This window comes from Miniopterus schreibersii, assembly GCF_964146895.1.
Source record: "Miniopterus schreibersii genome assembly, chromosome: 12".
Lineage (NCBI taxonomy): Eukaryota > Metazoa > Chordata > Mammalia > Chiroptera > Miniopteridae > Miniopterus > Miniopterus schreibersii.
This window is the reverse complement of record NC_138112.1, coordinates 16586316-16730494: the sequence shown is the minus strand read 5'-3', so window position 1 is coordinate 16730494 and position 144179 is coordinate 16586316. Positions and strand designations below refer to the sequence as shown.

General features: G+C 39.1%; 1 protein-coding gene across 2 annotated transcripts; it reads right to left on the bottom strand.

Moving 5' to 3' along the window:
• Window positions 1-40571: 40571 nt before the first annotated feature.
• TRPC6 (transient receptor potential cation channel subfamily C member 6) lies at window positions 40572-122474 on the bottom strand (the record flags this gene model as incomplete). 2 transcript variants are annotated; one of them, XM_081154600.1, is made up of 13 exons in its annotated part: window positions 40572-42439; window positions 42992-43067; window positions 44564-44647; window positions 52789-52863; window positions 54503-54706; window positions 55435-55630; window positions 56986-57250; window positions 59063-59296; window positions 64049-64265; window positions 70329-70493; window positions 72450-72635; window positions 80613-81387; window positions 122302-122474. In XM_081154600.1, the coding sequence occupies 13 exons, from the start codon at window positions 122472-122474 to the stop codon at window positions 42288-42290; spliced, it is 2802 nt and encodes a 933-aa protein (XP_081010726.1). In that variant the 3' UTR covers window positions 40572-42287. The 2 variants fall into 2 exon arrangements, with proteins under 2 accessions (XP_081010726.1, XP_081010727.1); XM_081154601.1 differs by lacking the exon at window positions 122302-122474 and adding an exon at window positions 88115-88285.
• Between the last annotated feature and the right edge of the window lie 21705 nt (window positions 122475-144179).

Sequence of the window (144179 nt, the reverse complement as noted above, 5' to 3'; positions counted from 1 at the left end):
GCGGCGGGTATAGCTGTTACCTACGCCACCATCTTGTTTCCTCTGCTCTAGAAGTTTCTTTAAAGGTAGTTTTCAGATGAGATTATGAGTCAAGGAGGTTATATTTTATAACTTGAGAGGGCCTCATACAATCATTCAAAGGCCTTGATAGAAAAAGACTGACATTTCCCAAAAAAGAGGGAATTCTACCAGCAAACTACCTTCGAACTTGAACTGCAGCAACTCTTCCTGGGTCTCCAGCCTACTGGCCCACTCTACAGATTCTGGATTGCCAGCCTCCACAGCCACATGAAGCAATCCCTTATACTAAACTTCTCTCTTTGTCTGTGTGTGTGTGAGTCTACATACATCTATTGGTTACATTTCTCTGAAGAACCTTGACTTCATCCATCATTCCACTCGGCATCCCATTTTGTTCTGTACATTTGTTACGGTTTTATTCTTCTTTCTTATTGACAGGTAAAATTGCATATATTTAAAGTACACATCGTGTTGACTTGATTTATCTATACATTGTGAAATGATTACAACAATCAAGCTAATGAACACATTGATCATCTCACATAGATACTTTTTTGTGTGCAGGAGAGAATGCTCAAGATCTGCTCTTAGAAAATATCTAGTATAAAATGTATTATTATTATAGTCACCATGCTCTACTTTAGATCCCCAGAACTTGTTTATCTTACAACTGAAAATTTGTAACCTTTCACCAATATCTCTTCATTTCCCCATCCTCCAGCTGCTGGCAATCACTGTTGAGCTTTTGGTTCTGAGTTTGAGTTTTTTAGATTTCACATATGAGTGAGATCACACAGAATTTGTCTTTTTGTGCCTGGCTTATTTCGCTTAGCATAATGTCCTCAAGGTTCATCTATGTTGCAGCAATTAAAAGGATTTCCTTCTTTTTATGGCTGAATAGTATTCCATTGTATATACAAGGGTTTGGAAAAAGTAGGTTTACAGTTGTGAGTATGCAAAACACAGGGCTTATTCTTGTATTATTATTTATTAATTAATGTATTATTTTCAGTACAAACAACTGTAAACCTACTTTTGCCCCACCCTATATATGTGACATTTTCTTTATCCATTCATCTACAGACACACATTGTTTCTGTATCTTGTTTATTGTGAATAATGCAATTAATATGAGAGTGCAGATATTTGGTGGAGATTCTGAGTTCATTTTCTTCAGATATATACCAAGAGGTGGGATTGCTGGATCAGATGGTAGTCCTATTTTTAAGTTTTTTAAGGAAACTCCATACTATTTTCCATAATAGCTACCGCAACTTATATCCCCACCGACAGTACACAAGGGCTCCCTTTTGTCCACTCTTTGCCAACACATTTTATCTCTTGTATTTTTAATAAATAGCCATCCTAACAGATGTCATGTTATAGCTTGTGGTTTTGATTTGCATTTTCCTAATAATTAGTGATGTTGCACAACTTTTTACGTAACTGTGGTCATCTATATGTCTTACTGTTTGGAAAAATATCTATTCATATCTTTGACCCAATTTTATTTTGGACTATTTAGGGTTTTTTGCTATTTAATTGTATGAGTTCCTTGTATATTTCAGATATTCACCTCTTGTTAGATACATAGTTTGCGAATATTTTCTCTCATTCTGTAGGTTGCCTTTTCATTTTGTTGATTTATTTTACTGTGTAGAAGCTTTTTCTTTTGATGTAGTCCTACTTGTTTATTTTTGCTTTAGTTGCCTTTGCTGTGGGTGTCATAGCGAAATAATTGTTGCAAAGATCAACAAAGAAGACTTCGGTTTTCCTTTATAAATAATTAAACCTATGTTTCACAGGAATTCTTGTCCTGCCATTAATCCTTTTGCCATTCTGGATGATTTTTCTTTCCTCTGGATTCACAGTTTTACAGGCCCTCTCAAGTTCGGATGGCAGACTGACTTTTTTCCCTGATTGGTAGAGTCTTCTCATGAAAGCTAGGCTGGAAGACTATAAAAACTCTACCTAGCTCTCCATATACACTTTACATTTAAATGTCTCTGTGGCAATAGTCACTTGCCTTTTCAGAGTAGTCACAAATCAGGTTACCACTTTCAATGATATATTCCAAAAAAACCATTGAAAGTACTCAGATAATGCTGTTTTATTCTTGCACTGTCAGAATTTCTAGCCTGCCCCAAACTTGAAAAGAGATAGACAAGAACACGGTGAACTTTTATCAAATTGCTATACTGGTGACAGCGTGATTTTTCTTCTAAAGGAAGGAATGGTTTCTTTTCCATTTGCTGTAGTGGAATTATCAGAGAGTAAGTTAGCGCACCATTCTCTTGCTAAGACTGAATAATAGATGGCAAGAAAAGCATTTGGACTATATAGAGGTGGATTATAAAATAAAAAATATTCTCTGCTCTGTTTTTGTTTTTTAAAGAGGAATGCCTAGAAGGAAGGATGCTTTCTAAAAATGAAATAATAATAAAAGGAAATATTTACCTGAAAGTGAGAAAAAAAGTAAAAGAAATGAATTCAACAAACATTTATTAAGTGTTTCCTTAGTGTTTGGCATCATGCCAAGTGGTAAGAGCACCAAGATAATAAAATCCAATCTCTGTCCTTAAAAAGCTCTTGGCTCATTAGTGAAGACACAACACTCAATTTTACTTCAGCTAGTATGTGAATTTGGTATTGCACTTGAACATGTAAATGAAAAATGAGAAAACACAGCAGAAAGAGCGATCATCTCTATTTATCGAGGTGGAAACCAGAAATAGCTTCCAGAAGATGTTATACCTGAGCTACAGTAGAGAGGCTGAATTAAAATTCATGAGGCTGCTACAGTGGGGAATCAGTAACGGTTGAATGAGTATTTTAGGCAAAAATATAGATATGTGCAAAGGCTCAGAATCGCGAGAGCCTGTTGCACTCAGGAGTCCAGAAACAAGCTGGCACTGCTAGAGTATAGACCCTCAGGGGCCCAGGTTGGAGAGGCAAGAGGCTCATTGTTGACACAAGAAGCCGTCAGGTCATGATGAGTCTTATGTTTCAAGATAAAACTTGTGTTTTATTTTTAGGACTATGATTCAAATATTAATATTTGAATAATTAATATTAATCACCTAGGGAAGTTTTTTAAAAACTTTGTATCTCATTTTTCAAAGATTTTTATTTAGTTTGTTTGAGATAGGGCATGGGCATGAGTATTTTTATAAAGCTTCCAGTGTTTTTGTTTGTTTTATTTTTTGTTTTAATGAACTGCCTAGGTTGAGAACCACTGGTTTCAATTTTGGTTAGTCAATAAAGGGTAGGAAAAAAAATGCATTCACAAATTTATTTAGATAGTTCATTCTGGCCATAGATTTTAAGAGAAAATTTGGGTTTGGGGGTCACATCTAAAAATAAGGGGGATTACTTTATAATTAAGTACGATTTCATGCTTCTTTTTTTTTTTTTTTTAAGTGGAAAGAGCGTGCACTTCAAGCTTTGTTCACCGGGTCAACAATTTCACTATGGACAGATACCCTCTCTGGGCTTCAGTTTCTGCATCTGTAGAAATGGGGGTCTAGTAATATCCATGTAACAGCATTGTTATAAATTTATATATGTGAGAGCTATGGTTAAGTGTAAATTATTTCCTGGGTAGACACATCCTACAAGTTGAAATAGATAATGTTGTTGACTGTTCAATACCCATTACACCGCAACCAATCATGAGATCTCCTACAAGTTTTATTGCTCCTAAGAGAAGTCAATATAGAGATGTCATTTCTCTTCTGCCACTAGACCCTGTTATCTCTGGAGGTGACTCTCGACACTGCTATAGCATTTTGCTACTGAGAGGGAAAGGCATGGAGCCTGTGTACTTGAGCGTGTTGAGGGTGAAACAACCAACCCAGGAGGCCATGCTACTTCTCAGTTTCTTATTATGTGACATAATGCATTTGCTCTTTGTACCAATATGAATGGTCCTTCTCACAGCAAAATGCTGTGCTAACTATAGGTCAAAAAGTAAGAGTATTCATGGAGCAAGTACTCAACTTGTTGAGAGCAGGCTTAATTTTCTCTTGGGCTTGGACAGTTTGGACTGAATGAAAACAGATCTGAGGAGTCTGCCTTGAATCTCATTTGAACTTACTAAGAATGGAAAATTAATTCCAGTTCGTTGGGAGCTGTTCCAGGACTATAATGGGGCATTAAGGACACATGGGGAAACTGTGAAACCCATTTAATTCTAGGTCCCTGGAGCCAATAAGGCTTTGCTTTTCTGTGTCCCTACATATTCTTGGAACACCATCCTCCAGGGATATCATATGGCATAATTCAAAGAGCAAAGTGGTTGTTGTTGGGGTTTTTTTTTGGGGGGGGGGGCGGAGAGGAGGTCATTGACATAGTTTAACTCTATTGCTTTTTAACTATATGACTTCTGACAGGTTACTTAACCTCTTTGAGCCTCATTTTCCTTAACTGTAGCATAAAAAAATACTACCTACCTCAAAGAATCTGCTGAGAATATTAAATAAGGTATAATAAAGTGCTGAGTACAGTACACACAGCACTGGTGGGAATATCCACTTGCTGAATACTTAAATAGAGAGAGAGGAGCCATGTTTGGCAGTGGTGGTTGCACTTGGGTTCTTCCAGGCTAAATCTGGTGCCCAGAGCTATGTCTAAAGAGACTTAGCCCCCAGAAGAGATGGTAGGACACATAAGCTATCTTCTTATTTCTTTAAAAATTGTAAGTAGCTTAAATAAAAGAGCATCTTTTTATTTAGTGTAGAATTTCTACAGGGAGCTTGGGATTTCCACTATTTATACAAAAAACAAATTTCAGTTAGCAGGAGGATAATTTCAGGCAGGAAAAATTTGGTACATAGTTAAAAATGCATGAACAATACCTTACAGCTTGCTTTTTGGCCTCCTTCCTGAGACTAACAGCATGAATTTCAGGAATTAAGGAGTTGCCTCATAGTGAGTGATGCCCCACATGCTAAAAAGATGTCCATATTTTGATAATTCAGTAGAAAGAGGAGACTCCCATGGGAAAACTGAAACATAATTTTCTTTAGGGTAAAATGGCAAAAGTGTAAAATTTGGAAGAATATTAGGGCGGATAATAAAAATATATAAAATAGAAATACTGTTTGGAGTAAGAAAAGGTTCTTAAATCCAAGTACCATTACTGAGGAATTAGGCTAGATGATAAATCTTTCAAGAGGGGATGCAATTGAGCTCTAAGTCAAAATAAAGCAAGGTTTCATGAACAGAAAAGTCTGGAATAAGGGTAGGAATGGACTGTTAAAGGAAAATATGAAAGTAGCAGATTTAAGGAATGAACTTCCTTTCAGGATTGTTCCCAATCTTCTTTTTCATTATTATCAGAAATCTAATCTGATCAAAATCTTGACTCAACTAACTCCTGGGTCATGCTACTCAGCCAACTCTATAAAAATTTTCAAATTATGTTAGAATTGTCTTCCTAGCCCTGCCACTGCCTGGCTGTATGTATGGCACTGCACAAACGCTATCCAGCCTCTGTGGAATGTCTTTTACTGTGCTATATATCATAAAAAATCTCATGTATAAAATGAAGGAAACTAATCTGCTGTATTGTCTTTCAAATAGAAAGCAAATATAAAAATACAAGAATTAAAAAATATATATTTGATACACAATATTATGACTATATTATGGGGTATTTTTTTTACTGTTATACTTTAAAACATTATTTTCATTGTTGGCATAATAGTCAGACATTCTTTAGTAGGACAGTTACGCATTTTAGATTTATAACATTTTCAACTGACTATAAGAAGAATGCTGTGATTAAGATGAATATCTATTGAACAATTCTGTATTAAAAGAAACCTATATGACAGTGCATTTTATAAAATCTATGTATTTTATGGACTCATAGTAATATAGATCAGACATTCCCATAATTCCAAAAATTATACATCTAGTTCAACTCCATCATTTTACTAATGAGGAAAAAGACCCAGAGAATTAAAAAATTACTCAAATAGAATCATATAGACAGTGAATTAATGGCCCACATTTTCTAATGCTTCACAACATTTTCAAGATGAAACTTATACTGGCTGTACAAATATGCTTGGTTAGTTCCTAGAAGCAAACTAGGCATTTAGCTTTAGACTTAATTTCATTAAGTTTGTCCTTACCTAAAAAGAATGTTTTGTCAGATTTGAAGCAGGTGATTACGAGGTGAGAAAATAGGATCACAACATAGATGAATTCTTGAAATCTCATCAGTAGTTTTTAATCTTTGCTTGAACCCAGCTAAGTTTAATATACACAAAGTTAAACTTACCTCTTCTGGAATTTTACTATTAGAGAACTATTATTTTGTGAGGCATTGGATAATTCTCCAAAAATGGAAATGTCTTTGGGAGGTATGAAGTGGAATCTCAGTTATTTACGTCTTAGTGTGATACGTTTTAATGAGCCATCTACCATCTACCCACTCCCAGCCCTAACATAACCGTAAGCTAATTTTTTTTTCTTTCGGGAAAAGAGATTTGATAGAAATGTGGTTAGTGGGGATGATTATTGCAAATTATTGATAATTGCCTGGTGATGGCAGATTTGATCTAGTAGCAGAGATCAGTAAATCATAGAGTAGGCAAGGAAATTGGGAGCACTTGGAAATAAGGAAAGAACTTCAGGAAGAGAAGATGGACAGCTTGGTCTCCTAGACAACTTTGCAGAAGTAGTCCTTAATACCCTTGCTTTAGGCCCTGCCTGGGTAGCTCATTGGTTAAAAGGGTCGTCCCGATACACTAAGGTTGCAGGTTCGATCACCAGTCAAGGCACATACAAGAAGACAAAGAAGGAACCAATGAGACATAAGTAGGTGGAACAGCAAATCCATATTTCTCTCTCTCTCTCTCTCTCTGTCTCAAAGTAAATTAAAAAATACCCTCACTCTGATAAAAGGAGTCCAATATTCCTTCTAAGCCATACTGGTGAATAGCTGCCCAACGCCAAAACATTTTCATTTCATTGCTCATTTCCCCCGACTCAATATCAGCTGTGGTGGAGCTCTGTCAGGCTGAACAGAAGCATCTTCAAGGAGTCAGGCAGGTCTTGCAGATAGAAGGGCTCCTTCAAGGAGTTGAGCAGGGAGTGAAGGCAGCTGACCTCATCCTGCCTTCCCGCTGGCATCTTTAAGGGGAAACTGATGTGGCAGATGGCACTGGAGACCATTAGCCTCTGAAACCCAACGTCAAGACAAGAACAAGATGTCCTGACCTGAGGTTTATGTGAAGATACCCTCATGTATTCTGTTCAATGAAGAAGGGGCAGAGGACTACAAGGCATGTTTTTCTTTCCCTTCACTTCTATTCCCAAACCACCTCTCAGCCTTCTTCCCCAAATGCTCTTCTCCTGGATTACCCACAATCCCCTTGGGTTTCCTCTAAATACACCCAGCTTTTCTTCTTCATCTTTTAACCCATTGGCTCGCCCACCTGGGCTGCTCTTTCTTTAGCCCTTTGTATGACTTTCTGTTTTTAGGCTGAGATCTCATTTTTCCTGACTGCCCTATTTAGAAAATGTCTTATGTTTATTTTCTCTCTCAGCCCCTTGCCTCTAATTATTTAAATGCCTTAAAATAATTCCAGGTTCTAATATTTTCTTGTTTATTCTCTGGCCTCCTCTAACTAGAATGTGAGCTACCTGCATGACAGGCTGTGTCGTGTTTACTACTGCTTCTGTCATACCTACCACATGATTGATTGCTTAAAGCACAGGAAATGTGCTGGTTTTGCAGAGCTGGATGGTGCAGTTCTAAACTCTGGAAGGGCCAGGCTGCCACGACACTGTGGAAGACTGAGAGCATGGTTGGTAGACTTCCCTGATGAAGGGCAGGACGCCCCGCCACAGCATGAGGTGGAGGGAAGCTGGAAGCAGGAGGAACCCACATGCATTGTCCTGGGGAAAGAGCTTTCTTTATCTCCCCTCCCACACTGGCACATTTGCTGGGACTCCAGAATTTTGCACTGTGTGAAGTGAGGAACTTCAGTCTGAAAAATGGAAGGAAACGTGGGTTGATTGATGCTACCCACTGATGATTATGTCTGGAAAAAAACAGACAAGAAACTTTGTCTAGCCTACGTGAAACCTGAAAATTTAAGAATTGCTATCTAAAGACTGTAATCTCCTTGAAGGAAGGTGCTCTGCCTCATTCATTCATCTCCATAGCATAAAGCCGGGGATTGGGGGATGAGGGGTGGAGGTGGTCCATTGTTTAAAAAATGCTAACTGCTCCTACATACTGGCTGCTAATACTAAATTAACTAAATATTAAAATTAACTAAATACTAGTTGTTGCCTCCAGCATGAGAAGGCTGCCAAGAATACTCCTGGAATATTCCAGCTAACCCAAGAAAGAAGATGTTGGAAGAAGGCATGACTATTCCTAAGGCGACAGCCATTTCTAGTTCCCTATAATCCTTTCTCTTCAGACTCCCTGACATTGAAATTGAATAATCATGGGGAACTAAAGTGGAATAAGGGGACCCAGGAACAATTTGCCAAGTGTTCCTTATACAGGAAACCCAGATCTACAGGCATTCCCTTGAGTATGTTGTGAGCACTGCATGAAATCATCTACAATGTGGTTATTATTTTTACTGTTACATAGAGAAATACACTGAGATACAGAGTGCTTCTAATCACAAACCTAGAAAGCGGCAAGGCTGAAATTGGAAATGAAGGCAGCTATTTTGACTTAGAAACAAGCTCTATTTTTATTACAAGGCACTCTCAGTAAAATAATCTAGAAATAGAAGAAAGCTAGTAGAACCCTGGGACTCCCCTCCATAAGGATGTCTCTTGTAAAAGATAAAGTCAATAAGAAAGTGATGCTTAGACCGAAAAAATGCTCTCTAACAGTAGAATCTCAGCCACTATAATACCTGCACTTGGCAGTTCTAGAGAAAAGACTCTTTTGGTGCCTATGAAATAGCACCCACATGATGGATCTTCACATAGGCCAGGCCTGGAGTTTCATTGTTTCTTTTCAACCATTCTTATTTTAAATCTTATTTCCCTTAGGGATCGGTCATCTGATGTTTCCAGTGCCTAGTGGTTTCACAGAATCACAGCAGCGCTCAAAGCACCTTAGTATCCAATTTCTTGAAATAGTATTAAATAGTATTACCTTAAGGTCTTTTCACAAATACAGACCTTGACTAGAGCTCCCAGTTTGCTTGTACCGTATAACTGCCCATGATAAACACGCCAGGTGTTCGCCCCACCTTTGTTGTTTCCTCTGTAAGGAGCAGAGTGACAGACTGGCTTTTAACCCAGGCTGCCAAAGCCCGTGTCAGGGTGTTTCATTTAAAACTCAACTAGACCACAAAATAACATGTGAACCAAGTTGAGTTTCTAAAAAGATCAAAGCACAAAGATAGAAGACACTCTCTTCAATTCAGTTATTAAAAGCATCTCTTGGAATCCACTTCACGCATCACCATAAGCTCAACACTGCACCACATCCTGTCCTCGCAGGAGTAATGTATCTTCAGATCTAAGTATTTTCCCTTCCACATCCATTACCTCTCTCGTTTCCACAAATAGTCCTTTTTGGTAGATGTTGTGACATATCCTTTAAATGAGTGAAGAAACCGAGGCAAGGAAAGTGAAGTAACAGCTAAATTCCAGAACCTGGACTTATATGAACCGTGGTCGCCTGGAGCCTGAGAGTCTGGGGGTGGAGAACAGAGACACTGGAGTCAGACGGAGCTCTGTTTTAATCATGCCTCCGTTATTTATTAGTTGTTAGATGCTGCGCAAGTTTCTTAACCACTTTATGCTTTGGTTGAAAAAGGGACAATAGCCCGGCTGGGCGTGGCTCAGCGGTTGAGCGTCGACCCAGGATCCAGGCGATCAGGGTTCGATTCCCCGTCAGGGCACATGCCCGGGTTGCGGGCTCGATCCCCAGTCGGGGGCATGCAGGAGGCAGCCAATAAGTGACTCTCTCATCACTGATGTTTCTATCTCTCTCCCTCTCCTTTCCTCTCTGAAATCTATAAAGATGTATTTTTTAAAAAGAAATAGGGACAATAGTTATACCTATTTTAAAAGATTATATGAGAATTTAAGAGGACATTATCTATGGAATTTATTATTATTGCTGGCTTGTCTCTGGATTCTTGTACTTTCCAGTTCATTGCAGCTGTGAGTGAATTGTCCTGCAGCAATAAGCAGCTTCAATAATCCAGCTGCTGGCAAGAGAACATCTCGCCACCTCCAGGGTTCCCGGTACAGACACCTGTATCGTTACTACAGTAAGCATTACAAGGAACGTCAGTGTTTTTCTCCAAATGAGAATGGTACTTGGTTCTTTCTTTAAGCTTAGATCAGTGTGCACACAGCCTTCAGCACTGATGACTATAAAAGCAAGGTGTTCGATTCTTACTGACAGGGGAAAAAGGTATATTTCTGAAGCATACGAGGCCCCATATACATCACAGTTCTTACAAATGCCCCTTTCAAAGGAGCACATTTTCAACCACAAACTGTGGCCCCCTGGGCATACAGGAAAAGGACACCAGGCTCTTTACACGGGTTTCCATGAGAAGTAAGAGTCATGGTCACGGGGCAGGCAGACAACAGGGACCAGATGGAAGCAGTGTCTGGAGCAGTGGTGGGACTGGGAAGAGTGGGAGCTGGTGGAAGATCCCTGAGTCAGCCTGAGGAAGAAAGAAGGAGACATTGGTAAGGCGTCTGCATGAGGCCAGGGTGGAAGGCTGGCAGAAGGGGAGTGGAGAGTCAAGGCCTGAACACTCGGATACTTGTGCAGGGGTGGGTGCTGCTTTTAGCCTATGTATAGCTCCTATCTCAAATATGATCTTAAATGCTTCTCAGACTCAGAAAAGTCCCAGGGTGGTAAGGCTTCCAGGATTCTGTGTGGGCTGCTTCTAAAACCAGGAAAAAATGCAGCAGGCTTGCCAAGAGATGAGCTGCCCCTGTCTGAAAGTGAGGGAGAGGAGTTCTTTTTTCTTTCTCCCACAGCAAAACACAAGTACACCCAAGGCCATGGAGACCTGTTCTGCAGGACGACGTGACCTTTCGTGCTCATGCCCAGGCCAGGAAATGGGGCAGAACCTGCCACTTCAGCTATATATCCATTTGAAAAATTACTTCACATTCAGGTTTCTAGAAGAATGCCACGGCTCACACATGTATTTTATAAAGCTTCTCCTTGTTTTAGACTTGATTGATGCAAACATTTGCAGATGAGACAGATTTTTGAAAGACGAAATTTAAGGGACAGTATTCTTCTGTTTAATAATTCACTGTCTTCTTCAATGACTTGTCCACAAACATAGGTTTAATTCCTTTCCCTAATTCCCTTTTCATATCAAAGTCAAAACTAAAGATGGCTAAAGAATTCTAGAAAATACAGTGTATTTAGGTTCACGTCATGACTTTGTCAAATGTTGACTTTGGTGATAAGAAGGTTCCATTTACTCAAAATAAATCTTAACGAGGCAGTGCCTAAATTAAAACTTGACCAAAGAGAACAATTCCATTAAAAGTAATTAAGGCTATCTTCCTATTTGTTTTTAATGGTAACACAAGATAAAGAAGTGAGAGAATCCCAAACACTAAAAACAGGCCATTTAGTTCTTTCCTTCTGCATTGCCAACAATCTTCTGTATTGATATAAACAAATTGTTCTAAAGATGAAGTCAGTTATGATGGCCTTACTTTATTTCCAGGAGGAAACTTAGAAAGCATTATCCACATGTTGATGCAGCCATGGGATGGCAGGCAGGGTGAGCTGTAATGAAACCCTTGCATTGCTAGCAGGCATCTCTTCCTCACTGGGCGCGGGGGTTGACCCTGTGCAGTGACAGCCGGGCTGTGATTTCTGCATGCATTAGATGCAGCAACTGAAATATGGAGAAAGCATTCAGAAAATAGAAACAAGAAATATGAATATTTCTACTAAATCAGCTGAACACATTGTATTGCCAGTTAATTTTTGCAAAATTAGGCATCTTTTCAAAGCCATCCTACATAGGCATTCAGATTCAACAAGCGTTTCACAAGGTGTTCTTGCTTATTTTATCATATGCAAATCCCACCACAAACATGTAGAGTTCGCTTTATTCCCATTGTAACCCAACCGAAGGTTGGGCTCTGGCTTTCTCACTTTTGAGTCTTGTAATCTTGTACCTACCTGCCTTAGAAAAGAGTTGGTTTTGTTTTGCTCTATTATGTTTTCCTTACTACTTTGTACTATAAAATCCCAGGCAGACATGAGCAATGTTTCTCGGCCTGGGATGGTTTTACCCCACAGGGGAAACTGGCAATGTCTGGAGACATTTTTGATTGTCACAACCGGGAGGGTGCTCTTCACATCTGGCGGGTGAGGCCAAGAATGCTGCTAAACCACCTATAAAGTACAAGGAAGGCTTCACAACAAAGGATTATCCAACTGCCCTGGCGAGATGGCTCCGCTGGTTGGAGCATCGTCCATACACCAAAAGGTTTCGGGTTCAATTCCGAGTCAGGGCAAATACCTTGGTTTCGAGTTCGGTCCCCAGTCAGAGTATATATGGGAGGCAATCGATCAATGTCTCTCTCTCTCTCTCCCCCATCCTCTCTTTCTCAAATCAGTAAAAAACATATCCTCTGGTGAGAATTAAAAAACAAAACAAACCAAAAACAAAACTCTCCAACCCAAAATGTGTATGGTGCTGAGATGGAGAAACCCTGGACAAAAATGAAGAAATTAGGTGGCTAACGCATAAGAGAGGAAGCCTTAAATTGGCAGTAGCTCATGATAAAAACAACAGAAGCATTTTTAAACTGCATATCTCTCTCAATTCATCCATTCTTTTGACAAGCCAAAGATATTTGTGGGGAGGGGAGCAGCAAACACAGATTTCCATTTATTCAAAATTTATTAAACATTGCTTGTGTGCCAAATACTATCCATGAGGACATAAAAATAAATAATACACGGTTGCTGTCCTTAGGAAGTTCAAACCCGAATGAAGGGAAGCTGACTAAAAATCCAGTCATTTTTCTGTATTGTGTAAGTGCCCTGATAGTGAAGTGCTCACATGTGAAGGTCAACATGAATCTTGGCTGGGCCCCAGAGAAGGCTTTCAGCTACGAAAATTAAAAAAAAAAAGTTTATGAATTTTGAGTACAGCTTGAGATTTATTGTATCCTGGTAGAATCTCAGTCTATTGGATTTTTAATGTGCTTCCATTATGTACTTTCTCATGTGCTTTTCAAATCCCAGAAATCATTTCAAATTCATTCATATGGGTTTATGCTTTTATCCAGCATGGACTCACGGAAAGATGCTCTCTCCTGTCTTTGTGAATAGGATCCTACATCTGAGTTATTAGCCTTTTTTTCTGTGGAAAATGGCCATCCCCACGCCACCCACACCAAGCAAGTTTTTAGAACCTGACAGTGCATTCACCACAGTCCTTTAATGAAAACTCAAGAGTTGTGGTCTGTTTATTCCAACGTCTTTATTTCCTTAGCAATTTTTACATTTAGATAAGTTTTATAACCTTTACTGTGTAAGTAGCAACAGCCAGAAAATAAATCAGCATCCCTTCATTGTTATTTGAGAGTAAACAGGGTGAGGGAAAGGTAAGTTTACAGTTGTGAGGACTTGAAACGTGGAGTTTGTTCTTATATTATTATTTATTAGTTATTGTATTATTTTCCATATGAACAACTGTAAGCCTCCTTTTTCCTTTCCCTGTATGTGTTGCAAGAACTGATGAACAGTTCACAAAATACCTGTTATGCAAGAGATGTTATGATAGGTATTGGGGCTATGAAGAAAATTAAAAGCAAGAGATAAGTGAAGAAATGAATATAAGAAGTTTGCTGTGTTGCCCGGCCGGGCGTGGCTCAGCGGTTGAGCGTCGACCTAGGATCCGGGCCATCAGGGTTCGATTCCCGGTCAGGGCACATGCCCAAGTTGCAGCTCGATCAATGACTCTCTCATCGTTGATGTTTCTATCTCTCTCTCTCCCTCTCCTTTCCTCTCTCTGAAATCAATAAAGATATATTTTAAAAAATTAAAATTAAAAAAAAAAGAAGTTTGCTGTGTCGCCTGGCCAGCATGGCTCAGGGGTTGAGCATCGACCTATGGCCCAAGCGATTGGGGTTCGATTCCCGGTCAGGACACATGCCCAGTTTCAGGCTTGATCCCCAGCAGGGGGCGTGCAGGAGGCAACCGATCAATGACTCTCATCATTGATGTTTCTATATCTCCTTCTCCCTTCCTCCCTCTGAAATCAATAAAAATATATTAAAAAAAAAAAAAAAAGAAGAAGTTTGCTGTGGCCCTGGCTGGGTAGCTCAGTTGGTTAGAGCATCATCCCAATATGTCAGGGTTTTGGGTTTAATCCCTGAGAAAAACATATACAAGAACCAACCAATGAATGCGTAAATAAGTGGAACAACAAATCAATGTCTCTCTCTCTCTCCAATCAATCAATCAATCAATCAATAACAAGTTCGCCATTTGCAATCCTATCCCTACCCTTCATCCACTCTATCACCAGTCATGTTGATTCTGCTTAATACCTTTTAAATCTGTGCACAGATCTCTTTAACTTCACGGCCTCTACCCCAGTTGAAGCCACCCGTAGCCTTCTTTCCTGTCTTGCAATAACTCTATTAGCTGTGCGCCAATATGCTCTCTGGCTACAGAAGAAGGAATGGCCTGGATGGAGTGTGGGAGTGAACTTTTATGAATGCAATTCTAATTGTGTCAGTCTTCTGCTTAAAACCCTTCAATGGCTATGCAGGCCTTTGATGAGGAATTCACTCTTCAAAAACCTAAACAGATCAATGACTTGGCAAGAAATCAAAAACATATTAAAATAACCTAACACAAGATAGATCATTTATATTTCCTCATAAGTGTATCCATTTCATTTGCTTATTCAAATCTGTTTGCATGTGTTTCAAAGTAATCTTAATAACTTCTGATAGAATCCATGTTTTTCTTTTAGTGCTCTTTTTTTTTTTTTGCCTTTACCTTCTTTCTTTTTTTCTCAAATAGCTAGTGTCATATCTATTTTATTGTGTGTACCTCTAAATCATTACTTCTTTCCTTCTTATTTCTTAGATTCATTTTGTTGCTCTTTTCTCTTTAGTTGAATACTTATATCACTAAAAATTATGTAAATAATCCATTTTAAAAGCTATGAATTTTCTCATCGTCTCAGATTTAGTCATATTTAGTAGGTTTTTATATATAGTATATGAATTAATATCTGAGATGTTTTGAAATTTTGATTTTGATTTTTTGAAAAAGATATTTAAGAGAGTTTTAAAATTGAATTGATGGGAATTTTTTGTTTGTTTTTATACTTTTCTTTGAAATTATTTTCTAATTTTATTGCATTTAGGTCAGATAATTTCTAGTTTGGTAAATTTATTGAGGGTTTTGTGTGTGTGTGTGTGGGGGGGGGGGGGGGGGTTTTGATGATGACTTAATTTTAGTCATTTTTCCTGGAATGTTTCGTGGGCGCTTAACCATCAGTCTCAATCTGATGAGAAAAAGGTCTATACTGTTAGAGGATTTTAAATCATCTTGATGAAGAGAAGCTATACTAGTTGTAAGGTTATGAGAGGATTGCAAAACTCATTGGTGTCTCAGATGATTCAAGGCTTAAAATTTGTGAGTAGAACAATTTCAGAGGGGACCAAGCTCTAACGCGTAACCATGGGAGTGGTTAGTGATAGACAAGTTGTTGAGAAGATACTACGGTCAGGTGTATGAGCCTCACACATGGTAATGGAACCAGGCGTGAAGCCATCACTGCGGAATTAAGAGGACACTGGCTACGCCTCTGACCTCCTCTTACATAAAATGTCAGAGAATAAGCAGTGCTCCTGAAGGATGCCTTCAGAGGAAGCTGCTGTGATTTAGTTAAGGGCACAGAGGGTTAGAAAATGTTCATTGAAAATAGTGAGCATATAGTTGGGATTGAACCTATATTTCTGTTTACCCAGGACAAATCCAGTCTAAAGTATCTTAGTTTGGAAGAAAAATATGGTCACTCTAGAAAAAAGAATATTGTTTAAAAAATCCATATGAATTCATAAAGGATTTAATATAAATATTGGGGAAAGGAGGAAAATGGAAGTAATGCTCAAGAGATGGGAGCCACAGAATGATCTGGGAATAGAACGTTCCCTTGTCTCCAACTTTAAAGAGAAAATTGAAGCCAAGAGATGCTAACTCCTTAAATACTCTCCCATCAGACTCACACAGTTATGGATCCACACCTGTGTCCTTCCTTTTGCTTGCCCATTAAATAAAGAGGCATCGTCTTTCTGACCGAGGATAGCTCTCCACCTGTAGTCCTGCATGTCCTCTTATTTCCACAAGTAACTTACTTCCTACTTTACCTATCCCTCTCATCTCTTCAACTTGGGTCTTACCAGCATTTAAATATGCTTAAATTTCTCCTATCTTAAGAATAATAACCTCTCTCCAAAATAATAGCCTTCTATCTACTCTTTTGTGGTTTCCTACACTTATTTTCACTACTTCATTTTCCATTCACTCATCAACCTCTGTGATATGGCTCCGGTTTCATCAGCTTCGTTGAAATTATAATTTTAAAGATCACCAATGATTTCTTCTTTTGCTAAAACTAAAGTCACTTGTACATTCAAATGTTATGTGACCATACACTGAAGGTGCTGACCACTCCTTCCTGGTCTTGAAATCATGTCTTCTCTTATGAACAGCACATTCCTTAATGCTCTTCCTAACTCTCTCAAACTGCTCCTTAGAGTTTCCGTGTCAGCTTCTGTCCACTCTCCACCCTTTCGATACGGGCACTCGTTGGGGTTCTGTCCAGGTATCTTTGGCTTTCTCGCCCTTCCATGCCCATTGTTTTAACTATTCTGCATACGCTGATGACCCTAAGTCTCTCCCCCACCCGATCCTGCTCTTCCCTCCTGAAGTCTATCAGCATAGATAGCCGGTAACTGAACAGCATCTTTCAGTTGCATTTCCCACAAATACTTCAAAGCAGCATGTTTACAACTAAAATCATTATATTTTCCTCAAACATGCTGTTCCCCATGTTCCTCATCTAGGTAAATGTCACTGCCCTCTATGTACTTGCTCAAACTGGAGTTATTCTCACTACTTTTCCTTCCCCCACCCCCAAGTCACCTTAATTCAACTCACATTTCAAGATGCATCTACTGCCTTGGCCCGTTGTGTCTCGCTGGTTAGAGTGCCGGCCCACACACCAAAGGATTCGACTCCGCGGTCAAGGGCACGTAGGTGGGTTGTGGGTTCACTCCTCGCCCCGTCATGGTGTGTGAGGGATGCAACAAGTCTATGTGAGACACATCGATGTTTCTCTCTCTCTCTCTCTGTCCCCCTCCTTCCTGCCCTTCCATTCTCTCTAAAGAGCAATGGAAAAAATATCCTTAGGTGAGGATTAACAACAACAAAAGTCAAAATGCATCTACTTATTTCTATTGAAACTACTTCACCTACAACCCATTTTCCATATTGTACCAAGTGATCCCTCTAAATGTGAATATGATCAAACTACCCTCTTTCTTAAAAGAGTTCAATGTTGCCCTGGCTGGTGTGGCTCAGTTGGTTGGAGCATTGTCTCGTGCACCAAAAGGTGGTGGGTTCGATTCCTGGTCAGGGCACATACCCAGGTTGTAGGTTCTGTTTCTGGTCGGGGCGTGTGCAGGAGGCAACCAATCAATGTTTCGCTCTAACATCAATGTTTCTCTCTCTACCTCCCCCCACTTCTTCTCTCTTTAGAATCAATAAACATATCCTAAGGTGAGAATTTTTAAAAATTAAAAAATAAATGAAAAGAGTTCAATGTCCCCTCATTGCCCTGAGGAAAATTTCAGATTCTTATAACTAGCTTCTTGGAGTGTCTCAACTTGGGGTATAACCTTGAAATGGATTTCATTTTCTCCATTCACTGCTGGTAGCCCATAATGACTCTCCCTTTCTTGCTGGAAGTAGGGCTCTTCATGACAATTTGGACAGAGTCTTTAACATTCCAGTCATTTTTGTATATTAAAAGCTTATTGACTTTAAAACTCCAATCTCCTGATAAGGATTAATCTGACCTGCTCTGTTTTTCTTTTTAGTCAAGTGGGTGGAGTAGGGGGTGGGAGCCTCTTCCTTGCCCTTTCAGCTTGGGTTGGACTGAAGAATCATGATCTGCCTCTGGGATTCCTCCTTCTCTTTTTAAAAAATACTTACCCCCAAGCTATGACAAGGCGGCAGAATAAAGCAGGTATCATTTGTCCTTCCCTAAACTGTGCTGGTGGCTATTACAGTCTTCTATCCACTCATGTTGCTGCTTCTATGGCAAACACTGACTAAGCCTTTTTTCATACTCTGGCTTTTACTTTGCCTTTGGATTTTCATTTTGACAGGGAAGAGGCACTGCTCCATCCTTTGGTTTTGAGTCCCTTCTTCATTCACCACTTTATCCTACGTTCCCCTTCTGCCTGTTGGCTCCCTCCTATCTGTTACTTGGGGAGTCATTAGTAGGAGTCAGTCATAGGGGTAATTTGTTGTTTACAGGATAGGCCTCTTCAAGGTGTACACAGACTTTTCCAGAATGTTGCTTCAATGTCAGGCAGGTCTTAAGGGCAACTACACAGTACCAGAGAGGAGGTGATGCCATGAAAATGTGCCACTCAGATCTTCGGCTGTGGGCAACATAGTTGACTAGTGGCATCAGCTGCTGCCTTTCTGGGCAGCGTGCTAGGACCACCCTTCCCATGGGTTCCTCCCAGCTAACAAACGAGCACAGTCAGAGAACTAAGCAGGACTATTCCTGAAAACATCAGGCTCCTTTAGTAGGCGGCTTGGTTGAGAACTTCCAATTGACTGAAATCCTCTTAGAACTCTGCTGCAGTCTGAGACCCTTACTACTCAATTCCCTTTACTGTCTCCTTGCATTCACAGCCTCAGAATTCCCTTTCATTCTTATTTGGTGTCTTCCTCAATAAATTGAATCCCATCTTGACATCTTCTTCTCACGGGAACTAAACTAACACAAGTGGAGTCCAGAGTGACCCAAGAAAGAGTCAAGAAGATGGCAATTTGGGACTGACTGACTCGTTGACCAGTGACCAATGAAGTATATGGTGAGTGGTATGTGGCTCAAGGGTAATCCATGGCACACGGTGGTATCCCAGATGCTAAAGATTTCATAAGTAGTGACCTGGAGAAATTCCCCGGTGGAGGGGAACATCATTGCAGGTACAATGATTCAAGGAGCTTTTGAAGGATATGGAAGTGCAATGCCTATAGGACAAAGGGGCTGGTCAGGGGCTGCTAAGCTATATTGCTGCCTTGAAGAGAGATAATGAAAACTGAGGGCCTTTATCAAGCATTTAAAGGCCAAGTGTGAGAACCAGAGGGCTTCTTTAGTAGCTTATCTTCTGCAGTGGCAAAATTGACACAGCTGAGTAGCTGACCAGATCTTGGAATATTAAAGTCAGAGCTCCTAAGATGTTTAAATATTCAAAAAGCTTGGGAAAGGTGGACAAAATTTGTGACTCTGAAAAATGGGTTTCTTCAGATAAATACCCAGAAGTGGAATCACTGGGTCAGAAGGCAGTTACGTTTTTAATTTGGGAGAGACACCCCATACTGTTTTCCACAGTGGCTACACCAGTCTGCATTCCCACCAACAGTGTAGAGGGTTCCCTTTTCTCCACAAGGGTTCCCTTTTCTCCACATCCTCACCAACACTTATTTGTTAATATATTGATAATAGTCATTCTGACAGGTGTGAGGTAATATCTTACTCTAGTTTTAATTTGCATCTCTCTGATGATAAGTGATGTTGAGTATCTTTTCACATGTCTATCGGCCATCTGTATGTCCTCTTTGGAGACGTGTTTATTCGGGTCCTTTGCCCATTTTTTAATTTAATTGTTTGGGGTTTTTTGATGTTCTTTATAAATTTTGGATATTAACCCCTTATCAGATGTATCATTGGGAAATACATTCCCCCATTTAGTGGGTTGTCTTTTCATTTTGTTGATGGTTTCCTTTGCTGCACAAAGACTTTTTTAGTTTGAAGTAGTCCAATGTGTTTATTTTTTATTTTGTTTCCCTTCCCAAGGAGATATATCAGAAAAAATATCGCTATGAGAAAAGTTCTAGATTTTACTGCCTATGTTTTCTTCTAGGATTTTTATGGTTTTGAGTTTTACATTTAAATCTTTAATAAATTTAGAGTTTATTCTTGTGTCTGGTATGAGAAAATGGTCTAGTTTCATCTTTTTTCATTTGTCTGTCCAATTTTCCCAACACTGTTTATTGAATAGACTGTCTTTACTCCATTGTATGTTCTTGCCTCCTTTGTCAGATATTAATTGACCATAAAGGTGTGGGCTTATTTCTGAGCTCTTTATTTTGTTCCATTGACCTATGTGTTTGTTTTTATGCCAATATCATGCAGTTTTGATTATTATGACCTTGTAGTATAGTTTGATATCAGGTAGTGTGATACCTACAACTTTATTCTTCTTTCTGAAGATTGCTGAGGTTATTCAGCGTCTTCCATGTAAATTTTTGAAATATTTGTTCTAGTTCTATGAAATATGCCATTAGTGTTTTGATAGGAATTGCTTTGAAACTATAGATTTCTTTGGGTAGCATGGACATCTTAATAATGTTCATTCTTCCTGTCCATTAGCATGGTTTATGTTTTCACTTATTTGTATTTTCCTCAATTTCTTTTCTTAATATCATCATTTTTCAAGTACAGGTCTTTCACCTCCTTGGCCAAATTTATTCCTAGGTACATATTTTATTTTTTGCAATTGTAAATGGGATTGTGTTCTTAGTTTCTCTTATTGATAGTTCATTATTAGTGTATAAAAATGTCACTGATTTCTGAATATTGATTTTATATCCTGCTACTATACTTAATTCATTGATCAGTTGTAGTAGGTTTTTTGGTGGAATCTTTAGGTTTCTCTATATAAACTATCATCTCATCTGCAAATAATGACAATTTTGCTTCTTCCTTTCCAAATTAGATGCCTTTTATTCTTGTTCTTGTCTGATTGCTGGGGCTAGAACTTTCAGTACTGTGTTAAATAAAAGTGGTGAAAGCAAACATCCCTGTCTTGTTCTTAATCTTAAGGGAAATGCTTGTAGTTTTTGCCCATTGAATATAATGTTGTCTGTGAGTTTGTCATATATGGTCTTTATTACTTTGAGGTATGTTCCTTCTATTCCCACTTTGCTGAGGGATTTTTATCATAAATGGGTGTTAGATTTTGTGAAATGCTTTTTCTGCGTCTATTAAAATGATCATGTGATTTTTAGCTTTCAATTTGTTTATGTGGGTGTCATATTTATTGACTTGTGAATGTTGTATCAACCTTGTATCCCCAGAATAAATCCCACTTGAGCATGGTGCATGATCATTTTAATATATTGCTGGATCCAGCTTGCTAAGATTTTGTTGAGGATTTTAGCATTCATGTTCATCAGGGATATTGGCCTATAATTTTCTTTCTTTGTAATGTCTCTTTCTGGTTTTGGAATTAGAATAATGCTGGCCTCATTAAATGCAGTTGGGAGTCTTCCCTCCCCTTGAATTTTTTGGAATAGTTTGAGAGGGATAGGTGTTAATTCTTCTTTGAGTGTTTGGTATAATTCACCTATGAAGCCATCCAGTCCAGGACTTCTATTTGTTGGGAGTTTTTTGATTACTGCTTCAATTTCATTAATTGTAATCAATTTATTCAGATTTTCTGATTCTTCCTGATTCAATTTTGGAAGATCAAATGTGTCTAGAAATTTATCCCTTTTGTCCATGTTGTCCAATTTGTTGGCATATAGTTGTTCATAATATTTTCTTACAATCCTCTGTATTTCTTTGGTGTCAGTTGTTATTTCTCTTTCATTTCTGATTATATATTTTTGTGTCTTCTCTCTCTCTCTTTTTTTTTTTTTTATGAGTCTAGTTAAAGTTTCGTCAATCTTGTTTATCTTTTCAAAAAAAACCCAGCTCTTGGTTTCATTGATCTTTTGTACTGCTTTATTTTATTCTCTGTCATTTATTTCCACTCTAAGCTTTATTATTTCCTTCCTTCTATTTAGTTTAGGCTTTGTTTGTTGTTGTTTTTCTACTTCTTTTAGGTGTAAGGTCAGATTGTTTATTTGAGATTTTTTTGGCTTCTTGAAGTAGACCTGTATTTATTATGTCTTCATTGAATTCACCAGTGTGGCCTCTACAGAAAGAAGAGGGATCCTGGAGATAGACTGCAGAGTGCCAGAAGCCCAGCTGAGTGGCAGACCTCATTATACTGATCCATTACATCAATGCCGTTAGACTGATCAGGCAGGACAGGAAAGAGGTGGCTAGTACAGTGGGTACACATGCACTTCAGAGGGTGGGAGGTAAATCTGGTGAAGATTTAGGGACCTGCCATTTCAGTGACATTTCTGGGAGTCCAATGGTGTGGGGTATACTGAGATATCTCTTTCAAAGTACAAGACAGGTTGCATCTTGCCTCCCCTACCACAAGGAAGCAAGCACAGTGCCTAGTGGACATTTCAAGGTCTAGAGACAACGTATTCCACCCATGGGAATGTTGATTTTTCCCAGGTTCTGATCATATAGAAGACTACCAGCCTTGAGAGAGGCTTAGAGCAGTAGGTCCAGGCTCCAGTGCAAGCAGCCCTGACCATTGGGCAATACAATCTAACTGACACTGTGGGCCATGCAATCCACCCAGTGGTGGGAAAAGATTCATTGTGGAGCTTGTGGTAAACCCAACAGGAGAATCACAATTCAGACCCTTGGTATTCTGGAGCAAGGCCATGGCTTCTACAGCAGAGAATTCATTATATAACTTTTGAAAAACAGCTCCTAGTATGGAACACTTGACCTTGGGACGCCAAATGACCATGCATCCCAAATCTCTCCTTATGCATTGGATCTGTCAAAGCCACCAATAATAAAGTTGGACAGGCCACACTTGTGTGAGGTTGTGCCACTCAATGACTGAGAACAGTGGGGCTAAACTGCAGGTCCATCCTTGTGAGAAACAGGACTCCTACCGGCATCTTTGGCTGGAGCACTGCCCATTGGCCTGGCTGGAACCTTGCTTAGGGCTGCACTGCAGTTTCCTGCAGGCCAAGTCTCCTCCCACCCAACGGTCCTTCTGTCCCCCTTTCCCTCACAGATAGATGCCTGTCTCTGCCCACCTTCTCAGTCCCCTTTCATTTACCCTTATAGGCATTTCCTCCAATGAATCTCTTGAGCAGCTAAGCCCATCTTAAATCCGCTTTTAAGAGGGTCCAAACTAACACAAAGGAGCCTTTGGGGATAGTAGACAAGGGAAAAAACCAGAAAGTGTAAGAAATTCCATAAGGACTTGTTTTTCTTGAGGATTTTTCTTTCCCCTGGATATTTTCACCAAATCTCCGGTAAACAACTTCAAGTAATGAGTTGTTTGTCCCCAGGCTACCCCTATACTCTCAGGCTCTGAACTCTATTTCCCAAGGCTACTCCCCTCCACAGCAGTGTTATAAATTATAACTCCGACTGAGGCAAGGCCTGAAGAATGTGAGCTCCCCTTCGGGCCGCCCAGGCCAGAGGGCTCTCATTCTACCCTCCGGCCTCCCATTCCAAATCAGCTTTAATTGGTGATCATTAAAACAAAAGCTGATCTTAGTCTTGTGTGGTCTCTCCCTTCATCATTCCCTCCCTCCCTCCCTTTACTTTTATTCTTAATAGTGTTGTAGGTGGCCCATTAGGGAGCCACAAGACCTGCATCCACAGATGGCCACCCTAGATGAATCATTGTGTGGTTCTGATAAGGTTTCAGGATCCGTCCTGCCCAGGACTTTTGAGATCTGACAGGAAGAGCCCACTTGGGGGTTGATGGAAAGATCTGGAGGTGAGAGCACCGTGGTGCCAATCACTTTCCATTTGAGCAGAAATTAGCAATGACTTTCACCAAGTACATCCTCACTTGTTAGTAAGGAACCACCTGGCCCTAGGGACAGCCTTTGTCACAGCAATCCCCGACTCTCCAAGAGCATGGCTTTACACAAATATTCCATAAGCCCCCTCCTCACCTGAGAGTAGTTATATATGTTAATTTGCTGTATGAGGCACACTTTACTTTTGTGTGCCTTTTCCAAAATGTGTACTGTCAAACACTGATTCCATGAGATAGTAATAGTTGTTCTACAAAACTGGTCCATGGGGTTAAATTCATTAAAAAGGAGGCCATTAGACTGAGATGGCTCTAATGCTGTGTGGGACTAAATAAGCAAATCAAAATCCAAGCCTGTAAACACCTAAAGGTTAAGAAACAGAAACCTAAGGATGACCAATCACAAACAGCCAGCTAGTATTTAAGCTGGCGTATAGCCCATCAGATAATTCCCCCATTTTTCTTTCTCACTTCTCCCTGCCTCCTGCCGGAGTTCTCCTAAGCACCTCAGTTTGTCTTTGCCCGATTCAAATGGATTTTTGCTCAACTATACTCTTAACATTTTTAATAAGCCTTGGTTTATCTTTTAATAATGGTTAAATAAATTTTGAAAATGCTGGACTAAAGAAGTTATGTAATGGAATACAAAAAATAAAAACATTTTGACTTCAGGACTTCTCAGTGTCTTTAAGATGACGAAGATCATTGTGTATCTTCAAGAGGAAGATAATGGAACATTTGCCAAGGTTATTTACCACAAGTCCCAGTTAGTCCATCCTGGTTTCTGCACGGTGACTTTCCACAAGTAATGCCTCAGGGGCTGGCATTTGAAAATTCAAGGCTGAGTGGTGAAGAGAATGGAGGGTGCCATCACCCCCTCTAATAAGGAGTCTCAACTGGAGTCCCTGTTGCCCCTCCATGGAGCTTCCTGCAGAGCCATCAAGACTGGGAACAATTTGATTTTAAAGTCTTAGATGCTTCTCTAGCAACATAAGTGTTCAACTAGAGTCCCTGTCTCTGACCTTACACATTGCAAGATCCAGGCTGTGGGGTGTACAGTTTATTATTTTAATTCCATTTTTCCCAGACACAATTGGATCCCATCAGAAAACAAAGCTCATGGTGGTTGAGAAAAACAGGTCACAGTTTGAATTCATTTGGCAACGAAGGGTAATAGATTATGTCCCTGAACATTCCCTTTGGCAACATTAAAACTTCCAAGCTTTTGCTAAATAAACTGTCCCTGTTTGTGTGACACGCTGTAACAGCCAAGAGCCCAGACTGCCCTTCTGTTTGAAGGCCTCCTACGTTGTGGTTTGTATGCAAACCTATTGCACATCATAACCAATGTTTAGCAACCCCTCTGGGCTGCACATACATTCAGAGGTTTCCTGGATTGCTTTCAAGTGAACACCTTTGCCAGTTCCTCTCTGGAGGTGGGGGCTCATTTTCACATGGACGAGCATGACAGTCCCAAGGAGGGAAGACAGCCTGAATCAAATGGAAGGTTCGAGCACTTGGCTGATACTCAAAGCAAATTCCAGGGATCCAGGCTTTGGGAGGAGTACCCTTGCAGGAGCATTTGTTGTTGGTTCTCTTACAGGGTTGAGACCCAGTCTGACAGTTGGACACCGTTCCATTTTTAAATGCCCCTTGGCTAGCTTGAGGATACTGGCCCCAGGGGAGTGTCCAGGATTGTATGGGAAATTGCTGCCACACAGTGGAATATTCACTGGTTATATGCAATTTCTTTTAAAACCTCCATAAGTTTTCTTCCTATAACACTGAGGATTTATTTCAATATGTTTTATGTTTACCTATTTATCCCTTGCTTTTTTTCACTGGGATCTGAGAGCATGGATTTATTGCAAAATATAAAATTTTTCCAGACACACAAACCTGTTTTCCACCTTATGTTGCTTATCCTGCCTCAGTGCCCAAAAAGTGAACTCCGCCTCTCCTAGAGCAATAAGACACTACAACTTTCCTCTTTGCTATTTTTTTTTTTTTCTGGAGAAGTATCATGATCTTGATAAAGTGTGGGACGCATGCAACGGAGGTCAACCAGCGGTCCGGCCCATGTCACAAATCTAAACCTAAGTCAGCTGGAATTTTTGCAAAACCCCTCAGTGTCCAGGAAACGTAGCAAACCCCAATTGCAGCCCTCCAGCTCTGCTGTGGCCGCTCACCTTGCCCTGGAGAACAGGACCCGCCGGCCTTATAAGGAAATCCCGGCCTCCCGGCCACCCCAGCCCTGCTTCTGCTTTACTGCTGAGGCTACAGAACTGGCTCTTGCCTCAGTCCCTCAGGAAGAATGCTCCACTCGGCTCAGGAGCTGCACTCCCCCAACCCGTGGATTGTTTTCCCTTGAATAATGGACATCAACCTCGTTACTAAATTGTTTAGTTTGTCATCTGACAGTTTATAGGAGGAGGCCTATTTGTTGAGGTATAACAGGCAGGCCGGCGGGGACAGGCTTATAAAACCAGCCCTGGTGGAAGGTGTAGTTAAGAAAGGATCAGGGGAAATGAGGGCAGAATTAATGAGCATGTAAACGACAACTGGAAGATGTCAGGAAACCTTGTGTATTTGGCTATCTAACGCACCCATTTAATCACTCCCTTATCTGCGCAGCATCTCGTAGCTTTTGTGCCTTCGCCTTGTGGGTGAACTACATGGATCTTTGACAGTGGCCTTTCCCTAAGGGAAATGTTGGCACTCTGGCACAAGACAAGGATACTCTAGCTGAAGACATTTTCCGGGATCTTTTTTTTTTAATGTCCAAAGGGAATAAAATGAAAATCACAGATGGTTTTGTAGGAGAAAAAAATAATGAAATGAAGTTGGGCGCATAGACCTTACTGGCACCCTCCTGGGGCATGAGTGAAGTGCTGCAAGGGGGTCAGGCAGAACCAGGAGGCATATCCCTTGGCAAGGGGTGGGGGAGTGCTGGGGGCAGGCTGGAAGGCACCTATGGCGAATACATGAGACAGTCCTTATCTCTATCAGCCCTTTTCTAATCAATTTACATGAGGAAAAAATTCTAAATATGTGCTGGAAAGCCATTTGCATTCCTGAGATTGGTGTTCTCATTTTCACAAACTGAGAAGTTTCCTACAATTCTCCTTATTCTACAGCGGTAAAATAAATTATTCTTTTACCTGCATCTTGTAGCTTTCGTACATAGATCTACTATCACAATTACCACCTGATTTGATTACTCGTCTGCCTTCCCTACTAAGCTAATCCTGGAGGCTCAGGTAGCACACACATTTATCTCACCCCCTCAGTGCCTAGCACAGTGCCAGGCATTTAATAAGAGCTCAACTGGTGTTTGTTAGACTCGATCGAATTGAAGGTGGCCGCAGTGGGAGTGGAGAGGGGCAAGGCAGAGGTGTAAAACCTACTTTCTTTTTATACTCAGAAGGAAATTAATAACACAGTTCTTAGAATCATTAAGCTTCATTTTCCCACCTGCAGCCAGAAACCCGTTAACTCTAGCTAAGTTTGTGCAGAAGTGCCAGCATTAACCACACGCCCTACCTCCTCTCTGGCTCAGCCTGAAAGCTGAGGCTCTGTCTCCATAGCTCACAGCCTGAACAAGCCAATCTGAGTTTGTACCAGCTACCAGCTGCTCCCTGTCCTTGTCAGACAGAAAAATAGATACATGACCTATAGCTGTCACAAATTACAGTGCTCATGCCAACCAGAATAGTACAAACTGTTCTTTCTTTTCTCAACAGTCAATCAACCTAGATGTGGAAAACCCATTAGGGCATCTTTGCTGTGCTTCGTCTGCCTTTCTCTCCTGCTCATCGCATCCGTGCAAGGAGGCCTCTGGGCCTAACTCTTTCTTTTTCTAAGTTAATTAATGTTGGAGACAGCCACTGCTACTGATGGGAGGCGACTACACACACAAGGAGATTTTATTATTAATCTCTCCCCCTTAAACGGCTTCATACTCAATTTTCCATGGCTCGGTTTCCGCCATTACTCCTAATTAGAGCCAGTTCTTGCCACTCAATTCATCAGGTGTTTAGGAGCATCTTAGAAGTGTGGGGCTGTGTCTATAACCGCTGGCAACAAACGGACAAGTCCAAACGTCATCTATTCCTGATCTTCAGTTCGATCACTACTGATGCACACAAGCGGGACAGCTCAAGACCGTGGCAGGAAGGGTAGCTGGGGAAGGGGGTGATTACTTGTTACTCTTGAGGCTATGTAAGCCGAGATTTCATTCATTCATCCATTCATTCACTCAACCAGTAGTTATTAAGTGCTCACTGTGGACAGAAATCCCTGTATCGCCCACTGTCCCTGTACTGTCCCATGTTGAGTGAGGTTGCTGGGTGAGAATTATGAGCTGGTGGTGGCGGCAGTGGCTGGGATACAGGATTAGAGCTCATTCTATATCAAAGTTTAAACTCTCTGACTCTCTGCTAAAACTGGGAAAGGCTGATTATTCACTAACTAATCCTCTCTGCTTAAAAAAGGAAAATTAAAGCCATTCCAAGGAAGACAACATGAGCTATTGTTTTCCCTCCAGAGTCTTATTTATTCATTTTTATGTATTTTCTAGTGAGTTAAGAAAAAATCCTTCAAAGACAGTTTTAAAGATAAAATTAGCTGTGCCCATAGCTCCCATTTGCCGAAAGGTAAAATTTTTTACAGATCTCCTGTATTTCATAGAAAGCAGAGGCAGGGGACTATGTCCTCAGAAGTTTGAGAACCTCTCACCTGGACCTCTTTCGGGCAAGCTGGGCATTACCACACTACAGAGAGGGCCAATGGCACCCCCTAGTGGCTGACTTTTGTCAAGATACTTTTTGCTGCTCTCCTTGCCCGGCACATGGAAAGACTATTTGTTCCTGACCCAGCTTTACTGAGGATAGTTAGGAGCAATTTGACTGGAGTATGATGAATACTTCAACACTCTTCTTCTTGGAGGTAGTCTCTTCTTTGACTAGTATGTATTTGCATGCATAAAGTACTGGCCTTGGCATTAAAACACACACACACACACATAAAGGATTAGAATCCTGGTCTCAAGTGAGAATAATGATTGCTACCTTTTTTCTCTAAATCTCAATATCGGGACTGCTGTGAGGATTAAAATAAGCAAATGTGTTAAGACAGCACAGGAAAATAGTACATTAAACAAGTATTCTCCAAGGGGACTGCTCCCCTATTTTTTTCTTACTCTGGGTATCAGAAATTCGACTTTAATAGTCAAATGGGATCCAAATACATGGAAATAATAAGAAGGGTGCAGTGATTCTTGACAAATATTTTGGTCATTTTTATAAAGTATTGGGTAATTAAACATAACTTGCTCCACACTCTTATTAGAACCTGCTGTGCACATCTTGGATCAGCGGTAGAGCTCAGGTTCCAACTTCATCCTAAGGAGCTGGGGTTTGTTTTCACCCATGTGATAAGAAAATGGAAGAGAATTCAAGTGGGATCATCAGCAAAACTGAGTCTCATCAGAACAGGCCACTCTTTGTATGTGAGCCTCCTGTCTCGGGCAGAGCAAGCAGGAGCTCTCTCTGGGGCCTGGGCTTCTGCAGACCTGCTGTCACAACCTCCCCGAGGAACCAGTGTTCTTGACGGGCTGTGATAGTGTGTGGGGGCTGGCAACCGAAGTGGGAGCTGAGAATGTATTTTTTCAATTGTGGAACACTGTTACCTCCCCTTGCAACGCCATTGAACAGGTGCAAACCACCCTCTGTCCACCAAGGTGGCCACAGCTACGTGAATTAAAGGCATTTTAACTCCAACACCCATGCTCTTTCCCCTTCACTGTAGTTTTCACATAGATCTGTATTTAATTCCTGACTCTTCTACACAGTAGCTGCATGGCTTTGGGCAAATTATTTGATCTGAGTTTGAATGTTTTTATCTCTGAAAAAAGGCTAATATCTGGTCCATAAGGTTGTCATGAAGGTTACACGAGATAGTGCAGATAGAGACCTAGAGACATTTATGTGTGTTGAATAGATGACAACTATTGCTGATTAATGTTACTAAATCTTCTACAGGTAATAAAGATTTTTAAATAATAAAAATGTTAAATGATAAAATTTAAAAGTTATCATTAAAAAAATCTTTACAATCTTAGATGTATTTTATGTTATAGCTGAACACAGTTACTTGCAAAATCCAAGTATCACAGCACAGCCCCACTCATCGTTGGGGAAGACAATGTAATGGAAAAACTTGTGCCTGGCCATAACTGCATTCACTCTTCACACAGTCTTCAGGGCCCCATCTCAAACGCCACGGTTATGAGCAGGGTTAGTAGAGCCTACCAGTGACCTCATAAAAGCCATCAAGCCCGCCGTGTCAGAGTGCCCCGCGCCTCCTGGCAGGCCGCTCCTGGGACCCCGCCAGCCCGCTGAAGAACTGCGCGCATCGCCCCCTCTCTGCCACAGGGAGGCGCTAGACAGTGACTGGGGAATGTGGCTCGGACTGGCCCAGGCTTCAGTTCCAAAGCGCTTTTCGTTTGCCCTGAAATGATGGCTCAAGTCAGAGTTTAAAGAAGAGAAAATACGAGATTTTTAATTTCTTTTTAAAAAATCAATCCCCCACTTGGCTTGTAATTCCTGAGGCAAGCACTGTGCTGCTTCTATTGTCATCTCTTACAGAAGTGGGTAGAGAGGCGGGCACGGAATCCCACTAACCACCAGGCAGCTTGGTGTCTGTCACTAGCTTCCAGTGGGTATTTAGAAAACCCTGAGCTTGCTGCCAGTTTCAGGGCATGTTAGGGGCAAAATAGTCCATTTCAAGGGAATTATGGGGAAAGGACAGAGGAAAAGAGAGAGAGAAAGAGTCAGCTAGAAGCTTGCAGGGATGAGGGGAGGAGGGGAGAGTGTGTGCTGCCATCAAGAAACTGCAAACGGGCGGTTGGTCCAGTTCCGTTCCTGCAGGTAGGTCCAGAGCAAATGTCTGCAGAGAACATGACCCCGAGGGTCCCTGGCCCAGATGTTGTGACGCTCCTAACATCTCCGCACCAGACTGCCATTCGGGGCTCGTGGTAATGTTAGGATCCAGAAGGACAAGGCTCAGTTGCTGGGAAATGAGGGAAGGAAAGAGGCCCAGACAGATAACTGGAGCACAGTCCTGCTCCCACTAACTCCAAGGTCCCGCTATGACTCACAGTTTTGCTCCGAGTAAAAGCCACAGCCTTCCAGGCCTCCAAGGCCCTCCGCCGTCAGGCCAGCTCTTGTTTCCTGTGTGACCTCTCCTCTTGCTCCCACCCTCCCTGCCTCTGTCCCAGGCCCACTCTCCTCCTCTTTGCCCCACGATTGCTCGAAGACACCAGGCATGCTCCTGCCTCGACATCTTTGTACTCAGGTTCACCCTGCCTAAAATGTTCTCCCTTACCTCTGTCAGGACTTTTTTTTTTTTTGAGGCCTTTCTTGCCTCTCTATTTAAAATTTCAAGTCCCTCACCTCTTTATTTTTCTTCATAGCACCTATCACCTAACACACTATATGCTTCACTTATTTATTTTGCTTAGTCTGCTTTTCCCCTCCTGAGTGCACGTTCCAGAAGGAGGCAGAGGTTTTCTCTGAGCTCTTCATCACCCAGACAGAGCCCAGCACACGTTAGGCCCCAGGTGCATATTTGCTGTGCAGCAATAAATGCCGGACTTGTTTTTCTCAGCTCCATATCTGTGGGCGTAGAAGCTCCAGGAAGTCGTAAGCCTGAACACAAGGGGCTCACCCATCAAGGTGGGGGTTCGTATCCAGCAGGCTTTTGGAGTGCAAATGTGTTTAAGACTGAGCAATAAGGTCCTTCCCATCTGTGAGGCGGTCACCCAAGTGACTTTGAGGAATAGGCGTAAGATTGGGAGCCCAGTGACTAAGCCTCTACCACCAGGACCCTAGGGGTGTCAGCAAATAAAGCCCAGCATGAAGCTCCATCACCATGACAGAGAGCAGCCATATGTTGAAGGCAACATATGTGTGAAGTTTGGAGGCAAACCTTGGGATCCTGATTTCCCAAGGACTATAGACATGATGGGGGGGGGGGGGGGCGAGATGTCTTGATGTGGTTCTAAACCATTCCCCTCCCCCAATTCCCCAGCAAAAGTCAGCTCACATCTCAGCCTGGTTTTTATTGGCCCAGAGGCACATCCTGAGGCTTGTCCTGGGATTATTTACAGGCACAGATGGCCTCTCAAAATTGAGTTGGGTGTCTGGGTGGACAAGAGGGAAAAGTCCAGCTCAGAGGATTGTGTCACCCAATTCCTGATAAAGATGCTCAATTATAAGATCCTCAAAGGCCAAGCGCCTCTTGTACATGTTCTTATATATCCTCACATTGACCTCATGAGAGAGACATTTTTGAACAGCTGAGGAAAATGGGCCGCAGAAAGGTTCAACGTTGGTCCAAGCTCAAATGGGAGGTGACAAGTGGCAGTATGGGGGTATCCTCCAGATCTGTCTCTGAAGCTATGAGCGCTTGTCCGAAGCACATTGCCACATGATGGAGGCACCAGCAGACTGGGCCCTTCCTGCCTGGTTCCTCCAGGTCCTGCCATCAGCCTGCCTGAACTGTGCCAGCGTCACCTCCTGGTCCGGAGGGAACACGGTATGGTTTGGCCAGCAGCCAGGCATCCTGGGAATGAAAAGAGCACGGGTCCATGTCCATGTAGAGCCTGATGACTGTGGTTAACAATGCTGCACTGCGTATCTCACAGTTGCTAGGAGAGAAAATTTTAAAAGTTCTCATAAAAAATAAAGTGTAACTATATACGGTGACAGAGGTTCATTAGACATTATATGATCATTTCATGGTATATAGGAATATCGAATCATTATATTATACACCTGAAACTAATATAATGTTACATGTCAATTATATTTTGATTTTTAAAATAAAGAATGAAGGAGGAATGAGAGGAAAAGCCCAAGTGGCCAGAGGACCCACAGAGCAGCTCATTCCGGGCTGGGTTGATATTTGCTCTAGTCCCATCATTTGTAAATGAGATATTCGTCGGCGATCGTCTTAATTATTCCATGCAAATGACAAGCTTAAGGGGAAGAGTGCCACTGGAATTCCATCGCTGGGTTTGTGTGCAGGGAGGCTGCTTGCTCCGTGGAGCAGCATCGTAGAGACGTCATTTTTGTACCTCACCATAACCTCAGGATGTCCCATGTACAGCAAAGAGGACTCCCCTCCTCTTGTGATGAAGGCGACAAAGGCTGCTTCCTGCTGTCTCTCTCTTCCAGGACATTCTGATCGTGCCGTGTCACCCAGGCTGACCTCTTCTCATCTCCAGTCTGTCTACCAGGGAGGGTGAAAGGTGATACCCAGAGGACTGGGACCAGAATAAAGTCGTCACAAGATGAAAACAAAGAGCAAAAGTTAAGCCAGATCTTGTGTTCCTTCTGTCCATCTTTGGGTAGATCCAGTGGTAGCCAGACAGAGACAGCTCCCCACGAGTCAGAGACCCGGGCCCTTCACTAGGTCTCCATGCCGACCGAGCCTGAGGAACACTCCTAAGACACCCGTGTCGAAGTGTGTTGCTGGCAAGACTTGAAATGGTTTCCCTCCGGAGTTTCTCTGCCTGGGACCTGTCCTATTTTTCTTCTCCCAGGATGTGGCCACAAGCCCTGCTGGGGTAGCAAGTGCCTCAAATGCAGCATCCATCCAACAAATGTGTTCATTCAGCAATATTTTTTAAGCATTCAGTATGTTCTGGGAACTCTGAAAATGTGTGTGAAAGAAATCCCTGGGTTGTGGGTCTCCAAGGATCATGTAAAGTCTCTTCTTGGTGGTGAAGGAAACTTGAAAATAGTGAGGTGGGCCATATAGAGGAAAATTAGTCATTGGTGCTCCTCGCTGCATTTTATTAAGGCTACCCTTGGCCTTTGCAGTCCCCATAGCTGCCTATTTCATTTCTGCTGTGTCTTAGGCCAGGAACACTGCTATGGTGTTCTTGGTTATAAAGTAGCCTAATTGAATGTCTCCATTTTCTGGATTTTTTTTCTTCGACCCACCTCATCTAAAGTTAGCAATTCTGGGCCTCATTACTTAGAGGCCCAGATAAATCTATTCAAGTTAATATTCATAATTGGTTACTGTATCACCCTTATTAAAATTACATTCCAAAGCAACGTATTTTACTTCCACTAAAAAAAAAAAAAAAAAAGACAACTGGCAGGCCATTTGAAGGGTCGAGCTGCCACACGAGGTATGTTGGTCCAGGACATATGTGTAAGTCCCAACACATATCATTTAGGTTAACAGAGTAAGCAGCCACCTGTAGAAACAGCCCTGTTTCTGGCGGGCACAGACATCATCTGATTTAACCCCGAGTAACCCAGATGCTCTTAGATTTCAAGAGGATCCCATCCATCTCCCCTGCAGACTCAAAAACACTTACTATTTCTCAGATTTCTCTAAAATGTTATTGGAAAGCCAAATAGCATTTTAGAGTTCTGATGCAACCTGTGGTTACAATGAACACTGTCCTTGGCACTGTGCACTGAGCGAGTGGCACCTGAGGATGCCAGCGATCCCCTTACAGCATGTCCCTCCCTGACATCAGCCTGCTTTTACTTCTAAGTGCCTGCACCTGCCTCGCTCTCTGGAGGGTGCCCGGGGCTGCTAGGGCTTTTCCTGAAAGTGCCTGGGAGGTTACATCCCACCCCCGCAACCCCCAGGCAGCCTCAGGTAGCCAAGGACTGATGGGCAATGGGCATGCAAGTCCTGCTCAGAGGCAGAACTTCAGAATTCCTCTGCAGGGCCAGGTTGCAGTGATCCTTAGCGAGATTTTGCCTGAATCACACAGTTGTTTGGCATTGTTCTCCCCAGTTCTGCTTCCCCCAGCTCTTGATCAGGTTTTCCTGGGCCTGGGAGCACTTGCTTCATCAATCACTCGCACACCGTCATCCCAGGTCTCCTGGCTATGTGAAGACAAGCAGCATGCCGAATCGTTGTCCCCAGGGAAAAAGTAACAGTGCTTCAGCCTAAGTGCAGTTTTCTCCAAAATGCATGTTACTTCCCACCGGAAGCCTCTTTCACCTGAACTATATGTGCACCCCCTACCTTGATGCTCCACCTGGGGGCTTGCACAGCATTTAACAGGCTGCATGTCTGACTGAAAACTCCTTGAGGGTAGGAACTGTGTTCTGATTAGTGTTTGAATTTTAAGTGAAATGATTGAATAAATCATGTGTTGCTGGGCAGCCACAAAGTCCCAGGAGCTCCCTTGGGCACAGAGATACATAAAATGCACTGAGGTGAAAGCGGCATGAAGTACTCCTCTTGAAAAGCGCAGGTCGAAACCCACTGAGTACTGCATTAATTTTCTGATAATGCATTTGGTATGACTCGTTTTGCAATTTTGATGAAATATTGTAAAATACTCACAGGCTGCAGGCCTGGTGCCTGCTTGGAGGGGGAGACGATGCAGATTATCTCCTTGGCTGCTCCCAGCTGCAGGTAGGTTACACTGAAGGTCTACCTTCTTTTTCTAACACTGGGCGTTAGTAAATTGCTGGAAGAAATATTTACTTTCCCATAATGTCACAACCTCAGCCCAGAGTGCTTAGGGGAGACAGTTTAAAAATATATATATTTGCTGATCCTGTGACATGTTAAATGCTTCCACCAACCGCAAACAATATTTCAGGACTTCTGATTTGTCCTGAGGGATGGTCATTCAAAAGGCCATCAGGCGTCGTAACTGCTCCTCATAGCAAAACCTCTCTGAGCCCGTAAGCCAGAAGCCATTGGTGTAAGAGAGGAAAGCTTTTGTGTATCTCAGGGTCAAGCCAGACTGAGTTGGGGGTTTGTGAGGAAAGGGAATTAGGACTCGGAATGGACAGCGTGGGGCAGAAGCAGCTCCCTGAGACCGTCTGCAGGTACTTTCCTCACTCGTGGGGCTAAAGGAACTGCTGCCAGCAGCCAAGGGGTAACTCTGCCCTGTTAGCCGTCGGGAAGGACGGCGCATCTCGATGGGCCAGGCCCATAAATGAATTAATAAGAAAAGCCGGCATGCGGTTAACTCATTATTTACTATAACTTCTTGAGTCAAAGGATAAATTTCTTACTCAACAAAAGCGTGAAGTGATTAAGTGAAGGTGCTCCCCCTCCGAGAGGGAGACTGACACCAGTCAGAAAGTACCCAACGACTGGGCAGTGCCCGGACTTTCTTGCGTGGCTTTGATGTATCTCTAAGAAATGAGACCAAACCGCAGCAGGTAACCTAAACCTAGCAAATTGGTCCAGGCTTCATTTTCTAGCTTGCGGATGTTGAAGAATTTCTTCTCAAGCGTTGTAGAGCTGTCTGGGGTGAATAAATTAAAATAGGTCCTATGGAACCAGCTTGTATGAATTCGGTCTGTGGCTTATATATTGACTACTTGTATTCTGTTTCTAGTGCTGCTACTGGCATCGCCCAGCATGTTGCAATAACTATAATAGGTTTTAAATAAAAAAATTTATGAGTGGGATCTAATATGGTATCTGCCCTAAACCATCTTGTGATACTATTATAAAATAATACAGAATTATTACGATCAAAAGTAATAAATGTTTCCGAAAATTTTCCCAAATGTTGTTCAAATATAATTTATTTTCTTCAAAGATGATGGCAAATATATGGCCTGAGGACCAACTTTCCATGTTCATGGCAAGCATTGTTAACTGTCTCTGTCATTCTTTCCTACTGATCCTGTGGGAACCCTGGAATCCTTCTTAATACAGGATCCCAGACACTATGTACCAATTAATCAGGGAAACATGAGTTGGAACCTAAATTTCATTAGATTTTATGAGGTTTAAGACAGGGTAGAAAAGGGAATTTGAGAGTCACATCCTGTCTCTACAATTGCTAACATTAACTGGATGCTTATAAATGCCAAGTACTATTTTCTGATCCTAAGATGTATGAACTCATTTCATCCTCACAGAAACTCTATGCAAGAGATGATGTTCATTTTCACCTGCGGAACTGGGCTAACGAGGCACAGAAAGGTTAAGAAACTGAGTGAAGTTTGTGTAGCTAAAAATCGTTAAGAGTTGGGAATCAAACCCACATTTTCTGCCTCCAGAGTCTATAATACTAGGCTTTAAGGAACACAGCAGAAGAGGTAGATATTATGTAGAGACTAGAAAAGCGTGGAAATCATTAAAATTAAAAAAGAAAAATGAAATAGAAGGACAAGTGAGAAAAGAAACCAAAAAAATATATTTGTAGCATAGTGTTTTTTCCCTAGGACTATAACAATGCTTTGAAGAATATTTTTTATTATATATATTATACTTGCCAGGGGTGGGGAACATCTGGCCCGTGGGCCATATATGGCCCGTGAAATCCTTCGGTCTGGCCCTGCCAAGGTAACCGCAGGCGGGACTTGAAATTCAATAGATCCAGGAGCTTTTTTCATAGCTAGTTTTTAAGTTGGTCATTTTATATGGCCTGCAAATGATGTTATAAATACCCAAATGGCAGGAAGAAGTGTCCTCGCCCCTGACACATGCATTATATGGTTATACATTACGCATCCTGACAAACTGTATTTGTATATATTTTTCACATGTGGACGAACAGCAGCAACGATATGACGTAAACACTTTTTGAAATGTAAGGTAACACTAGGGTCTGACCTTTTCCAGATTCTCAGGGATGGTCCCTCTTCTGGAAGAGAGCGAGGGGTAAATGTCAGCGGCTGAATCACCGTCTGAAAAGGTTAAAGCGGCCGCGGTGCGCCGGCCCGTCCTCAGCCTGGGACAGGACGATACGTCACCTGCCTCCTGAGAGCGGCCTGGCGGTGACGACAGTCTGTTTACATGGACAGGGATCGGGACAAAGATGCAGGGCAGTGGAGCTCAAGCCTCTCTCCCTGAAGGTCATCACCAAGGTTTCTGTAATGATTTAGGGAAACAAAATTCACGATGTCCTGTGCTGCCCTGGAGGACACCCGATGTCGCCGCGTCACACGCTGTTCCCACAGCTCCGCAGTGGGCAGTGGAAAAAGCCTCTGGCTCACAGCGTGGGCACTAGGAAAGGGGGGCAGTGAGACCTTTTATCCTACACATACCAATGTTTCTGTTTTTACGTCCATGTCCTACAGAACACTATACTTAGGGAATGCTCTGATATTATGAACACATGCCCTGTTGAGTAGATATGATTCCCCTTACCACTGAAGAGCATGGCAACTAGACAAGTCATTTTCATGAAGAGTTTGAAAGCCATGAATCAATATCCCTATAAGGAGAGAGAGGGTGGGTGGAGGTGGGAGAGACCACAGAGGGTACAAATGATGAAAAAATAAAATAAAATAAAATAAAATAATAAAATAAAATAATAAAATAAAATAATAAAATAAAATAAATTTTTTAATTTGTTAAAATATCCCTATAATCCGCTCACACTGGATAAACTGATTATTCATCAATTGATACTAATATAAAAACAGAACTATCGCATAGCTGGTCAGGGTCTCTCGCTACTGACTCAGTTGCATAAAAATCTCTGCAAGAACTGATTCCAAAATGAAAGCTTTTGTGGCTTGTGATTAGGCGTTATCATCAAATTCATCCTGGGAGAATGTTTTAAAAAGCGCCTGTGGAAACTTTTATGGCTGTTGCTGTAAATACAGAGTAAAGAAGAAAATTCAAGCAGTCATTCTAATGATTCAAGAAAAAACAGAAAACATTTGCCGGGTCTTTCAGAGAGTGCATGGTGCCTCATCTCACCCCAGCCAGCCACACACAAAAGTTAAGGACTCAGATTATGAGTCAGTGTTTTGTATGATAACAGATGTTTAACTGAATTTTCAACTTCCATCCACAGTAGGGTGCTGGGTTCCACTCCTACATGAACTTTGATTAATTTGCTCACTTGGCAAGCTAATTAGATGTTTCCCGAGTACAACACAGAGGCCTGGGTCAGGAATTCATATTCTTTCCTGCTCCTCTGGTGATTCAATCTGCACCCTCTCCATCAAGCGGCAGACTCTGGCAGCACAGGAATTCATACCCAGCATTATTCAACAGAGCGGCGGGGACAGCTGGCATGGCTCTCGTTAACCCGCCTGGAACATGGTGACGAAGGTTTCCGAGTAGAACAGGTGTAGGCCAGCCTTCGAACGTGGCACGTGGAAAAACATCTCTTCTTTGTCCTGAAGCTGGAAATTGGTCCTGACAGTGATTCCATTCGGGGACTCCTGTCAGTCTACCTGGTTGGCAAATACTCCCATATAGTCTCTCCATTTTAATAGAATGTTTGGTTTGCTTTTACTATTTACATGGTGAAAAAATTCTTTCATACTGGGATAAACTTGGACGGGTGGGCTAAACGCCCCAAATAAAGTCAATCTGTTCTCCTCAATGAGTCAGTCGTTGAACATACTATCTCTCTCTGAAAAGCTTCCTTAGTGTCCCACACTCATGCCCAACTCTTGGCCTGGCTCGTGCCACTCCTTTATTATACATCTGCATCTTTCATTCTTTTTCATACCTACAATCCTTTTGAAGACAAATCTTCTCTTTATCCAAAGCCCTGGTTAATGTTATTGTCTGTCTCTGGACTGGGTATGTCATGGAACTTGGGGTTTTTAGGTACAGGCCGTTTTTCCTCAGAGATTGAAATATAAGTTTCACAATGAGATAACCACACTCCAATATCGTCAGTCAAGACCCCAGGTAAGTGTGAGATCTCTGCTGTGAGGCAGGCCTGGGTTTTGTTCCTGGGCTGACATTTAACTTCCAGTACAAGTTACTTAGCCTCTAAAAGCCTCAGTTTTCTCAATTTGTGGAGATAAACAGTATTCACTTCATTCAGTTGTTGCAAGCATTGGGTTAGATTAAGTTAGACAATGCATGGAAAGCATTTACCACAGTGCCTGGGCCAGGGTAGGTGCTCAGAAAATGGTTCTTATAGTTGTATTAACTCCCATTTCTTGACTTGGCGGCCAGTTCATTGAGGTCAGACACTTATTTTCTACTTCTTTCAATATACCTGGCAAAGTTTTAAGCAGACAAGAGATTCTAGTCATTCACTTTATATGCTTAGTATAATCATATTGAATCTGTGTTACTTCTCAGTGTCAGAGTAACGAGATCGGCAGAGAGCAAAAGTAGGCACTGATGACAAAAACAGGGACGCTGTTTTGTTCACTGGTGGTGGGTCTGTGAGAGGAGGGAACATGGCTTGGCCTCAGAGATCAGCTGTGTGGTCAGTGACAGGCAGCACTGTTCTGTCCTACTTATGGGAGCCAAACCTCCAGAAAGCACCAAATCTGAGAGGAGAAATATGACAAAGACACCAGTTTGCATAAATACATTTCCACACCCTGGCTGGCGTGGCTCAGTGGTAGAGCCTCAGCCTGTGCACCAAAGGGTCACCGGTTCGATTCCTGGTCAAGGGCACATACTTGGGTTGCAGGTTCGTTCCCACCCCGGTCGGGGCACATGTGGGAGGCAACTAATCTTGATGTGTCTCTCTCACATCGATGTTTCTCTCTCTCTCTGCCCCATCCCTCCTTCCCTTACACTCTCTCTAAAAATCAATGGGAAAAAATCCTCAGGTGATGATTAACAAAAAATATTTAAATACATTTGCACTTATTAATCACTTTATTTCAAGAAGTTAAGCTGACTGCAACATGAGTACAGGATTTAAAGCCAGTGGTCTTGAGAGGTATGGAGGATGGTCGTGTTCATGATGACCCCTGGGCACTATGCCTTTAATTAAGCTCTCTAAAAACCTTTCTTAAAACATGGTTGCTTGCTCTTTTCATCTTTCAATCAAAAAGAAATTAGAAGAGGTGCCCATTCAGCCACATTCTGAGGAAAAACCTGCTGGCTCCCAGGCACGGGGGCCAGTCTCGCACATGGACGACACACAGGTTTGTGGATGTTGGATTATTTTAATTAGGTGATAATGCATTTGGTATGAGGTTGATATCTGCGACTTCTGGTTCAAATATTGTGATGAAACATTTGCAAACAGACCTTTTCTGTATCACTAAATAACTTAATAAATAACACCCACAAATACAAAGTCACACCGAATACAAAATTTCAGCTATATTTTCTGCTGGTTATGTAAAAACCCTGTGATTTAAATTCAGTCCAATTTGGTGCTGAACTGATATTCTATGACCATTTTATCTTTCAATTGAAGTTAACTTTTTGCACCTGAAGTCCTTCTTCATTGAATTTAAGGCCGCACTTTCAGCGCCTGCCCAGCACCCGCTACACTGATAGTCTGGGGGAGTTGAACAGGTGACCTTTCATTTCTCTTTTCCTTCTTTAGCTACTGCCTCAGAGCAGCAGCCAGCAGTAACCTCTTGGTGAATGTTCACAAATGCAAATTTCTGTTCTACATATTTTGAGAGGAGCGTAGAACATACTGACAATAAGAGATAAGTATCTGCAAGTTCCCTCAGCCTTTCTTGCCTTTATAGTTGATGCCAAACGTGGGAATCCACCTGTAAAGTCCCTTGGAAATGGTACAAAACTGTGCTATAATTGGACCAAATGACCACAATTGTTTGTCGCTTTGATATTTCTCCAATAAAGGGTCCTTACTTGGTCAATAATTTTTCAGTCACAATAAAAAACTATAACATAAAGAGCTTTTGAGGGTCTAGATTGGCTGCAAAAGAAAATAGGGCAAGCATTTCACACACGCACGTGCACGCGGGCGCGCACACACACACACACACACACACACCTGAAGCATATTTCCAGGGTTCAGTGGCAGAAACACTGTTTCACTGGTAAATGTAATATTTTCAAAGAGATGAATCAAAAAATTTCGGGAAGATTTAACCCCATTTTGCACAGACATTACCAATCACGTTCTGTGGGGGCTAAGCAGGGCAGATGATTAAACATCATTCTCTAAATGGCCACAGATTTTTTTCTTTCGATTTCAGGGAATCCACAGAGCAGGCAAGAAGGTGCCTGAAATCACCCAGGCAAAATACCACAGAATGGTGTGTCCATCCTCTGCAGCTAAGATGACTCCCAGGCAGATGCTGCGCAGCAATCACACCATCGCAATAGTTATATCCAAGAAAGCAGTTTATAAAACAAGCACCAAACGACCGCGCAGAATTTTCATCATAGTCTGAACTCTTTAGCCTGAATGATGATACTTATCCATGAAAAATAGTAAATATTGGGGTTCCAGGTGCTAGTATGACCCACGTTATCTTTGAACATTTTCTTGTTTAAAAGGTAGACACATTGGCACTTAAAAAAATAAATCAGAAAATAATATGGTTTCAAGTGGACAAATAAATACGGATTTTAGGAAAATCTTTGCATTATCTATTGCTTTCCCCTTGATTTGGTTCCACTGGTAATTTCTCCCCAAGTTTTCTAATAAGTTCTGCTAGATCTTCTGAATTCTGAGTTTTTTCTTCCAGGAGTTCATAGCGGAGACTTGAGATGTCCTGTTTAATTTCCTTCAGTTCCCCTTTGAAAAACAAAAGTGACAAGAAGTCAACTGTCAGTATGAAATGCAGAGAAACTAGCGATTCTGGGGTTGAGTGAAATCAGGCGTGTCTCCACACAGATCTGTATTTTGAACCCTTCTGTAGGAAATAACTTCTTAATGGGCAGATTTCTATTTTGTCAGCTAAGTATTTCAGTTCATGAAAAGATTATAGGAAAAAATTATAACAAAAGTCCTCTGAAAGGAAATTAAAGGAAAACACTGGCGGCAAATGTTTTGGGGGTTGGGAGGAACAGCCCTTCACCTTTCCCAACCACTTCCTCCTCCCTCCAAGCCCCCCATAGAAACAATAGTTACTTATCTAACTAGTGGTATCTGCCCCCAACTGTGGAGAAATGGCCTCTTTCCTGAGAACGTAATGATACTGACAATTGGTGAGAACCTGTCTTCTCTCCCCCTTGAAGCTCACCCTTCCCATGCCCTCTCTCCGGCCCCCCTTCAGCTCCCCATCAGGCCCACATCCCGGCTCACACTCAGGGGCCGACTTGTCCCCTGTCCCCGTGTTCAACTCACCTTCATTCACTTCGTCACCTTCCTTATCGATCTGGGCCTTTAGTACATATCTTTTAATGAGCCTCTTCATTATTTTCTAGAGAGAGGAAAATATCCACCTCAGTTTTATGTTCATGACAAATCTCTCATTTGGAATAAATCTAAGAGATTCCCTCTGTAGCAAGCACTTGAGACATGATGGTTATCAAAGATGAAGATGGTTTACCTGCCAGGGAATGCATACGATCCCCCAATTTAAAAAAAAAAAAATATCTTATTGATTTCAGAGAGAGGAGGGGAGAGGGAGAGAGATAGAAACATCAACGATGAGAGTCACTGATCAGCTGCCTCCTGTACGCCCCCTGCTGGGGATCAAGCCCACAACCCAGGCATGTGTCCTGACCGGGAATCGAACCCTAATCGCCTGGATCCTAGGTCGACACTCACCTGCTAAGATACGCCCGGCTGGGCTATCCCTAAATTTTTAAAGCAATTTTCATACCCCTGAACTAATGGCTCAAAAGTCAATACTTCAGAAAAGAGCAAGTTCAGAACAAACACATAATCCTTGACTCATTGCTTGTATTTTTTTTTGAAAAGCATTAGGGCAAGACACAGCCTTGCAGTTGGACAGGCTAAAGGTATGCAGAGCTGCAGGTGGAAATGGAAAATCAAGCAAACGGGGAAAAACTCATATGGTTTTCCCCTCCCTTACCAAGAAACGGGGGATTTGTGCTTTGATTTTGGGCTTGCTAGTAATTTATGAATGGTCAGTTTCAACGTAATACAGTTCCTCCAGTACCAAGGCTTCTCCCGTGAGGATGTGCTTTTACTACATACTTTTCATGAAAAGTAGGAGGCTCAGCACATGCGCAGGGGTCCTGAGTGAAGACAGAGCTAAACCACATCTTACTACCTAAGCCCAAAAGGAAATGGTGGACAGTAAAATTCCACTTCCAAGAACTTATTCCAAGGATGTAACTGGGTTCATGGACAAATATGTTCATGGTAATACTACACAAGAGTAGAAAAATAAACCCTTACATGTACATCAATAAGAGATTATATTAATATATTATCATATATTTGAACAAAGGAATAATATATATCCATTAAAATTAATATGAATTTGTTTTGTGAAAATACAATAGTGAAATATTATTGCTCATTATATAAATTTAATTTGTTTATATATTATATATATTTATATAATAATATTAATATATGTAATATTATACACATACCTAAAATCATCTGGCAGAATAGTCACCAAAAGTAGGCAGTCTTTATTCCTCAGTGGTAGGGTTTAAGGTGAATTTTACTCTCTTCTTTATGTTTTTAGTAAGAATAGACTTTTTACAATGAACACGGAGACTCTAAACTCCACTCCATGATGTCAAAACTTCATCTATTTTGTTTACCTATGTAACTCCAATATTTAGTAAATGCCTAGCACATGGTAGTTACTCAATAAATATTTGTTGAATTAATGCATTATTTTGATATTGAGAAAAATATAATAGTTCAGTTTCACTTAAAGCATTTCATAAATTATAAATAACTAGCCTTATTTCTTTAAAAATTCATGCTTACCTGATACTGTCTTGGAGGATTATTGAAACTATTTAACTGGAAATCTTCTGAGCTTCTTATGCTTGATTCTTTACTCTGCCCAAGCTGTAATTTGAAAAAAAAAAAAAAATAGAAACTGATTCTTATTTAATTTTTTTAAATGTGAAGAGATTTATTAGTTATATAAATGAACTAACTCTTATATATAAATAATCTTATCTATTCATATAGAGCCATTTTCACTTCACTGGCTTAATGTTCTCTCTTCCAAGACAAACCATAGGTACTTTAGGTGTGTTCAATCTCTCAATGGCTAGGAGAGGTCCTCTGAGGAGTCTTTTAGACTTTGTGGCATCAATCATGCTGTCATGAGAGTCATGCTTTGACCTTCCCACAGACACTTCTGTGACAGAGGAAGAGGCAAACAAGTTGGGAAAATAATGGTGATGACTTCAGAAATTCATTGATGAGGCGTCAACAGGCCAGTATGATTGACTACAATATACCATGCTGCAGTTGCATGTGATGGGGATCCAGAAGAAATGCCAGAATGAGACTGTTGTGGGACAAAACTCAGGTGCCAAGAAAACACTAATTAATCCATTTGAATTTTAGGATCTGTATTGTATCCAATTTGGGAAGCACTTTTCAAGTAATACAGGGTGTCACAAAAAATATATACACATTTTGAATAATTATTAATTCCATGGGTTAAATATGAAAAAAAAGAAACATCCATTGAGTTATCAGCTGTTAAAGTGTGCATACCTTTTTTTGTGGGGGGACACCCTGCATATTTGCTTGAACAGGCAAATAACAAAGAATTAAAGCAATTTGCAATAAAGGTTTTAACATACCATGTTAACATGCTAAGAGGATGATTTAAAAACTCTTCAAGTCATTTTCTAAAGGGAAAACATGATTTTACCAAAAAAAAAAAATAAATAATAATAATAATGATAACCTGAGTGAAACAGAGCAGCTCCAAATTTGCATGTCTTGGGTACACAACTGTTTACAGGGGTTGAGAAAATTTAAGCCTGTCTTCAAAGATGTTTCCCAATGACATCTAAGTTGCTATAAGTACAGCTCAATGAGACTCAATTAAAATTCTTGACTTCAATACTTTGACCTTTAAATGCCTACATGCTGAGTTAAAACAGCTATGTGCACATTGACAGAAAGCTGAAGACTCAAATCTGGCTCTGCCACAAGTTAGCTATAGAACACAGGCAAGAAACTAAAACTCTGTTATCTCTTCTGACAATGAAGGGAGTGGTCTAGTTGACCTCTATAGTCCTTCAAGTTCTTCTAATGCATAAACTTGTGAAATTTATGCACATCCGTTGAACAAGTATGTATTGAGTGTCTGCTGTATGTAAGGTGCTGTGCTAGGTTATAGGAATTAATGAACATAAACAATTATGTTCTAGCTAAATTATAATAATAGGAAAATATGGCAAGGCTGACAAAATCCATAAAAAACAATATGCAATTTTGATAATACTGTTTACATGGCATCTTTTTTCACATAGCTATTTCCCTTTTTCTTTCACTTTCTCTAAAAATATCAGCGAAATGTACATTATTTTATTTTATATTTGCTTTAAAAAACAATAAGTCCTGGCCAGTGTGGCTGGATTGGAGCATCGTCCTGCACACCAAAAGGTGGCAGGTTTGACTCTGGTTAGGGAACATGCCCAGGTTCGATCCCCAGTCAGGGCTGGTTCAGGACGCAGCCTATTGATGTTTCTCTCTCACATCGATCTTTCTCTCTCTCTCTCTCTCTCTCTCTCTCTCTCTCCCCCTTCCTCTTTCTAAAACATCAATTTAAAAATGTATTTTTAAAATGAGGACAATAAAATAAAATTATACAACTGACCAAATTAACCAAAGAGAGGCAACTTAGGTTCTTAAGAGCACTTGACAGAAAGCTGAAGACTCAAATCTGGCTCTGCCACAAGTTAGCTATAGAACACGAGGCAAGAAACTAAAACTCTGTTATCTCTTCTGACAATGAAGGGAGTGGTCTAGTTGACCTCTATAGTCCTTCAAGTTCTTCTAATGCATAAACTTGTGAAATTTATGCACACATAAACATTTTAAATAATATAATTTGTAATACTTAATTTATTTTAAAAGAACATAACTATTCATTTATTCTTATAATGCTATAATTATTTCTGGCTTTTAAACTGTAATTTGTGCCTTAAGGATGTAATGGCCATGTTCAAGCTCCTTTTCATCCCCCAGTTTTTATGATAAAGCGTGGAGGGTGAGGACAAGTTCATAATCAGAAGGAAAAGACCCAGACAAATGGAGTTTTTGCAAATCCTTTACTACCCATTCATGAATTCACAACCTCAACATTGCAAATCATTAATTTGATGTCTCATTTTTTTTCATTAGAGGCTACAAGTACACCCAAAGGCATTCACAGAAATAAGAAAGTGAAAAAATTTGCTTCCTAGGGATTTTTTTGAAGGCAAATGTGTGGTCCTTAATACTCAATATGTCAATCATCCTCAATTAAGGCAGCTCCATGACACACCATGCCTATGAGATAACACTTTTTTTGAAACTTAATATTATAGTAATGTCACACAGGGCTTCTTTCATTTGCTCTTTCCTAATTTAAGGCTTTTGTGTTTGCTGTTTTCAATTCCAGAAGCCCTCATTTCCTGGCTCTTTGCCTGGATGATTACTCTGTCTCACCTTTTGGATTTTTGCTTAAAACATAAGCTTCTCAGAAAAGCTTTTCCTGCACACCCCATGAAAAATAGCTCTCGAGCAAGCTAGGCCCCTTGTTTCCTTCATGATGTGCTTCACGACTGACAATTATTATATTCACTGGCTTAGTCACATGTTTACTGTCTACATTCTCTAGGCTGTATGGAAGGATGGACTTTTTAGTTCATCCCAAAGTCCGTAGTGCTTTGTGGTCACTGGTGGACCTCACTTGGTTTCTAGACACCTTGCTATACAAGTCATGTACAAAACAATCTAGGCTCATGAACCAGTTGGTTGCAGCCCAACTACATGGTAAAGATACATCTGAAACGTGGGGAATTGGTTTTAAGGCATAAGGCAGGTGCCTTACAAAGTACCACACCGGGTGGCCCAGAAGTAACAGTGCCAGGAAAGCCAGAAAATGGTATTCTGTTCATTTGAGAATGCATATGATTGAGCAATTTCCAGAGCGTAGATCCTGAAGTGTTAGTGTCCACAGCAACAGTGTGTTCATACAGTTGCAGCCCAACATGCAGCTCTCCTGGGAGGGGATTCAGTGGACAAAATTCAAGATTTCTCAACTGAGACATTTTTCACACTCTGGGCTAGATAATTACAGGGGACAGTGCCTTCTGTGTATTACAGAATGCTTAGCAGCACCCATGCGCTCTACCCACTAGATGCCAGTAACAGCTACCCTCTTTGGTTGTGACAACCAAAAATGTCTCCAGCTATTATAAATGCACCCTGGGGGTGGGGGTGAGGGGAGGGCAAAACTACCCCTGGTTGGGAACCACTGCTTATTTAAATGGTATATGACTAAACAATTGTAAAGTTATTTGGAACATTTTTATGTGACTAGTTCTGCTCTAAATCTAAGATATGAATTTGGATGCAAATATAACATTTTGAAAGAAAAATTTCTAATCTGTTTCTAACACATAACAGGTATTCAATAAATACATGTTAAAACTGAGTAATACAAAAGTAGCATGTAAGGAGGAACTCACCCAGTGGTGCAAATAAGCATTATTACCACTTGGTGGCAGAAAATTCTAATATATAATTGTTTCTACGTACACTATGAAAATAGACTGAAAAGTCAAGGGAATTCAATTTGCAACATGAATGATATTGAAACCTTAGGGATCTGGGTAGTTATAGATCATAGTGACAAGTACAATACAATGAGAGTGGGGAGGGGAAGCTGGTTGAGCAGAAGTAGGAAGGACTGGCTATAAGCTTTGTTCCTGATTAACCTACAAATATACACTCCAGCTGTGAATGATCCCTTGCCTATCCTTTCTTTTTACATGCCTTCTACCACATTTCCTGCATTCTTTATGTTTTTTCCCTCTGTTTCATTTTTAATAATTAGTGTGTTGGCATAGCTCATGTGTTTGTAGCTTTGTTGTAGAAGTAGAGTAAGGAACACTCAGTAACTTGCTTGCTATGCATTAAGGGGAACAAGTAAGCTTCACTCAGCCTTTGGAATTTATTACGCTGTTGGACATAGTGATAGTTCTGAGAGTCTCCCACTCCCCACAGCATGGGGCGCCTGAGGCAGGAGCAAACCACAGACTGAAAGGCGTAGGCAAGGCACTGAGTCTGCAGGAGACGCAGGCGTGAAGCGAAGCCATGGGGCACAGAGCTCGTAAATCTCTGCCTTTGCAATCAAGAGGATGTGAATTTGAATTCTGGCTTGGTCACCTGTCTGAAACGGGACTTTGGGCAGTTCATTTCACCTCTGTTAATCCTCAAATTCCTCATGTATAAAATAGGGAAAATAGTAATCCCAACCTTCTAGAGCTAATGTGAGGATTAAAGAGATGGGGTATGTAGGATATGCAGATTGAGGTACAGTAGGTGTTCTACAAGTGGCAGTAGCTGTTATTATTAAACAAAAGTTAGAAATATCTACTCTGTGGCTTTGGGCCTATTTTATCGTTAGCTTTAATCTAGTTTATTTTTTCTGGAGATACTTTGCAAATATTGCTTTTTACCGACATGTCCAAGCTCATGACGAAGTCATTCAGGGAATGAAATATTCAGCGATTCCCACACCCAGACAAGCATCAGAATCTCCTGAGGTCTTATCAAAATACACATTTCCACGCCTCATTGCCAGAGACTGTAACTCAACAGGCCCAAAGAGGGCTGAGAATTTGTATAAACTCACCCAGAGAAGTGGTCCTGGTGACAGTGACAAATTAAAACCACTACTTTATGTGATTGTTTCACCAGAGGATTAAAAAGATAGCCTCTGCCCTAGCTGGTGTTGCTCAATGGTCAGTGTCAGCCAGCTCACGGAAAGGTCATGGGTTCAAATCACAGGTCAAGGGCATGTTCCTGGGTTGCAGGTTTAATCCCAGGCCCCAGTCGTGGCACCTGTGGCAGGCAACCAAGCGATCTTGATCTCTCTCTCTCTCCCCCCCTTCCACTCCCCCACTCTAAAAATCTATGGAAAAAATATCCTTGGGTTAGAATTAACAAAAATAAATAAATAAATAAATAAATAAGTAAATAAAAGTCTCTGATTTGCTTAAAAGTTAAAGGATAGAGTTCCTGGATATGCAACTGATTTTTTAAAATTTCCACATCTCACTCAACCCAGTAGAACACACTAACGATGCTAAAATAACACGTCTGTGCTCCATGTTTTCTGCGTAAGGTGTATAAACCGCTCTAACACGGCCAACTGCACAGCGATCTGCTCTGGAGCTGGAACCAGCAGTTATTCCAGCTTCCAAATAGAAGCTATTTGGCATTTTCAGGTTTACACCTATAATACAGCATGGCAGAGGTCAACTTTTAATTTATGCTGCCCTTTCAGACTGCATATCGGAAAAGCTAATGCCAGCAACCACCGAAGTCAGTGACCTTTAGGAGAATATGATCGAAAATAATTAACAGGTCTGCTTACTTTGTTTCAAAAAGCTTATTTATATGGCTCATCCCACCGATTTCCACGGTGTGGTTGAAGCAGATGTGAAGGCCGGGTTTGTGCAGCCTAACCGATTAGCCTTCAAGGAGTCAGAGAGAAGAACCGAGCGAAATACAAACTTAACCGGGTCATTTTGGACGTAGCTTCATGAAAATGAATGGGCGGAAGCCATGTGACTTGGGTAAAGAAGAATGAACCGTGAGAGTTTTCTTAGCATGTATAAGCGCCCATCTCAGTAACAATAGGAAAAAATGTTTGGAAATATATAGGGCTGCTTTAAAAAGAAAACAACAAAAATTTTCTCAGAAAGATGTGTAGTTAATGTATCATGAAAAAGCAAGCTATGGGAAATGTGCCTCAGCTTTTGTTCATCACGAGCTTACACGGCAAGGGAAAATAGACACTGAGGTGACTTGGCCCTCCAGGAATCCACCTCCAAGCCAAAGTTAGAAGTGTGAAATGTATTTAGAATTACGCCTATGAGAGATAATGGGGACTGGGAGCAGGAGAAGGCAGAAAAAGCTTCCAGGCCGTGAGACTCAGCTCCTCTGTGAAGGAGGGAGAGGTAAACAGATTTTCTGAGAAAGTCAGCCAGCCCGACAGGGAGCTGTTCAAAGACTGCCCCCAAAGGGGTCCTGTGATGGCAACAAATGTCCAGGACAAGAGCATGGCCACTGTGGGAAAGCCGAGGGGGATCCCAAAGGTGCTGCACTGAAGGCTGTCCGCTGAGCACAGGAAGGAGCTCTTTCCCAAAAGAAGGTATGAATGGCACATCTCCACGGCTGCCACGATACACAATTACACAGAAGGGCCTCTAGATGATGAACTGATATTGGATCAGCATTTTGTTGATCTACACCAGGGTCAGATACCACATGCTTAGTATTGCTCTTAAAGAGTGTGTTTTAATCTAGGATTAAAATATGTGCTATAGCACCATTAAAATAAAATATATTATTGTTAGTAAAAATATATATCTATGTGCTATAGGAAAGTATAAGGTGATCCAAGCCTTATTTAAAGGACATAAAATGTATTTTTCAGATGATTAAAACAAATTTTCATTTTCTACACCGTTGGAGATACTACAAAGAAAATAATATTATTTCATTTGAGAGATACTACAGTTTCTATCATAAAAAAGGCGTTTGATTCCCTTTGGATTTTTTTCATATTTGTCCAATGATTTTTGGTGTCATGCAGTCATCATAATTTCGGCACTAGTAGTTTCTTACATGAAAACTATAAAATCCAACTTACACTGACCTATTTTTGCAAAATTTTTATTGAGATGCTTATACCCAAATAACAAAAAGAGCCACTTCTTTATGACAAGTACTTTACATTTGTGCAGTGTTTGTAATTTACAAAAGACCAATTTAACCCTCCCAGCAGTTTTGTGGGATGGGTTATATAACTTGATCATCCCTACTTCCTAGATGAGGAAATTGAAGTTTGGATAAGTCAAATGAATTGCTAAAAAGGCAGAGATGAGTTGAGATCCCAACCTTCTGAGGACTTAGTTCAATGCTCTTACTAAGTCAGTACTTATGAGTATTCTTACTGTGCCGGGGAGGTAACAGAACTGAAAAACGAAACAAAAAGGCCTCCCTCCTCGGCATTTGTGTGTCCCACGGAGCGACTCTGTAGCACAGTGCTGGCTAATGAGCTACAACAACAGAAACTGCTGGGAGGCGCTTCCGAGAGTGTGGCAGAGTCGGCTGGCACACCCCTTTTCCTTTGCCCTTACTCTTTCTCCATGATTAAAAACTGGGCGCAATGGCTGGAGATGGAACTGTCATCTTGCATCTGACTATCACACAAAAAATCCAAGAAAATCGCCGAGGCTCACCCCTGGCAACAGGCCTGTGGTACCCCAGCTGTGGGCGTTAAATGGGAGGGGGAAAGCGACTGTCTTGTAAGACACCGGGAGTTGGTTTTTATGTCCAACTGAATACAAGTCCTTCCTGATGCATTGTCTTCTCCTAATTAATTCATGTGTAACTTTCCTGTATCCATAAGCATTTCTTGAGCCTCTATGTGCATGCAACAAGAAGGAAGCAAATGCCTCCATCCCTGGGGATTCGGCCTCTCCAAATTAGGGCGCTGATACATTTCCAAGGCTATGCCAACTACAACAGCCATTGAATTCTTGTGGTGCCTTTTTTGACAGCTTCTTGATTACTGACAAGTAAGGAGGCTCTCTACCAGCTGTGCATACTCTCCACCTGAGCTGCTGATAGTTTAATGCTATCCCCATCAGCCCCTGACAAGTTCCTCTATTATTTTAATTTTTCCTTCTTTACATCATTATTCCTTTATTACATCATCCATTAAGTTCCCAAAAATATGTGTTTAATACATCTTAAATATACTCATAATTTCTTTGCTGACTGTTTGAACATAGCTTTAATTCCAGCTCTCAAAAACAGATTCCTTGCGCATTGTTAAAATAAATTCTTTAATGTGTATAATTTCTGTTTCTTGAAATTGCTTCTGAACATTTGTTCTTTTCTCTGAAAAGATAAGCCTGGTCATATGCATTACTTCATATTTTCAAAGATAATCTTACCTGTTTTCTGTCAAGTGATAATTTTGGAAGGTCTTCGTGGCTTCCCAAAATTCCAAACTTCTTTTCTTCGTTTCTCTTTTAAAAATAGATAATAAAATGAGTATAATTGCTAATCGTACATTTGGTATTACAAAACAAGTTTTATTCTTTCTTTATTCCATATTTTAAAAGCCATCTGGCCTAAGCCTCCAGCAAGTTTCAATAATAGGAAAATACTCTTATTGGGGTCTTCCCTTTGATAAGTGCTTAGACATTTCCTTTGGACACTGAATTCTCTCAGATTGCAGTTCTAGTCACAACTTAATTTTATTAAGTAAAGTAAGGAAAGTTTTTGCTACTCAGCCCACTGGGTTCTATGTAATACATCTGGAAAGCTGTCTTAAGTGGCATATTTTTCCAAAATTCCAACATAAAATAACAATAATAATATTTAAAGAGGGCTTTGGAATTCTCAAAGCACTTTTACATGTTTATTTGATCTTCATACTGTGGACATAATTTTATTCCCATAGTGCAGCTGAGGAAACTAGAGCTCAGAGTTTATCACTCACTTGAGAAGCCCAAGTAGTAAGTGGCAAATGGAGCAGGAATTAGAATGTTTCCCCTTTATTCATGATAGAATCTTATAATTGCAAGGAACTTTTACAATCATTTGGCATAATTGCCCACCCAGTGTAGGAAGATCTTCTATACATATCCTAATGTTGGTCATCCAGCATATTGATTACTTTCAGTGATGAGAGATTATTACATCATAAAACAGCCCACCACCCTGTTGGGCAGATTTTGTTACAAGTTTGTTTTTACATAGAACTAAAATTGAACTTTTCGTAACTTTCACCCATTGCCTCTCTTCCTACTTCTGAAGGGACAAAAAACAATTTTATTTCCTAGTCAACAGTGAGAATCTGAAAGATAGTCATGTTCCCCTTCAATCTTCCTTCTTCAGGTGAAAGAGGCAACTCCTGCAGTTCCCCATCATGAGACCTTTCCACACCTGTCCCCATCTGGGTACACCTGCTCTGGACGCAGCTACTCCTGGCTGTAGAGTTCTGCACCCAGCAGGGTTTTTGCATAGAGTACCCCCCCCCGCCCACACAGTTATATACAACATTCCACATGTGCTCTAAACATTTCTGCACATCCTGCGATCATCCTATCCCTTCCTCTAAGCAATGTGCCTCTTTTATGGTTTTTTGAGATTGTGCTGCCTCATTGGATTATTGTTTCCAATTAGTTCCCTCAGATCTTTCTTTCTTGAACCAGCTACTGCCAAGCCTAGGCTCCCACAATGCAGGAGAGCAGTTGATTTCTGAACTTTTCAATATAGAAGCTACTTAAGAGTCAAATTCCTCCGAGGCATAATCAGCTACCGATGCTTTGCCTAGCGGTTTGAAGGTGGAGAGACATGTAGCCACAACAGCAAAAGGGGGTCCCAGAATAGCTCCCCCTTTCACTATCTGCTCCAAGTAATGTATTACATTATTTTAGTTACATTTAATAATTTTTTCTGATATTCCTTTAAGTAAGACATGTCCAACGTGCTCCTGTTATACAGACATAAGCCAAAGGACCAAGCTGAGCTAACTGACTACATAAGGAATAAATGGACATGTCATAACGGACCGCTTCTTTTTAAAGGGATATAACAGTACAGCACTTATAACAGCCACAGCATTTAAAAATGTAATAAACAGTTATCAAGTCAAATTACCTTGTTCATCTCTGCATCCTCCTGGAAACCTTTCTTATGACCCTGGAACAGCTCAGAAATCCATTTTTTAAGCTTCAGCAAGACATAAAACAGGGACTTTGGACTTGGCACCAGGTTGAAGGGAACAGGAAGAGTTCTTCCCTCCTCAAAGTAGGAAAACCAAAGTTTGGCCCTTGCAAATTTCCATTCCACATCCGCATCATCCTAAACAGATACACATGGCAGTTCAGCAAGGGAACCCTCAAACAAAGTCACCGGGGCACGTCCCACGCTGTGTGCCTGCAGCGACGCCTGCAAACACTCGCAGCCCCGAAGGCTGTTCCAAGGTCTTTCCAAAAGGTTGGTTCCACTCACACACTCTCCTAAATCTGTCTAAAATTTCGTCAGGCTTACAGGACTGCAGATCTCAGCAGGCGTGTATTTATAAATACACTGGAAGATATAAATGTATTTTCTTACATCCTAAAAAACACTCTAAAATATTACCCACTCTTTCATTCTGCAAGAGATCTCTTGTTTGATTAACTCAGGACACAGACAGAGGTTTCTGGAATTAAAATGTGTAATCACTCTAAATTTGAGAAAATATCAATTAGGAACCTCACTCAAAAAAGATTTGGAGAACAGTGGTATTCATAAGTAATCTATTTTTGAATAAAATAGAAATTAAAAATGATACAGTATTTTTAATTTTTTAATAAAAAATCAGACAGCATTTCTCCTCCTCACACTTAACTCTCCCACTACACCCATAGATGTTACATTTGGAAGCAAAGAGTTAAAATTTTCTAGATCACTGGTCAAGCAATTATATAAACAGGGAAAGAACAAAGGAGGGAAAGTTGTCTGTATTTCTATCATCACTGCTGAGTTGATTCCTAGAATAGTTAAACCATTTAGGTACAGATTATACAAATGTATAGGGACTATACCTCAATTTCCTGGAATGAACTGTTGATCATTGCAATTAGCATGTTTAGCAGAACAATAACCATTGTCACGTTATAGACGCCATAAAGAACATAGCCAATGTTTTCAATGAATTTGTGATTATAGTTGATGACCACTGATTTCACTTCAGAAAGTCCAAAGATAGCCCAGAACAATGTCTTAAAACTCTCCTCGACTCTGGGGAAAAATAAAAGAGAGAAAGGAAATAATGAAGTGTATAAAAGAATGACAGTAGTGCCATAATAAAAGTGAGTTAATTTATTGTCTTTGCAAATTACTAGGTATTCGTGAGAAAATTCTTTAACTTCCCTGAACCTCAGTTTTTTCTATAAAATAGGTACAATAACTTTTATCTCCAGCACTGCTGCAAGAATGAGGTAATACTGTGCATATGAAGCACATAGCTCAATATCTGGCACATAATAAGCACTCAATAAATGTTATTAAACATAACTTCATAACTACAGATGTTAACATTTAAATAATCTATAGCTTGGCAATGGAAGTATTAAATGTATTACTTAATAAAAATAATACAATATGTTAGAGTCCCTTTAGGTTTCCTGCTCATCTATATTTCTACTTATGTGCAATAAATAGTAGATAACAATAGTATGTGTCTTAAGGAAAATATGACAATATAAACATAGACTGTTATCTATATAAACTGTTACCAAAATCACTGACATGTCTTGGTAGGTATTTCCATGCTTTAGGCATAATTACAGACCAAAGCTCAGCCCCTCTGCTTAACCCAAGTGGTTTTATTTCTCTGATAAACTGCACTTCACAAAAGTATGGGTAACAATAGGTTATGTTTCAGTTGATGCTTCTGATTGTGACACGAGGACCTAATATCTGAGTAATCAATTCTAAAAATACTTTATTTTAAAAACCACGGGTGTCTATGGTGAACATAAGTCAAAACTCTGGTCCCTGTTGATAACACAGATCTTCTCAATAAGGCCTGACAAATTAAATTAGGAAAGCGGCTGCTCTCATGGCCAGCGCCCCAGGCGTCCTGTAAGCAGTTGAGAGCACAGATCCTGAGGTCCGTGGACAAGGGGTTATGTTCCAGCTTTTCCAAATGCTCGCAGCTGTGCAACAACATTCAGCAAGGTATTTCACTTTTCTGAACTTCAGCTTCCTCTTGTGAAACGGAAATAATGAAATCATGCATGTGAGGGGTTTATTACAGTACTTGGCTCTAAAAATGTAAGCTATGATCACTTTAAATTAGGAAAGTGCTTATATCTTCGAGTTCTTTCAACTCATCTAAAAATCACCTCTTTCTGCTAAAGAGGAACTGGAGATAAATCTTTATCAAAGAATTATCTATCCCATGGACACATACAAACACTGTTCAGCCGACATTTATTTAATCTGCAGCCTTCACCATCAAAACATCTGAGAACATACAAATCATGAGGTTCTCATTTTGTTTTACACAACATTTAGTGACTCTGGAATCATTTCAGTTCATATTTCTTTAACCTGCAATCACCATCGTTAAAACACCCGAGATCACGTACGTTGTGAAGGCCTCGTTTTGTTTGGCACCGATGTAGTAAGAGTAGAGGTTGAACATCCCAATCATGAAGGCCACAAACACCATGATGAATATGACCATGAACTTGAAGATGTCTTTCACTGTCCTTCCAAGCGATATCTGCAGAGGTCCAAAGCTTTCATTTGCTGGTAAGATATAAGCTATTCTGGAGAAACTTAAAACTACAGCAATTGCATAAAGACCTTCAGATATAATTTGAGGATCAGAGGGGTCCCACTTTATCCTGGCTAGGAAAAAGGAAAGATGAAGAGTTATGGTGAGTGTCTTTAAGTTGCTTATTTAGGTAACTTTTTCCGGTTATGAATGCAATTACATTAGCAATCTAGTCCCCGTGGAATTCTCTGATCTTAAAGGGCTTCTTTAAGTGTCAGGTATATTTGAGCTTATGAATTTATTGAGAAAATGGCCCTCCTGGCTGGTTTGCTGGCAATTTTCCATGAGAGTATAACATAAAGGTTAAGAGCTCAAACTAGAGACTCAGTATATGTAAAAATTCCAGTAGATAGGCTGGAAAAACTGGTAAAATTATTTAACTTCTCTTAGTCTTATTTTCCCATCCTTGAAAATGAGATAATACCACTCCTACCTTTCTCATCTGTTGTGAGAATTCAGTAAGTCAACATACGTTCCATGTTTAGAAAGTGCTTGGCACTAAATAAATGGTAGCACTTATTATTTAATCTTAAACTATAACACTATAATGTGATTTTGGGCTTGTGGGATGCTTCTGATTATTTAAACTTATTAAATAATTTTATGAGTCACTCAAGTCTATTTTTATCATAAAAATGAGCAATTATTCATTTATTAATTTTAATGACCTGATATCAGATCATCAAAAAAACCCAATTAAGAAACTATCATGAAGAAAAATGCAAAAACAATGTGTTATTATAAATTTGTTTTTGCTTATTTGCTAAGAAGTGGAACTAGGAAAGGATACAAGAAACTAATAAAAGCAGTTTTCTTTTTTCATAGTGCTTGGAATATAAGAACTACATATAAACAGATAGATAGCTTTGACTTTATAAAATTCTGTATATTAAAAAACTTTAAATGTTAAAATATTAAAAATTAATAATAAAAAAGAAATCCTTATGTGATATAGCCAATAAACCCGTAGAGATGTCAATTGACTGTGTTAACTGATATCTTATCAGAGGGTTTAAAATAAGTATTCAGAGGGAATCTATTTTTCCCACTCCAGGTTTCTACAAGAAGGGGTTGTCCTAGGCAAATTACTGGACCTATATCCATCCCTTGTCACTTTCTTCCTGGGGAGGTAGAGTGACTTTCCAGATTGTTAGCTTGGGATGGGTAACTGAGCAAACCTGGTTCAGCTCTGCCCTCTTTTCTTGAGAATTCTCCTGCCCACCCTGGAGGAATGTCACATGGTCAGGGCATGTGCTGCCATATTCCTCTTAGGACAGGACTTCCCTGTCCATTGCTGCCTGGAAATGGAAGGATACATCTGCCTAATTCAGATCCCACTGAGTAACGGCTCAGAACTATGTCATCTACTCTGAACTTTATCAGTATTAGGGGTGATGATCTGACCTCCATATTAACTTTTTGCTTTATTTCTCTACTAGTTCAAAGCTTGGGTGGGAAACAGTGGTGTTATTTACTGGGGGCCCCTTCCAGAGATTCCAACAATTCCCTTGCTTTCAAATAATTTGTATGTTTTAAATGGAAATGATACGCAGATGTGTACTATTTTTAATAGACAAGAGGAAAAAAATAAATCCAAGACATAAGACAGGCATTCTCAATGGAGTTTGGTGGTTAGCCAACTGATTCAAGAGACAAGTGAGATAAATCTTATGATTAAGAGATGTTTCCAGCCAAAAGAAAAAAATAGAAGGAAGGAACAAATAACATGCTTCCTCATATACAGATACTCTGAAGAAGCTGGAAAGCTGGAAACTAGCCAGTAATTCAATGGGAATTGATAGTAACCAAACTACTATTGACATGTACTTTTTTAAGAAAATTCTACATTTTTATTAACTTATATTGAATGTGTACTGTAAACTCACCCAAATTGTAGTATTTCACATTGTCTCCCAGTGTGACTTTTGTTAAGTCCTTCAAAGTATCATTTGCATCAATGATGCTCTGAGCTTTGGAAGCATGCCAAAATGCCATGAATCTTGCAATAAACGATGCCGCGAAGATCGCTAACATACCAAAATCAAGCATATTCCACAACTCAAACAAATATTCTTTGGGGCCTTGAGTCCAAATTTCTTTACATTCAGCCCATATCATGCCTGCATTGGAAAGGGGTTAAAAAAGCAATTCAATTTCATTCCAGCCTAAGTCCTTCAATAAAACAAAATAAATTTAAAAGGCCTCAGCCTGATATTCAAAATCCTTCAGCATTTGGCTTCAGACCAACCAGTCATAAATAATTCCCATGTCCCCCCAAATCCCACAGTCCACCAATATCAGTGCATTACCTGAAAGCAATGTGACAAAGTTCATCGAGGTGCTTAAAAAAATATTTTGATCCATTAGTTCTATACATAAAAAATATGTTTAAAAGATGTTCACTGTAGGATTCTTTATAACCAACACATACACACACACTCAAAATAGAATTATGGGACTTTCACAGATGGAGTAGTATGCAGCCATTTGGTATGATCTTTTAATTGCCACAGGGTAGTGACCAGGAGAATGTACCTCACAGGCCTTCAGCTACAGGAATTTCATTGTCCATGGGCTTCAACTTCTGCAGTCTAAAAACTACAGCCACTTTTGTCCCCCGACCATGCTTCCCTTAGGCTACTCCCAGCCAATGACTGAGGGCACCCCTTCTTGGGAGACATGAGACTCCTCTGATGGCTGATTTTGGCGCAAGAATTTCCTGACAGCCTTGCACGGAGCTCTAGGATGCTTATTCCCAAATTTCCTTCCCTCTCTCCATCCCTCAGGATCAGACTTGCATCCCAGCCTGACAGCCCTTGCACCCTTCCTCGGCTCCCTCCCCATTTTATCCCACATGAAATTTCCCTTAATAGAATTTCAACCTGTCTTCATAAACTTGTCATATATTTAATCCTGTCTTTGCACATGCTTCTTGGAAGACCTGGACTAATGTGGTGGAAAATGTTTCTCATGAGCATTTAAACGTGTTAAGTAAAAGAGTCAAATATGCAGTGTATTCTAGGACTTTATGTTTTCCTACAGTAAAAGACTAGAAGGAATTCAGGACCCTATTAATAATAGTGGTCTCTTGCTGGTGGAATTATTACTAATACTGCACATTTGCTGGAAAATTTAGTGTAGTAGTTAGAAGCAGGTTTGGGGACAGATAGCCATGGATTGGAGACCTTGTCCCTCCATTTATTAGCTATGTAATCTTTGGCAAATTACTTAAAACTTTCTAAAACTCAGTCTGTAAAATGGGTATGATGGTAATTTTCAACTATTTCATAGAACTGTTATGAGACAAATAAAATCATACATGTGAACTACATTGCACAGTGTCTGGCACTTGGGCAAAGTAAAGGCTAACATTATTGAGCACTTACTACTTTTACATTTCTCTGATTGGCACATAATTTCTGTCTTAATTTGAATCTTACTTTATTAAAAAGGAGTGACTTTACCCCTATTGCCTTTTTTTTTGTAATCCTCACCAAGGACTTGCTTAGAAAGAAGGGAGAGAGAGAGAAACATTGATTGGTTGCCTTCTACATGTGCCCTGACCAGGGATCGAACCCACAGCCCAGGTATGTGCCCTGACCAGGAATCAAACCAGCAACCTTTCAGTGCACAGGACAAGGCTCAACCTGAGCCACTCTGGCCAGGCTCCCCCTATTACCTTTAAGGCACCCTACTCTCTGACATCCTGCTTTCTCCTGGAGCCATGTGGAGGAATATAATCTTTAGATTCCAATAATTGATCAAAACCTACCTCCATCAAGAAGTCTTTCACAGTCCCCGAGTTGAAATTAATCTTCTCCCCTTCCTCCCAACAACCGCCTGCCCCAAATTCTCACATCTGTCATGAACCTCTAACGGAGAACCCGCCGTGTGAATGGTCTCTGCTCACTAACCATTTCCTATGCGCTTTTCTCAAAACTAGCAGTCAATGCAGCACAGACGATGTGCTTTTACGAGAAGCCCACTTCATTACTTTATTTTGAATTTCTCCACATTAAGAGGCGGCTAGGATTAAAGTCATGCACATTTTAGCGGTTCAAATTTAAAACAGGATATACTGCATGTATACACTTACACACACACACACCTCTTCCAGCCCCCAAAACTACGAGCAGGGATGAAAAAATCTGAAGGCAGCTTTCCTTTTGTGGTCCCTTTGTGGTGCCTGGGTTCCTGCCAGCCTCCTCAATAGGAGACGAGGGTAGTTTAGAGAACTGAACCATAGGGATTAATGGGATATTTAAACTCATATGGTCTAGTTGTTTTCAAAGCTTCCTCTCCTTCCTCCCATTTCTCCATCTTACCCCCCTCTCTCCTTCCCTCTCTCTCTCTCCTAGAATTATTGGTAAAAATATCTTACCAAAGCTTAAAAAACAAAACGAATACAGTGAACTATACTGCCTGAAGAAAGATTCCCTGTCCTGTTTCCCCTGAGAGTCCCTGGGAGCTGCCAAGCATAATTTGAAATCCCCCATCTAGGCCAACTCCTGTTGCAAGTGAGGGACTTCTCCACCGTGACCAAGCCTCTGCTTGAACGTGCCTGGAGATGAGGTGCTTACTACTTCTGAAGGCTATCATCCCATTGCTGAATTTGTAGAAAGTATCCCCTCCATGTGAACTGGTTGGTACTTGAGGGCAGTAGAGGAAAACTCTGATCCCTCTGCTTTAAATTTCTTTAAATTAAATAAAACAAAATCACCTGTGTGCTCATTAAATCTGTTCTTCTGCAGAAGCAGGTTTTACCATGAAGCTAATGAAATTTAAGTTTCAAGTTGCCTTATTCAGCCAGGCTCCTTCTAAAGCCCAGTTTTGACTTCTTTCTCTCTAAATGGGGCTCTCCAACTCATGCACTTCAGGCTCCACAGGCCCTGGGTTCCACTCCCCCCCCCCCCCCCAGCATAAGCTTCCTCGCGCCCCTCCAGGGCTGTGCTGTGGAGGGGCACTCGCTCATGCTCTTCTGGTTGCTCTCCCTCAGATGCTCCCTAGTGTGCCCATGGCCTGCATGTGGCACCCAGAGCCACTCACAATCCTATGGGCCCCAGGGTGAGGAAGCCAAGAAGACAGCCCCTGCCCTAGAAGTGATATAAAACTGCCTGTGGATGCTTCTCCAGGTCACTGGGGGAGAACCCAGCTCGTGGATTAATAACTAGAGGTTTGAAAGAAGATTCCTTGAGGCTTCTTCCCTTTACAGCCTATATTTCTCCACCACGGGTCATATCACGCACAGTCAGGGCCTTAACTACCATCTAGGAAATAAAGGGGCTGAAACTTGATGCACAACCCAGGCTCCTCCCAGGGGTTGCATTTTCTATTACCTGGTAGCCATCTTCACATGGAAATCCCATGGGAACTTCAAAGGCCATCACAACCCAAACGTCATTATCATCTTTTTGTTCTCTCGGACCCAAGCACGGTCTTCCTTCTACCTTCTCCCTCTTCCAGAACTGCAGTCACCACCCAGTAACCCCAGGTGGAGTCCACAGCTCTCCCTTTCCATGTACAAGTCACCAAGTTTTCTGAAGTGGATCTTTTAAGAAGCTCTCACATCCTTTCCCCCACCCCCTGAATCCCAGGGACCTTTCTCAACTGTGAGTGATCTGATCACATCACAAACACTAAAAATCATCTTCTGCCATCTCGCCACCCTCGTCTGCCATCAGCCACATCCACAAAAGCACCTGTGCTCCAGCTGGTCCTAACCCATAACACTTTAAGTTCGCCAGGTGCGGTCCCCTTTCCACATTCTCCCGTCTAAGGTTTCCATGTCCTTACTCCCCGCCAGACACCTGATTAGGTTAACATTCCCTTACCTTCAAAGTCTCAGACTGAAGGTGCTGTCCAGGGAGGCCGTCTCTGCCCCTTCCACATTCAAACTCACTCAGCTTGAGTTGCCCAGTTTGTGCAGGGCCACAGAACCCTAACAGCTTCTCCATGACAGTATTCATCACATAGGTTTTAATTACTGATTCACTTATTGACCTGCCCCACACTTAACTTCCTTGAGTGCAAGGACTCCTCACTCCCTAACAAAGGCACTTAACAGCTATTGAATTTATTCATTCATAAATATCCAATTGACATATCTTTTCTATTTGCATTATATTTAATGACAAGTCACACGTGTCATTGATTGACAAATAGTGTGGTAATTAATACTGCACCCCAGTTTCACTTTACCAACTGGGAGCTCTAAAGCAAATTACATAATTCTCACATAAATGCTGTAAGGTAGATGTATTATTAAGTTACAGATTGGAAAATGGAGGCAGAGAGATGGTGAGATTTGATGCATATAAAGTGCTTTGAGGCCTGACCGGGTAGCTCAGTTGGTTAGAGTGTTGTCCGGATGCACCAAGGCTGCAGGTTTGATCTCCCGTCAGAGCCCATGCAAGCAGCAACCAATGAGTGCATCAGTAAGTGGAACAACAAACTGATGTTTCTCTCTCTCTTTAAAAAAATCAATAAATAAAATGAAGTGCTTTGAACAGTTTCTGGTACATAATATTCCCAAAATGAGTAGCTATTCGCTTCAGCTCCTATTAAATCTCATGTGGTTGTTTTTAAGCTTTAAGTCACAGCTCTTCCAAAATATGAGTGGCAGTTTTTCATCCCTGATGGCGTTTGATTAATACTATCCTGTTTATTTTCTTCCTAGGTTTTTCTTGGGGCATGTCATAAGACTATGGCACTGATAACGAACCCAAGATAAGCCTGCTTTAAAAACACAAAGAAAATCATGGTGCGCTGCATTGTCCTGTGCTGCATACAGCTGTATGTGTGCAGGGATCAGTGTCATCCAGTCCAACTGCTAAGGCTGCAAAAATAAATGATGATGGAAAATCAGACTTTACCTATTACCCAGGATATGATGAGCATCTCCATCCACGAGAAGCAGGATGTTTTCATCCTGAACAGCTGTTTTGCATTATCTGTGCTGGTTTCATTAGGAAGGAGTTTGGTGCCTTCAAATCTGTCAGCTGCATTCATGACTAGGAGTCCCAGAAAAATGGTGAAGGAAGCTGCGTGTGCTACGAACTTCATGAAGGGTCCACGCATGATCTTCCCCATCTGCCACAACACAGGCCAAAAGAAAATCTTAGCTTTGTTTTGTATGCTTTGCAAAACACACACGCCTATACCCAAGAATAACCACCTGTGTACTCCAATGTTCTCCTAAGAGCAAGATGTATATTTCCATAACTAATGATAAAATAATTATTTATGCTGTTATAAAATTTTAGTCACACTCCTCATCTACATATGTAGATGTTCTGAACTGATAAATAAGTGAGCTTTTCTATTAAATGTTATTTAAATTCTTAAAACGTTATATAGCACTGACAAAATAATATTTCATTAATATAATAATGATACAAGACAGAGTATCATCATTATTCATAAAAAGCAAATTAATTTAATGGGCATGAAGTATTGAGGAAGCAGCAATAAAAATATTAAACTGAGACTGCTCTGCAATGCACAGACCCTTGGCTGGATCTTTGCCTTCCTTGTGGTCCTCGTGTATATTTCCCTGACGTGGGCACAGTCAGGCCTCCAGTGATGTTGCTATTTTGGGGATGTTGTAAATGGAGTAGAAGTCATGAGTACCAAGAAAATAACTTCCAACAGAGGAGAGGACTGCAGGGCGGTTCCCATAATGTACAGGAACCATGTTCTGGAATGCAACTGGATTTGAAGTCCCACATTTTAGGTTCAAGTTCCAGTTTCATTCCTTCATTAGCTAAGTGGCAATAAGTGAATTTCCTAAATTATGTGAAAATCAAATTCTTCCTATGAAATATGGAGACAGTAAAAGCTCCTGTGTCTCTATAGTACAGGATTCGTTTCCATCTGAGATGCACTAACTCTGTGTGTCCAGGATACGTCTCAGGGGCTCTGTGCATCCCCTGAAATGGTCAGCAAATTCAGTGTGTGTGTGCAGTTGTTTTTTTTAGGTGCGTGTGCGTATAAATTAATAATAATACCAACAACATAGCCATATTTGCCACGTGCCAAGTACTGTTTTAAGGGCTTTACTGTTAACTCATAATTACAATCCAAAGGGGTAGGTGATGTTAAAGTGCCTATTTTATAGATTTAAAAAAACCTGAGGAAGTGAGGCCCAGAAACTTGCTTAAAGGTCACACAACTCATAAACGGTGGAGCTGGAATTTGAATTCAGGCATTCTTGTTTCAAAGTTCATTTGGTTTTGCAAAATAATTTCTTACTTTAACATTAAAGTGCATATAGAGGTATTTGTAAATTCTTAGAGAAAACAAAGAAGGTCCATTTTAAGTCAATCATAGCTATATATGGTGACAGGTAGGTACTAGACTTATTGGGGGAATCACTTCATAAGTTATACAAATGTGTAACCATTATGTTCTACACCTGAAACATAATACTGAATGGCAACTGTAGTTGAAAAATAAGAAAATAAAAATAAATTTTTAAAGACTTGAAAAAACTAAATGCTATTATGGAAGAAATGCAATCAATGTTCTCTTTTCCTATAAGTCTTATTTGCCTATATGATTTTCAAAATCTTAAAAATTAAGGCTAGAATGAATCACCTACTTCAGTTCCTTGTCTCTTGAATTTAAAATCTTAAGCCAGACAGGGCATCAAGATATTTGAGCGAGAGCCTGTGTGTGTGTGTGTGTGTGTGTGTGTGTGTGTCTAATATCTTTCTATATGGTTTTAGGCAAATGGATCCATCTAGTTAGATACATTGCAGAGACAATCCAAAGTTACTTTGTGAAAATCTGCTATAAAAATCCTCTCTAAAAACCATTCTTCCGTAACAATGCTCATTATTTGACTCAAAGAGTATTTGTTTTGTTTTGGTTTCTTAGATCCTGTTTAATAGACCTCTCAAATATCAAATGAAGGCAGGTTAAAATAATGGGAAACAGAGTGGGCTTTATTTTCCTTTGCATGTTGTCCTTAGCTGTGTTTTCAAAAATACAGACTGTTGCCCGGCTGGGCGTGGCTCAGCGGCTGAGCGTCGACCTAGGATCCAGGAGATCGGGGTTCGATTCCCGGTCAGGGCACATGCCCGGGTTGCGGGCTAGGCAGCCGATCAATGACTCTCTCATCACTGATGTTTCTATCTCTCTCTCTCCCCCTCCTTTCCTCTCTCTGAAATCAATAAAGATATGTTTAAAAAAAAAAATACAGACTGTTAACAAATCAACATGAATGCATCTTTAATTTTTTTCCCCATGGTGTGCCACATGTATACTTTTAATGCTACCATGTTTTACATGTGATTTATTTTAATTATATATTATAGCAAATGAAAATGTAGCACCAGATTTAATAAGTTCCTCATAGAAAAAACTATTATAAATCTTAAACCAATTTTTTAAAATTTTCAATTTATTTCACTGCTGTGGAAAACTGGGATTGGGGCCATGACTGTTAGTAGCAAAATCCATGGAAAATTTATTTATATTCTGCCTTGTTCCAATCAGAGGCAGCCCTCAAAATACAAAGTTTACCCAAAACACAAGAGAGCACAAATTAAACAGGAGAAGGCAAAGGAGACAGAGAAGGAGAAGAGAAAGGGTGGGGACAGAGAACAGGGTTGAGAATAAAGCCATCTACATTAGAGTGGGCCACAAGCCTGAAAACTCCGGAACTTGAGTTTCGATGTCCTGGACACACCCAGAGTCAATGTTCACTTATTCAGGCAGTATGTCTAATCTGTGCCTCACCCCTGACATGGCTGGCCTGCCTTCTTCATCGAATTACTGGCCTTTATGTAATATTAGTCCTTTAATTTATCCAGAAGGAACAGAGGAAAATCAAACCAGGTGTTTTAGCTGCTTATTAAACATTCTAGTACAAAGAAAGAAATTAAACAAAGGAAAAAAAGCAAATAAAAAATAAAAAGTTGGTTGGCAGGAGACTAAAATGGTGTGCTCAGATATTCCTATTCCCCATTTCCCATTACAAATTGTAGCAGGCAGGCAGATAGACAGACATGAGCAGAGCAGGAAGGATGAGCCAGGGGCAGAACGTCACCAGGATGAACCTCTCTGGGTGCCGAGCAACGGGCACAATTACAAGCCCTTGCACTCCACTCCCTTAAGCATTAACCTCTGGAGATGACATCTAGGCCTCAGCTGTGTTTCAGCTGCAGGCCAGGAAAGCAGCCAAACCAGGTGCAGCAAAGCCATGTCTGACATGAGGACCAGCTGCATTGACTGATGACCCCCTACCCTGGCCCTGAGCAATCAGTGGAGACCGCTACTCTGAAGAGACACACCAGGAAAACTGGTGAATATTCTCTTGAGATCCTCACCTGAAACCTCAGATAAAAGCTCTTAGGATGGAGGATCCAGATCAACTCTCTCTATGTAGCATGCCCATGCCTTCTTTCCCCACCCCCTTCTTTCCCCAGGACTCACTCTCTCTCTCTCTCTCTCTCGCTCTTTTTCTCTCTCTCCTAAGCTCCAAGGGCCCTTCTTTCGCTGTAACTTGTTTCCTGAGCCCATTTCTTCTACCTCTGTGACTCTCTAAATAAACTTTCTCTTACAGTTTGAGTCTCATCTCTGAATTCTTTCTTAGCCAGAGCCCAAGAACTGAGGTTGCTGAACCAAGGTTTACACCTGGTGCCATTTTTCCACCACTAACAAAATCACTGAGAGTTGTGTTTTTCTTTAAACTAAAGCAGATTTTGGCACCATTTCAAGGACTTTAGGAATTTAAGTAGTTTTCCATTTTAGTAAAATTTGTCATCTATATCTTCTGAGATGTAAACATATTTCTGAAAAATAACTGTAAAGTCGGGAACTCGTCAGTGAACAAGGTAAACAACTGATGTACCTGGCAAGTTAGTGAGTAAAAGCATTGAAAGAAATACTTGCTTTTAAATATTATATTTCATACTACATTCAAGTATTTATTGATGACCAAATACATAACTACCAAATACCAATAGAAACAGAAAAGGTTGACACTAACTTAAACTAAAATAATTTGAAATCACAGCATGACCTATTTTTATTATAATGAACATAAATCAATTGATATTTGGGGTAGAGTGGAAAAAGAAAACAAGAAAGAACAAAAAAATGTTTCTGAAAGGAGAAAACCAACTTCAAACAAGAACAGGACTCTGTCAAGGTACCTAGGCCTACAATTCCATCTGGCTTAACTTGCATGGATGTATTGGACATTTTTAAATATTCAAAAAAGTACTTTAAATAGAAGCATCAATATAGCTTAAGCAATCTTCCCCCATAAAAAATCAATTCTGTAACCTGCAAATACTGTTTATGTTCATTGCTAAATGGAAAAATTATAAAATGAATTTTATCATCATGCTTTAAAGGCTAAATAACAGTCAGTAAAAGAGGTTTTAATATGAGAAGGAAATACCTTGACAGTGTCCTTTTAATTTGATTATTTGCCTCAGTGTTCATAAATGAGAATGGAAAACAGATGCCAGACAGAACCATGGCCAGGGAAGAAGAAATAGTGAAGGAAATCAGGTTAAGATCCAATCAAAATTTAGGAAATGTGTAACTCTAAGAACTGCCAAAAATAATCGCTGTCGAAACACCGAACACTCTGGAACACATTATGCTTTTGAACTCACTGGATAGGGGGAAGGACAATGATTCAGTTTCGAAAAGATATTAAAATTTAGCCGATCACAGAATGATATAATTCAGAAACTCCTCCCCTTTGAATTCATCCTAAATCTCGGAAGACTCAGGAAATGTGAATAGAAGCACAACAGAGACTATATACAAAGATGTAGCCTTTGTTCTATGAAGGACAATTTAGAATTAGTTTTCAAAGTGGAATCTGCATTCCTATGAAAGAGGGAAGAAAAAAATTATAACATTCTAGAAGAAAATCTATGCTATAAATTTCTAATTCTAGTAAATCTCATTATTTTCATCATTGATATTTTAGAGATAAATTTTTGGCCTTATATATTTTAAGGGGAAAAAAATCTGTGGTGATAAATTTTATACTTGTAAGAAAATGCCTAGTTTCGAGCAGTTCCTATCATCACCACAAAGCAATAATGAAGTTCACACTATTTTTAAAAAAAGGCTTTACATCAGCTTTCTCCCAAAAGCTGCTGATAAAGGTCTCTATTAGGCTAAAGCACCAAATATGTGAATAAGTAATAAAACAATATGTTGGTAATGGTGGTATTTGTGTTTGCACCCACGCATTTACCAATGTTTGAAAGTGAGTCATGCCCATGTTTAGGACCAGCAAGGGATTCAGCTGACATTTCTACCAAGCACATAAATAGATGGTCCAGCAGACCTTTGCCATGTAGCTGGAGAATTATTCCAGTCTGACTGTCAGAGTCCTAACTTAAACAGTTCCAGAAATGTGGCTTCAGAAGCATGAGAAATAAGACTGTTGGCAAAGCAGGACAGACAAATGTCTTGCCTGTTAACAGAATTCAAACATCAGAACACTTTTCAAACTTGTTCTGTCACACTAATGAAAGGCTAGGTCCACTGAACATATTTTCACCAAAGCCTGGGCAGATAGATTTTGCTTAAAATGAAAAATAAAAATTTAAAAAAGGCTATCTTTGCTGTCAGGTTACAATGTACGCTGTCCCCAAAATAAATATTCTTCATGGAAACTAACATTACATTAGTTTTATATGATTGTCCTTTATTAAATTAAGATTTATGTGGTCATATTAGCTAAAACAAATAAAAAACAAAAATTTGCCTCCCAAATTTTGCCAGAGGAAAAATAAAGAGAGGAAGCATGTTTATCTTTAAGATGTTATTTGAAATATCCGCTCAATGCATGCGATAACCTCATTTAAAAATATAAAAATATATGCATGGACATGACTTGAGACGAGACAAACAGAAAATATACTACCGTAGTAACTGAGGTTTCCTTTTACATATTAACAGTGATGATATTACAGGTCAACGTTCCCTTCTTTTTATTTCTTTATCTATTTCCTAGCTAGTATATGTTATTTTTGCAATGTTAAAAACAATAAGATTATTTAAGGCCTTCCTAAAATTTTCATTTGGGAAACAGAATTTTCCTTGCATACGGGCTCTGATATATTCAACTAGACATGCTTCTAGGAGATAAGAGAGGCCCAGGTTTCACAGACATACCTTGCTGCACGGAGCAAACCAGTAAATGAGCGCCAGGAAGGGCAGTCCCACAGCAACAGCAAGGACCACGAGAAACTTGACCGCCATCGTCTGCTGCCGCAAACCAGACAGGTTCTCATACCATATGGAGAGGAGCTGCTGCTGACAATTTGGATGAGCTACAAACTAGCAAGAAAGTGACACTTAACAGCTTGATTAAAGAGAAGTTCAATATAAACTATTTTCTTCTAAAATTTTGTTCCGTTCTTTCCCATGAAAAATATCGTTAGAATTAAGGAACGAACCTAAAACATCTAGTTGACTGGCACCAAGCAAGATGGCATGATGTTCTAGTGAATATAATGTAAATTAGGAGATTCCAACTCATCAGACGTTTCCTTGATAACAAATCAGCTTTCTTTCAAAGCATAAAAATATTTGAAATTTAATATTATAAAAAGATCCATCAGTGTTTTACACAAGGACTTTTTTAAGTGTGTGGAATTTTTTTCATCTAGAAGGAATAATGGAAAAAACCCTGCTGGTCCAGATGTTTAAATACTTTTTAAAAAATGTATACCATCTTTCCTGTATTGGCACAAAACACTAAACTTATTTTATACTAAATTCTCATTTATATATATGAGTCTGTTTATGGACGGCCTATTCTATTTCTGTGCCATAAACTCTTTCAACTAAAAAAATTTTATTTTTCAGACTTCTTTATTCTCACATATTCAATTTGTTAAATTAAATTGATGGCGGTAGCATTGGTTAAAACATTATATAAGTTTCAGATGTACAGCTCTATACAATACGTCACCTGCCCATTGCATTGTGTGCTCACCACCCTAAGCCCAGTTTCCTTCTGGCTCTATATTTGACCCCTTTACCCTCTCCCCACCCCCTTCCCTCTGGTAACCACCACACTGTTATCTGTATTAGTGAATTTGTTCCACGTATTTATTTTTTTAAATGATCTCCACATAGGACCAAGGGCAACATTATTAATGTACAAAAGCAACAACCTAAAATAAAAGAATTGGTAAAGAATATTAAAAGGTTAGATAAAGGACAGATTATAAAAGGAACGACAAATGATTCCTAAGGATGGTCAACCTCGGAGATAAAACAAGATACGATGTTTATCTTCTCAGAATGGTAAAGTTTAATAACACTCCTTTTGAGCGGAAGAAATAAACCCTGTCATACACCGCTGGCCTGTGTAAACAAACGGTGCATCTCTTTTTGAAGGGAAACTTAAACAAGTGTTTTGAAATTAAAAAATAAAAGTGTGTTATATTAACTACGCACCTGGGAATTTTGTCTACAAATAAAACTCATGCAAGTAAGCAAACTGTATGAACAAGTGTGTTGACAGTGGCTTCCTGCGGTAACAATAACCAACGTGAAGAAAATAATGGACAGCCTTGAAGAGTGAGCTGCTGAAATGAACCGGATGATATGACAGTGCAACCTTTGAAGTGATGAAGTGGCTGTTTACTGACGTGTGACCATGTCAAAGGAATAGATTTGCGGAGAAAGAGAACAAAGATTCACCACTTTCTGTAAGAATTGGGAAGACAGAGGGGGTAGATCTATCCTGTTTGAAAGCTTGCCACAAGCAGGTATTACATTTATTATAAAACTTAGCTTTAAAACCTTTTTAAAAAAGATATTGACCCTAACCTAAGGAAGCAGTCAAGGACTTGAGAAGGAATGTACTGCATGAAGACCCAGAGTAAAAATAGTCCACAAATAAAGGTACAGTTGGAGGAGACTGAAATGCACTAAAGAAGGAATTAGAAGAAAACCGACAAATGAGAAATGGAGTTGGGTCTTAAATAATGATGTTCTTGTCATATGACCAATGCCTTGTGGTGGACACACAGAAGTCATGGCTATGTCACTAGTTAAGCACAGGAAAGTGGTGTCACCACATGAGGACGTCTAGATTTTGAAGACCGGCATTCGGGTGGGTCAGAGGCCTCATCACTAGGCTCCTAGGACTCATTAGAGAATCTGCCAAAGCAACTGTTAATTAGAAAAACCCAGCTGAATTCAACGATGCCCAACTCTTCACCCTTATTTAGCGCCAATAGGAACTGAAATAATGTAAATAGGCTTCAAGCCTGACCTTACTTTTTTTACTTCATATTTAATGGCAAGTTTTAACCGGCTGAGATTTGGACGGCCGTGATCTCTGCCACTGTGGTGCACTTCAACATCCCCATTCAGAATGGCCTCTACTTCTTCGGTATTTCTGCACAGATCAAGAAGTCCAACAACAAAATCTTTGCACTGCATTGACAGTTTTTTGTAGTCATTCTAGGAAAGACAAAGCAAAAAAACCAATAATAATGTAGAATTAGCATCTTTTACTATGAAGCTCAAGAATTTATCAGTAACTTGGTTTGCAGAGAAAACAAAGAGAAATTTTCTTTTAACTGTTCTTCTAACATGCTTTAATTGCTGTTCTTTTGAGTGATCTCTGAAATATCTTAGCACCGTGAAGATTTTCTTCATAGCCTAAAAAAGGAAATTTGTCTCAAGCATAATCAAAGTTACCAAAAAGAAGTGTACTGTGCCAAACTCACCTGTTGATTCAGGAGAAATACAAAACAAGCAACTTTTTCCACTACTTTGCATGCATCGTATCTCTTATAGTCATAACTTCATCAGCTAGACACATAATATACATTTGACAGATCTCTGGAAGACTTTGTAAACTGTGTTGATTAACTTGAGAAACAGGACTTTTGGAGAGGTTCCATAGAAAAGCAAACACATGTCACATTATATATAAAATATAGGGTATCCCAAAAAATGTATATAAATACATTTTTTGATAGCTTAATTGATGTTTCTTTCTTTTCAGTTTTAACCCATTGGAATTAATAATTATTCAAAGTGTGTATACAGTTTTGGGAGACACCTTGTAGTTATTGAGGAACTTTATGTGCCAAACACAGAGTCAAAGGCAAGTCTGATGTAAAGTCTACAAATTGAGATTCTTTTCTTTGGAGAAAAGAATGTTTAATGAAAATGCTTTCATTGTAATCTATCGCTGATGACCTAGAATTATGCCGGCAAGATTTAGAGAATGCAGATCTTAGTTAAGCACCAAAACTAAAGTCAAACTTGTATACAGTATTAACTCACATGTTCATTGAGGTCTTTCTAATATTTCCTACCTCTCTGTTCTCTTACACTGAAATTAGACCATTTATAACCCAATGTTAATCAAGAAAACCTACTAGAGTTTGTTGCATTGTGAGTGAGTTATCTCATTTAGTCTTCACAGTCTCTAGCTCTGTTTGGTTAAACAATGCATCCAACACCCTGCAGCCACTAAGTGTCAAAATCAGGCTTTAAATCTAAAGCTGTTTGGACCCAAATTCTTTGCCGTTAAGAATTATGTGACTTTGTCTCTTCTTTGTATAATGCTTTCTATTTTTATCTTGAAGAACTGGGAGGCAAACAGGGCAAATACTACTCTCATTTTGCACATGAAAAAACGAAAGTGCCCTGAGGTTACACAACCTGCGGCAGTGTTTCCTGTTCCAAGCCAGCTTTGCAGATTCAAAGTTAACTGTCCCCTCCATCCTGAAGCCACCAATATGTTTTGGAATGAAAAGATCCCTTGGAAAGATTAAGAGAGAAATATGATTAGCTCTGGGTGTCAGTCAATAAATAATATTTGGGGGAAGTCTACAGGAAAAGAGCCTTATACTGCATATGTGGAAGGTGCCTACCAGGGCTCCTCTCTGTACATGGTGCCAAGTGGCCTTTCAGTGCGTAACTTATAAAGAGGCTACACTTTGCTAACTGCAGGTCCAAACGCTTTCTACAGAAGCAAATTGATAAAACAAATTATGTCTTAGCTGAGAATTGCTCAAGCCAGTTCTAAAAAGGTATCCGGTCGGATAGTATAAACAGAGTTACAAGGAAACAACTTCAGCCTTTCCATGAAAACAGTCAGGGTTGTGGGGACCAACACTGAGGTGTGGGTGTGCAGATGTTGCACGTGTCCACTATAGTCTAGTTAGAAACTTGGGCTTTTAAGGCTAAATATACCTTTAATCATATCCCAGGTCTTCTGTTTTTTTAGTCACGTGGTCTTACACACGTTAAAAGCGCTCTATGAGGCAGCTGCTATTTTTGCTCTCATTTTACAGATGAGAAAACTGAGGTTTAGTGAAATTAAGTAAATGTTAAAGAGATCACACAAAGTTCATAGTATGGTGATGAGCATTTAGCAAGCATTTGAGAAAACAGAATTATTTTATTTTGTATCATCAAAGTCCAGGTCTGAAAACAGGTCATTTCCTGACATTCTTTAAGAACCATGGAGCTATGACAAAATCTGAGGCACCTCACCTCTATTTTTAGTCATTTTTAAGTAAAAAATGTAGTAGTCAAAATCAATGCTCTGTAAAATTCTAAAAGGGCTCATGGTGAAATTAGACATTTAAAAAGAGAGTATGGCCTGGCCAGCATGGCTCAGTGGTTGAGCACTGACCTATGGGAACCAGGAGGTCACGGTTCAATTCCCGGTCAGGGCACATGCCCGGGGTTTTGGGCTTGATCCCCAGTCGGGGGCGTGCAGGAGGCAGCTGATTGATTCTCTCTCATCATTGATGTTTCTATCTCTCTCTCCCTCTCCCTTCCTCTCTCTGAAATCAATAAAATGAAATTTTTTAAAAAAGAGAGTACAATCCATCAACTGTGGAGTAACACTTTTGAGAAGAAACCACATAGACAAAAAGTAAAGCGTGGGAGTTTTGTGCCATTTTATATTTTGTTTCCAACTTACTGCTAATTCTCAAGACATATTCTCAAGGGGAAAAAAACCAGATCCCCATTTTTAAAAAAATGAAAGAATAATACTCTGCTTTTAGAAATATATGGGTTTTTTTCCTCACCTTGGGGATCCATTTACAAATGTTTTCATATTTTAAGCCCTTGCACATTGACATGTAAACTCACTTATAATGAAATGTTGGCAGCAGTTCATTAGTTGATGCAGCAGGGAATTTGGTTCCTTGAAAAGAAAAGTGAAGCTGGAGGGTTACTTCTGGGTCATGCCTTTGGATCGCACACCCGCACCATACACTCTAAATCAGAAGTGGGTGCTCAGCTATTAACCTTTGAGTGGAAAAGAGATGACTGACAATGGCTAATAGAACAGAGTTTAGAGATTATAAGACATAAAAATGTCCATGTTAAAATTATCTTTTCAAAGGGTCATCTTAGTTGCATGTTACATAGTAGAAGAGATGTTAAGGTCTATAATTTTAGTGTCTGGCTCTTTTTTTTGTGTAAAGAATGAAGTTTGCTTCATAGAAATTAACAGGGAAAAAGCATTCTTTAATTCTCACTAATCAACTCTGTCTGGGCTTTGGAGAAGGGCAGACCTGGGTGTGAAACTAGGAGCAACCAGTTTGAAACTAGCTGCATGGCTTCGGGCAAATCACTTCATCCCCTAAAGCAGGGGAGGGGAACGTCGGCCCACGGGCTGTATTGGGCCAGGGAAATCATTTGGCCTGGCCCTGCCAAGGCAACCGCAGGTGGGACTCGAAATTCAATAAATTTAGGAGCTTTATTCAGAGTTAATTTTAAGTTGATAATTTTGTATGGCCCGCAAATGATGTTATAAATATCCAAATAGCCTTTGGCAGAAAAAAGGCCTCCCCCCCCAGCCCTAAAGCCTCAAAATTCTCATGTGGGAAATGAGAATAATACGAGTACCCACTTTCAGGGTTGCTGGGAAGATTATACCAAATATGAATGCCAACTTCCTGGTAATTATTAGGATTATTATTGTTTTCATTATTTCATAAACAATATTCAGGTGTTCTCATTCCTCCATCACAAAGCTGTGGTAACAAATATAAAAGCATGTTGGGATTCCGGGCAGCATCTCTGTGCGTTCTTTAACAGGTATTCTAGGCACCAGTTGCATGATAGATACCACAGTCTTTCTAAGACAGGTGTTTTGTAAAATGGCATTACGTCCTTGAAGATTAAGTACAGAATATTATGATCTATTAGCCAGCCATGCTTCTTGGGACCATATGTAACGCTGGGTATTTCCTGTTTTTCGGAATAATTGTCACTAAATGTCACATTGGTCACTGAGCTCTGTTACAGCAGATGTGATTAGAAAGCATTTATACAGCACCCACTAGGTGGAAAGAGATGAGATACAATCTCAAATGTGAATTAAAGACATTGTGATAGATATGGCAGATGTTACTGATTTGCATGTTGATTGTTGCCATCATGAGTGGCTCCATCCATATTTAACTTAATACAGTGTTTGATAACCAGCTTTTGTTGTTCCCTTTGCATAGAAATTCTCAGGTCCCATTGAAGCTGGCAGAGCAGCAGTGAAGTAAACATGTGGTTTCAGGGCTGAGGCCTCTTAGGACGCAAATTGCTACACTTCAAGTCCCTCCCTCACTGCTGACTTGCCTTAGATCTCCAGAATGAGATTTTCTCTGTCCATCTATTTCTAATTAGGATAGGAAAGCCAAAGGCAAGAACATACGCACACACTCATGCACTCTAGTGCATTTATTCGTTTATGTTTCCCTGACTCGAGTAGATTCAAATATCCTTCAGAGCAAAGACTATGGTAGATCTTACACGGAGTCCTCACATCCTAGCACAGTGTGTGGCACATGAGCGGTAATCAAAAATTTTGCCGAGCGATGTAAAGAAAGGAACATAGCTGGGTACAAAACGTACCTGGGCTTTCATTCTTGCTACTTAATAAACTATGAAATCTTAAAAAGGTTACTTTATTTTCTGGCCTTCTGTTAATTTCTCCTAATTATAGAGAATTTAAATGCTGCTATATCATAAGTTAGAGTATGAATTACTTAGAATAATTCATAAAGCTCAAAGAAGGTACATTTCCTCCTTCCTCTTTGGTCTGGATCCCAACCCTGTGATGCTGTGATTCTGCCTTGTAGGCTACGGAGCACGTTAGCTACACCCAGGGTCACCCTGCTAAGGTCTGATAACAGTCACACTGCCTTTCTGCTAACAAATACTACTTTTCAGTGCAGTGAGTGTCTTAGAAGATATATCTCTTTCAAACAATGCCAGACATTTTTGAACATCAGCACACCAGAACATAGCAACGGTTTAAAAACAGATGAAGCGGGAGTTCCTCTACCTTCCCTGTTCTCAAAGTCAACAGCAGAGGCATGTGGAGGGCCATGTGCATGTGAAGGCACAGACCCTAGGAAGACATGAAGGATCTGCAAAAGGTCCAGAAAAGCTACTTACCCAGAATGACAGGGAAGATGACAATCCCTGAACTATAAAAGAGGTGATTTTAGGGTAAAGAAAACATTGTTTGTTGCCACAAACAACCTAAAATATAAATAAATTCAAACAGGGATTAGAGACATAACTCACAGGTACATATTGAGATGCTAAAAGGAAATTAAAAATTTGGAAGAATGAATTTGCTGACAAAACCATCCCTCTATTGATCTCCTTGTCTGTAAGATTATTTACCTTATCGGAGCTGAGTCTTGAGTCAAGGAGTGAAGCCAGAAGTCATGTTCTCTTTGATATCAAAAAAGTTAAGTTCTGGCTTTTTTTCCCCTTTTTATTGATTTGATATTTGTTGCAAAAATTAGGCTTAGCCCAAGTTCAACGTGGCTGAGGTCTCATGCTCCCAAAGCAAAAAATTATGAATAAAAATTCAGTATAAAAATTTATTTCAAATGGTGAAAAACTTTTTAATTTTGTTTCTCCCCATTGTCTTTAAAGACATGCAATTCCTCAGGCCTATTAGTTTTCTTCTCATTCCTGTGGCTTTATCTAACTGCTAGATTTCTCTGCTGTGGTCTGGTTGGTTCTACCTCTGCATCGAGCCAGCTACAGACCTGGTGATATGGGTAACAAATGCAATTTGTTCGATTTAGGAGATTCAAGATGCAAGGCTAGAATTGTCAGTGGAACTCAGTAGCAAGTCCTCTGGCCTCTTTTATTAATGGACTACAGGTTATTATGGGAAAGGAGAGTTTGGGAGGGGCTTAGAGAAGCTCTATGTTACAGCTTACAATAATCTTAGTGAAAGTTCACATTCTCTGACTCACAAAATAGATTAGTTGCCTTCAAACAGATATGCGAAGACTTTCAAAGGAACCATAGAACATTGGTAGCTTTAAGGGAATCGATTTCCAGATCCTCAGCTTTCCTAAAACTGACTTCCTTAAAAATATATATTTTTCCCTTTTACAAAAGGATTCCCCACTCTTATCCACCCATGAAGCCAGCAATAAGGAATTCTCCTTCAATAATTAATCCGGATACCATAGACCCTGGGGGGCCCTGAATTTCCCTGCCCTCATACACATTTCCGTTGGAGATTAAGCTCAATGATAGAAACCGAACGTGCGGGTTTATGTTAGGTTGTTGCGAATTTAGGAGTATGGTACAATGCGGTCACAGGAACAGTGATGACTATTGTTTAATGTACTTGCCTCTTCATTCTCCAACAATGGTCAAAAAGTACATCCCTCTTGAGTGAGAGTCCAGGGAGAAGATGGCAAAGAAGGCTTTGGTAGGGAATATTGAACACAAAAATAAACCTCATGTACTTAAATGGAAGTGTGATTCTTTTAGACTAGTCTTAACACTCACCTATAGGATGTGTCATTCGCTAGAATGACAGGCATCTCCAATGGCCAAGAAATGGCCAAGGTGGAAAAAAAATTAGGGAAGATGATTCTTTTTAACGTGACTCGGAATGGTTTCCAGGACTCAAAATTTTCATAGGCTAAACACACATGGATAAAGCTTTTATATGACTTCTTTCAGATTCAGTGTGTGTAATTTAGTAAGGCAGTTATCAAATCATGTCCAGAAATATTTATTCCACCTACAGTCAACCCTCTTTTAATTTTATTCCATAAAATCTTTAATAATTTATATAGCTTATTAACAAAAACTAAAGTAACACGCTGGCTTCCTTACTAAGATATTTTTAGCAGGATATACCATTTTCTGTCATTAACCATATAACAAAAGTGTGAACAAGATTAATCCCACTAAAAATTTATTTCCAATATGAATTGTGTCACATATTAAAAATTTACTTTTCAAAATTTGTATATATTTGTTATATTAAATGATGATGTTTAATTTATATAGTTTTTTCCCAAATGTACAAATAATAGATGTAAAATTAACTCCAGAATATTTTTATACCCAGAGCCTTATGATCAAAGGAAATTAAAAAATCAAAAATGTAATTTACACATATACAGGTGTATACATAACTAAATTTTCACGTATATAGTGATTATGAGATACCACAATAAAAAGCTATTACATTAGGAATCACACTTATGGAGGAATTTGGACTGAAAATAGAAGCTCAAGGAAAAAAAAGAAAGATGTAGCTATTCTGAATGTTAAAGAAGAGGTCATTCACTTATTTCTAAAATAGGCGATGAGGGCCGGGCCCGTGTGGCTCAGGTAGTTGTCATCCTGTGCACCAAGAGGTCACTGGTTTGATTCCCAGTCAGGTCACATTTCTGGATTGTGGGCTCGATGCCCAGTGGGGAGGGAGTGCAGGAGGCAGCCGATCAATATTTCTCTCTCATCGATGTTTCTATCTCTCCCTCTCCCTTCCTCTCTCTCTAAAAAATCGATAAAAACCTATTTAAAAAAAATAATTGATGAGGGCCATCAACTCATTATAGCATTTAGAGGCCCCTGGATACATCTGATGGAGCAATTTAAGAATTCTACTTTTAAATGTCCATATTTACACCATGCAGAAGGTATGTATGCATCTGTCTCTCAAGTCAAACTGTCACTTCCTTCAGCTTGTTCATCTTTCTGACCTCAATGGCATTGATCACCACGCTCTGAATACAGAAACAGTGTTTTACAGGAGAAGGAACCTGGGTTTTAGAGCACAGCGTACCTAGATTCTAGTCCCAGCTCTGTCATTTACCAGTTGTTGATCTTGGGCCTTACTTAACCTTTCCATACCTTCATTTCTCCATCTGCAAAGGAACTAGTATCTTCTCAAGGTTGTGATAAACATTAGACATAATAACTGTAAAATGTCTAATATATATTAGAATATCTCTAAATGGTAGCAATCATAACTTTTGCTACATATAATTATGTGTTGAAAAAATACACATAAAATTGCCTACTAACCAGCACACTAACTAGCACAATGCTGCGCACACAGTGGATGCTTGTATGTATACCTTCCTTGACTTTGATCTGTGGAGGGTGAAGTCCTTATTGTTAAAGACCTACCTTGAACTCTTTCTCAATGTTGGCCAGCACCGCCAGCTCATTACTCAGCTCTAAAGCTGTCATGACTGGATCTTCACTAGACAATGACAGGTAAGCTGGACTTGCCAGACCTTTATAGGCATTAATCCTAGATCTGGAGTGGCTAAAGGAGTCATGTTTCTGTTTCTGGTTGCACTCGCTGCACTTGCAGAAATAATCATGAGGCCGTTCAATCCGAGCACCCTTCCGCAAGAGAGTGTGCACAATTTCATATTCCTGGCAGTGGGCAGCCAGGATGACTGGAGTCACGTCATGGGAGAACCGCGTCCCATCTTCATCATAGGCATAAAAGTCATCTTGCTGGAGTTCAGACTGGCTGGGGCTGGTTGCTAACCTCTTTCCTTCAGCAAAAGCTGGATGACTGAGAATGGCTTCCACAATCCGAACGTAACCTTTACTGATAGCCAGAAGCAAGGCATCCCCAACACGAGAGAGATTTTCTTTCTTGAGTAGAAGTTCTGTAATTTCCAGATGCTCGTTGGCCACTGCCAGCTGCAGGGCATTCTGGCCCATGTAATCCACACAGTTAACATTGAGTGAGAGGCATTCGTCCAACATCTTTCTCACCACTGGGATGTTGCCATATTCAGCTGCATCTAAAAAGCGTTCCTCCTCAACAGATAGGCTGGTTGAGCGATCATTAAACATATATGCGGGTCCTCGGATAGCTAACCTTCTCCCCTTCTCACGGAGAATTGTCTGCCGCCGGTGGGCCAGTCTGTTGTCGGTGCCTCGGCTATAATAAAATAGAAAAATTGTGAATAAATCATATTAAGAGCATTTTAGTGTGCCAAATGACTTGCCATCTAATGCAATCCTCAAGTATATTAGATGTTGTCTTCTTGTCTCTGGACCAACTATAATATAAAATGAAGATGCATTTGTTTGTTAATGGATTCCAAGAACTTCTTTAAGAAAGCCAAGCACTCTGCATATTTTAACATTCCAATTTGGGGTGAAAACTGGCAATTCCCATAATCTCTCTGTGCCATTCACATAGATTAATATGTGGTTTTCAATCACAGATGGTATAGGCATAAAAAGACCCATAATCAGTCACCATTATGATACAGAGTGAGAAAATATTCTTTTAAAAGTAGAAAAATAGCAAATCCATTCTTATTGAGTCCCTCCTATGCCAGGGTCAGGCATTGTATAAGGCCCAGAAAAATGAATATGGGGGGAAAAAGAAACTTTTCTGCCCTTATAACTCTTATAACCTAAAGGGGAAAATGGGCAATGAGCGCAATACATTGTTATTAGCTGTTTAATTGTCTTGATAAATAAACCTATAGCAGGGCCATCTAACCTAGCTTATAGGAGAAAGTGACTTGACAAAAATAGAAGGATGAGTCAGGTGAGAGTGTTTGGGAAGGTGAGACGGGGGTCAGGGTCAGGTGGAGAGCTTTTTCCAGGAGAGGGATGAACTATGTGCTACAGCACAGATTTCATTGACAGGGACCATTAATGCTTGGACTCTACTAGGTGTTCTAAACATTATTGGAAATTTGAGACAACTGTGGTCAAGGTGGTAGGTGGGAAGGAATTCTTCATGATGGAGACAGTTTTCATAGATGTGGCCAGCCTTCAATGTGGGCCATCAGTCTGTGATATGAAGAGAAAGTGATTCCTCCTTTAATCAAAATTCTACAATGGGGACTTTTTTTTCTTATTGACTCATAACTCTATGTCTTAAGGTCTTTTTGAGCTTGAAAGGCACAAGAATTATCATTATCACTAACTGGAAACCCAAAAAGGACAAGTTCCTGCAGAATTGAAAAGTGTTAGGTTAGAGGGGAGCTTGAAAAGAAGGGAAAAATTGTTTGATTTATTAGTGATGTGACTGCTGTCCCCTCTCTTTAAAAATGGTCTCAGAGTTCTCCCACTTTAAAGGTAATCAAAAGGCTCCTAGTGTGAAAGGAATTTAATAGGTCCAAAAACCCCATAGCCCGGCCGGGCGTGGCTCAGCGGTTGAGCATCGACCTAGGATCCAGGAGATCGGGGTTCGATTCCCGGTCGGGGCACATGCCCGGGTTGCGGGCTAGGCAGCCGATCAATGACTCTCTCATCATGGATGTTTCTGTCTCTCTCTCTCCCCCTCCTTCCCTCTCTCTGAAATCAATAAAGATATATCTAAAAAAACAACCCCATAAACCATCTTCCCCTACAATGTGGCCAGGCCTAGAGAACCTAAACCCCTTCCCCTACTAGCCCTGATCCCATCTTGATTACAAATCTCCAGGCAACGTTGTCTAAGATAGTGTACTGCCCAAATAAGTTAGCGAAATTTTAGCAACTCATAAACAGATTATGGTTCTCCAAGCAGCTTGAAGAGTATGCTGCCGTATTAACAAATGTTTTTCATAGATTTTCATTCGACACTGAATCCTTTAGCCATCCAAAGCCTACTCAAAACCAAACAAGCTGATGTTTTATTAGAAACAATTTTTCAAATGATGTAAGGGCCAATAGCTAGACATTAATAACTTTTAAGATGGATCTTTAGATAAGGTATATATAACTTTTATTAAGTAATAAGGTGATAATTTCTGCAACTCTTTTGCTTTCTCTAGCTTTTTATTTTTTCAATTTTATCAAAGTTATGCATGTGCCTATTTCAAGGACTCTATAAGCTTGTTACAAAAAACTGTTGCCCCACCCGCCTGGCACGGCTCAACGGTTGAACACTGACCTAAGATCCAGGAGATCGTGGTTCAATTCCTGGTCAGGGCACATGCCCAGGGTTGCGGGCTCGATCCCCAGTCGGGGGCATGCAGGAGGCAGCTGATCAGTGATGACTCTCCCATCATTAATGTTTCTCTCTCTCTCGCTCCCTCTCCCTTCCTCTCTCTGAGATCAATAAAGATATTTTTTAAAAGTCTGCAGTCCATTATTCTTCATTTTCCCCATTTCTTGATCCCCAGAGGCAATAAATTTCAAATACATGTGTGCGTGTGTGTATATATATATATCTGTATATATATATACACACACACATGATTATTTGATAATTTTAATCCTTATATCCACATGGCTTGCTAACACTGCTATTTCTTGATTTTCCAAGTCTGGCATTATCCATGGCCTTCCCATTATGAAAGTTCAGGATTTGGCTCACGTTCACAATCTCCCCATCACACCTTCATACCCACATAGACACACAAACAAGCTTCATGGGCCCTTACCATTCCAGTATAGTTACATCATGACTGTTGTTAGATCACTACTTACATTATGACAATGCTGGTGGTAGTCAGAGCTACACACGTAGTGCGCTATGGTGTCCTTTCTGGTACAGCTTCCCTCTGTCCTGAAACCCAGTCATTAAAAATTCCTTTCTGTATTCACATGCTTAGTGTTCTAGGTACTTATGAGTAATTCAACGGAAGTCTCTTCTTCAATGTAAACCTTCCTTTAATACATTCAACATACTATGTGTTTTTTCAGTTTTAATTATTGAAAAATCTCTTCTGTAGCCTTCTTATCTGCTGTTAATCTGGACTGGTTGCTGCCCAGATTTGATGAATGTATTGTCCTTAAATCTTCCTTTTAGCATCATCCCAAAGATTCTCTCTGTTGGGCTTTAATGTTGGGTTTCTTGTTTTTCATATACCAGACCCTCCTTTTTCTTTATTCCCATGTTCTAATCCAACACATCCTCCAGTAGCTAACTGAGAAAACATACATGGGAGGTAAATATCTTGAGATTTTGCATGTCCAAAAATGACTCTGTACTATTGCCAACCTTAATTAGGAGTTTGGCTGGGTAGAGAATTCTAGGTTGACAATAATTTTGTAAGTCTTATTTTATCAGATTCTAGTTTTTGTAGTTACTATTGAGAAATATGATTCTAGATATTCTCTTTGTGTCCACCTAAAATTACATGATTTTTTATTGGAGGGAATCTCTTTCTCCCATAGTTCTGGGCATTCAGTAAACCTTTTAATTTGGAAAAAATGTGTCCTTTTCTGATAATTTTATTTCCTGCTCTCAGTGTTGTTTCTGGAACTCTTTCATGGATGTTGAACATTCTGGATTTATTTTTAAATTTTCTTTTCTTTCCTATTTTCCAATTAGTTATTGTTTTGCATTATGCTCTGGTATACTTCTTTAAGTTTATGCTCTAATATATCTCTTGACAAATTTTTCTGCTATTAATTTTTTAATTTTCAAACACATCTTTTTGTTCTTCAAATGTTTGTTTTTTTATAACACCTTTTCTGCCTTCAAAAACATACTATCTGTCTTATCTAATTCTGGAGATATTGTAGTAAAGACTACACAGATCAGAACACTTCAGAGAATTGACTCTTAAGTTGCTCTTTTATGTTTGTTTGCTTTGTTCTTTATATTTTGTATTAGAGTTTTTCCTCAAATAGCTAGTGGGGTTTTTTTTGGTTTTGTTTTTTTGGCAAAAGACCTAAATAGACACTTCTCCAAAGAAGACATACAGATGGTCAAGAGACATATAAAAAAATGCTCAAAGTCACTAATTATCAGAGAGATGCAAATTAAAACCACAATGAGGTATCGCTTCACATCTGTCAGAATGGCTCCATCAACAAGTCAATGAACTACAAGTGCTGGCGAGGGTGTGGAGAAAGGGGAGCCCTAGTGCACTGCTGGTGGGAATGCAGACTGGTGCAGCCACTATGGAAAGCAGTATGTGGAGTTTCCTCAAAAAATTAAAAATGGAGCTGCCATTGACCCAGTGATCCCACTGCTAGGAATATATCCTAAGGAACCTGAATCACTAATCGGAAAGAATATATGCCCCCCTATGTTCATAGCAGCACAATTTACAATAGTTAAGATCTGGAAACAGCCCAAGTGCCCATCAGTAGATGAGTGGATAAAAAAGCTGTGGCACGTTTATACCATGGAATACTATGCAGCTGTGAAAAGGAAAGATCTCTTACCCTTTGGGACAGCATGGGTGGACCTCGAGAGTATTATGCTAAGTGAAATAAGCCAGTTAGAGAAAGACAAGTATCCCATGATCTCACTCATATGTGGAATGTAATAAACAAAATAAACTGATGAACAAAATGGATCCAGAGACATAGAACCATGGAACAGACTGAGGGATCTCAGAGGGCAAGTGGGGATGGGGGAGTGGGTGGGGAGAGATCAATCAAAGAACTGATATGTTTATAAGCATAACCCATGGACACAGACACTGGTCTGGGAAAGGCCTGGGGGTGGGGTAGATGTGGGATGGAGGGGATCAATGGGGGTAAAAAGGGGACATCTGTAATATTTTCAACAGTAAAGATAAAAAACAACAACAAAATACTATCTGTCTTACCTAATTCTGGAGATACTGTGATAAAGACTACACAGATCAGAACACTTCAGAGAATTTACTCTTAAGTTGCTCTTTTATGTTTGTTTGCTTTGTTTTTTATATTTTGTACTACAGTTCTTCCTCAAATAGCTAGTGATTTTTAGATATTGTTTTCCATTAAAAAATAATTATTAATTCTAACGTGTGTGTGTTTTCAAAGACAGTAGCATTTTCCCTCAGAATTAGCCAGACTCTAATGCTGATTTTAGCAGAAGGTGATTCTTGAAGGTGAGTTTCTAGAACAAAAGCATTATTTCTGAGTTAACAGGATGGGTGAGGTAGAAGAGATGAGAGGTCACCCAAGACCTGTTACATGAGCAACCATCTATCATCTTCCTCCTGAAATTCTGAGCTCTCTTCCTTTCTCTCTGTCATTTTTCTCGCTTCTAAAAACCATTTTAGTCTTTCAGTTCCTCTCTTGTCTTCTGTATATATTCTATAGTTTCTGTTGTACAAAGAGGAAGTTCAATAATCAGGAGAAGGGGAGGTGTCTGCTGAACACAGATAATGCTTTGGGAAGAAACTATACAAAAAATTAAGGAGGGAAAAAGCAAGCATTAGGGGATTTATAAAAGTGAGAAAAAAGTACTAGGAATGAGAACTTGCAAGAAAAGTTCTCATGTAATTAAAAAAAAAGACATAAAAATGACACAAAATAGTACTAAGTACCAAAAGACCAAGAACCAAGCCTCTTTGCTCTCTTTTTTTCCTAAAAATGGGAGAAATAATTATTCCAGCCTATGTCGCAGGATTATTTCCAGGGTCAATTGAAATTATAATATGGAAAAATGCTTAAAATGGGGTTTCATTGTTTTTTATGGCTAAGGGAATGTGCATTTATATGAACAAGAAGATGCTGACTTTATCATTTTTCAGCTGTTATTCAATTAAAAGACCCACGAAAAGGCAAGAACTGCAATTGTAATTGATGTAAACGATCTTTGTTTTCTTATAGAAAGAACAAATATAATCAGCAGCTTTACTCATATCTCCATTTTTAATCTGGTTTCCAAAATTCTGTTTGTTCATATAATACCTCTACATTTACACCGAGGTAGAATAAGCCTAAATTGTGACATCTTTAATTCTAAAACCTTAAAATAGCAATTTATGATTTAAATGCCTATTTATTTGAATAATGGCAAGTTCTACTTTAGCGAGTCACTAATCTCATGATATTCCCTATTTCCTTCTAAACTATCATGACTTTCATACCCATAATGTCCATCCTTCTGAAGGAACAGCAAAGACATTTCCCCAGAAAACGCTCTCTTCCATTTTAAAGCATCTCCTATCTCTCTCATTGGGACCACAGATATTAATCATAGGCAGTGACATGATTTTTTTTTTAAAAAAAGACCTAGATTATCATCATCTCTTTAGCACTCTGTCAACAGAAAAGCCAGATGCAGAATGTTTACAAAGGCATTTACGGCTGCATTAGGAAGATGACTACCGCTGGCACAAGGCAGGCAGTGCCCCTTGCACGCGCAGCGAGAGAACAGGGAAGCCGCCTACATGTTGCCCAAACAAAATACATGCTTTGCTGCCTCCTTCCCGACGAAGAGAAAAAGGCTCTATGGATACTATTTTGTCACCGGTGTTGCTGCTTAATCCCCGACTTTCAGATGCAAAAGCAAAATAGGTAAAACAACTTTTCAAATAACAAACATTTGAAGCCTCTCAAGAAAAAGATGCCAGGTGTTGCTAGGATATAGTACCTCTCTGCGAATGGAGTGGTAAAGGCTATATGTTACAGAATTCTACAGTAATTGCATATGTAACCTAGAAAAATGCTCTACTAAGAAAAGGAACAGCCCAAAGCACTACGTCAGCAGAAGAGATAGTTTCATTCCAGCTAAAGGGCACACTTTTGAAAAATCGGCTCTTTTATTTGAGAAAAATATTTATTAAGAACATTTCTTCATCCATTTAGTCATATTTAGCATGGTTGACTATTTAGTTACCTACATTTTTGTGTCTGTGTTTTTAAAATTTGTTTAATCACACAAAATATACATATAAATACCAGTTCAAGAACATTGTGTAACTAGCTACTGCCCCCCTGGTACTCAAATACCGATTAGGTCATGAAAATCAACCGTTTTTACATACCTCATTTTCCTGAATCTCTTTGCTGGTGAAATAGCGCCTGTTGCCCTGGGTAGTGAGAGAGAGAATAATCCATCTCTCCTGAAAATGCCAGCAACACAAATTAGCTTCTGAGTCGAATGGACTGTGAGCTTGAGTCCAGAGCATGTGCAGTGATTTCCTGAACTTCCTGCCCGAATATGATGCACTCCTACCAAATGCATCCGCTCCTACACAGGCTCAGCTCTACATGAAGTATCTAGCTTAACTTTCATTCTTTGCTTCAAGAATACTTAGAAATATTTGAATTACAGCACAGTTCCACTAAAGCAGAAGTGTTAGAAACGTAAGTGGCATGTAACTATTCCAGGCAGCGTGGAAGAGCCCAAAGAGTCAATTTTAAATCATCCTGGGAAGGTGAAAATAAAGGAAATTCCAGAATATGCATTTTACAACATACAAAGGGAAACACTGGACTTGGGTACTTAAAAATTAGCAGTCAACACAACTACCAATTTTGTAGACTACTTTAGGCAGATGAAAGATAAAAGGAGTTTTATTCTAATTTTATAAAAATGAGATTGTTATTACTGTCTAATCTCTGCCCACATACCCCTCTACCTTCCTCCAGGGCTGAAGGAGCACTAACCAATTAAAGTGGTTTTCCTTCATCTCAGAGAGCAAGGACTACTTTGCTTCATTCGCCACTGGATTCCCAGTGCTCAGCGGATAGGCACAGTGCAAGCACTTTGAACAGAACTGTCAGATGCATGAAAATCCCTCTTGTCAAAGGAATCAAGTTCAAAGCCTGTTTGTTCCCTATGAAGCCAACAGCAAATCACTGCAATGCACAACCCTACAAACAAAAAAGAAACAAACGTAAAGGCTCAACCCCAGTGTTTCCTAGTGTATACATAGTATTTTATATTCACTTCCAATAAGCAGCAAGCTCCACAGGGAACAAAGAAAGTTAAAAGGAATATTTTTTAATGACATCCTTGTGACTTGTTTTTGATCCAGAAGTGGAGATTTTCTTGTCCTTAAAGGCAGGACTAATATCTTCTCATCTCTCCTGCGCTCTCTTCCTACCCTTGATATTGCATATAGAGCGTAATAGCCACCTATCTCCACAATGCATTACTAAACCCTTTACCCTCCAGATAGTTTCCTTGATAGCAATTCTTTACTGTGATTCAGTCAGCTCTGATTTTCCCCACGGACTCCTCTCATTTCATCAAATACTAACTTTCCACTTGATCGGTCACACATCACACCACTGCCTTATTAACTCGCAAGCCTAGGAGCCTCGACTGTTTGTCACTTTTAGTTGGGAGCGAGCAAAAGTGTGACTGAAAATATCTTGTGCAGATTACATATTTTTGTTTGTTTATTTTTATCACCAATTTGTGTGTAAATTAGAAACCTAACTACACAAAATAATAAAAACATGAGTAAATAATGAAACAGTTATAGAAACTTGATTTTTATAAAACAACTGAGTCTGAAATCATTGTTTCTTTTTTCAGTATATCTTTATTGATTTCAGAGAGAAGGGAGAGAGAGAGATAGAAACATCAATGATGAGAGAGTCATTGATTGGCTGCTTCCTGCACACCCCTGACTGGGGACTGAGCCCACAACCTGGGCATGTGCCCTGACTGGGAATCAAACCATGGTCTCCTGGATCCTAGGTTGATGCTCAACCGCTGAGCCATGCCTGGTGGGGCTGAAATCATTGTTTCTTTTCAGCCTGTTTGTGGTTTAATTTATTTCATGTGTCATATCTTCATTCCTTGAAATGTTCTTGAGTAGATCTCTGGGTGCATGAATTTATTTTTATCTATTTTAATAGGGTACTCTTGGGAATATTAAAAAGTTTATGTGTAATACAAGCTAAATATATCCCAACTATCTCATCAAAGAAAGAGGTTGAAGCCCTTTGCTTCTATTATCAACAGCTGTCATAAAGCATATTTTCCCATTCCACAGATAACTTCTGTTTAAGACAGATTCCAGGAAAGAAAAAGATAGTATACTTTAATTGGGTAATCTGGGGAGTTTAATGAAGAGATTCTAGGAATGTGTGGGCAGGGGTTAGGGAAGTTCAACATGGTAGCCTGCAATACCCAGGTCTCGGCCAGTGCAAGCTTAGACCTAAAGGGGCAGTTACCAGAATTTAAACAAGGTAACTGTCTGACACTTAATAGAGGGTAGCAGCCAACCTGCAAGGAGAGAGCCAGGGAAACTGATACCTTTACCACACTCTTCTGCCCTCTGCTTTCCCATAGTGGCCTCTGGTGAGCTGCATCCAACCAAAAGTCTGCATCCACACAGGTCTGCTATCCCCCCAGGCAGGCACAGCATGCAAATGGTGGAGAGTGGACCACGAAGCCAAGAAAACAACACCTAGCACACACTCTACAAGGGAATCTGACGGCCACGATGAATTCCTTCAGAAACCGCTGATGAAACCACCCGCACAGAGAGGATGGTAAATGTATAATTTTTTATTATGAGTCACTGGTGCATCATCAGTTCTCACCTTTCTGAGCTTATTTTTTCCTTCTATAAGCTGTCAGGAAAGACACCCACATCCAATTCCAGGCAGTCCATTATCTTTTAAAATGAGCCTTTAAGATTCATCCATCTGCATTTTAAGTTGATGCTCATGTGAGACTTAGAATGAACAGCTCTGATTCTGAGGGTGGGGAGGAGGGTGTGATATCATAGAAACACTCAGAAGTACTAAAATTGTACGTACAGCACAAGCCACAGATGCTGACTGTCAGAGACAACGGTGCTAATATGAATGGAGTTTAATAACAGCTCCGGAACATGCTCTCAACCTCTACCACAGGGGCTAGCTCCACTGTCCACAGGGCAGGTGTAAGTCTAGATGAGCCCGGTGTGTTTAACAGAGAACAAATGTAGAGAAAGAGAAGGTGGGACAATGCAGTGACTGCATCATTTAATTTATTCAGAAATAAAAATTGTGGAATGTCTTTCTTTGCTGATGAAACATGATTTTAGATACCATTAACAGTTCATTCACACATTCATGTATTCATTCATTAGTTCAAATATTTACAGTTCCAGGCACGGCGCCAGGCACATGAGGGACACAGCAGGAAAAGACACAAGTATGGCAGAAAAGGGAGAAGTAAACAAAAGATTAGAGGGCAATAAATGTTATCAAAGGAAAGTTGTGATGTACTATATGAATGAATAACAAATACTTTTCAACTCAGTCTATAAGTCAGGGACAGCCTTCTGAAGAGATATCTCTTATTCCAAGAACAAGGGAGAAGTGAGCAGAAGAAGCCCTCCAGGCAAAGGGAACCACACTTGTGTAAGTCAATAGTCCAGAGAAAACAGAAAGATGCCCATTGTAGCTGGAACGCTCAGGAGTTCCCTCTCCCAAGGGACTTCTGACTCCTGGCTCAGTTTAACGGAAGGTTGAGGGCTCAGGGTTAGGGTGGGAGTCTGGGTTCCATTGCTGTTCTCAGTTCAGCACTTAGGACTTATACCTTAGGGCTAAAATGTGAAAATTTAGGTAACTCTCCAAGAGCTAAAGATTCCAATTTAGGAGATTCAAGCTTCAGAACTCAAGTACTGGGTCTTCCACTCAGGGAGTTTTGTGCTGAGGCTTTTGGAGCTTATATAATTCAAGGTCCCAAGTTCAGCAAAATTAAGAACAAATTTAGGGTTGCTGAGAACTGAGTCCTTAGGGATCTGGACTTGAGGCAACTCTGGGGAGCCATGGGAAATAGTGGGAGGAACATAGCTTTGAAGAAAGACAGGCTTTACTGGGAACCCTGACTGCCACTGATAGCTGTGTCATCCCTCCGAGCCTCAGGTTTCTTAGCTATAGAATGGACGGGTAGGCAGGGAGGGGACTGTAGTTACTTTGCAGGGTTACTGTGAATGAAATCGGTGATTTGCGAAATCAGCTTAAAGTAATTCGATTCCTCGTCAATTATGGATTTCAAATCCTTCTTAATCACAATTGTTCAATGCTTTCGGATTTGAAGATGTTCTGTTTAATAAACAAAATGAGAGTTAAGTAGCCATTAAATAGCTTCTCTTTCCTCAGAGCTATCTCTTGCTTTTGTACCATGTGCCCAAAACAACAGATTGACCCTTTCTTGTGTTTTTTTTCTTGCTCTGTCCATCAGTATGGCTAAAAAGGCACTTCCATTGCCTTAGTGTCTTTGTTACAATTTCCAGAACGCCAGGCCGGGTCAGGGTTGAGCACTGACCTATGATCCAGGAGGTCTTGGTTCAATTCCCAGTCAGGGCACATGCCCAGGTTGCGGGCTTGACCACCGGTGGGGGCCGTGCAGGAGGCAGCCGATCAATGACTCTCTCATCACTGATCTTTCTATGTCTCTCCCTCTCTCTTCCTCTCTCTGAAATCAATAAAGATATATTTTTTTAAATTTCCAGCATATTCTGTGTTTTGGCCTTGCTCATTAATCACAAACCAGATTTTAGATCATGGGTCTGTGGGAACAAGAGAATTTTATATTTCAATATGAAAATGGTCATAAGACTAAATCAACTAATTTTTACAACTAACTTGATACAACTAAAATATTTCAGTAATTCTCAAAACCCTCTTTTAAATGGGCTGGCACCTTTGAAACAAAGGGCAAAGGGTTCGAAAACATCATCAGTAGTAAATGTTGCCCAATGACTTTCAAAAGTCATCTATATTCTATAAATTTGTCCTTTATATCATTCCTAGCATAATAATGTCAGACATTTTTAAGCTAAACAACCTTTTTCTCATCTAGTACCCAACTTCATAAATTTCCATCAAACATCCCAGATTCACAGTGGTTAAAAGCACAAATGCTGGAGTAACAAGACATGGGGTCAAGTTCTGGCCAGTTGTTGACCCTCTGGCTTCCTCCAAATAAGGATTATAATGTTTCTCTTTCACAGGATTGGTGGGAGGGTTACAATAGTATGTGTATTTTATTTGGAAAATATTACTTATAGACCTCACATAATACTACGTGCTTAATCCAGTTAATCTTTTAAACAACCTTATGTAGTATGTACTTTTATTACTCTTATTGGGGTAAAGATAATGTAAAGCACTTACTACTTGATAATAGCAAGTATTCAATAAAGTCATAATAATACTGTTATTATTTTACAGTATTTTAATTTTCTTGCTATAAATTCAAAATATTAATCCACCCTCAGTAAAAATAAAACATGGCAATTTCATAGTTTGATTTTGAACACACTGATTTGTGTTAAGTAAACTGTAAGTTCACTATATATACGTCCATAGTTGTCTAGTTTTATAAATAAAATTATTGGATAAACTCTCAGGAACCTTCATTAACTTAATTTGACTAGGGCTGGGAGAATGGGAACTGACATTTACCGAAATGTCACTTTATTATTGTTTTAATTTTCACTATAGTTGGTAAAGTTGGCTTTGTTACTTCTACTTCAAGTATGAAAAAATATTTGGGGACTGACTTGAAACAGGGATGGTACACATAAGGAAAAGTGTTGTACTTTTTCCTAATACATCTGAAAAAAAAACTAATATTGAATACTCTAAAAAACAAACTCTCTACCATGCCTAGGACTAATTATGATATACATAGAAAATTCTTTCTTAAGTTCATACTTGTAAAAAGTGGTAAAACAAGATTGTAAACTTAGATTTGCAGATGTCGTATTTCATTTTTAAATCTTGTTTTTATTATTGTGAAACACACATGCTGAAGAGAGCTACAATTTTAAGCTTAGTAATAAAATTAACACCATCTGCCTCCCTCTACCCCCCAAACCCCACTCTCACCCCGCAACCTGTCTAAGGCCATTTTCGACCAGCCGATCGCTGAAGACCTCTGCGTGCCCATTTCAAATTACCATCTCCCCCTGCAAGGCAGCAGGTGGCCACTACACCACTATCTGGTTTTTGTATTAAATGTTCTCTTAACTTTATTTTTATAGCTTCTCCATCTTTGCATGCCCTGAACAAGAGAGATTAGTTTGGAAAAAGTAAATAATAAGAGCAAACCTGGCACAATCAGGAAAGGAAATATTACCACTGTTACACTGCTGTAGGGAAGCTCTGCTAACAAGACAAGCAGAGTAGGGTTCCGGGCTCCAGCTGCCCCGAGAGTTTTCAAGGGCGCCTGTGGGCCAGGCAGAGGCTGACCTCGGGTGAGGGGCGCCCTCATCTGTCAGACCTGCAAAGTTCGGCTCTCTAGTGGGCTGTTGGCTGGTTTGCTGGTGGGAGATGGGGTTGCCCCTCCAATTTTTTGGTTATCTGCTACTGTCTTCCAGGACAAAGACTCTTCCCCTTTGCTTTTCTCTCTCACTACCTAACACTTTCCACGTGATTTTCACCTTTCCCCCTAGAAGGTACACGTTTTGAAGAATGCTCTTTCAAACTGTGCATACTTTTAAGTCGTTTCCCTGTAGTTCAAGCTCTGTTCTACCAGAATGCCTTCTTAAACTATTCTTCAGCCTTAGGGTAGGTGTAGTTTTCCCAGCAGTAGTTTCAGATCCACTTGAGGCTCTTCACTAGCTTTCTTCCCTCTTCCCTCTAGTTTTCCTTGGTACGTCTTTTGCTCCAAAGTAGGCCAGACTAGAAGAGGAGGGGCAGTAGGGTCAGAGATCCTGCATTAGGATTGTTAAGGAGAAAACCACAGGCCCAAAATAATTTCTTTTTGTTCACTTCCAGCGACATATTCATTTCCCCCTGAAATGTGCACTTCCCTTGAGAGTGCCAAGTGGGGTTTTTGGATTTTACAAGGCTCTGTTGAATTACTATCTCTAAGTCTTGGTCAAGCATGTTTTCACCAATTACTCTCAAGTCTGAAAAACAACACTTAAAACTGCTAAATTCAATTAAATAGAAGCCTCTAGGACACTCAAAAAAGTTAAGAAGCAAAGTCTTTTGGCTTTTTATTATTCTGTGTTCATAATAATTGGACCAAGAAAGAAAGTGTTCTTATAAAACATTGAGAGAAAACATGGATTTCACAATTTACATATTTTTCATGACAGAGTCCCAGTGCTACATACTAGGTTAAGTGGAGGGCTGGAGAATCACAGAGCTGGAAGGACAATGGTGCCCCTTAAAGCTCATGTGTTATCCAGGGGCTATATCCTTCAGGCCACTGTAGCCATTCTTAGGACTCTGGGAAGCCACTGGAGTGGTGTCATGATATGTGTTTTATAGAGATGACTTTGCAATATAAGGAATGGATTGGAGGGTGGCAAGGAGACCAGTTGGGACACTGTTGTAATACTCCAGGTGAGAGACAGTGATGTCATTAGGATGGAGAGGAGTAGGTGGACTTGAGAAATACTTGAAAGGTAGAACTGATAGGATTTGCAGACTGATTGGCTTAACTGTGGATGGAGGGATGAAGGATTTTAGGGATAAGATGCTTATCCCTAACATCCAGGGCAAAAGTGGTGCAATATACTTGGAGAAGTAGGACTTGCAGTCACTCCTTTTAGGAAATCTTTTTAGATTATTACATACTTTAAGATAAAAATCATACTGATAATTCGAATTCAAATCCAAATTTAGGACCACAGAGTTTCTCACTTAACCTCTCATATTACATCCATCTCTTTCATCTATACCAACAATGTCTCAAGGAAACAAGGAATGACAGAATATCCCAAATATATTCATTTACTTTACCCCGAATTACACACAAAATGGTTTCAGAAAAACAATACTAATACTACTGTCACTTATAGAGTAATTACTGGGGATGAGTTCATTGTTTTTGCACATGTGCTTTGCATCCTGCTTCTATTTTCTGGTAGTTGGACTATATTCTTTCTGAGCAAATAGCCATTAGGTACCATAATGTACGCTCTCTCCAACATCATTTAGCCTGAGTTCTTTAAGTAACTATATATTTAATGCCACCACATGACCTTATGTTGATGTTTCTCTGTCATTCTGGTAGTTAAAAAGACATTCAGGGAGGAATCTTTAGAACTATTTCCCTGAGTTCTTATATATTGTTCACAGTTTGTCTATAGTATTTATATTTGAAGGTTAGTTTGTTAAATATAAAATCCCTGGATAACATTTCTTTCCTTGAGTATCTTAAATATATTACTCCATTTTCTGCTAGCATAAAATATTGCTATAAAAAAAAAAGTCTGATGGAAATCTAATTTTCTTTCCCTTATTAATCACTTGCTGGTTTTGCCCAGATGCTTAATTAGTTTTTATTTAAAGTGCAGTAATTTTACTAGAATATACCCTGATGTTGGTCATTCTGGATTGGTATTCTTAGATACTCAGGGTGCTCTCAATATAGAATTTCAAATATTCATATTTTTAGAATTTTTTTTAAGTTACTGTTGTTAGTGGGGGATTTTTCTGTTCCTTTGCTTTGTTTTTAATTTTTTCCAGTAACTTTAATCACCTTTTTGTTGACACATTTGTCCTTGTAGCTCCCCAGTGCCATTAAACTTCCACATAGAAGGGACCCCCATTTATCTGTTTTGTCTGGGACTATTTGTTTGTTCCAACTATGAAAAGGGCAATAAACAAGAGGAGAAAGTGAAGACAAATTGAGTTCACAGGAAATAGAAAAGTGATGGATTTCGGATCACATTTTAGAACTCAATATTCAGGCTCAGGTGATAAAAAGAGAAAGGTAGCAACTACAAAGATTTCAAGGGAATACCAGGGTTCCTCAATAACAACTTATTGAATAAATACATGCATAAGTTAATGAAAGAGTGAATGAAAGAAGTGGCCAGAGAAACCTAAGTTTGAATCCTAGCTCTTCCACTGAGTACCTGAAAATTGGCAAGCTACTTAGCCTTTCTGAGCTTTGCTTTTTCACTTACAAGATGAAAATAATAATACTTACTTTGCAAAACTGATTTGAAGATTAGACATGATATATATAAAGCATCTAGCTCATCATTTGGGAAATAGGGGATTTTCAAAAAGTCCAGTGCAGCTGCAGGAAAAATGTTTGATAAAATTCAACTTCTATTTATGATTTATAAAAAGAAATCTCTTAGCAAACCAGGAATAGAAGGGAACTTAGTCGGACAAAACATAGCTATAAAAAACTAGGAAATGCAAAGGGCCAATTGTAGCTGAGAAACTCTTGAAGAAAAAAAGAACAAGTGAGAAAGCCTTGCCCTATCAAATGACACTTATTGTAGGCATTGGACATAAAGAAAGCATAACAGTGGCTTAGTGGTAGGTAAATGGAACCAAATTTAAAAATGAAGGAGCATAAATAAACCTATGGGCACTTTTTTATATAGGCAGGGATGACATTACAGATATTTGGAGAAGAAATAAAATTTTCAATAAATGATGTTGAGAAAATTGGCTTTCTTTATTGAAAAAAATATTTTACCCCTATCTAACATAAAAAACAATCCCAAGCAGAAAATGATCTAAATGAGAAAAAAACAAAACTACAAGGCTATCGGAAAACAATATAGAAAAAAATCTTCATACCCTCAGAATAAGGAAGGATTTCTTAACAAAATTTTAAAAAGTGCCAATCATAAAGAAAATGTTTATTAAATCAGATATGTTAAATTTAAGAACAATTAATTAAAAATAAGTAAAAAGCAAACCTCAGAATAGAACATAATTGCAACAACTGCAATCAAAATACACCAGTGTCCAAAATAGTAAAAGAACTATAAATCAATATGAAAAAAGTAGGCAGCCTAATCAAAGAAAAAGGTAAAAATATTGACCAGGCACTTTAAAAAAAGGACTACCAAGTAGGCAATAAATATGTGAAAAATGTGTTTGAACTCTTTAGCAATTAAGGGAAATACAATTACACTGCAATACTATTATGCTTGTACAGATTCACACATATTAAGACATCTAAATTGTCTGTTATTGGCTGAACTGTATCCCTCCATTCCAAACTGCAATGTTGAGGTTCTAAACCCCAGTACCTCAAAATGTGACCTTATTTGGAGACAGGGTTTTTACAAAGGTAATCAAGTCAAAATGATGTCATTAAGGTGGGTTCTAATCCAATATGATGGTGTCCTTATTAAAAGGGAGAATTTGGACCCAAAAACACAGACAAAGGGAAGACAATGTGAAGACACAGAGAGCAGACAGCCATCAACAAGCCAAGGAGAGGAGCCTGGAACGGAACCTTCCTTCACAACTCTGCAAAGGAACTAGGCCTTCTGATGATCTAGCTCAGATTTCTAGCCTCTAGAATTGGGAGACAATATATTTCTGTTGTTTCCACAACCCAGTCTGTGGTACTTGAGTACAGCAGCCCTAGCTAACTAACACAGCATCTAAGCCAAGAGCTGCTGCGGACGTAGAAGAGTTAGGAGAGGGATTCTCACGTACTGTTGAGTGGAACATAAACTACTACAACCCCTGTGAAAACCAGTTTGCCCTTATCTGTCTGGTAGGGTTGAAGATACGTCTATCCCAGGTCCTAACAATTCCACTCCTAGGTACGTACCCTAGAGCAGGGCTGTTAAATAAACTTTCTGGAGTGATGGAAATGTTCTATAATTAGTGCTGCCCAACACTATTGCTACAAGTCACATGTGGCTTTTGAACCCTTGAAGTGTGGCTAACACAACTGAGGACCTGAATTTTTACTTTAATTTAATCTTAACTCATTTAAATAAATAGTCACTGTCTAGTTCTTGCAATGGTTGACAGTGCAGCCTTACAGCAACTCAAATAAGCACACACTAAGATATATATATATGTGTATATATATAAATGTTTATAGTAGCACTGACTATAATAGTCCAAACCTAGAAAGAACACAAATATCTAGTAATAATGTAATGGTAAAAGAAATTATGGACTATTTATACAATAAGATGCTGTACAGTAATGAAAATGAATGATCTAGAGCTACATACTAAATCGAGGAATCTCAAAATTATATGATTAAATAAAGCAATAAATTAATACAAATGGCATAAAGTTCACACAGTATATTGTTTAAAGATAAATACATGAAGAAAAACAAAAAATTATAATTACGAAAGTCAGGTTGGGAAGAAGCCTGTGGGAGTCTGCTGGGTTGTGCAAATGTATTTCTTGACCTTAGCATTGAGCATGTAGAGTTCATTTTACAATTATTAGTTAAGTTGTACATGTGTGTTTTATTTATTTTTCTATATATGTGATATGTCTCTCAATAAAGAATGAGAACAAAGATTATAGCTATTATCATTACTCTTAGACATTGTTTTTAACAAATGTTGCTTTTCTTTCACAAATATATTTAATCTATGTACATGAAACCATAGTCAGAGATTTCTAGTAGAAATCCAGATGCTTAAGTTCTTTAATATATCTAAATTCTTCAATTTAAAGGCACAATACAAGACCATAAACAACATACTTTCCTAATTCACCTCTTCTTATCTAACCCCTGGATTAACCAATGTTGCATATTTGGAAAACAAACCACCTGATGCTCTTACCACAATGCATGCTCGTGGCTAATGTACATGACACTACTGCTCCAACAACTCGAACAAAAATCAGTTGTGTATTTTAATTAAAAGAGTAGGAATGCATGGGGTTTGTCAATTCTGTGAAAAGCAATTTGCATTCTTTGGGAATATTTGATAAAGATGAGTCTATTAAGAAAAAATGCTCTGTAATTAGGCTGAGCAAAGCAACTATAAAGATGAAATCTTAAAAATACTATACTCCGATTGCGTTGGAGTTTTTACCTTCTCATTTTACATTAAAGAAGTGACACTGTAAATCAAATGCATGCAGCTTACTATGGTTGATAGGAGAAAGACATGAAGCACCAGTCAGTGCCCTGAGTCTTGAATATGCTCAAGGAAAAACCTTGGCACTACATTAAAATATTGGTGACTGTACAATCCTAATGTAAGTTTTACCTTAAAGTAGTAAGCTATGGATAAAGCATTTTTCATAGCTCTCTGCTTCAAGTCACTCTTCCAATTAAACTATTAACTACTCATTGAAATAAGGTCAGATAAGAGGGCATTTGTATCGTATTTTCAACAGGTTAGTGTATGAAAAAAGGGGCAAGAGGAGGGCATTGGAAGTTTGGTTTTAAAAATAACTCCCCCCAGATACCAAAAGTTTTCAAAATTTTTGTACGGACCTGTTGTCTCGATCTTCTCAACCCTATACTCTCCTCAGCTTATTCTAATCAGGATTTTACATCCAGTATTCTCAATATCCTCAAACTATCTTTATACCTAGGATTTAGGTGGGCCCTAAGATTCCCAGGTGCTTACAAACGTTGATATAGTAAAATTTTCTTTGTTATATTGGAAAAAACAAAGCACTCAAGTGTGCATAGGATGAATGGCATAGAACAAAAAAACCTCCGCTGCCAAAAACATTTTTTAGGATTCCAGTACATATTTAGAAATTCCCAAAGTCTCCTTGGTTCAAACTACAAACTTATGATCCCTGTGGGTTGTGCCAAGCATACCCCAAGGGAACCATCAATTTCTGTTACAGTTTAGACTTCTATCTCTTTCCACCTGTAATTCAGAAAGCAGTGAGCTTGTACTGAAACTTTGCACAAAAAACAGACTATCCTAACAGGCTTCCAGGTGGTAATGTTCCTGTGAGTGTTTCAGACTTGGGTCCTAACAAACTGCCCAGAGGCCAGAAATACACTAACAAAGGGGCATGAAGAATGAAACAGGTATACACACGGTTATATTTCCTTTGGTCTCAGTGGGCATTAAATGGTCCTAGCCTGCTGCCTTTCTTCTCCTACTCATTAATTTCCAATATTCAGGATTATAAGCAAACTAAGGGGCACTGAAATGAGACTCCTAGCCAATTCTGACACCAATATGTAGCTACTATGTCAATAAATAGGCTACACTCAAATATATTCACACATACTTCTCACATATAAACCGTCATTCGGAGATGCTGATTATGACTTTAAGATTGCTTAAAGCTGTTCAGAGTGTGAAAGTCTTGCCACATACACTGGAGCTATTATTAGTCCCAATAATGGGACTAGAATAGGATTTCTATAAATCCAACCATAGTTCCAAGTAAATTTCAACAAAGTAGCCTTTCTGTAATACAGTTCTCTCCTTTCTAGTACTATATTCCAGGCATTTAAAATGTACTTCCTCATTTAATCTTCCCAACAGTCTAAAAAATAGGTATTATACTTATATCACAGGTGAGAGCAGTGAAATTTAAATCAGTTAAGTAGCTTGTCCCAAGACGGGACAAGTCATTTAATCAAGGATAGACTTCAGTTCTGTGTAACAGCAAAGCCAGGACTCTTTCTATTGCAAAAAATGCTGCATCTGTAAACAATTATGCTTACTTAGATAAAGACTGAGGTGAAATAACTATTCAAACTTTTTAGAAATTATTTCCATACAATGAATATAATGCAGCTACTAGAAAGAATGGAATAAATTTATAGTTGCTAAAATGCAAGATTCTACAACATATACAATTGAGTAAAAAAATTATGGTGCAGAAAAGTATGAAGAAATAATTTGATTATGCTTTATAACAAAAAAGCAGTCAATATTTATCAATAATACATTATTGTGCTAGTAATTATAAACTCTGATAAGATAGAAGAGACTGTAATGAAAAGAAAGTTTTAAGTGTTTATAATAAAAGAATTTCAATAAAGAGCAAGCGGCAGAGAGAAAACCTCGATATTAATAAGATAGCAAAGGATTAGTTCATATATTTTGCAAAGAGCTTTTATAAAAGCTAATAAATAGTCAAAGTTCATGGAAATATAATTCACACAATATAAAATATAATTAGCAAAGTAACACTTGGAAAAATACTCAATCAACTAATAAAGAAATGCAAATTAAAACTAATAGGAGATGTCATTTTTCATATACTTAATTAGCAAGATAAAGAATATCACCCGAATTATACAAGACTGAAGCGTAATTTATATCTGCTCTTTTTACTGATGACACAGAAATTGGAACAGCCTTCTTGGGAAGTAATTTAATAATATGATCTGAGAACTATGAAAATATATTAAGCTTTTGTGCTTCAGAAATTCTCCTATTTGGAATTTAGTCAAAAAAAATCTAAAGGAAAGAAAAATATATGTAAGATGTTTTTGGAAACATAGTGTATAAGAACACAAGCCTAGAATCAGAAATTTTTATTCATCTAATAATTCCTTTGTAAAAAGTTCTTAAATAGAATTTTATGTGGATTTTAACATGATTACTATGAAGAATACATACAACATGTAAAAAACAGTTGTAATATTTTATAACATTTTAAAAGTACAGAGATATACGCTATGATATAAAATCAAGCATAGGATGGGTCCTATATACAATTAAATGTGTTAGAGTTCAAGTGTATTGATACTTTTTAAATATTAATTGAATTTCTGTTAATGCTCTTATGAAAATATTTGTGTAACTAATAACAATAATTTTTATAACCCTAAAACACATTGCAGTACTTTTAAGCAACAAAAAGGAAAAAGAAAATTTAATTTCCATTGAAAATTTTATAATATTTGTTATAGGCATTAATAAATAGAGACAGAGTAGTTGAATAACTACATTATTGTTTATATACAAATGTTTCTTAGAGGCTTTGTAAGGTATATATCATAAAGCACCAACGGATTAAGTATAAATATATGTGATACATGCAGACCAGGTGACCTAACTGCTGGACATTTGAAAAAATGTGTTTGCATTAAATGTAATACTTTTTGTTGTTGTTAATGCTCACCCTAGGATACTTTTTCCATTGATTTTTAGATCGAGTGGAAGGGAGGGAGGGGAGAGACACACACACACATACATTGATCAGTTGCCTCCCACATGTGCCCCAACCAGGCCAGGGATCCAGGCCTGGGATTGAACCTGGAACCCAGGTATGTGCCCCTGACCACAAATCGAACCCAAGACCCTTCAGACTGCGGGCCGATGCTCCAACCACTGAGCCACACCAGGACATCAAATGTAGTACTTTTTAATATTGCACACAGATGTATTTCATTTTTATTTAGAAAATAATATACATGCTTAATTATATTCATTAGGTTCACTTAATATTGTTGTGGGATGAGAGATGATTCCTATATTTTATTCAATTGTAATATTTAAAAGAAACTGAACTATATAATTTTAAAATAGGACATTTTATTTGGGTGCTGCATTAACCAAACTTAAAACAATCATTCCCATTAAGGGCAGTTATATGACTACACATACATAAGTATTTCGGACAAAGTCAGTATCTATAGTCTAGTTTGTGTGAAGAAAATGCTTCTGGACTCTAGTAATCAGAAATTAGTTTCTCAAAGGGGGGACATCTCCAATACCTTCAACAATAAAGATAAATTTTAAAATAAGAAAAGAAATTAGTATCTTCATATAGGAACATATATTCATGTCAATATTCTTCTCTAAAAAAAATAGTTCAATTTTAAACTTACTGGAAATGAACATTTAGCATTTAATCAGTAAATACATTCAGCGAAACTACTAAATGAATTAAAGGGACTAAATGAATATCATGAATTGGCACTCATTAAGCATGACATACTTTTAAACATTAAAGAGTAAACTGTATTTATGGCCAATTTAGAGTGGCAACCTTAATAAAATAATATTTTTATAAACAGTTTATCAAAAAGTAAGCCAAAAATATGTTATATTTGACCATTTACACTATTTTTTTGGCATAACTTCTCTTCCTTTAAAAAAATAAGTAATGTTATTCATATTACTCTCCCAAGAAATAACATTTAGAAAAACCTAATTTACCATTTTCAAACTTAAGTTAAATTCCTTTTCACTACTTCCTCATACAGTCATAGTCTGCAATTTTCCTATATTTGTAAATAATTTTCTTTTTAATCCCCATCTAAGGACATTTTCTCCATGATTTCTAGATAGAGTAGAAGGGAGGTAGAGGGGGGAGAGAGAGAGAGAAACATCAAGGTGAGAGAGACACATCGATTGGCTCCCTCCCACACATACCTTGACCTACGGGGGAACCTGCAACCAAGGTATGTGCCCTTGACCAGGAATTGAACCCGAGACCCTTCAGCTGAAGCTCCAACCACTGAGCCAAACCGGCCAGGGTTGTAGTTGTAAATAATTTTTAAACCAACTTTTCCCTCAATATATTGTCTCTACCAATTACTGACTCAGAAAGACTTCTACAATCTAGTTGTTCACAGATGGGTCTAAAGTTTCTTGTGTGCAAGGCAATGATGATCCTTTTGTTCCAAACCATAATTTCAAAGATGTCAGTATAGAAACCAGCCCTGGAAGACAGAGAGTGTCTCCTTCCAGAGCACAGGGGCAGTCATGGTTATTGTCCATCACAAAAAATTTAGGTTCCCTGAACTCCGAGATCCTCCCCTAAAACACAATTCACTGTGAGTGCAGTGCCATCTTGTGCTCTCTTGTCTCTTTGTGCAAACGGTGACTTGGGGAACTGATCCAAAAATGAGAATACACTAGCTACTGTTACTGCTAAGGTAATAAACCGTCCTTTATCTCTGACCCAGGAAGTTTGTGTCTTCCATCAGCATCCATGAAACTGACAGGCTACCTTGTAATTGTGCAAGTGAAGTAAAAATCTCTGACCCTTCACAGTTCTGGATATCAATAAGATCTTATAATTTATTTACAATTTATAAATTATTTCTAGGACCTAGAGGTCATGATTTTCTTTTACTAAGTGGAGCCAGGGCCGCTCAGTGCACATTTTCCATTGTGCATGAGGTCCCCCTTAGCTGTAAGAGACAAGAGAAACAGATAGTGAAGAGAAATCTACATAACCCACATTTGAAACACACAATGACCTATATTTGAAAAAAAATAATAACAAAGCCACATGAGGCAGAATTTTCTAATTATCCAAAATTACTTGGCTTGAAATATTTTTATCACTGTCTGTCTGGCTCTATGATTTATACATCAAGAACCAAAATGGTCCAGGAAGCATTTGGACCAAATAATAAAACTTTAGTCAATCCATTCTGGCACAAAACAGCAGCTAAGGAGTTGAGCCAGAAATATCATTTTTGCTTTTGAGACATCTTGTCTTCTTTACATTTAGGTTTGTTTGTTTTTTGTCCCAAGCAAAAAAGGGAGTGGTGGTCGATAATCTAACAACAAATTCTAAAAAAAAAAATCAGTCTTAGCTATCAGATTACCTAATTTTAAAAAATCTGCCTAAGGAAGATTATAAATGTCTCAAACTCCACACATGTTCTCTACAATTCCTGCATTATTATTTTTCTATTCCTACTGAGTATCTTACCCCAGTGAATGAGGATCAGACCTAACTCTGGGTTCTGGGCAGCGCCTAGAAAAACATATGTGTAAGTGCTATAGTGTGAACATAAATGATAGTTATAAATATTGTTGGACTAGATCCAGTGTGGTTTTCTGTTTTGAGTGGCAAACCTGAAATGAAAATATCAGGACTGGGAAATTACTCTTTCCTCCCCAAATGGAAAACAAACTAAGTTGTGTTCAGTTAATATGAAAAGAGAAGTCTGGGTTTGCAGAAATTCAGGAAGTAGGGTATATTAATGGGAAGTAAGATAAGGGCTTTAGGGTTAAGCATAATCCAAAAGAGGCAGCCAGTCCCTTCTTCCCGTGCCTAACTCAGCAGCTGGTGCTCAAGACCAAGAACGAGAGCTAGTCTTGACCAATGCATTTGTGCTCGCCCCTGAAGGCCTAGTGCAGAAACGAAGCCCCCCCCAAGCTGTGCTCTTCCTTATAACCTATCTCAAATCTGCCACCCCTGAAACCAGCCTTTTATTTTTGCTTTTGTTTCTCCCTGACTAGGCTTTGTAATCCTCTCCCCAAATCTTTATTATAGTTGGTATCCTATTTCAAACTGGATAAAAAATAATAATTTAGATAGCACCATAGGATGAATCTCAGTATCTCACTACCAGTTAATTCTTACTGTCTTGCCACCCATCAGATCAGACCTTTTGCATGCCAATGGTAGCCTAAGCCAAGTAATATTAGTCTCATGTCTTTGGACATGATCATCTAGATAGCTGATCGATACTTTAGAATCCCCCAGATCATGTTCCTAATAGTTTCCAGCTTTCTTCCTTTCTCAACCAGCTCGACTGCTGAGATCTCAGCTTACAGTGTATCAGGTCCACTAAGGGTTATAAAATAGTCCACCACATATATAGGATAAACGTCCTTTATTTTACCCATATCTCCTTTGGCTCCCGTAGTAAGTTCTAGAAGAGTAAATGCACCCACACATCATTCTCTCCGTAAAAATTTACTTAACATTTATCATGTTCCAGATGCCAAGCCCATAGCAACCGGATATAAACAAAGGAAAACAAAGCACTTCCAAAAAGAAGCATTTTGAAAATCCCTGCCCTATGCTAGATGCTGTTGTAAATATTCATAGTTTGGCAGGAGAAACATTCCTTTGAACACTGCACATTTGGTTTAAATGCTATACTAGAGGAATGTACAATGCACATAAAAATATAGAAACAGACACACTGAACTGGATCTGAGTTGGATCTGAATCCACAAGGAGATGATTTTAAAGTACACTGAAAGATGGAATACTATGCAGCTATAAAAAGGGATTTCTTACCCTTTAAGACAGCATGAAGGGACCTGGAGAGTATTATGCTAAGTGAAAATAAGCCAGTCAGAGAAAGACAAGTATCACGTGATCTCATTTATATGTGGAATCTAATGAACAAAATAAACTGACAAACAAAATAGACCCGGAGACATAGAAGCATGGAACAGACTGAGGGATCTCAGAGGGAAGGTGGGGGGAGGTGGGAAGGAAAAGATTAACCAAAGAGCTTATATGCATATATGCATAACTTGTGGACACAGACAATAGTGCCGTGAAGGCCTGGGGAGGGGGGCAGGAACTGGGTGGAGGGAGTCAATGGGGGGAGTAAAAGGGGGACACCTGCAATACTTTCAACAATAAAGATTATTAATATATTCAGAATTTTTTTTTTTAAAGTACATTGATAGGAGGCAAAGGGTTCTGTAAGTGAAGAGGAAGGAATAATCTGCATTCCAGGCAGATTCCAGGCAGACAGACCAGTACGTGCAGTGAAGAGAATGTATGAGACTAGACTGTGTCACTTCAATAGCAAGAACTGGAAGTGGCAGCTGTTCCCACTTACTTCTGCTTTTTTTTTTTATTAGGGGGCCAGTTTCAGAGATGCCATACAGAAAAGTTTTTACTTGCATATATTCCTATTTTAAAACATTTGTTTTCATTTATGGTATGTTTGTTGCATTAACTAGATGCTTCATCTTATTCAAAAGTCGAGCAAGAAAACAATAAAAAAATTAACCTATTGAGAGACTGAGCAATAGCCCGAATGTGCTGTATACCCTTCATGTTCCCCATGCTTGCATGACCCTAGGGGTAAAATATATATGGACTGGGAGCACGGCGGACTTCCTGGCTCCAAGGAGAGACTGGCCCCTACAGTGCCCCTCAGAGTCCAGGCCAGGGAACGAGGAGAGGCAACGTAGCCATCTCGCTGCCTCCCTTTTTCTGCTTCATCCAAACAATGAGGAAAAATATTAAAACCAAAATCGAAATACAACCAGCAACAAAATTCTTTATTAGCTAAAAATTAAAGAGTTGTTCTACTCTCCAAGCTCAGACAGACAGCAGCTGGTCCAGCTGTCAGAGCTGGGTGCCCCCTCAATACATCCCAGCCCTACTTCTTCACCCCAGGTGTGGGCACCAGCCCCCCAGCTCCCTCCCCTCGCTGCCCCCCCTAAGGTGGCCATGTTCTCTGTACTTCAGAGTCTTAGGCCACAAAGATTCTATTCTACAAGTTCAGGCTGCTCCAGGCTTTATCAGTGTTTACTCCCTGTCGTTTCCCACTGTTTATGATTTTTATTGCTGGGACAGTGTGGCCTGATAGTCACCGAGACCTCGCTCTATGCCAACCCCTGTGCCAGGCCACGGAGATTCTACTGAGCTCTCTATTGCTTTACGGTTATAGATCTTATTTCAAAGGACAAGGCACTAGGATTCTCCCCGAATTCTAAACCACTACATATGTATAAGAAATCATGATATCACATGAATAAGCTTAGGACCTTATTCTCTGTGACTCGTTCCCGATGTGAAGTGTGTGTCGGCTGGGTGATGCAACTGACCCATTTTTGGGAAATCAGCTTTCTTCACCTATTATTCAAAGGCAAGATGCTTTAGGCCTGGTGTCAACTGGTCATGGAACATATGGGGGCTCCATCTCATTTCTTCCATTCCAAATACCTCTCTTTTCAACATTGCCACCTGACATCCTACTCTTTCACCATCCCGAAATGAACCTTCCGTTTAGTCCATTGTTTCACAAAATCTTCCTCTTGGCTCCCCGACCTTTTCCTGTCTAGGAAGGACCCATATGCCATATGCTCAGTGTATTTGCTCATAATCTGAGAGTGAGGAGTGGTTGAGTTGATATTTTCTGCCCATAATCACTGATGTGAATCATTGTTTTTCCCCATCCTGTTATGAGTACCCCTAAGAATGTGGTGAGGTCTAATGGCATAAAAAGTTATGAACAAACATATTACATGTTTTTGGGAAAAGGGGTGGTGGGAAACTATTTTCTTTTTAGATGAACATGGAAAATCATGGAGTAGGATGCAAACTTTTAATGCAAAAACGGATGTCAAGGAATATTTATGTTTACAGTGGGCTGTATCAGATTTCTATGAGAACCAGCCATATTTTTTTTTCTGTGGTCAGCATATGAAATGCTGAAAAATTTTATATAAATAGAATTTTATTTATAAAACTTTGAGGATCACTATCCCAGCTTCCTATTCCTTAGAAAGTGATCTCTTTAGATCTTTAACAGAGTAAATACTTTAAGCCTTAATAATCATGACATATCATGGATATACCTCTAAATAAAGGTGAATTGTTTTGTAAGAGAATTAACAACATTTTTTGATAATTTGAAATGATTTTTATTGCAGTGATTTTTTTCAAGATTTATTTCTTTATAAACATGCCAATACCTACTATCAATTCCATGTCTTTACAGTTCTTTTGTAAAAATCTAACATCTGCCAGCCTGTTGAGAAATAAAATTAGTACCTGTATGACAAAGATGATAACATTCTCTCTCTCTCTTTTGGATTAATAGAGTGGTAGGTTTCATTATAATGATGTATTAGTGAGCAAAACTTGTTCAACCTGTAATTAGGAAAGAAGTTCTTTCCTTTTAAGGAAACTGTCCTTTGTATGCTTTCTAAATCTTTAAAAATGGTTAGCATGAGACTTAGATCCGGCCTGTAGTCCTTTTAGACCATTTGATGTTTTAAAGATCAGAACATTTCACATATAAAATATTTCTTCTGTCTTTTCATTTAAAAAAATCAGAGGATTTAGGAACACAGCTGAATAATGCCTCCCTCCTGGTAATAACTGACCAGGGCTAAGTGGAGACTGCCTTTTTTTTTGTAGGGCATCCTCTCAAGGTCACTGCATCCCCAACTTACCCTGCCTTTACATCACACATGTTTTATTTATTTTTATTACTAGCCTAGGCATTTGAGTTGGCAAGATTGATTCATTCAGACATCCTTCCACACAGCTGGCATTTTCAGATGTTGTGTATGACACACTGTTCTGCAACTCACAAGAATATTACTAAGCCCTAGTCCCTGCCCTGGAACACCAGAAAGCTTCATACAACAGATACAGAAATAAATCACTTAACTACAGTGTTGTTAAGAGCAATGAAAGAAATCTGCTCATAACATGGGGAGAGCTCTAAGGCAGAGCTACTCCAGCTGGAGTGGTGGGGAGGGTGCAGGGAAGGATGCCCTGAATAAGTGTGTCTGATTTAAAAGAAAGAGAAAGAGAAGAGAGAAAGAGAGGGAGGGAGGGAGGGAGGGAGGGAGGGAGGGAGGGAGGGAGGGAGGGAGGGAGGGAAGGGGGGAGGGAGAATAATTAAGGCAAAGTGAGTAGACAAGAAAAGCACAGCAATGAAAAGCACCCGTTTGTCTATTGTGAGGACACAAAGATCAGGAGGAAGGTGAGGGGCGGTGACGTTGGAGAAAGAGGGAAGGGAGATTGCAGAAGGCAGTATACTATCGCGCAACAGGGCCTCAGGTTATATTTGATTGTTGTCAATAAATTAATCCACACAAAGGAAGTTTGCAGTTTACTGTGGTGCCTTACAGCAGGAACAGTTTTGTTAACTATATCGGATTTAAAATCTTTCTAGAATGCGTTGTATAAATCTCTTTTGATGACTCAAGGGCACCGTAATGTCAATCCTCATACCACGTTGCCAATAAAATATCAATGCTCTGGGTAGGATTGAAGGTTATGGGGCTTCTCCTCTTACACTAATAATAATCTATTTGAGCATCTCATCTTTTTGATATAAAGCTCTTAGGTAAATTGACAGCAACTGACAGGAAAGTAAAACATCTCAAGTACCATCTGCCACTTCTCATTTGTTGTTTCTGTTACGCTGTAGGTTAAAAGTAAAGGATCGCGCTCATTAGAAATACACAGTAATTCTTTTATTTAGGTTGGGATGAGCACTCATAAATCGTATTCATGAGCTCCACGTCAGCTCAAAAGCCGCCCCCTCCACACACACACACACACTCTCTTGTTTAACCCACATGAAAGCTCTTGAGTACTCTGGAGAACAGTGGCTCTCATCTGATCCCTTGAGTAACAACAGGGAGAGAAGCTCCCTTAGGCTCAACACAGCTGGTACAGGTGCCCCACGCCCCTCTCTCTTCCACTTGGGAAAACATATAGAAAGGCATATCAATATCAGGGGATCCTAGGGATTATATTAAATTCCCTGACATTTAATTCTTAAGAAAAGTAAATTCCTTTGCAAGTTTGGTTCTATAACTCTAGTTATTAATGAATTGCCTGGGGCACACGTCGTCAGTGCTTACGATACACCATGGCATCACAAAAAGATGGTCCCAGTTGCCCGGATGAGTGAAGTGAACCCGTGGTAAAATAAATATTTTGATAGACTAAAAATCCAAACCTGTTTTGACTATGAGTGGTTCCTGATTCTGATACCTACACCTCCTCCCACCCTCCTGAAAATGGAGAGGCCAGGACACAGAAAGGAAGACAAAGAAACGCAAGGGTTTTAAAAATAAACATTGCAACTGAAGAAAGAAGGGAATGCACAGAGGAAGGGAAATGGGGGAAATCACCTAATTTCAATGGGACTTGTAAGGATTTGAATGAGCAGTTATATACTTAGTGCTTATGAATTTGGGGCAGTCCCTAAATTCAAGAAGCTTATGACTTCATCCCGAGTCCCAAAATCCTGCAGGGTAATTCTATTTGCAAGTCACATCTTTAAAATTCCTTCCCTATTCTCTTTCCTTTTTATTCCTTTCATTGTATAGTCTTCGTGGTTCCCAAATATGGCGCATGGCACATCAAAGGAGCTTATATGTTGCTGAAAGCAATTAACGCATCCCTCAAGATGGCCCTAAATGCCCCTCAAAGAAAAGGGATCCTGCAGAAAACATTTTCCTGAGTAGTAGTAGGGATTCTCACACTGCTCAGGGATCACCTTTTCATAGTCACCCTTCAACCTATTCAATGCAAAATTCTGTCTCAAGGAGGTTAACTTAGTAATAATAAAAGCACATTTTATCTAGAACAGTTAATCGGCTGAAAAGAACTTTCAAAAGAGATTTAGAAATCATGTCTTTTCCAATTCTTATTATAACTGTCAAGACAATTTTATTAGTAATTCCCAGGAAGAGAAGTCTTTCCAGTTTTGTGCTGACTCACTACATGTCAGGTCAAAATGCTTTCTGTGCTGCAAAACCAGAGCTGCTGTAATTGAAACACGAAATCTGCCTTGAATAGGCAATCAGTCTTAACATGACTATCCGCATTGGAATTGATGTCTGGCAATATACACTTTCAGATAAATACCATGTAAGATGCTTTAGAAATTATGCAAATCCTCCTGTTTCACACTACCATTTGAGTCTGGTCCATTTTTTTGATACAACTGCATTATGGCCATAGAAGCAATTTCCTCCACGTGATAGAGAGAAATCAACAAAGAAAGCTTCATCATTTTATAATCTTTAAAGAGTCATAAAAGTTTGTGGACCACTTGGTAAAATAATCTACAGATTACCTGGTTTCATTACATTCTTAATCTTCCTTTGGTGACAAAGATTGGCAGTTTTTCAAAACCTATCACTGTTCAGATAGATAGGGGACAAAACAGGATCTTCTGCTGCTTTCTTTCTCCCCATTTCTGTCAACTACTAGTCCTGTAATCTTTGGCAAGTCACTTAACCTCCCATCGCTGTGGTATTTTTTTCTTTCTTATCAGTAAAATACCTCATAGGTCTGTCATAAATATTAAATGAGTTACTACCTATAAAACATTTAGAGGAGGGCCTGATACATAGAAGCCCCTAATAAATCTGGCTATTATTTTTATTACTACTGGACATAATAATATGAAAGATGATTAATAGATTAATGAATTAGCTTGACCTTCAACGATAGTTAAGATTTCAATAGAAAGAGAAGGTGGAGGTTAAACATCCTTATTACTACTGTTCATAACCTCTCTTCCTGTCTTCTCCCTTCACCCAGAATATAACTTAGATGCAATGAGTACAGAGCAAAAAACCTTGGTTCAACAGATCAGAGCCAACCTGTGGCTTCCCAGGTAGCTATGGAAAGAGAGGAAAAGAAATGATGACTATGCTCTCCAAGAGCACAGCCCCCCAAGTATCCAGCTGTGCCAGGGGCAAGCATGGTTGCAGGGAATGCTGAAACAGGGGACTCTGCAACCCGCCAGCGTCCAGCCTGTGCTAAGATGCATTGCTTTTTGTCCATTTGACAACAACGTAACAGCTGTATACTTTTCTGAACATTGCTTAACATCTCTAAATTTCAGTATTGACATTTATAAAATAAACATTTAACCTAGCCAAGGGTCTGCTCTAAAGAGCAAATTGCATTTGTATGACAGCTAGAAAAGGACCTGCTACAGAGTCAGTATTCAAAAGATATCAGTCCCCCCAAATATATGTAAAGATTTTAGGTTAGTCCTCTACAGAAACAGCAATTTGTATTGAACTGTAGGTTACTCTCGTTAACATCATTTCTACTCTTGGTCCTGGCTGAATCATCTGAAATAGGTAGAGAACAGTTATACCACACTCATATGTGCTATATGGGTATCTGTAACATTCATTTCTATACCCTATCCCAAACAGACGTTCTATAAGAAGTGTGAGTCAATCAGTTCCAGTGGATTAAGAGTCTTGAACCACATGCCAAATTTTAGATGTCAGAGTTTAACTGAAATCTGGCATAGAGATGAGCACTTCCCCATGTACTAAGAGCAAGCAGAAGATTCCTAAACAAAGAGCAATCAGATGGTAATTTTATCCAACTGGATCCACTTATATTTAGCATTTTTTATGGTAGAAGGAGAAAAATAAGAATGAACTTAAAATGTTTTCCTTTTATGATTTACTCTCTAAAAAACAAAGATGAATTGCCCTATGAAGTTACTTCTTATAACTCAAGGAGCACAACTGTCTAGAGAAAAAATTATGCAGTGTCTTCTTAGAGGTAAACAACAATTTTGTTACAGAATATATGTAGGCATTTCAGCTTACTGGCAATAACTCCACAACCTACAGTGCCTGTCCCCCTGAAAAAATGTTTCCTGGTAATGATTTGTTATCAGCAGCTGTTGATTACTTCAAGAAGGCAGGGGAGGTTTGGAAACAAAATAGGTGGCTTCTGTCATGCAGAACACACACCTCCAAAGTGGTCAATTAAAAGAGACCCACCGTTAATCCACGTGCCTCAGGGAGGTGCTGATTCCTACATGAAGAAGGGGAAGCTGACCCAAAGGTGATTGTTACACTTGGCTTTTCCCCTGGGAGCAGCTTTGAAAATGCAAACTCTTAAGGAAGGCCCAGGTCTTTGCTTTATGGTTACAGATCTTATTTCAAAGGACAAGGCACTAGGATTCTCCCTGAATTCTAAACCACTACATATGCAAAAGAAATCATGATACCACACATGCTCCCTTTGATTGCTTTTGTTTATCTTCTGATAAGTATGTTCTTGTAAGGAAATGAGCCGCTTGATTTTATTCTTGTACTGCTGCTGGGTGGTTGTGTTCACATGTGTCTGCCCCTTTGCAGGTCAGAGAGTGAAGCCACACCTTTGTGGTTAGGTGGTGGAGGCTTTGCTTAAATGGGTGAACATATCTGCTGTCAATGATTCAGGAAAGAAGGCGATGCTAGGAAAAGAAATGGAGTTTGAAAAGCATTATCTTACACTGACTAAAAAGGAGGGGTGTGGATCTTTGTCTGTCTGGACCAAGACTTATTAAGGTCTAGACTGTTTGAGGATGGTCTGAGGAGAGGAGGGAAGAATGTTCTTGGCCAGTTGGATGGAGCTTGGTGCTTGGCAGGGGTCAGTCCTTAGGAGACTCTGTATATGGGCTGGAAGAACAGTTATAGCCAGCAAAGAGTTCTCTGTTTATTAATTCTCTTTTGTTATCCCTGAGCATTTGACAGGTCTTGATAAACCTACAGCCTAGCCCAGCTGGTGCGGCTCACTGGTTGAGCCCATGGACCAGGAGATCACCATTCAATTCCCGGTTGGGGCACATGCCCGGGTTGTGGGCTTTTGCCCACACGTGGGGGGGGGTGCAGGGGGCAGCTGATCGATGATTCTCTCTCATCATTGATGTTTCTCTCTCTCTCTCCCTCTCCCTTCCTCTCTCTGAAATCAATAAAAAACATATTTTAAAACAATGATACAGCCTCATCTCAGGTGAGCAGAAGGAACTTGAAGGGAAGAGCCTGGGGCTAAAGAGGTGAAAGGAGCACAGCATGGTGGTGGAAGCAGTGATCAGCAGCCAGTTCTCTAGCAGGTGAATTCCAGTGGCAGGCAGCTGGAACCTAAGATACGGGGATCACCTTCTGTGTGGACATTCATTCTTCTGCCTAACCTCGAGGACTCAGATGCTGTTTTATGAAAAGAGCTGAATCGCTTCATTCCTTCTAGGAACAAATACAGAGGTTGGCAAAAGTAGGTTTATAGTTGTGAGTACACAAAACACCAAGTTTATTCTTTTGTTATTATTTATCAATTATTGTATTATTTGTTATTATTATTAACCTAGTTTTGCCCACCTCTGTATTGAGGAGAGGATCATATCTTTGTTAAGAAATAAATTAATTTGTAGATTCTCTTTGTTATCCAAACTGTGTTAAATGTAGAGAGATGGAGGATGGCTCCACCTCTAGAGGCTCACAGCCTAGCAGAAGGAAAGAGATATATGAACGAATAAGTGTAAAAAATGTAACGGCTGTTTGAACAGACATACTTCTCATACATATGGAGGCAAAATGAGGGAGAAGCATGGAAATTTAATATGATTCATAGGCCTGAGTCCATATTCTAATTTCAATCTAAACTTCTTCAAGAGAGTAGTGTGTGGCCTATCAGCAATTAATGTCACAAAACATTCCACAGCAGGCAATCTGAATTTTTTCATTAGCTTATTTATACATAAATGAGTTGAAGACACTTTTTTTTTCTTTGAAGAAAATGGCCTGTGTTTAGGGATTTTATTTATCTGTGCTCTCTGACATTAGGTTTCCTTTCTCAAACGAGAAATTAAAAGTATGGATTCTAAGGTTAACAATGAGATCAAGGAATAAATCAACAGATACCTTGAAACAAATAAAAATGAGAACACAACAACCCAAAATCTATGAGACATAGAGAAACCGGTCCTACAAAGGAAATTCATAGCATTATAGAAACAGAAAATCTAAACAGACAAATTACAACTAATGAAATTGAAGCAGTAATAAAAAGACTTCCAACAAACAAAAGTCCTGGATTGGATGGTTTTACAGGTAAATTTTACCAACCATTCAAAGATGAACTAACACACATCCTTCTCAAACTATTCCAAAAAATTCAAGAGGAGGGAAAACTCCGAAGCTCATTTTATGAGGCCAGCGTTATCCTACTTTCAAAACCGGATAAAGACACTACAAAGAAAGAAAATTATAGGCCAATATCCCTGATGAACACAGATGCTAAAATCCTCAACAAAATATTAGCAAACTGGATCCAGCAATACATTAAAAAGATCATACACCACGACCAAGTGGAATTTATTCCTAGGACGCAAGGTTGGTAAGTATCAACAAATTCATTAACGTGATACATCACATAACAAAATGAAGGACAGAAGTCATACGATCATATCAATAGATGCAGAAAAAGCATTTGAAAAAATTCAGCACCCATTGATGATAAAAACTCTCAGCAAACTGGAAATTATCTCAACATAATAAAGGCCATATATGACAAACCCACAACTAACATCAGACTCAGTGGGGAAAAACTAAAAGTGTTTCTCTTAAAGCAGGAACAAGGCAGGGATGTCCACTTTCACCACTCTTATTCAACATAGTACTGGAAGTTCTAGCACAGCCATCAGACAAGAACAAGAAATAAAACCAGCAGAATCGCATACATCTCTCGTAGCAATATGTTTGCCGATACATCTCCTAAGGCAAGAGAAACAAAGGAGAAAATAAACAAATGGGACTACATCAAAATAAAAAGCTTCTGCACAGCAAAAGAAACCATCAACAAAATGAAAAGGGAGCCCACAGTATGGGAGAACATATTTGCCAATGACACATCGGATAAAGGGTTAATATCCAAAATATATAAGGAACTCATACAACTTAACAAAAGGAAGACAAACAATCTAATTTAAAAAAATGAGCAAAGAACCTAAACAGACACTTCTCCAAAGAGGACATACAGATGGCTAAGAGACACATGAAAAAAATGCTCAAAAATCGCTAATCATCAGAGAGATGCAAATTAAAACCACAGTGAGGTATCACTTCACACCTGTCAGAATGGCACCATCAGCAAATCAATGAACTACAAGTGCTGGCGAGGGTGTGGAGAAAGGGGAGGCCTGGTGCACTGCTGGTGGGAATGCAGACTGGTGCAGCCACCATGGAAAACAGTATGGAGGTTCCTCAAAAGATTAAAAATGAAACTGTCTTATGACCCAGTGGTTCCACTTTTGGGTATGTATCCAAAGAAGCCCAAAACACTAATTCGAAAGAATATATGCACCCTTATATTCATTGCAGCGATATACACAATAGCCAAGTTTTGGAAGCAACCCAAGTGCCCATCAATAGTCAAGTGGATTAAAAAGCAGTGGTACATATATACAATGGAATATTAGTCAGCCATAAAAAATAACAAAATCTTACCATTTGTGACAGCACGGATGGACCTAGAGGGCATTATGCTAAGTGAAATAAGTCATTCAGAGAAAGGCAAATACCATATGATTTCACTTATATGTGGAATATACAGAACAATATAAACAAACAAACAGAAAGACTCATAGATACAGAAAACAGATTGACGGTTGCCAGAGGGGTGGGGACTTGGGGAACTGAGTAAAAAGGTGAAGGATTGAGAAGTACAGATTGGTAGTCATGGGGATGTAAAATACAATTTAGGAAATATAGTCAATAATATTGTAATAACTATGTATTGTGCCAGTTGCATACTGGAAACATCAGGGAGAACACTCTGTAAAGTATGTGATTGCCTAACCACTATGCTGTACACCTGAAACTAACACAAAATAATATTAAATGTAAACTGTAACTGAAAAAAATTGAAAAATTTAAAAAAAAATTTATTCTACTTCCTTGTATTTTGGTTCATTTTAATATTTCCTCTTGTCTTTAGTGTTCTGCAATTTCAGTAAGACATGTTTAAATGGATTTATTTCTACGTGTTGCACTAATATGGCTGTATTTCATGAACATGAGAATTTATCATTTCTGGAAAATTATCACCCATTATCTATTCAAATGTTGCCTTTCCCCTATTCTCTGTATTTTCTCCTTCTGGAACTCCTACCTTCTTATTCCATGACTCAATAATGTTTATATTTTTAATTTCTTTATGTCTCTGCATGCTGGGTAGTATCATCAATTATGCTATGGCTAATCTGCATTTTAACCCACCCTTTCACTGAGTTTTTTATTTCAAAATTGAATTTTCATTTATATATTTTCTATTTTTTTTAAAGTAAGTCTTATTCTTTCCTTAGAGTTTGATTTCTTCTTATACAGTCAACATTTTATTTTTATATTCTGTATTTTATATTTTCTTTCATGTTGTTACATTATCTCAAGTTCCTAAGATCCAACAAGGCTGTTGTACCGCATGCTGACTCTCCCTCAGGGACTGCATCATCTGCTGACTCTCATTCTTGGTTGACTAGTTCCTTGTGTGTTTTGTCACATATTATAGTGAGCACATCTTTAGCAGTGCTCTTCTATCTTTTGCCATTTTCTTGAAAATCCTTGGTAGTTGAGACGGTTGGTACTATTCTTTCAAAATGGTTTTCTGCTTTACTCTTTTAGGAACCCTAAGGATATTTTTCAGCTTGAAGATCTCCAGGTCAGCTAAGTAGTGTAAAAAATAAAAGCAAAAAAAAAACTCACATGACATGCGGGCCCACAGAATAAAATTTTTAAGGAAAGATTTATTTTCCTCTTACTAATAAAGTTTCTTGTTCTCAGTTGGTGCCGGTGGGTATATTATTCTAGCCTAAACTTCTCATAAAAATAAGGATCTTGGATTTATGCAGGGGCAGAGATGTCTCAGTCTTAACTCTCTGCCTCATCTGGATCCAAGGTCTTACCTCCTCTCCATTTCATATGGACACTGGACTCTAACCTCCTGGTCGCTCAGATCCATTATCCCTGAGTCAGCCACAGCATCAATTTATAGGCTATACTCTGCCTTTTAATTTCTTTGCTTTTGGCACATGGTAATCCCTTTTACTTTTTGCAAGACTGGGTAATGTTTTAAAATAATTTAAATGTTTTATCCAGTATTGCTAGGTATTAATAACCATACATTTTTTAATTATCTCAGTCTACTGTATCATCAGAGCTTTAGTTTACAGACAGCTTACTGTGTCATTATGCTTAATTAGTCAGTCTTTACCAAATAGAACGTTTAATTGGACTGTGTTTCAGATCTTGAGAATTTAGAAACCCTTAACGTGACTTTTTATGTCCATAATTCTTCCTCATGTTCAGATGTGATGTACAAGAGACATGTTTTTAAGTTCTAAATAATACACGTCCTAGGATTCTGGCAGAACATGAACCATTTCTTGCTAATCACCATTACAAAATCACCAAAACAGAGTGTATTAATTGCTTACCAATTAACAGGTAGAAAAAGGAAGAATTTGAGTCTTTTTCTTCTAAACACCATTTCAAAATGTTACTACTTACACTTAGTAAGGTCTGAGAATTGCTTTCAAGCAAGATACTTTGCCCCAATTTTTAGTAGCAAAGCCTTATAAATACATGTAAAAATTGTTCTATATAAGTGAAGTATGAAACAGAATTTTTTAGCAAGGGTCACTGAATTTATCCTACAGAAATGACAACTTGCAAAAATTTGTGATCTTAAAAGGGGAAAATCTCAATGATTTGAGAAGACAGTAATACCCATATCTGAAGTGTACTAATGACTGCCACTTTCAAAAATAATACACCTCCCTCTCTTGGAAAATACATGAAATTGTTTAAATTACAGGTCAAAACCATATGGAAGGGTATTTTGTACTCTCTACCAAAGGGAAATCATTTTCTTTAGCTCTTTCTCTAACACTACAGGTGTGAAGAAGTACTGTTGTTTATTGGTTAAAATTTTTCAGTTACTTGACTTTTTTAACTGGAAAAAAATGAAAACCTTGCAGAGTAAATAGTAATAAAAAGTAACTGTAAAATCTTTGGGGAAATATAGATTTAGACAAGGCCCAAGTCTAATTCTGGAACAAGGTTCACTTAAATTTATCACAGTACGTCTGGCGTGACTTGCAGGGGTGCTCCTTATGAACTAAAGCACATTCACATCTTTCTGTTCCTCTCTCTGCGGCCCAGGTCTAGCCAGTAAGAGCGATCTGGAATTCCTGATCTAAGGGAGGAAGATACTTACTCTCTAAATAGTACATAATGTAAGAACTAGGTAAATCAGTAAGGCAGTAAACTACATTGAAGAAAACATTGGGGAAAGCTTTCAGGGCATGATATTATTGCTTTATTTAGTCTTTCTCACTACTAATATATTACCACAAGTTTTTAAAATCTAATTATTTTTCCCACAGACAGTAACAAGTGATCACAGACTAATCAAGTGATGAAAAGCAAAAAGAAAAGACTTTGTCTATGAAACAGTCTAATTTTTAATTCCTTAACTTAGCCACCGGTAGCATTACCCTCTTAGTAGATCTCAAGTCTGAGCCAATAAAAATAAAAGTCCATCTATGTTTTAAACATATGCTCTCAAATCAAATTTGAAAATAGCTGTATTCACAATATCCAGGATTGGTTTATTTATCTTTCTATTTTTTTTCTTCACATATATCTCCTTGCTACTCAGAGTGTGGTCCACGGACCAGCAGCCTCCACATTTCTCAGCGATTGTTAGAAATGCAGAATCTTGGGCTGCACCTACAGCCTACTGAATCAGAATCTGCATTTTAACAAGATTACTAGGTAATTCATAGGTCCATTAAAGATTGAGAAGCTCTGTACTGTAAGGAATAGGAATATTCTATAATTTAAAGTCCAGTACAAAATTTCTTTTAGGGGTGATGACAATGTCCTGTAATTAGACAGTAGTGACGATTTCACAACTTTGTGGATACAATAAACACCACTGAACTGTGCAACTTAAAATGAATTGTATAGTATGTGAAATATACCCTAATTTTTTAAAAAGAAAAAAAGTACATACACACAGAGAAAGGAAAAAAATACACTAGGCATTTCCTACAAACCAATACCCCTGCATAAAATGTCCCATCTTAAAAAAAAAAAAAAAACGATAATAGTGAATGCTTTCAAACTGCAGAGTACACAGATAAATGCAACCAGTTCCAACTTTTTTTCTTTTATCTTGGGGAAAAATTAGATGCTCCATTTCCTAGGGTTCACCTCCTATTAGGAAAAGGAACCGCACAGGCCCTGACTGTGGGCAGCCCCGACCACAGCCTGGAGAGCACGCTCGTTGTTCAGGAGGCGGCCCATGGAGGCAGAAGTGCGCCCCCCACCCCCCACCCCCCCACACACTTCTGAGCTGCTCACGGAACTGCTGCTGAGAACTGCTTTCCTGGGAGGAAAACCGCATACGGATGGACGTGACATGGCAGGAAACCAGACCACTCGGTCAAGTTAGGGCGCGAGAGGCAGAGACTATCTACCAGCTGCACGAGCGGCCCAGGCGCGCGGAGGCCTGGACACGTTTCCTTCATTCCGCCCTTTGCGCGCCTCGGCCACCCCCCCCCCCCAAAAAGAAACTGCCCAAATTCTTCAATAAAATCTCTTCGTTACGCAGAAGGCACTCCAAACGACCCGACCCTCTCGCTTCTACAGTTCTCCTGTCTCCCGGCCAGCACCCCAGCAGGCCCCCCAGCCGCCTTTGGTAAAAGCTCCGCGCTGGGAGGGAGGCAGCCTCAAAGTTCCTTTTCCCAGACTTAGGCGGTGACCCGCGGGCCGGGGAGACGATGCCCCAGGGCGAGTCCACCCCCTCCCAGGCGCACCGTCGAACTTCCCGGCCCTCGGGGTCCCGGGGACCCGCGCGCGCCACCCGAAGGCAGGGCGCGTAGCCCACCCGGCGCCCCAAGGACCCTTCGTGCTCTGCTCATCTCTCCCACTCGGGCTGTGCGAGGGGCGCAAATCTGAGTCCGTCCCCTGCCCAGACCATCCTTTGGCGCGGCGACCCTGGCTCTCTTTGAGGGCGCCAGCTGACACCCGAACTGTTGGAACCGACGAGACCTGTTCGCCCGCAGCGGTCTTGGTGGCCAGCGGTCTCACTCTCCCGGCACATGTACCTGTGCTTGCTCCCCAGGACCCAACCGGGGTTCCCACGCGCCCCTCCGCTCCTGGGGCCCCAGGCCAGCCTCGCGCGGCCCTCGGAGGGCCACGCACGTTGGGACGCGCGTGTTCAGACGCGCGCGGGGCCGCTTCGCACACTCCGGCGAGCGCACAGCCCGCGCCCGGCCCGCCCGCGCGCCCGGGGCGCCCGCACTCACATGCCGGGGTAGTAGCCGGAGGGAGGCAGCGGGGGCTGCGCGCCGTCGTCGCCCAGCTCCGCGTCCATGAGCAGGTAGTCCTGGCTCTCGTTGCGCCGCGCGCCGACCCCGACCCCGGCCGCCAGCGCGGGGGAGCCGCCCCGCCGGGCCCCGAACGCCGGGCTCTGGCTCATGGCGGGACCGCGGGACTGGCCGGCTCCCGGCACCGGGACGCGGCGCGCACGGCCCCGCACTCGCCGGCGGGCCCGCGGCACACGGGGGCCCCGCGCACGAGGGTGAGGCGGGGGCGCGGACGCCCGGCGGCCTGAGCAGCTCCGAGGGCGGCTTTGCTGCTGGTGGGGGGAGAAGTCACCAGTTAGGGGGACCACAAAGGGGACCCCGCAGGGAAGCGGCCCGGCTCCCGGGGTGAGGGAGTGCAGGCGGGAGGCGGCGGCGGCGGGGCCGGGGAGCCGGAGCGAGGGAGACGGAGCTGGAGAGTTACTATGTCAACCGAGACTCTCCAGCCCTGGGCTCCCGCCTGCTTCCCCCGCGTCCTTCGTCACGGTCCCCACCTTTAAAGGGATCGGAATGACGTTCCAGAGAGCAGGCAAAGCCTGTCCTGGAACCACAACTTTCTGGGCCGGGATGGACCTCAACTAGGTGGAGCTATGCACGCACTTTTTTTTTTCTTTCTTTTTTTTTTTTTCCCTAAGAGTCTGCTTATTTAGAAACCATACAAATTAAGAACTTTCTAGGAAGCTTCCCTTCAGTAAGACTCTTGAAGAACCAAGGAAACCTGTTTTTTAAAAAGAGATACATGGGAAACCTGTTTTTTAAAAAGAGATACATGTAATGGCTATGTAACTATGTACGGGGCCAGGGGGGTACTTGAAACATCTGGGGGACACATTGTAAAGGACACGATTGTCTAACTATTATGCTGTACACCTGGAACTCATACAAAATAATATTGAATGTAACCTGTAATTCAAAAACAGATTTTAAATTTTAAAGCAACACGAGCCTCTCCTTTCTCTAGACTGCTTTCATTTTCTTAAGGCATTTTCTCTCCCATTCCCAACCCCCCAACGTCTCGCAACTCTTCACTTTAAAATGAACAACTTCTATGATCCCGGTGCCAGATGTTCCCAGTTCCTGAGCAAACCAACAAAAATAGGCAAGCATCTTCCGACGATAGCGATAGAGGCCAACAACCTGCTTACTTCAGAGAAAAACTTTCCTTCTATCGCTGCAAATGCCGCAGTTATTTCTCTGCCAGATGTTTCCCACATTTCCAAACTGTTTTTAATTTTAAGACTTAGTTTTAAATTCTGATTTAATCTTCATAAACATGAGAATTAAAAACTTCTCAACACTGATGAATAAGTATCTGTATACCAGCAGTCGTCAATTAGGAATCCATTCATTCAACAAATATTTAATCAATGCCAACTGTGTGCCAAGCACCATTTTAGGATTCAGAGGCAAACTAGCCAGATAAGGCTCTGCCTTCAGAGTCTTCACAGAAGAGAGGGAGACAACGATTAAACGAGCAAATGAGAAAATATCAGAGACAAAGGCTGCAATGAAAATAAGAGAGGTTGATGTGATGGTAACTGGAGACTGACTACTTAAGATTAGGTGTTTATAAGAGGCCTTTCCAACCAGGTGCTAGCTAAGCGAGGTTGGTTGGCAAAGGACCAGACATGAAAAGATCAGAAGCCCGTTACGAATGGATTGAAGAAAACCAGACTGTCTGAAATCCTGTCCCTAAAGGTACCTTTGCTTGGGTGGACAATAAAATGGATGTTGGAAGTGTGAGCAACAGCAATTAACTAGATAGAGGGGGAAAGATGTCCCATATTTAGACCTTGTGACTTAACCAGTGTACTAAGAACTAAACTCAGAGAATAACAGAAATCATTGTATTCTGAGAGCCTCGTTCTATATTTGGCACAGGTATGTGGAAAGAATGAGTGGATGGAAGGATGGATGAAGTATAAAAAAGAGAGAGAGAGAACATTCTTGGCCACTAAAAGAACATCCCTGAAAAACTAACATTGATCATTCTGAAGTATGTTATTGCTGATTTGAGAATATGCTCTTTTGAGCTCTCTTTTTCTGTTCTTCTCTCACAAAAGTCATTTATTGGCACACCAGAAATATCTTTTTTTTTTCTAGTACAGTAGCTGTATGCATCTATGAGTGCCATTCTGTGTAATCTACTGTGCTACAAGTCAATAGAAATCTAATTAGCAGGAGGAATTTTATACGGAGAGAGAGTTTAACTATGAATCTACAGCGGCCTAGCCGTCGAGTCTCACTGGAGAGTAAATCAAATACCAAACTAGTGTTGCCCTGCAACAGAGTTTTTCTGTAGCCAAGAGAAACCAGGACGGACATAAACAAGATAGCACCCATTCCATAACTTAGGTACACACAACTAGAAAAACTATAACTGATAGATAGAACTAATTTATATAGAGCTAATCTAAATCAAGGAAGCACAAAACTAAATAATTAGCTATTTACATATATTATTTTTTGTCAGAACTCTAATGTGTTAGCTTTCGCATCCTACCTCTTCCCTTTTATTTCTTTTTCTTGTTTTTTTGTTCATGGAAAATTTCTTGGCTCACTGGCAAATATTTAGACGACTAATCAGAACCTCTTTCTAGGTCCTACATTTTCTAAAATGTCATGTCAGACTAAAGAATCTGAAGGGTAGCTTACATGTCAGTATCTCTATCTAGAAGTAATAAGCATTAATATTTTGCTGTCACTCATGGCAATGACATGCAATTTCATTCTCTTCCAAATATGACTTGAACTACTCCAGAAAGTCAGGTGGTAAATGGCAGCCGAGTGGATGGACTTTTCACATCTGAGCAGGCACAGAGAGTCCCTGGAGAGGAGCATGTTTATCCTGAGAAGGTGAAAGCCACGGGCTGCAACTTAAGACCCCCCATGACTGAGGGTGGGTCCACCTCCCTCTGGCTACTAATTGTTTCCACATTCATTTTTAAGGCTTAGTATCATTGCAGCACTGACAAATAAGAACGCTGACACCATGTCTGCAAAGAAGGGCTCTGCACCGTAATTAAAACAGTTGAACGGTTGAAAGGCATTGAGTTGGTATGTTTATGGATTTGTCGCATCATTCTAGGGGATTTAAAAGATCTTGCCAATGAGTCCCTCTCCCCCTTGGTTATTTCCTTTCTAGTTATAACAATGTTATTAATTTATTTTTGGCTTGTCCTCCTAAGAGAATATAATCTCCGGGAGGGCAGAGATGACACCTGTGTATTCACCACTGTGTCTCCAGAGTCTAGAACAGTGCCTGGCCCATAGCAGGCTCTCAATGAAAAACTTGTATTAAATAAATGAATCAAATTATTAGGTCCCCTGGTCTGCTTACTTCTGGAGACCTAATTTCATTCAATGACCAGGGTTTCTGGCCTGTCCTAATGACCCGGCTACCCTAACGATTCTGCCCACTGTGAACCCTTGGGTAGCTGTGTAGCTGATATTTTTGTGCTTCAATGGATAGTAAAACTTTATTTTAAAAAATATTTATTGTTGAAAGTAACACAGTTGTCCCCTTTTGACCTCTTCACATGTGGAGCCATGATTTTAAAACATTATTTCTTAGTAATTATATATAGCAATAAGATACTCCGCTTGAAATTTGTTTGTTTATAGCAATTTCTACCCATCAAAACCCAACAGCTTTGATGCTTGAGTGAATTAGTTAATAAATGTTTAATGTAAATAGCACCAAGCTAATCATTTGGGGAAAATCAAGTGCAAGAAACAATTTAGTGGGGAAAGTAACAATTCATATGTGTATGTTTTTTATATGATTCAAATTCTATGAGTTAAAGTAGTTAGAAAGGACCTGTAGTGTTAGTTGAAGTGTTAGTCTTTAACGTAGAAAATAAAAATCAAGACAATTTATTTTGTTGTTATTAGTTAATTGAACTGTTTGTGCCCTTTCTCATAACACTGCTTTTCATTCTCAGGTAGCAACATTTACACTGAAAAAATTATTACAGCAAACTTATAATGTGACACCAGTTTATCATTTTGCAAGATAAGACTTGCTTTTTTCTATTATTTGAAATATAGTTAGTACTGAACCAATAAATCCCAGGGACATTTCCCCCCAGGAGGGAGAAGGTGGTATACAAATAATTAGAAGATTCTGAAAGCTTATGCTGTGATGAAGTGGAGAGACCATTAGGTTGGAAGTCTGAAAGCCTGAATTCTTATTCTAACCATTGAAAGAGGGCACGTAAGCTTCCTCTGCCTCATTTATTCAGCAGTAAGTGGATATATAATTACTAGGACGCCTCAATTTCTAGCTTTCTGCATTTTATGATTATACAGTTTTTATCTTTTCAATTACATTTTAAAACAGTGAAACAATCAGACAACTTTTCAACCGATTAACATATTTTTAATTCAAGTACAGTAGTGTTGAGGAGATCTGGAGTAATGAAGAAATAGGTGAATGAAGAAATGATGGTTCTCTGAGTAAAACATAGTGGATGAGTGAAGAAATCATAATATTCTCAGAGTTAAAAATTGTTAGGTAATTTTGTTATTTATGTTTATGCAGTGTGTTTATGGGACTGATAAAAGAGCTCTCAGTTGTAACTAAGATGTGGGGACGAAGGTGGGCTATGGGTCTCTTTGGAGGGAGGAAGGGATTCCATTAAGAAGACCGCACAATATACACATCTGTACTGTTTGAGTTTACAAAAACTGGCTTATTATTGTAACACAGTATTTTGAAAAGTCGGTTGGGACAAAATGAGTAAAGAGAAAGCGCTGGCCTCTAGAAGGTCTCACGCTAGGAGCCCAAAGGGTCAAAAGGTTGAGAAAACATTATTAGATGCTTGGTGACTCAAGAAGAGGCTAAGAAGGCATAGCATGGGAGCCTGGGGCAACTGCAGTTCATGAGATGCTGTTGCTGATGGGAAACCACTGACACAGGGCTTTTCTGGGAACTGCCGTTTGGGGTTAGCTGGCTGACAGCTACAAATAGTAGTTTAGTCAGGAATTCATCTGGATTATTTAAAGCATGGATACCCTGAGCCCTGACTCTTGGTGCATGTAGAATCCACAGGAGAAAAAATAACCAAAAACCCCCTAGAAGCTTGAGAAGGCCTGATCTATGAATGAAGGTCCCCTGTAAATTCTGGTTTGAGTGAAATAGTTGCAGGTGCTACTAGATCTTTGAACCTCAGTTTCTTAATTTTTAAAGTAAAGGGGTTGTAATAATTACATTTAATATCCCTGTTGCAGCTTTGTTAAATATTAGAAATATAAAAATGTAACTTTAATTTAAATATAGCTATTTAATTTTTGTTTTAATTTGAACTTAACATTGATGTTCAGAATTCTAACATTATCATATGAGTACTTTGTAAGCACTCGTGATTACCATGGTTTCACTTAGAGTAAGTCATATTAGAATAAATTAATCTCTTCTGATAGAATTTTTAGAATGCTTTTAGTAACCTATTGGCCAAGGGCATCGTGTAATATGTTTGTCAGAAGATTGAAAAATATGGACTGGGAAACAGAGGAGTAATTCATAAATAGTGAGAACACTGTTGAGAAGACTGCTGATTTATGGATCAGAATCACCCAGATTCAGTAAATGGAGACATATCAAGAATGGATGGAGCTGCTTTGTAGGTACTTAGTTTCCCATCACTGGACATGCTCAAAGGCAGCCTGGACCTCAATTTTCCATACATGCTATACAGTGAATGAATGTACTGAGGGTAAATTAAATGAACACTACTAAGATCCTTTAAGAAAAAGTAAAAAATTCATCATCATTTTCATGGAACCAAAATGCACTGTTAATAAATCTCAATATCTATTCCGGATTTATTTTTTTTAACTTAGTAAACTGAGAATAACAGACACATCTTTAACATGGCAAAGAAGACATATTTCAGATAAAACCAACTTGGAGAAATACCACAAATGTTTCTATCAATGTAAGGAATAAAATAAAGATGTTACTATCATCACTATTATTCATTAGCTAAGAACTTCTACAATAAGCTATATAAAACATGAAAAATAAAGAGGAAAATGTTAGTAGTTTACAGATGATATAATTGTCTATTATAAAAAACTTAATATTTTAAACTAAAAATTATTATAATGAGGAGTAAGAAATCTGTTCGGAACAGTGTTAGATTATAAAGGTAAACAAAATTCAGTAGTCTTTTTATTTACTAGCAATAGCCAGTCACAATACAATAAGAGCTACAAAATATAAAATAAATAGAAACAAATTGAATCAAGAATTATAAGATCTATGTAAGTAAACTGATAAACCTTCACTAAGACCTAATTTAGAGTCAAAGGCCTACATCAGATTATTCAAGACATTTTATCAATAGTTTGATAAGACTGGTATTAAATTTATAGACTAATTTTGATAAAATGTAGTATTTTTAATATTGTCTTCCCCTCTAGGGACAGGTTTTCTCTACAAGTTTTCTCATTTACTTTTTCTAAGAATAAATGTGACAAAGGCAAAAAAAAATCATTTTAAAAAATGACTTAAAAAAATGAAAGGAACTCCCCTTATTAAATATTAAGTGGTTTAGTAAAACCACAATAAATAGATTGCTATTAACAAAACACAAACATTAAAGAATATAATAGAGCCCGGCCAGTATGTCTCAGCTGTTGAACATCAACCTATGATCCAGGAGATTGAGGTTTGATTCCCGGTCAGGGCACGTGCACATGTTGCGGGCTCCATCCCCAGTTGGGGGCGCACAGGAGGCAGCCGATCAGTGACGACTTTCTCATCATTGATGTTTCTATCTTTCCCTCTCTCTCCCTCTCTCTAAAATCAATAAAAAAATAAAATAAAATAATTTTTAAAAAATATACTAGAGCCTGGCCGGGCGTGGCTCAGCGGTTGAGCACTGACCTAGGATCCAGGTGATCGGGGTTCGATTCCTGGTCAGGGCACATGCCCGGGTTGAGGGCTCGATCAATGACTCTCTCATCACTGATGTTTCTATCTCTCTCTCCCTTCCTCTCTCTGAAATCAATAAGGATATATTTAAAATATATATATATATTAAAAAATTAAATTAAATTAAAAATATATATATATAATAGAAAGTTTAGTCAAAGACTTCAGGACATAAAAGATTTTATAGTATGATAAAGAATATATCTCAATTCAGTAAGGGAAATAGAAGACTATTGAATAAATGGAATTGGGTAAGAGATCTCTGTCTCCACTTTTGCCAAAATAGGATGCATTCAGAAGCTGAATGTAATTTTTAAAACCTACCAGGGAAAGAAACAGGTAACTTAAAAAAAAATAGTGTGTAATCTTGAAGTGGATAACAGCATTCTAAGCATTCAACAAAAGCTGAAACAGTAAAGGGAAAGATGTATAGAACTGACTAATAAAAGCAAAAGCTTATATATGTCAGTGTATAGCCCAGCGAGTTGAGTCAATGCCGCCCACACAAGCCACTTTATCCCAGAGGGGATTCAAAGAAGCAGCTGGAAGCTCAAGCTTTACTGAGGCTCATGGGTCCTTTCGACAGGAAGAGTCCCTTCTCGAAATTTAGAAAATGTCCATTTGACTCCAGGCAGCTTCCTGTGCCATGATTACACGCATTTGTTTATAGTCCCATTTCTTAGATTTGCCATATTTCATTACAACCTCACCCCATGACTCTTTTTTTACTCTCTTATTGTCTTTTACCAGTGCAGACACCTTGCCCATATCAGACGGCAGTGGGAGCTCTGCGCCCTAAGGCCTTTCCTTCACTCCAAGGGCTGTATTTGGGGCACCTAAGTTTATCATAGCCCCATCTTTCATCTGAACCTTGATGTGGGACTGAGATTTATAGGTGTTTGTGGCTTAAATAATTTGATGATTTTATATTATCCCACTTGGGGATGAAAAGCAGTAGCCTCTTCAACCCTTAAAGGTCTCTGAATTTGAGAATTTTCTATTCTCTTTCCATTTGGCTTGCAAACTTTCCAGTGCTATTCGGAGCCCATCTCTTTCTTGTATTAAAATGCCAAATGCAGCCAACATTTGCTATGAACATTCATTTCTCTCAATCCTTCCTTACCATTAAAACCTTATTATATACATTGCCTGTCATCCAAGTACTTGAAGGTGGAAGTTGTTGCCATTTTTTGTGCTACATAACACCAGGGAACGTGAGCTGCCCCCTTTCCAGTATCTGATAACGGATCCTTTGTCAGTCACCACCTGGCCTCTGAGAAAATGTCGCATATTTTAGTTCCATTAGTTTTTTTAGTTTTATTTACAGACCACCACACTTCTAGTTACTAATTTTTGTGACAGAAATAAAGAGCAGCGCTGTTGGAGGAGGTCATCCAGGGTTATAATTGCTGCATATGGCAGGTTTGAGTCTGCTAGGAATTTGATTTGTGATACAGAAGTAAGCACATCATAGTTTTACCTCCTGAAAAACAAAGACAATGAGACGATCTTGAAAGAAGCCAGTGGAAACGACACAGGGAAACAACAGCTCAATTAACCAATGATTTCTCCCTAGAGGGCCATAAGACAGTACTACAGCTTATTTTGAATCAGAGTGAGATTGTAGGGTGTAGAGGAAGTTATCCTTCCTAGGACTTGCATGACTTCATTTTTATATCTATATGTTAGGTCCATTTTGAAGTTCATTCTTGAATATAGTGTGAGACATGGATCCGCTTTTACTCTCTTTCACATGGCTATTCACCTGGCCCAGCATCATTTATTAAGAATTACACTTTGTCCCCGTGCTTTTAGATATCACCTTTATCGTATACTAAATTTCCACGTGTACTTGGGTCTATTTCCAGACTGGCTATTCTTTTCCATTAATATGTTTGTTTATTCATATATGAGTTCCAAATGGTTTTAATTATAGAAAATGTATAATATATTTTAATATATTGTAAAACTAGTTCTTTCTTTTAGCTTTCCTTTTCTGTATTTTCCTAGCGATTTTTGTAGGCTTGTTTTTCCATATGAACTTTGGTATCAACTTTTCTAACTCTAAAATAAATGCTTGCTGGTATCTTTATTGAGATCACATTAAATTTATAAATTAATTTAAGCAAAACTAAAATCTTTGTGACTCTATATTATCATATCCTACAAGAAATACCTTTTTAAAAATTTGCTTATATCTATATTTGTATCATGCAGAATTGTTTTAAAGTTTTCTTTATATAGTTTTTACACATTTCTTGCGAAGCATATGCTTAAGTTTTAAAATTTTATCACCCTATTTTAAATATAGCGTACCTTCCACTGTATTATCTAAGTAGTTATTTTTCTTTTCATGAAGTCTATTAATTTCTATGTTAATTTTATATCCTGATACCTCACTGAATTATTGTTTCAGTTATTATTGACTCTTTAGAGTTTTCTAGGAATACCATCGTATCATTTGAACTAAAGATAGTTTTCTATTTTTTCAAATTCCTATGACTCTAGTTGTTTCCTGTTGTCTAATTGCATTGATTAATACCTCCAGTACACTGTAAAACAGTAGTGTTGATTAAATACATATATGAATATGTATATAATATATAAATACATACAAATGTGTGTGTGCACATACATGTGTGCACATGAGAAAATACCCATCAATTCCTATTTTCTTGAAGTTTTTAATTCTTTTTTAAAAAGAGGTTTTCAAACACTTTTGGAGATACCATAATTTTTCTCCTTAGGTTTATTAATATGGCCCATTATGTTAACAGATATCTTAATAGTGAACCATTCTTGCTAGTACCAGAATAAATCCTACTGGACCATTATATATTATTTTTTAAATATGGTGCAGGACTTTGCTTGCTAATATTTTATTTAGGCTTTTTGCACCAATATTCACAAGAGATAGAGATTGTAATACTCATTTTAGTACTATCAAACAAGACGTCTCGTAATGCATTCAGAGTGTTAACAAAGAGGATGTTTATTTGAGATATCATTGGTTCTAAAGAGGCTATGTTATTGCATATAAAGCAGATATTGGTTAACAAATAAATTAGTTGTTCACTGATTAAGAAATGATGTTTCCAATATTTTGTGTACTAACATGTTAGTTTATAACCATATAGACAGTTGACAAAAAAGTTCTTTACTGTGTTTTAGTAACATTTTAGGAAATTGGCTGAGGGTTTGGCTTTGACATGAATGCACTATAGCTTTTTCCATTTAAAATAATGATAAATAGGCTCTGCATTAGTGTTTTTACTTAGTGTCATTTTCCATGGACATATTACTGATGTTAAGCAGAAATTACTTGCATAACAATTCTCAGTAAGATGTCAAAATGTATAAAGCAAAAACTAACATATCTACAAGTAGAAATAAATCCACAATCTCAGAGATTTTGACATGCCTCTTTTTATATTTGCTATGGGAAATCCTTCTGTACTGAGAGATATAAAAGATTTTAACACAATTGGCAAACTTGACCTAATAGTCATATATAGAACAATTCATTGAAGCAGGGGCCAGCAAACTGGGCCAGATTCTGCCTGTGGCCTGTTTCTGAAGGAAATATTAGCTAAGAATGGTTTTTACATTTTGAAAGAGTTATGAAAAAATAAAGGCAACTGTGCTACAAGGACCATATGTGGCCCACAAAGCCTAAAATATTTATTATTTGTCTCTTCATAGAGAAAGTTTGCTGACCCTAACACTAGACAGATTGTAGAATACACTCTTTATAAGCATACCTGGAATATTAAAATATCAGTCAGAGAGGAACACATAATGAAAATTTTAATAGGCTTTTGAATAAATGACCAAAATGCTGCTGCATCTACTTGTAATGTGTTCACTAAATTCTGTTTCATTTTCCTCTTCCTGGATGTAAGAAAGTAACATTTGTTGGTGTTGGGGAAAGTGGATGGATAAGTGCAAAAAAATGAAACTAGGCCACCTTCTTACACCATATATACAAGAGTAAACTCAAAAGGGATTAAAGACTTAAATGTAATACTCAATACCTTAAAAATCCTAGAAGAAAACAGGAGTAAAATCTCAAACATTACTCTTAGTAATATTATTTCCTGATATATCTCCTCAGGCAAAGGAAACAAAAGAAAAAATAAACAAATGGGACTACATAAAATTAAAAAGTTTTTGCACAGCAAAGGAAACCATCAACAAAATGAAGATACAACCCACTGTATGGGAGACATATTTGCCAATGATGCATCTGATAAGGGGTTAATATCCAAAATATATAAAGAACTCACATAACTCAACACCAAAAAACCCCAAACAATCCAATTAAAAAATGGACAAAGGACCTGAAAAGACACTTCTCCAAAGAGGACATGCAGATGGCCAAGAGACATATGAAAAGATGCTCAGCGTCAGTACTCATCAGAGAAATGGAAATGAAAACCACCATGAGTTATCACCTCACACCTGTCAGAATGGTTACCATCAATAAATTCACAAATAACAAGTGTTAGTGAGGGTGTGGAGAAAAGAGAACCCTTGTGCACTGTTGGTGGGAGTGCAGATGGGTACAGTCACTATGGAAAACAGTATGGAGTTTCCTCAAAAATTAAAAATGCAACTGCCTTTATGACCCAGTGATTCCTTTTCTGAAGAAACCCCAAACATTAATTCAAAAGAATATATACACTCCTATGTTCATTGCAGCAATATTTACAATAGCCAAGCTATGGAAGCAACTCAAGTGCCCATCAATAGACCAGTGGATAAAAAAGTGGTGGTACATATATACGATGGAATATTTCTCAGTCATAAAAAATAATAAAATCTTACCATTTGTGATAGCATGGATGGACCTAGAAATTATTAGGCTAAGTGAAATAAGTCATTCAGAGAAAGGCAAATAGTATATGATTTCACTTACATATGGAATCTAAAGAACAATATAATAAACAAAAGAGAACCAGACTCATAGATACAGAAAACAGACTGATGGTTGCCAGAGGGGTGGGGACTTGGGGGATTGGGTGAAAAAAGTGAAGGGATTGAGAAGTACATATTGGTAGATGAAAATAGTCATGGGGATGTAAAATACAGCATAGGAAATAGAGTCAATAATATTGTAATAGCTATGTATGGAGCTAATTGGGTACTGGAAATATCAGGGGAACACTGTAAAGTATATGATTGTCTAACCACTATGCTGTACAACTGAAACTAATACAAAATAGTATTAAATGTAAACTGTAATTTAAAAATTGCTTTAAAATTTAAAATAAAAAATACCCGCAATGTCATTGTCACACCTAAAAAAAAAAACCCACAAACATTTGCCAGGTTATTCTGCAGTTAGATGGTAGCCATATAACTGGCTATGAGCAATTCTAAACATTTCTGACAATAATTAATAGTCGTCCTATTGACATATGGGGTCTATGTTCCCTCCACTTGAATTGGGATCAACTTTAATGACTCACTTATAACCATTAAAATGCAGCAGAAACCATGTGTAACTTCCAAGGCAAGGTAAAAAAAGGCCTTACTGCTTCCACTTAGATCTCTTGAGTCACTGGCCTTTGGAGGCACTCTATAAGAAGTCCAAATACCTTGAGGCTTTTGCCTGTGAAGAACACAGACCACAGGAAAAGGCTATGTGGAGGTGTTCTGGTTGAAAGTCCCAGCGGAAATTCGAGCTGACAACCAGCACCAACATCCAGACATATATGTGAAGACACTCACGAAATCAGCCCTTAGCCTTGAAGTGACTCCCAACCACCAAATCTTACCAACTGAGGCTCAAGACATTGTGGGACAGACAAGCTACCCCATCTGAATTCATGACCCATGAAATCTGTGAATGTAATAAAATGATGATTTCAAGATATTAAGTTTTGGGGTAGTTTGTTACGCAGCAATGCTAATTAGAACACTAACCAATGAAATAGAGGTGGGAATTACATATTCCACTTCTAGACCTAGCCATCTTAAACTCCCTTCCATAGTGACTCTTAGAACAGGTTTGGTTGACATCATTATAAGATTAAAGAAGCGTAGAATTTTGGAAACCACCTGGAGGAGTCTAGCCAAAGAAAACTACTTGACCCATATTAGGCTCATACATAAGTAAAAAATAAATGTTTACTATGCTGAATCACTGATATTCAGATATAATTGCCCATTGTGTTTTACTAACACAAATACATTTTTTAATTTGAAGGCTGAGCCTAAAGCAGAATTTAGAAGAGAATTACTTTTAAATTCATATATTACAAAAAGAGAGGGTTGAAAAATTAATGATTTAAGCATCCATGTCAAGATGTAATAAAAACAAAAGCAAAATAAACCCAAGAATATAAAAGAAAATAAATAAGATAGAAAATTTAAAAATACAATTCAACATTAAAAATATACAATGAAAATGTCATCTTTTTAAATTAATGAAACTGACAAACCTAATGCAAGACTTATCAAGAAGAGCAAAGGTGAAAAAAAGCAATTTCAGAATTGCAAAAGGAAATCTCACTGCACATCTTACAGACATCAAGAAAGAAAAATATTATAAACAAAGTTATTTCCATATAAAAGTTGAAAAAAAAATGCTGGAAAAATACATCTTCTCAGAACACAAGAAGAAATAGGACATCTTACTAATCCTATATCACTGAAGTATTGAATCAGCATTTAAAATTGCCCCATAAAGAAAACAGTACCAAATGACTTCACTGGAAAATTCTACCAAACATTTCAAGAAGCAGAATGCAAATCTTATACCAACTTATTCACAGAATAGTAATAGAGGGTATTTTTCCAATTACTTTCATAAGACCAACAGTCTTAACATCAAAACAAACTAGACCGTGTAAGAAAATAAACTTATGGGCCAGTGTCACTCATTACTCTGCACTCATGGATCTCCAAAAGTCCATCCAGAAGCCCAAACACATATGAGCAAGCAAAATACATAAATACCTAAGAATCATGTATAGTGTAAAGAAATTGAACTTACCTTAGAAATACAAGGGAGATTTAACTTAAAAAATCCAACAAGTCATTTGCCACATTAATAATTTAAAGAAGAAAGCTCAAAAGATCATTTGTCTCTTAATTCCTGTTTTGGTGTTTTGTTCTAAGTGAATAATTAGGAATATGGGTAAAGACTTTCTAAGATAGTTCCAATTTTATTTACCCATTTCTTTGTTTATACCCTTTGCCATGTGACTGCATTTCCTCATCCTTTGATTCTGAGGCTGGCTGTGTGACTTGCTTTGGCCCAGGGGATATTGGCAGATGCAATCCCTTCAGAGACTTGCAAATGTGATTCCGCATTTCCACTTCCTCTTGCTGTTCCTCAAACATACCAAGATTGCTTCTGCCTTCAGGCCTTTGTCCTTCCTGCTCCTTTCATCTGGAATGATCTTCTCTGTAACATCTGCACAGCCAACTCCTTGCCCTCATTCATGTCTCTGCTTGTTACCTCATCAGAGCAGCCTTCCCTGAATATCCATGTTAAAGTAGTATATCCATGAAAAAGAAATTCATAGCACCTAATGCTAATTTGTTCATCAGCTGTCTCCCCTGACTGGAGTAGAAGATCCATGAATGCAGGGATTTTTTTCTATCTTACCCCTGAATTCTTAGTGCCTAGAATAGTGCCCAGCAGGTAGGTAGTATTCGAGGAATATTTCCAATATCAAAAATACCCTTGGGTCTTCCTGACACAACCACTTTAACCTTTATTGATTTAGCAAAATATAATGCCCCAGAACCTGACACGTGTCCGTGGTAGGGGTGATGGAGTGAGATGGAAATTAAAAGTTGCTAAAAGATGGAATCGTTACTTAAAATGTGGTTAAGAAAAAACCTAACCAGAAAGTACTTAACCATGGAAGTACATACCTGCCATTCATCTTTCCAGCTATTCCACGCACTGAGAGAATCGCAAACCGAATCTTCCTAAGAAACCATAAGATGAATAGAGAAGATAGACATATTTTGGAGAACTTGGAGGAAATTTGAAGGAAAAACTTGAAAAATATAATGAGAAAGAAGACTAAGCATGGATGAATCACTAATGAATGTGTGCAAGGGGAAAAAATAAAGGAAGTATCTTCACTCAGATAATAAAATGTTTATATGTGAAAAACACAGAAACACCTGGACTCCAATAAAATACTCAATATAATGTGACCTATGAAACCTAGAAATAAAAGAACGGGAAATGTACAAAATGATATGATTTTCTTTAGTTACAACCATAAGGCTTGCACAACTGACTATGTGTTTCAGTAATTAGGCAGATGATGAAGGATTTGTGGTTATAATATGGTAACAGTATGTAATAAAATGCGATTAGAGAGACAAACCATAGATGCTCAACAAAAGCTGACTTCTGGGAATTATTTTCAAGGAAGTGACTCAGTATGTACAGCAGTCTTGTTCATACCACATGGATGCTTTCATTGCATTAATGGAATGACGAGATGTTTGAAAAGGGGGGGGGGGGAACCACAACAACTATGTACAACAGGGTAAATAGCTTGCCTAACTGAGCCTAGATTAGTCTCAGCTATTTTTAGTCTATGAGTCTGTCCTAAAAGGCCCCTGGGAATTGAAGGGAAATATGAAAAGAGAAAATTTGTTTTCTTCCCAGCTGAATGATACCAAGATATTCCTGAAATACATTTTAAAAGGCTTTACTTTCCAAAGATAACTACATTTCTGTCAGTCACAGAGAAAATGAAAAGATGGAAAGTTTATTTTTATAATACAACATTTCCTCCAGTGGTCCCTCTCCAGGGTGACTACTGTCAACTCCATGAGTAAATGATACATCTGTAAGTTAGACAAAGGGTCCGTTTTCGTTCAGTTTGGGAAAAATTCTTTTTAATTATATTTGTCTGTCTCACTCTGATTACCCTCTCAAATCCAAGTTCAGATGGTTTTTAATCCAGCATCACTTATCCAATGTATGTTTTGTAATGTATTGAGAGTTCCACTTTCTGGCCCAGCATGTAAGGAGCTTAAAAGTTATCACTTCTTCCTAACAAGTAAAACTCTGAGCAAACAAAAATCAACAATGTTTCTTTGATTTTATAAGAGAAGTGAGGTCACAGGGCAAAGCAAGAGAGATTCACAACTCACTGGAGCAGAAACCTTCACGGGAGACAGTGCTGAGGTAGGAAAACCTGGACTGCAATTATCAAATTGCTGGAGGCACGGTGCCTGCAACTCAGAGAGATAAAAACCCCAGGGACTCAGGCACCAGGGGGCCTCAAACGTTTTTACAAATTTTATATTCTGAAATTCTACTAGGTTCTCATAGTGAATATCAGAGAAAAATGACCCAGTGCTTCCTGCAGGGAGAGGGGCAAAGGAAGCATTTTGAAATGTGCCAGAGCCTTGTGTTTTTCTTAGTAAGGTCTGTCCTCAGGAGAAACTAGTTAACCAGAGCTGAAAACCTACTGGTGTTTTATCAGAGCCTAACTGAACTGGGGGGAGGGAGCCAGCCTGTCTTGGGCAACCATCATCACCATCATTTCCAGAACTTTCATCTTGCCAAACTGCAACTCCATGACCATTAAAAATACTCCCCATACCTCACCTCCGAGGGCCGGGCAATCACCAGTCTACTTTCCGTCTCAACTCTAGGTACCTCATATAAGTAGAATCATTACAATTTTCATCCTTTTATGTCTGGCTTATTTCACTCAGCACAATGTATTTAAGGTTCATCCATTTTGTAGTGTGTGTCAGAATTTCTTTTGACACGTGCTGAATAATCCTGCATTGTATGCATGCTAGTATTTTGTTGAGAATGCCTGCATCTAGATCCTTCGGAGATAATGGCCTGTAGTTTTCTTTTCTTGTTGTGTCCTAATTTGGCTTTAGTATCAGGGTATCTGGTAATCATATCAGGGCAATGATTGTCTCATAAAATGAGTTTAAGAGTATTCCCTCCTCTTCAATTTTTTGGAAGAGTTTAAGAAAGATCGGCATTAAATCTTGAAATATCTCATAGAATTTTCTAGTGAAGCCATCCTGTTCTCAGCTTTTCTTGCTTGGGAAGTTTTTAAAATTATTATTACTGTTAATTGATTCAATCTTCTTACTCATTATTGGTCTGTTCAAATTTTTTATTTTTTATGCACAGTTGGTATGTTGTATGTTTCTAGGCATTTATCGATTTCTTCTAGTTTGCTCAACTTGTTGGTGTAAAATTATTCATAGTAGTCTCTTACCATTCTTTGTATTTCTGCAGTGTCAATTGCAATGTCTCCTCTTTTATTTACAGTTTTATTCATATGAGACCTCTCTTTTTTTCTTGGTTAGTCTAGCTAAAGGTTTGTTAATTTTATCTTTTCAAAAAACCAACTCTAGTTTTATTGATCTTTTCTAGTCTTTTTCTATTCTCTATTTTATTTATTTGTGCCCCAGTTTTATTATTTATTTCCTTCTTTTATAATTGGGTTTAGTTTGTTATTTTTCTAGTTCTTTGAGGTGTAAAGTTAGGTTGTTTATTTGAGATCCTCTTAATGTAGACGTTTATAGTTATAAATTTCCCTATTATAACTGCTTTTGCTGCATCCCATAAGTTTTGGATGTTGTGTTTCCATTTTCATTTGTCTTAAGATACTTTTTTTATTTTTTTTCTTTTGATTTCTTCTTTGACTCATTGGTTGTTCAAGAGCATGTTGTTTAATTTCCACATATTTATACATTTTCCAGTTTTTCTTCAGTTATTGATTTCTATTTCATACCACCGTGGTCAGAAAAGATGCTTGATAAGATTTCGATCTTCTTAATTTTGTTAAGACTTGTTTTTTGGTCTAACATATGATCTATCTGGGAAATATTCTATGTGCACTTGCAAGGAACTTGTATTCTGGCACCATGGATGGAATATTCTGTATATGTTTGTTAGGCCCATTTTGCCTGTAGTGTTATTCAGGTCTGTTGTTTCCTTATTGATTTTCTGTCTAGATGATGTGTCCAGTGTTGAAAATGGGGTATTGAGGTCCCTTACTATTATTGTACTGCTGTTTTTCTCCCTTCAATTCTGTTAATGTTGGCTTTAAATATTTAGGTCCTCAAATGTTGAGTGCATATATTTACAATTATTATATCCTCTTGATAAATTTACACTTTTATCATTATATAATGGCCTTCTTAGTTTCTTGTGACAATTTTTTTACTTAAAGTCTATTCTGTATGGTATAAGATGGCCTCTCCTGCTCTTGTCTGGTTACCATTTTCTTGGAATATCTTTTGCCATTCCTTCATTTTCAACCTATATTTGTCCTTAAAGCTAAAGTGAGTCTCCTGAGACTTGTTTTTTACACTTGGCAGCTTTCTTGCTGGTAAGGGAATTACCCACCAACATCTCTTACCATCCAGTCTTTACCATCAGGCACTTTTAATAACATACAGGACATACACACACATTTAAAGAAATATACTATTATTTAAATATCTCAAATTACACACTGGACAAATCGGTGCTTGATCGATTATATTAGATCAAGCTTTTTCACTCTAAAATATTTAAGATAGAAACTTAATGCTATGTTTCAGTGTGTCAAAATTCACTTTCTTTTGTATCAGAAGTCCACATATTCTCATATTTTTTCCAGTAAGAGAGTTAAACCAAATTTACAAGGTGCCAGACTCAGATGTACTTTGTTTTATGACATTTACAAGTGATATTTACATATGTCAGATCCTAAACCCTGCATATCAACTCTCTTAAATTTAGTTTGTTTTCCACAGAATCTTTGTGGATTTGTGTCCCTTGTCTATTTTCTCAGTGTGGGTTTGAACACCTCACACAGATGGACTCTGTTTAGAATCCAGTAGAACTGAGAAACTCCAGTGGTCAGATAACCCAGTCTCAATTTCATTCTGTTTTAAGCTCTTAAATAAATTTAAGTCTGCCTCTCTTCTTTTCTCTAAGCAGAAAAAATAAGCAAGAGTGACCTTTACTATTCGCTTAAGCAGAATCTGTCTCCTTTGAGCAGAATTCTCTGAGGACTTATTGGATGTTCCCCCACTAGTCCTATGATCCCCATTTCCTAGATTTACCTGCTCCCACCCTCCTTGGTTGCTTTTTCATATATATGGAATTAATGGTTAAGAGAGGATTTTACATTAATTTTTGTTTCTCTGAAATGATGTGGATTACAGGGTTGGGCAAAAGTAGGTTTACAGTTGCTGGTATGGAAAATAATACAATCATTGATAGGTAATAATACCAAAAACCCTGTATTTCACATACTCACAACTGTAAACCTACTTTTGTCCCACCCTGCATTCCATCAACAGGTCAGAGCTCTGATGACATAGATGCTAGGGGAAAAATCAGGAGCTCATTCTCGACATATTGATAAGAGGACATTCGGTTTCTGCTCTGTACAACAGCAGACAAACTGAAAAGCAATAAAATGGTTCAAGAGAAAGGAAATAAAGGAGGTGACTCAGAACCTTTCATTCTGTTTTGCTCATGACTAAGCATCTCCATAAAGCTTTGAAACACTTTCCCCTTTCCCATTCCTGTTATCATGTCCTAAAATAAAATCATAATTATAAGAGCTACCAATTATTGAGCAATTGTGATATATTAGGAACTGTATGTACTAGACATTTTTACCCTGATATTTTAAGAAGTTGCCTATCTGATAGGCAGTAGACCTGAGATTTCTAGCACAGAGCTGCTAGAGTGCAAAGCCCGTGATCGGGGCTACATCGCCGTTCCATATTTGCTTACCTCAATCCAAGGGATGGGTTAGGCAAAGTGTGTGTGATCAGGGACAGTAGGAGATGGAAATATTCCCAGCAGCTGTGAGTGAGTGGCACAATGGACATTTCATTAGGTTAGAGAAGTGGAGGGGGAGTACAAAGGGATAGGCCAGTAGAATTTATGGGGAAGAATTTTTCCTTTGCTTATCCTGCCTTTTGGCTCCTTTTCCTCAGCTACTTACTGGGGCTTGGCTTTAGAGGTTGCCAGACATTGTGTAGATCCTGAGCTCAGCACCTGGAAGACGAGCAGCATAAATGCTAAGGAAGCAACACTATAGAGTAACACAGACACTCTTCAGTATGAACCTCACCACCACCAATGTACTGTGTGGCAAGAAACATGTATTTTCCTGCTTCATAGTCTGCCATTTGAGATACCAGATTTATATTACACAGAGACATCTAAGAAAATTCGTTAAAAATAGAGTTGAACTTTATGATACTGTAAATTTTCAAAGAAGCTGTGTAAAAAGTTCTGTAAATAATATTTTAATTAAAATGATAATCAATCCTGTCTTATATTTACTGAGTAAAGGCAGGTATATTTTAATAACAGCTACATCATGAAAGCTCTTCAGTCGCCTTTGCTTTCATGTATTATTCCTATTTAAAGTATGAGTTTTTGAACCTAAAGCTGCTCTAAAAAAATTGTCTTTAAAAAAGAAGTGCAGGTTTTAGTTTCTTACTACCCAGAGAAGACCAGCAGGTAGAGTATTAAGAATAGCCATCATTTAAATGTTAAGCACTGAATCTGTTTGGCTCTAAAATGCAATCAGTGCTTGCAAGTCCCTGGCATAGACACTATACTTATCCTGGCACAGAACTTGCTCAGCAATCGACATCCCTTCAATCTGGTTTGCTTAAATATGATCAATGGCTACTAGCCTAGACTTACTCTTCCTAGGACTCCCACATGACTTCTGTACCCCCAGGCATGTCATTCCTCTCTCCAGAGCACACACTATACATCCCTAACCCTACTGCCCACCTCCACCCGACACACACATACTCATGGCAAGTGCTTATGCCAAGGCCAGGCCTGCTTGCCCTTAAATCTTTTTCTAACCCTTGCTCTTATGTGCCTATGTTGCAAGGGGAAGCTGGGGAATAGGAATGAACCTTTCCAGTTGCACCTCCCAGTTTCTGGGTTGGCTGGCTTCCAGCTGGAGTCAGCTAATGGGAGCCATTCTCTAAAGATTGGGATGGGGCTGCGGGGGTGGGCAGAGGAAAGGAGAAACCAAATTATTTCTTTCCCTTTCTTTCTGCCGAGGACTCCTCCAGTATTAGGGGCAGCTTTTCTGTGGCTACAGCTCCTGCTCCATGGGCCCACTCTGGCTTCACCTTTCACCTCACCGGGTGACCCTGATTATAACTCAGACACTTCCTTCTCCCTCCAGCCAAGGATGGTAGTGGCCCCCTGCTGCTGGCAATCTCTGGGCTGCCTCTCCCCTCCCCTCTGTGGTCTTTGCAGGTTTTCTACCCACCTGGGTAGCTGATTGTGAGCATTGTATTTCCTGTTCCAAAATCTCAAAGGGGTTTCTGTTTACCTGGTTGGATCCTTACTGTGCTTTAATAATGGGAGTTTTTCACTATGTGTCTGTCATTCACATAGCTTTTACATTCACATTTTTATTTAATTCTCACAACAATCCAAAGGGTGGGTTTTATATTTATATGCTGTAGAACAGGAAAGTGCTCATCTTCCTAAGCCTCAAAGTCACGCAGTTAGCAACAGAATCCAGATTGGAACTAAGGTAGAATTACTTATTTCACTCATTTCTACTTGTTTATACATATATTCATTAGATCATAAACTGTTTAAAACCTGGGTCTGTGAGTATCCTTCTTATGTCTCCTCTATGGTATTTGGCACAGTTGGGAGCAGTGTGGATAGAGGCTCAATAATAGTGATTAACTAATTGAGTAATTGCACGAAAAGCATCCAGCTACACAGAACTTAAAGCACTCTAAGAGCATGCTTTAACCATTTCAGCTGCTTGCTCCCATCCGCGTTCTCTCATCCCAAAAAGACTTATGAGGGAGGAGAGAATTAGCAGAAGTGAGGAGACACCACCAGGGCTAGAAATATTTGATC